At 48.1% G+C, this 142,161-nt stretch overlaps 4 protein-coding genes and 1 non-coding gene across 7 annotated transcripts; 3 read left to right on the forward strand and 2 right to left on the reverse strand.

Moving 5' to 3' along the window:
* Positions 1 to 5,077: 5,077 nt before the first annotated feature.
* On the forward strand, positions 5,078 to 15,184 carry LOC130040118 (HLA class I histocompatibility antigen, alpha chain E-like). The gene is made up of 6 exons (XM_056132135.1): positions 5,078 to 5,186; positions 5,372 to 5,641; positions 5,814 to 6,086; positions 6,570 to 6,845; positions 13,954 to 14,066; positions 15,176 to 15,184. Exons 1-6 carry the CDS (start codon positions 5,123 to 5,125, stop codon positions 15,182 to 15,184), a joined length of 1,005 nt encoding a protein of 334 aa, XP_055988110.1. The 5' UTR covers positions 5,078 to 5,122.
* A 2,715-nt stretch (positions 15,185 to 17,899) lies between these two features.
* GMNN (geminin DNA replication inhibitor) lies at positions 17,900 to 29,818 on the forward strand. Its single transcript, XM_056132482.1, has 7 exons — positions 17,900 to 18,007; positions 20,663 to 20,717; positions 23,994 to 24,071; positions 25,241 to 25,382; positions 26,492 to 26,574; positions 27,194 to 27,304; positions 29,416 to 29,818. The coding sequence occupies exons 2-7, from the start codon at positions 20,670 to 20,672 to the stop codon at positions 29,572 to 29,574; spliced, it is 621 nt and encodes a 206-aa protein (XP_055988457.1). The 5' UTR covers positions 17,900 to 18,007; positions 20,663 to 20,669; the 3' UTR covers positions 29,575 to 29,818.
* A 4,183-nt stretch (positions 29,819 to 34,001) lies between these two features.
* On the reverse strand, positions 34,002 to 37,868 carry ARMH2 (armadillo like helical domain containing 2). The gene is made up of 2 exons (XM_056132136.1): positions 37,664 to 37,868; positions 34,002 to 34,429 (listed from the first exon to the last, which is right to left on the reverse strand). Exons 1-2 carry the CDS (start codon positions 37,866 to 37,868, stop codon positions 34,002 to 34,004), a joined length of 633 nt encoding a protein of 210 aa, XP_055988111.1.
* A 4,337-nt stretch (positions 37,869 to 42,205) lies between these two features.
* RIPOR2 (RHO family interacting cell polarization regulator 2) lies at positions 42,206 to 104,547 on the reverse strand. 3 transcript variants are annotated; one of them, XM_056132281.1, is made up of 22 exons: positions 104,432 to 104,547; positions 103,172 to 103,327; positions 101,032 to 101,110; positions 98,217 to 98,240; positions 96,866 to 96,919; positions 94,056 to 94,205; positions 89,855 to 89,918; positions 81,828 to 81,871; positions 79,921 to 80,046; positions 77,945 to 78,093; positions 76,320 to 76,449; positions 75,200 to 75,349; positions 70,508 to 71,143; positions 65,709 to 65,893; positions 59,730 to 59,898; positions 58,071 to 58,206; positions 56,508 to 56,669; positions 55,444 to 55,602; positions 51,179 to 51,381; positions 46,636 to 46,719; positions 45,109 to 45,199; positions 42,206 to 42,346 (listed from the first exon to the last, which is right to left on the reverse strand). In XM_056132281.1, the coding sequence occupies exons 1-22, from the start codon at positions 104,533 to 104,535 to the stop codon at positions 42,246 to 42,248; spliced, it is 3,156 nt and encodes a 1,051-aa protein (XP_055988256.1). In that variant the 5' UTR covers positions 104,536 to 104,547; the 3' UTR covers positions 42,206 to 42,245. The 3 variants fall into 3 exon arrangements, with proteins under 3 accessions (XP_055988256.1, XP_055988257.1, XP_055988258.1); XM_056132282.1 differs by lacking the exon at positions 75,200 to 75,349; XM_056132283.1 differs by lacking the exons at positions 42,206 to 42,346; positions 45,109 to 45,199; positions 46,636 to 46,719; ... (5 more) ...; positions 65,709 to 65,893; positions 75,200 to 75,349 and adding an exon at positions 67,379 to 67,529.
* A 28,765-nt stretch (positions 104,548 to 133,312) lies between these two features.
* Positions 133,313 to 133,385, forward strand: TRNAK-UUU (transfer RNA lysine (anticodon UUU)). The gene has a single exon. It is a non-coding gene; the product is annotated as a tRNA-Lys (tRNA).
* The last annotated feature ends 8,776 nt before the right edge of the window (positions 133,386 to 142,161 follow it).

The following is a 142,161-nucleotide window of genomic DNA, read 5'->3' on the forward strand; positions in this document are numbered from 1 at the left end:
GGTGCTGTTTGTTTCTTTACTGACGAAATGGCGTGTCGGATTTCGGAAGGGAGAACGTTGGGAACGACATACCCATCCTGTGGAATTTGGTATGTCGGCAAGTGGACATGGCTATCGAAGAGATTTGAGTAGAAGTCATGGATAATCTTCTCCATTGCCGTTCTGGAGGATGTGATGGATCCATCAGGACGTCGGAGGGCAGTCATCTTGGTCTTATAGTTGGCGAAGGACAGGCGGGCGTTACGAATACTTTTCCCGGCTTCTGCCGCATCTACCAGTACTTCTGCTCTTCTCTCTTTGAGGTCTTCCTTGATCGCATCTCTGCACTGCTTTGCAAGCTCGGACGTTAGCTTCCGGTTGCCTGAGGCATGCGCCAAACCTCGCTGGCGAATTAGCTCAAGAGTTTTCGAAGATAGGCGACTTTTTGTGGCTATCTCTCTCTTGGCGTTCCTCGCACATTCATGGAGGTGCTGAACCAGTCGATCGTATTCCTCGTCAATGTTGTCAACAATGGCATCTTCCCATGTTGCCGCAATAGTACCAAAGAGTTCCCAGTTGGTGGTCGTTCTGGGAGTTCTCTTTTTGAACTTTGCAGCCCTTTCTCCCCGCTCTGTGAAGTAGAATTTTGCACGAAGGAGACGGTGGTCCGATCCCGTTCGAAATTTTGGGACAACAGCGACATCAGTCAGGCAAAACCGTCGATTGAATATGATGTGGTCTATTTCGTTGTGGAATCGTCCACCGGGAGACTCCCATGTCCATCGTTTAGATTCTGCCTTCTGGAACTGTGAGTTACCATGAATGGTCTTGGTCGACATGATGAACTCAGATAGTCTCTCACCCTGTTCGTTCCATTCTAGGCCATGGGTTCCGATGTGAAGTTCTTCAGCTGATCTTCTCGGTCCTATCTTGGCATTAAAATCACCCACAATGATCTTGTAGAAGGTGTGGTCTTCTTTATAGAACTTCTCTAGCTCCATGTAGAACTTCTCGATTTCTCTTTCATCATAATGAGATGTTGGTGCGTAGACAACGAAGATAGAAACTGCAGGCAGTGAGCCACATCTATTCAAATGTAAACGTCCGATTCGGGTTGTTAGGCATTCGAATGAATCAATGCTCTTGGCCAAGTTTGTGTTGATAAGGACACCGACGCCTCCAACACCTCTTTTATCGCATGTTCCGAGGAACAATTCTTCTCCAGTGTCGAAAACGGCATGGTGAGATTCGTGTCTTCTTGTCTCGGTCAGACCAATGATGTCGTACTTGATCATTCGCGCTTGTACCATCAGGTCCTCGATGGATGCATCTGATGCTAGCGTACGTGCATTGAAAGTACAGACGATCATTTTTGTCTTCCTTCGTTGTGGCAGCCTAGGTCGGCCTTGAGATTTTGTCGGCCTCTCCTTTCTCATCCTTCTCAGTGCTGCCATGTCGGTGAAGCCTTCAGGGTCAGGTGAATGAGACCAGTTGTAGTTACTGGTTTTGGCATATCGAATACACAGCGGATAGCTTGCCAGGCTCTTCCGTGCGGGCGGAATACTCTCGGTAGCTTGCCAGTCTTTCCGAGAGGTATAGAGACTTTTGGGGTGACCTCTAATCACCCTTGTAGGTGTTACCATATTTGAACCTTATCAAATATGGTACGACAATTCCAGAGGACGGGTATTTAGTGTTTCATGATGTGTCGCGCGGCCGCTTGCGGCCGCGCGGGTCCGGAAAGCGTCCTGGAGTGTGGCGACGGCTGGGTAGTGGAAGTAGTGTGGAGAGTGGAAGTCTGCCAGTGGGGTATTTATCTGGGTAGGGTGGGTCTCCTGTGCACAATTCGATCCCTGGGTGGTTGATGAAAGCAGACAGGGCAGGGTAGGGTGGGGCTCCTGATTAGAATCCCTTTGTCACCTGTGGTGGTGGGAGCAAGCAGAGAAGCTCTGTCCCTGGGTCTGCTGAGCCTGGAGTCCAAGGTCTCAGAGAGTTCCGCTTACCTTGTTCTGTGGGTCTTCAGTTGTGCGTGGGTCTCAGCCGGAGCTGCCGCGCGGGTCCGGAAAGCGTCCTGGAGTGTGGCGACGGCTGGGTAGTGGAAGTAGTGTGGAGAGTGGAAGTCTGCCAGTGGGGTATTTATCTGGGTAGGGTGGGTCTCCTGTGCACAATTCGATCCCTGGGTGGTTGATGAAAGCAGACAGGGCAGGGTAGGGTGGGGCTCCTGATTAGAATCCCTTTGTCACCTGTGGTGGTGGGAGCAAGCAGAGAAGCTCTGTCCCTGGGTCTGCTGAGCCTGGAGTCCAAGGTCTCAGAGAGTTCCGCTTACCTTGTTCTGTGGGTCTTCAGTTGTGCGTGGGTCTCAGCCGGAGCTGCCGCGCGGGTCCGGAAAGCGTCCTGGAGTGTGGCGACGGCTGGGTAGTGGAAGTAGTGTGGAGAGTGGAAGTCTGCCAGTGGGGTATTTATCTGGGTAGGGTGGGTCTCCTGTGCACAATTCGATCCCTGGGTGGTTGATGAAAGCAGACAGGGCAGGGTAGGGTGGGGCTCCTGATTAGAATCCCTTTGTCACCTGTGGTGGTGGGAGCAAGCAGAGAAGCTCTGTCCCTGGGTCCGCTGAGCCTGGAGTCCAAGGTCTCAGAGAGTTCCGCTTACCTTGTTCTGTGGGTCTTCAGTTGTGCGTGGGTCTCAGCCGGAGCTGCCGCGCGGGTCCGGAAAGCGTCCTGGAGTGTGGCGACGGCTGGGTAGTGGAAGTAGTGTGCCAAGGAACTTAAAATTCTATAACATAGCTTAGCACAAAGAATACTTTATTTTAAAATTATGGCTATGGTTGATGGTATTAAAAACCATGATATTTCATTTTTAACTTTAACATTCTCATTTCTTGGTCAATTGCTTCCTTCATATGAGTTCTGTAATAATTCTAGAGAGTCAGATGTGCATTATTGTGAACATCTTAAAATCAGATAACCACTTATTTTTGGTTCAACAGTACAAAGAAGTCAATTGATAATCTGCAAAATGAAAATACTTTCTATCCATTTTTTTAAATTTATTTATTTATTGAATCACTGTGGGAAAGGTTACAAAGCTTTCAGGTTTAGGTCTCAGTCATGCAAATATCAAACACATTTCCCTTTACCAATACTTATTTTTTACCATGAAGAACCCCAATAAGACCCCACCCCCCACCCCTCCCAGTCCCTGTGAGGCAGATGAATTCTAGTTAACACTCTATCTGCTTTGATTAGATTCATTGTTTCAATAAAAGATTCACCACTATTATTTAGAGTTTACCCCCCCCCCCAAATCAGACATGTTGAAAAAGCATTGTGAAGTGATTTGCTTTCTACAGCTGTGTTCAAGAATTAAATGTTGGTTTTGGATTTCTGCTATTTTACTTATTGACCCTGGAAGTATTTCTACTGAAAGTCAGATAGTTAAGAAATTGGTTTCTGTGCTCTGGAGTCGTGGCTGTGCTGGAGAGCCGCTTGCGGGGGGCAACTGGTGACCTCCATAGGGCGTGAAGGACGGACTGGAACGCCCCCCTTCCCATGAGGTTTTAGTCGCCCCCACACCCCTGGCTCATACCTGCTGTCCACAAGGCTCCCATGCGGCTGCCATCCTTCTTTCCAGAGAAGAGAGCGCGAATGGGGCAACACCCTTTCCCCTCTGGCAGACTTGATGACCTGGATTAACGCATAGTCCTTTCACTTTTCTGCTCCAAGCTGCTGGGTTCTGCATTAAGTCCTTGTGCTTCTGGGGCTGTGGCCGTGCTGGAGAGCCGCTTGTGGGGGGCAACTGGTGACCTCGGTAGGGCGCTTTCTATCCATTTTAAAAAAATTTTATTAGTGAATCATCGTGAGGTATTGTTACAGATTTACAAACTTTCGTGTTTGCATTTCAGTCATACATGATCGAGTACCCATCCCTCCACCAGTACCCATTTTCCACCACCAATGGTCCCAGCATCCCTCCCAACACCCCCACCAGTCCCCTCCACCCTACCCCGCCTCTGTGGCAGGGCATACCCTTTTGCTCTTTTTCTCCTCTTGGGTGTTGTGGTTTGCAATGAGGTATTAAGTGGCCATCATGTTCGATCTATAGTCTACTTTCAGCCCACATCTCCCATCCCGGAAGGGCCCTCCTAGCACCCTTTACTTGGTGTTCCCTTCTCTATCTGAGCTGCTTTTCCCCCAGCATGTGAGGCTGGCTTCTAAGCTGTGGAGTAATCCTCCTAGTACTTATCTCTACTCTCTACTATTCTTGAATGTTAGTCTCCCACTGTTACTTTATATTCCACAAATGACTGCAATCTTTCTATGTCTGTCCCTCTCTTTCTGACTCATTTCACTTAACATGATACTTTCCATCTTTAAAAAGCTGTCAAAAACAGAGTTCGGAGAAACACTTTCCTGGAACCACTACCCAAGTCCTTTCATCCACTGAGCATCAGGGTTCAGACCCAGGCGTTGCAGTGGATGGAACCTGGGCACGTGTGCCTAGTCCTGCCACTGAAGCCTCATGTCTCTTAACGAACACTGAAGTCGCAGGTCTCTTAGGGAACACAGTGCTAGAGTGCGGCGTGACGGCTATTCCTCTCCTGAGCTCATTTCGGGGGTCTGATTGCTCTTGCCTGCGTGATGACTCCCCAAATGATGACTCCTGTACAGGAGGAGCTCTGTGTTCCTCCCTGACCGTGGGCCTCCGGAGAGTCGGTGGCTTCCTCCCTGCACAGAGCTCGGTAGGCGGTGTGACACGGAGCGGGTGCCGAGCAGAAAGGCCGCGCCGGGTTGGGGGTCCCAGTGTGGCTGCAGACCCTGAATCATGCGGAGGCTTGCAGAGCGGTGCTCGCGACGCGACTCCTTCGGGAACGGCGCATTGCCCACTCGCTTCCTGCTCCTCGCCCTCCTGGATACTGGTGACGCTGCCCCAAGTCTCAGTTCCATTGGCTGTCGGGTGTCCAGGGTAGCCAATCACCCGCCGTTCCGTCGGTACAAGTCTCCGCCCCCTTGCTTGGAGACGGTTGACGCGGTCCAGGTCTGTTTCATTGGCTGGCCAGTGTCTAGAGCAGCCAATCACCCGTCGTTCCGTCGGCACACGTCTCCGCCCACCTGGCTGGACTTGGGACGCTTCCTAGGGGCGCGACATGGAGCTGTGGTCGCTCCTGTTGCTGCTCTCGGGGCCCTGGGCCCTGGCCGAGGCCTGGGCAGGTGAGTACCGGGAGGGGAGGGGCCCGGCAGGAGCATCTCCGAGACTGTCAACCCAGACGCGCCCCTGATGGTCTCGGTCCCTCCTGGCCTCCACCCCGCCCACCCTCTGAGTCCTTTAGTGCCCACCCTCGCCCTCCCTCCGGGTCCCCTGCCCAGGGCCGGGGCTCAGGCGTCCACCCCCGCAGGCGCGCACTCCCTGCGCTACGTCTACACCGCGGTGTCCCGGCCGGGCGGCGGGCAGGCGCGGTACTTCCTCACGGGCTACGTGGACGGCGAAGAGTTCGTGCGCTTTGACAGCGAGCGGGCGGGCGCGCGGATGGAGCCGCGGGCGGCGTGGATGCAGCGGGAGGGGCCCGAGTACTGGGAGTCGCAGACAGGAATCGCCAGGAGCAACGCTCAGATCTACACGGAGCGCCTGGACATCCTGCGGGGCTACTACAACCAGAGCGCGGCCGGTGAGCGCGGTCCCCACCTCCACCCCCCGCCCCGAGTGTTCAGTGCCAGTGTCCAGAGGGCGTGTGGGACGCGCCCTCGGCGTCCAGGGCGGGAGCAGCCGACGCCGGGACTTTGACCGGGTTTCTGCACCCGTGCGGGATTCTGATGCGGCGGGTCTTGGGGCGGGGTCAGGGTCTCACACCCTCCAGAGCATGTTTGGCTGCGAGGTGGACGCTGACGGGCGCTTCCTGCGGGGGTATCGGAGCTACGGCTATGATGGCAACGACTACCTGACCCTGAACGAGGACCTGCGCTCCTGGACCGCGAAGGACACCCCGGCTCAGATCTCCAAGCAAAAAAGGGAGGAGTACCGTGAGGCAGAGATCTACAGGACCTACCTGCAGGTGGAATGCGTGGAGTGGCTTCAACAGTACCTGAACAAAAGGAATGAGATCCCGCAAACAGGTACCCTGGTCACCTGCAAATAGGCCTTCAGGTGTGCCCTTTGCCCAGGTGCAGAAGACCCCTCTTCCGGTCCCCCAGGGAGGCTGTACCGGCTAGAAACAGACTCTTTCCCCCATGCCCTCCTGGGTCCCGGGCAGGGAAGGACCCTAAGCCCCAGCTCTGCAGTGACTTGCAGTGACCCCATGAGTGTGACTGCCTAAGAACACCTTGGGAAACCTCTGTCAGACTTTTCTGTCCTTCACCCTTCATCTAGGTGAGGACCAGGTTAGTGTTTGCCTCCTTAGAGACCAGGAGCCTCCTGCCCAAGCCTCATTCTAGAACTTTCCAAGGGCTAGGATTTTTATCCACGTCCCAGCCATCTGGTGTCTGAGTTTGGTGCGTCCTTCCCCTCAAGCAACTGTCCCGTCCCTTCTTAGGATGTCACATGCATGCTGCTTCAGCGATGTAGGGGGAAACAGTGGGGGTTTCTCATTTCCTCCTCAGAACCTCCCAAATCACACATAACCTACCACCCCTTCTCGGATCGTGAGGTCACCCTGAAGTGCTGGGCTCTGGGCTTCTACCCTGAGGAGATCACCCTGACCTGGCAGCTTGATGGGAAGGAACTGATCCAGGACACAGAGCTGGTGGAGACCAGGCCTTCCGGGGACGGAACCTTCCAGAAGTGGGCGGCTGTGGTGGTGCCTTATGAAGAGGAACAGAGATACGCTTGCTATGTGCAGCACCCGGGGCTGCCGGAGCCTGTCACCATGAGATGGGGTGAGGGGGGATGGGCACGGAGCCTGTCACCCTGAGAAGGGGTGAGGGGGGATGGGCATGAAGCCTGTCACCATGAGAAGGGGTGAGGGGGGATGGGCATGGAGCCTGTCACCATGAAAAGGGGTAAGGGGGGATGAGCATGGAGCCTGTCACCCTGAGAAGGGGTGAAGGGGGATGGGCACCCTGAGTTGGCATTAGGGGGGATGCGCACAGAGACTCTTCTCAGGGGGCTGAGACATCCCCGTCAGAACTTCAGAGGGTGGCCTAAGGCCTGGGCGTCAGCCCTTCTCCTGCCTTCCCTTCCCAGAGACCCCTCCTCTGCTTGCTTTCCCCACCGTGGGAATCGTGGGAATCGTGGGAATCGTCCTGGTTCTTCTTGGACTCATGGTAGCTAGTGCAGTACTGGCCAGAGCAGCAATCATCAGGAAGAGGAGCCAAGGTAGGAACAGCTGGGTGGGGGGTCTGAGGTTTGGGTCCACTAGAAGGGGCCTCGGCCCCACAGAGGAGGTTGACTTGAGTGAGTGGGCTGCACCATCCACGCGTGTGCCTGCAGTCTGGCGGAGCACACGACGCACTGACTCGTCGCACTGACACCATGACACTCTCAGGCTCTTGAAAATGAAAGACTTCTTTGCTCCTGGATACGCTGGTGACAGGGACCCGATCCCAGCAGCAAAGGCCATGGGGAGTTTTCTCCTGACGCAGACCTCCGCTGGGTGTGGGTTCAGCCCAGGGACACCCCCTTTCTGCATCCCTCCTAATCCTTTTCTGGGTCAGTCCGGAGTTCCGTACTTTTCCTGGGCTCCAGACCAGTCTGTCTACAAATTCATGACCCAGTGTCCCCCCGACAGGTGAGAAAGAAGGCCATGGTCCAGCTGCAGGTCAGTGCTGAGACTCGGTGACCTTGTGAGCCCTAGGATGGAGTGTGGGGGGACATTTTGGGGGGGTTGTGGAATTGTGGGGGAGCTCGGCCCATGCTTTCTGTTGAGTTTCATCTGCTGTGGCCTCTGACCCTGTCCTTATTTGCTGTACTCCAGACAGGAACAGCGAAGGGGACTCTGACGTGTCTCTCATGGACCCTGAAGGTAACACTCTAGATGGCCCAAGTGGGAGATATTGGGCAAAGGCATTGGGCAAATGCACACCTGTATTTGGGGTTGTTTCGTTTTGATCTTGTGTTCTGGGAACCACACTTGGCAGTGCTCAGGGGCACTTCCAAGGTAATCAGAGGACCATGCAGTGCCAGGGTCAAAGCCAGACCCCACATATATGCACATGCTGCATCCTTCTGGGATGGGCCCTGGGGGACTTGTTGGGCATCTTCAGGGTGTCCCCGTTCTGTGACTTAGCTCAGTATGTTCATTATTCTTTTCTTCACAGTGTGAGACAGCTACCCTGCCTGAGGCCCAGGGCTGCAGGATTTCCTCCCATCTTCCGTCTGTGACTTCTGCTGAATATTAACCAATAAGTGTTTTAGGCTTCATCAGTGAATTTCCTCTTTTCCTCCTCCTCCTCTCCTCCCAGAGAAGCTGACAGTGTTTAGTTAAAGTTTATCTTCAGAGAGAGAGAGAGAGAGAGAGAGAGAAAGAGAGAGAGAGAGAGGAAAAGCACCTGCCATAGAGGCAGGCAGGGGGTGGGGGTGGGGGATGATGGGAGAGAAACTGGGGGATACTGGTGCTGGGAAATATACACTGGGGGAGGGATGGTTGTTGGAATACTGTATGGCTGAAATCCAATCATGAACAGCTTTGTAAGGATCTCACAGTGATTCAATAAATATTTTTTTTAAAAAAAGACTATAGTAAAATCACTACCAGAGAGGGAAAAAAAGAGTTTATCTTTAACCTTTCCTTTATGTTTTACCTCTCACTGTGACCATTCCCCAAGTCAGTCTTGGTTACTTACAAGCCAAGACTTTCTGGTAATTCTGGATTTTGTATATAAATGGAATTACTTGCTTTTCTATTTCCCCTATAGCCTTTTCATATTTTACTATAGAGCAATGTTCTTTGCTTAAACACAGAAAGACCTTAATGCTATGCTCCTAATATTTGGAAGTTGATTGACTCTGAAATATGTCTCCTCCTGGGCATCCGTCATAATTACTTGACTCAGACTTCAGCTGCTGTAGTTCCTCACAGCCCAAAAGGGACGTCCCGCCGTGGGTCTCAGATGGACCCGGAGCCAGTGGCAAAGCTACCCCGGCATCAAAATGGGACAGTCTAGAAAGCATGAATGCCTGGTCTTGATGCAAGCTGTTATGACATAAGAGACAGGACCCCCATGGAGAAGGACAAGCTGAACTGCCCTGAGGGCTTAGTCTGGGATTTACAGTAAAAGCCTTGCCTTGCCCTCAGTCCAGAGAATTAAGTTTTGGGATCTTTGTCTCTTGTGTGTTTATCCAATTAAGTAAACTTAATTGTTTGAATGTATACAATTAGAGGGAAAGACAAAAGCAATGTAGATGTCCCTGGGAAACACAGTGTCTCCTTGCTTTAATCTCTCCAAGAGAATTGCAATCTGCCAAATGTTTTCTCTGTAAATGATCAACCACACCTAGGTCCTATATACCTCAACCTCCCTCAGATGCGCTGTAAGTATGCTAGCAGCTCTGCATTAAACGGGTCATTTTCACCATCAGACTGTGATCCCCCATCTCTCTGTTGGGGAGGTCTAGGGAGGACAGGAAGTGGTCTCGGTCATCACACATGTATCACCCACACACTTTGTGAACTCGCACATCTTCTGCCAAGAGATCTGAGGATGTCTGCTATCCTGTAGATCATGTGAGGAGGTGGGGGGTCAGGCCCACTGGCCCACAGGGCCCTCCGGACACTGACCTGCTGTCTCTTCCCTGACCCACACCCCAACCCTAACCCTAACTGGAAGAAACTAAGTTTCCATTTGCTTAGTACTGAGCATTTCTGTGGGTTGCTGATTTGTGCCCCTGTGTGCCCTCATTAATTGTGTCTGGAAGTTGCCTGTGTGACCATTGTACACCAGGGGTGGGGTGGAAGTGACCTGTCTTCATATCTCAGCCCCTGGTCAGCCGCACTGCAGACAGCTGGACAGCACTCACAGTGCACTCAGTGATGTAAGCAGTCGGACAGACAAGGATAGGGAAGAAAGCCACCAGAATTGACAATGAAATTCCTGGGAAGGGCCTGGAGTGATAGCACAATGGGTAGGGCATTTGCCTTGATGTGGCCAACCCGTGTTCGATTCCCAGCATCCCATGTAGTCAGTCCCCTGAGCACTTCCTGGAGTGATTCCTGAGTACAGAGCCAGGAGTAACTCCTGAGCATCGCCGGGTGTGACCCAAAAAGAAAAAAAAAATTCTGGGAAGTAAAAGTCCTAAGGTTGACAAGACCTGAGATAAGACCTTCAGTAGTGGATCCTGAGGAGATTCGACCCCTCCCCATAAAGGAAATTCCTCAAACACCCTCAGAACAACCCCCCCACCCTTAATCCAATTAACCTTAGCAATTCAGCCCAGAGAAAACTTCAAAACATTCCAGACCAAGACACCCTAAGAAGATACCTTACAAAAGCCACCTTGAGCCAAGGAAGAGTGCTGCATGTGCCCACGTAGCCGAGCACTTGTGGTACCCAAGCACATGGGTCACCCTCATCTCCCCTCTTGAGATGTGGACTTTCATGTTTTCCTGTCTAATCTTGGAATGTGTGTAGGGGCTCTATCCGCGCTTGGAGAAGCATGTTACTCTCCACTCTCCCCCACTTTTTCTCTCTCCTTCCCTTCAAAACCTTCCAAATAAAATCTGTTTTACTTCACTGCTTGTCCATTCCTGAAATCCATTTCTTTGAGGCGAGACAAGAATCCACTAACCCTGGGTCCAGGGTGGTAGAGGCGAATCGGGAGGAAGTGACTGTCTTTCTCCTCCCGGCTTCACATAACCCCCCTGTGGGGCCCACCAACATCAAAATCCTTGTTGACTGCACAGAAGGCAAGTACCTTCCCCACTTACCTCTCCATCCCTTAAATCTTTAACATTGCCATGAGGTGGGCGATTGTGCTGCAAAGAGCGGTGCTCAGGACTTATTCCTGGCTCAGTGCTCAGAGATCACTCCTGCCTGTGCTGGGAGCTCATAAGCGGTGCAAGGGGTCAGTCAAAACAGGGTTAACTGGGGCTGGAGAGATAGCACAGCGGGTAGGGCGTTTCCCTTGCACGCGGCCGACCGAGTTCGATTCCTAGCTTCTCAAATGGTCCCCTGAGCACCGCCAGGAGTAACTCCTGAGTGCGGAGCCAGGAGTAAGCCCTGTGCATCACCAGATATGACCCAAAAAGGAAAAAAAAACAGGGTTAACCACATGCAAAGCCATGCCTAAATGTCTATCTCCCTGATACCCACACACAACTCTGTCTGCTCTTGTCAAGTGAAATGGCAATGGCTTCTTGATAAATTATTGATTCCTTCAGACTGTTTGCTCTACTCCTTGTCTTTTACTGTTTAGTCCTTTATTGCTCACCCCCAAGACGCCATATTGGCCAGATTTCCCTTGCTCCATAGATTACCACTTCCCGGTCTCCCCCGCTGAATTTTTTCAGCTGGTTTTTAAATATCAGAGGTTCTGCCCGGGCTTTCTCCTGCTCCACAGTCTCCTTGCAGGTTTTCATTCATCTGCAGAGGAAGGACACTTAGGCTTAAAGAAGTGAGGTCCAGTGATCAGCATCATGAGGGTTCTTGGGTGCTTGGCACTGCATGGGGAGCTGGGGATACAGATACAAATCAAACGCTAGTCTGAACCCCCTCCTGACAATTCCACCAACTACAGCCGCCTCATCCCCATCCCTAATGAAAAGATCCCCGCAGATCTAATTTACTTGTGTTTAGGTTTGAGGTGCACACCCAGCAGTGCTCAGAGCTGACTCACAAACTCTGTGCTCTGGGGTCACTCCCAAGGTTGGCTGTGTGAAAGGCACAGCTGGATGTGCCCCTCCACACACCAAGATAAATGGGGGGAGGGTGGAGCCATAGTACAGTGGGTAGGGCATTTGCCTTGCTCTCGGTTGATGCAGATTAGATCACAGTAACCCATATGGTCCCCAGTCCCCGCTAGGAGTAATTCCTGAGTGCAGAGTCAGGAGCAATCCTTGAGCATTGCCGGGTGTGGCCCCCAAACCAAAAAGTAAAAATAAAATATGCAACTAAGATATCCCCTTGCATTGAGATTGACAAAAGTACCACAGTTGGGTATATGAAAGAGTCTTTCAAATTCCAAGTTTGGGTTTCAGTTTGATTAGATAGCATTGCCACCTAGTGGACAGATCACTGAAAAATTCTTCCTGGAAAAATGTGAATATTGTTTGATGTAAATAAGGTTATTAACACTCTGAAATGGAATTTGACAGATTATGTCAGGAAGAATTCTGTTGGCCTATTATTTACTCAGGAAATATTATCACTTTATTTAGCATGAAGCCCAAGGAAAATTCCAATGGAAAAGTTTGAGCTTTGTTTAAAAATTTTTTTATCCTTTGAATACACAGCACTAACGGTGAAAAGAACAGCTTAGTATGTTAGTTATTTACTCGAATTAATCTTTTTCTTTGTTCGCTTAGTTTGTCTTGGTGTTTGGGTCCAGCCAGCAGTGCTAGGGGCTACTCCTGGCTCTCTTTGGGTGGCTTCTGATGGTGGTGAAGGGAATGCCAAGTGCGAGGGATTGAATCTGGATCTCCAGCATGCAAAGCATGCGCTCAGCTCATTGGATTCTTAATCCGGCAGACCCTTCTATCCATTCTTTTCTCTTTGCATTACAGTATTCATTTCACACACACAGAACTGCTTTAGGGCTTGCTTTTAGTCACCCATTTTTATTGAGATCTGCAACATTTTATTAGAAAATTTTTCAATAAAGTGGAGCTGAAGACATTTTATGGTGAACACCTGTGTATACTCACAATCTAAAAACAAACAAACACTGTCCTCCCGTTGTTCATCGATTTGCTAGAGTGGGCCCAGTAACGTCTCCATTTTTTTTTTTTTTGAGACTTGTTACTGTGTTTGGCATATTGAATATATCACAGGTGAGATACTCTCGGTAGCTTGCCGGGCTTGCCAGGCTCTCGGAGAGGAACAGAGGAATCGAACCTGGCTCGGCCGGGCTGGCTGAGTGCAAGGCAAATGCCCTACCACTGTGCTATCACTCACAATCTAGATTCTATTAGCATTTTACATTTGTTTACATTCATCTAAACTGCCTATATCTTGTCTGTCCATCCTTACATTCATCTTATTCCAAACTGAATTCATACTTAAATTGGGGCAAGAGTACCTCACAGTAGTATATTTATCTTGAAAATGTTTTTTAGGGGTGGTGGGAGGACTGTATAACTAGGTACTTTGGGAAATAAATTCTTTTGTTCGTTTTGGGGCCACACTCAGCAGTACTCAGAGCTTATTCCTGGCTCAATGCTCATGAATCGTACCTGGTGGGACTTGGGGGACCATATGGAGTGCCGGGAATAGAACCGAGTTGATCTTGTGCAAGGTAAGTGCCTTACCGGGGCCCTGGAAAATGAATTCTGAGCTATTGTCAATCTCTTAGTAGAAGATGCAGGTACTGAGAAGCTTAGAGCTTCTCTGAGCACTTTCTTGAGGTGAGGCTTTATTTGGGCCTCCAAGGCACTAACCCACACCTAAAGTCCTGTGTAATTTCCCACGAAACACTCTAGTTTTAAGTGAGATCAACTGGGGCCCGCCAATGACTTGTCATTTCCTCAACAATGTGCACTTCGTGTCTTCAAACAATCAACTCCACCCAAGGGAGACTGAAAGAGTCTGATTTCAAACAAGGTGCTCATTTTTTGTTTATGGTCGGGCCACATCTGGCTGTGCTCAGAGCTTATTCCTGACTCGATGTCGTAGATCACTCCTGGCAGGACTAGAAGGACCCCATATGCCTTGCTGGGGATGGGGAGGAGGGGGTGTTCAAGAGAAAGTGTTTCTGTGTAGACACACAGGTGTGCAGCGAACAACACACACCTGTCCCTGGAGCAGCCACTAGTTAGAACTCTTGGGTGGCAGGTTCATGTGTGCCGGCTTTGTGGAGTCAGCTCCATTGACAGGTTTTCCTGTTAATACCCAGGGTGCCTGAGAGGTACCGTGCAGACCAAGGTCACCAGCACCCCCAGCTTACCGCATCCTCCCCATCCCCCACTCCATGGGTACTACTGTGACCCTGATAAAGACACCTGTCAGGTAAGAGTCCTCTGGAACCTAGAAGGTAGATTACCAGAACACTTCAGATGGAAGATTTCCAGCAGATTCCATGGGTACAGGGCCCTAGGACTTCCCTGCCCGAAAGGCCTGGTTCTTGACTGGGGAAATGGGGTTGGCCCTGGAGGGATTATCTCAGCTGGAGGGAGAATGGTTCGTTGCTCCTTATAGTAAATTCTTTCTCCACACCCCCCTGCCACCCCCACCACTTGCAATGGTGGGGATCAAACCCTGTGCCTCAGGTTTGCAAAGCAAGTAGTCTATCACCAGGCCACATTCCCCCAGCCTACATTGTATTCTTAAAAGCTCTCTTTCTTGGGGCTGGAGAGATAGCACAGCGGGTAGGGCGTTTGCCTTGCACGCGGCCGACCCGGGTTCGATTCCCACCATCCCATATGGTCCCCTGAGCACCGCCAGGAGTAACTCCTGAGTGCAGAGCCAGGAGTAACACCTGTGCATCGCCATGTGTGACCCAAAAAGAAAAAAAAAAAAGCTCTCTTTCTTCAAGGGTCCTACCCATAGGAGAGTAGGTAGGGTGTTTGCCTTCCACACAGTTGATCAAGGTTCAATCATTGGTATCCCATATGGTCCCCGGAGCCCACCAGAGGGACCCAACTCCTCTGGTCCCTAAAAAGTTCTCTTGCTTCCTTGGGAGGTGGGATCAAGGAAGAGCTTCCCCATCTCTGAGATTCAGATCAGGCGGCTAGAGAGTCTGTGTGGGGCCTTGCTGCAGGCACTGAGGGGAAACCTTCTCTCTGGAATCTGCTTGTGGATGGGGACCGTGAGAATGTACATACATCGGTCGGTACCTGGCATCCACCCCAACTGCCCACATGGCTTTGTTTATGGGATATAGAGGTATTAGGAACGTTGCTCACTTGATGTTTGTCCAGATTAAAGTAGAACAGCTTAGGTGAAATGTTTTCGAAAAGATACACATGTTAAGAGAGGATTCAAAATGATTTGGCTTTCAGGATGCCTTTCCTTGCTTTCTGGCTCTCTGATGTTCACTTTGTTGACTTTTCTCAGGCTCCCGGGCTCTTGAAGTTTTCCCTCTGTGCATACGCTGTTTCCGTCTGCCTTGTTCCTAGCTGCTCTGAGCTTCCTCCGGTCAGGGCACTACCTATATTCTGTAGAGTCCAAGCAGCTGGGGGCAACTGCATTACCTCCATCCCTTTATTTTCTAGCTTCATTATGACATCATTCATGTAAAATGAAGTGCACCTATTTGAAGCTGACAAGTTAAATGTGTTTTGTTCATGACACTTTCATCCTTCCCATCATCCAGGAGGCACTGGAGATCCAACTCCCAGGATTATGCTTGAAATGCAGCCAATACTGAAAAGTAATGTGGTAAAAGAAAAAAAGGGGGGGGGCTGGAGCAATAGCACAGCGGGTAGGGTGTTTGCCTTGCACATGGACGAACTGGGTTTGATTTCCAGCATCCATATGGTCCCCCAGGCACCGCCAGGAGTTTTTCTTGAGAGCATGAGCTAGGAGTGACCCCTGTGCACCACCAGGTGTGACCCAAAAAGAAAAAAAAAAGCAATCTGGTTCCTTGCCATGGAGCTAGCCGATGCTCAGAGCTTCCCCAGAAAGCACTTAAAAAAAAATTATAAAGAAATGCACAGTATTTGATTACATTTAATATTCAAACACGAAAATGCCACCATTACACCTTCCCAGCACCGTATTTTGAATGTTTCCATCCTGAACCCCAACCCCACCCCTGCCCCAAAGCAGAACCAAAATAATTTATTTTGTACTGTTTGTTATGAAAAACCACTGAAAATGCTACCAAAAAGTTTCCTTAGAGGAAAGAGCGTGAAGATTGTTGTATTTCACCCAGGGGCCATTAAGCCCTTCTATAAGAGATCACTAACATGTTGGTAAAAGTTGAGCCTTATATGGTGTAGATATATATATATATATATATATATATATATGAAAAAAAATTCCCTCTAAGATTAGTTGCCTCCTGCTTTAAACCATCAAATGTGGTGCAGTTCTCTTGGAGTATGGATGATGTGAGGTATGAGTTGTCCTTTGGCAGCAGTGGTCCCTCAGGGGCACCTGAATTGAACAGTCTGGCATGGGGTCTGGCAGCATGGTTATGGCGTGTCATGTTATGCTCCCTTCCAGGAGAGGAGACAGCACTTCTTTTGTTTTATTTTTGGCACATACCTGGCCAAGCTCAGAGCATACTCATGCTCGGTGCTCAGGGATCACTCCTGGTGATGCTTGGATGACCCACCATGTGTAGTGGCAGGAATGGGGAGGGGGGACGGTCTGCCTTGTGCAAGGCAAGCATACTATCTCTCTGGCCCCCAAAGGGCTTTTTTTTTCTTTGTTGTTTTTTGGTTCACATCTGGCTAGCTCAGGGGTTACTCCTGGCTCTTCGTTCAGGAATTACTCCTGGCAGTGCTCGGGGGACCATATGGGATGTTGGGAATCGAACCCACGCAGGACCTGTGTAAACGCCTTCCCCGCTCCAGCCCCAAAAAGTACTTTTAAAAACATTTCTTAAAACAGTGCTGGCCATGGTCAGTAGACCCTTTCTTCCCTCTGAAAAGGATAATGCCGTGTTAAGTTAGGAAATGGGAAAAAGCACCATCTACGGCAGGGTAAACAAAAGATCTGGTAAGACTCCAGTAAACTCAAATAAATGCATTCTGTCCACAAGAAATTTGAGAATTTTGCAGATCAAAAAGAAGATTAAGGGGGGGAGGAAGCCAGTCCTAGTATTACTAAAGCCTCCCTGCCCTAAGCCTTCCCATCGCTGTGAGTCTCGGCACCTAGAGCAGTAGGTGGTGCATATTAGGTGCCCAGTGAATACTTACAAAGGGGTCCCAAGCTCCCACAGCACTGCAAAGAATCAAATCAGAACGCTCAAAGTTCGTGTACAAAAGATCTCAAGTCAATTTGGGACTGGAGCAATAGCACAGCTGGTAAGGCGTTTGCCTTGCAAGCGGCCAGACCGGGTTCGATTCCCAGGATCCCATATGGTCCCCTGAGCACCGCCAGGAGTGATTCCTGAGTGTAGAGCCAGGAGTAAGCCCTGTGCATCGCCGGGTGTGACCCAAGAAGCAAAAAATAAATAAAGGTAAAGGTAAAGGCCCTCCCGTTGATCGTCGATTTGCTCGAGCGGGCCCAGTAACGTCTCCATTGGAGACTTTGTTGTTACTGTGTTTGGCATATCGAATACTCTCGGTAGCTTGCCGGGCTCTCCGAAAATAAATAAATTAAAAAAAAAATTTGGGACTCTCCCCCACCCCCACCCCAGTGTTCAATTCCTTTTTTCTTTTTTTGGGGGGGTCACACCGGTGATACTCAGGGGTTACTTCTGGTTCATGCACTCAGGAATCACACCTGGCGGTGCTGGGTGGGGGTGGCACCATATGGGATGCTGGGGATCGAACCCAGGTCAGCCTCATGCAAGGCAAACGCCCTCCCGGCTCTACTATCGCTCCGGTCCCCCATTACACTCAATCCTGTTGCGGGCAGGAAGAATCTTTTCCCTGCTCGTACATATTCGACATCGAAAGGAAGATTCGACGAGGCCGGGGCGGGGGATGGGGTGCGGAGCAGAATCCCGGGCTCACAGACCTGTCAGGGCCGAAGGTCCCGGGAGCGGAGACCAGCCGCGCCCGAGTGCGCAGGCGCCGCGAGGGGCGGGGCCTCCCAGGGCCCACCAGAAGACGATTGGGTGGATTCGGGTGGCCCCGCCCTCCGCCTCGCGGCCAAAGGTCACGTGGGCGTCGGAGGCGCGCGAGTCGCTTTCTCAAGACTCTCGGAGGGGCCGCGCGTCGCTCACTCCGGCGGCCGTGGGGAGGGACGCGGCCTGGCCCGAGGGCCTTCTCCGGGGCCCTGGTGTCCCCGCTGCCAGCGTGCGTCCCGAGGACTGCGCATTTCCGTCGTTGAGTGTAAGAGAAGTGGCTCGGGGGTGGGAGGGGAGGGTCGTCGCTCTTCGCTGCCGCCGGCCGGAAGTCGCGTCCCTCCCGAGGCCGCTGCGGGACGCGGCCGGGCTCCGGGCTCCGGCTCCGGGCTAGGCTGAGCGGCGGCTGGTCGGGCGGCGGCGGGGAGCGGAGGCCTCCTCCTCATTGGTCGGGTCGCTTTTGGCGCGCTCCCCCGTCTGTGCTTCCTGTTGGCTGGCGACGCCGTCCCGTGCTTCCTATTGGCTGGCGGGCGAGGGGCGGGCCGCGATTGGACGGCTGGCGCGCGCGCGCCGCCGGACCGCCCGCCCCTTGGCGGCTCGTTGGGGCCTCGGGCTGGTGGGCGACTGGCGGAGCTGCTGCGGGCGAGGGGTAGCGGCGCAGCCTCGGTTTCCCCACCGCTTCCCCTGGTGCCTCCCGTGGGAGAGGCGCGCCCGGTGTGACGTGGGTGTTTCCCTCCGCTTTCCCCGGGGACCCAGACCTGGGCTTGTGCTCGGAGTCCCGTTGTCTCCCAGAAGCGCGGGGGGCTTGGTGCTGCCGTGGGGGAGGGGGCCCCCGCCTCCCGCCGTCGTTGCCTTCAAACTTTTTTTTTTTGGATTATTTATTTATTTTTGCGAGACTCCGGGCGCCGTTTGCAAACGCCGTGCCCGAGGGAGCGGAAATGCACTGGGAAGCCGGGGGGGTCACCCCCGCCTCCCATCCCCCGAGATGGGGGGCACGGGCCGAAGGTGCCTGCCCAGAGCCTTGGCGGTGCTGCTGAGATGCTGGGGGACCACCTCAGGCCCAGGAGAGGAGGGCGGGACAGCCCAGCCCCACCCCCACCCCATCGCTCTTTTCCTGGCCCGTTGGAACCCCCGTTGGAACCGTTGCCACCGTTGCTGACAGATGTCACCGCTGGCTGTTCCGTTATTGCGCACGGAGAGCCCAAGTGGGGTGTAGCTTAACATCTTGGAAAAGCCTTCCCGCCCCCCTCCCCAACCCAAGTTAGGATGCTGTTGGCGTGGCGGTGACGTCGATTGGGGGGGCATTGAGGTGGGGGCTGTTTCCTTGCTGAGCTGGGGGGGGTGCGCTCAGCTTTAACCCTCAGGGCCTTGTCATCAGCTCTAGGTTTTTTTTTTTTTTTTTTAAGCTTCATTGGGTGCGGGAGATGGGTTGTGCACCCTGGGGTCCGCACGGCCTACTCCTGGCTTCTTTGCACAGGGTCACTCCTGGCGGTGCTGGAGGGGTGGGGGCAGATGTGGTGGTGGTAGGGATCCTACTGGGTGGCCTGGGTGCCAGCCAGGCCCCCTAACCTCTGCACTCTCTCCCTGGCCCTCTTGATTTCTCCAAAATAGCCTCCAGCACATGCAAGTGTCTATGAGCATTGTTTTCCTCTTGGCCCTTGTGCAGATTTTTTTTTTGGTTTGGTTTTTTTTTTGGTTGTTTTGTTTTTTTTGGGTCAGGGGTTCCTCCTGGCTGTGCACTCAGGGAATCACTCCTGACGTGCTTGGGGGACCATATAGGATGCTGGGAATCGAACCCTGATCACTGCGTGCAAGGCAAAAACGCCCTGCCCATTGTACTATTGCTCCAGCCCCCATGCGTAGATTTTTGAGAGCACTGTTGAATCCAGGATGGAGGCCTTTCCTTTAACAATTAGTGTTTTGTGTCTGTGTGTGTGATGTAGAGATATCGAGGTATTAGGCAATGAGTGGACTGTTGAGGACAGTGAGAAGAGGTGATTCCTTTGGGGAGGGCACAGCCTGTGGTGCTCCGGACTTTCAGCTCTATACTCAGGTCCACCTCTTGGTGGTATGCGGGATTGAGCCCCAGACAGCTGGGCAAGGGAAGGCTCTTAGCCCCATTACTTTCTCTACTGCCCTGCCCTGCCCTCCCGTTGTTCATCGACTTGCTCGAGTGGGCCCAGTAACGTCTCCATTGTGAGACTTCTTGTTACTGTGTTTGGCATATTGAATACTCTTGGTAGCTTGCCTCTAATTTATTTTTTTTAAACTTGCTTTAAGATCATTTTATTTGTTATTGTGGGCTTGGCCTAGGTGTGCCATGCTCAGGGATCACTCCTGGTTCTGTCGAGGGACCACTCCTTGAGGTGATTGGTCCAGAGGTTGAAGCAAAGCAAGTACCTCAAATCCCTGTCCTATTTCTCTTGGCCCCATGGTTCTACTTTTCGAGATCAATTTTTTTTTTGATTTGGTTTTTGTTTGGGGGCTTTGTACCCGATTTGCTCAAGACTTCTGGCTCTGTATTCTGGGATCAGTCACTAACTGGTGGTGGTGCTTGTGTGCCTTTATGTAGTGCTGGGGATGAACCCAGGTTGGCTGTAGGTAAGCCATATCTCGGGCCTCAAATTTTTTGTTTTTGGGTGCAACCGACAATGCTCAGGGGTTACTCCTGGCTCTGCACTCGGGAGTCCTGCCAGTGCTCAGGGAACCATAGAGTATGCTGGGGGGTCAAACCTAGGTTGGCTACGTGCAAGGCAAATGCCCTACTCCTGCTCAGGCCTCAGATGTTTGAGTTTTGCTTTCATGATTGTAATTGCTTTCAACAACAATAAACTTAGACTCTACCTTCAGTTGCAAATTATTCTGGTTTTGAGTTATTTCATAAAATTTTTCAGTATATTTAACATCTTCTGTGCTTTCTTAGGTTCATAATGAGTTCCAGTATGAAGCAGAAACAAGAAATCAAAGAGAATGTAAAGGTATGTGATGAGATTGGTTTAGTATATCATAAATGTTATGGTTAGAAAATTTTTGGCATAATTTAACTTGAATTTCTGAAAACCTGGATTACCAAATTTTAATTTTGTCAGAGGTTAAGTTAATAGTAAAGAACTATTAATTATTCTGGTTAAATATTAAATTTTTGTCATCCACCAAGATAGGCCAACCTGGGTTTGATTCCTCTGCCCCTCTTGGAGAGCCCAGCAAGCTACCGAGAGTATTTTTCCCGCACGGCAAAGCTTGGCAAGCTACCTGTGATGTATTCGATATCCCCCAACAAATCTCACAATTTGTTGTGAGGCATTACTGGTGCCCGCTCGAGCAAATCGGTGAACAACGGGAGGACAGTGCTACCAAGACAGGATGAATTTTTCCCCTTAGGTTTCACATTCTTTCAATAATGTAGTTTCCCAAGTTTGGTGTGTTGTCCCGTCCCCCCTCCCCCCCCCCACACTTTGTTTCCTTGTTTTGGAATCACCCACCCCCATCTGTGTTCAGACCATGCAGGCGATCTGACCTGGGGGTGCATGCTCTTCGGCTCTTTCCGCCGGCTTCCAGCCTCTACTTAATTTATTTTATTTCACTTTATTTTTTTGGTTTTGGCCCCTCCCCGTGGTGCTCAGGGTTTGCTTCTGTGCTCTGTCCTGGTGGTACTTCGAGGACCATACGGGGTGCCAGGAATTGAATCTGGTTCGGCCGTGTAGAAGGCACATCCCCTATCTCGCTGTACTTTCATTCCGGGCCCCTAACATGATTTTTCTTGAAAAATACTTAATTATAAAACAGTTTTTAGGTCACACCCAGTGGTGCTTGGGAGTTAATCTGGATATGGTTCTTGCTCCATAGAACTTGGGAGACCATGTGATCAAATCTGGGCCTCCCACTTGCAAAGCTTGTATTCTAACCTTTTTTGCTGTCTTCTCTGGGCCCACAAAGTGCTTATTGTTTCTGAATTTGATTTCATCAGCTATTTGTGATGATGACATCTTCCTACTGTGCAGTGCAGAATGTTTAAACATGGAAATTTCAGATATTCAGAAATAGTGTTTAGTTTATTGCTACTTTTTGGGTTTTGTGCCACACCTGGCTATGCTCAGTGGTAACTCATGGCTGTACACTCCTGGTGGTGTGTGTTGGACCATGTGGGTGCTGGGGATTGCACCCAGGTCCACTGGCAAACACCCTGTTTGCTGTACTATTGCTGCAGCCTCACAGCTTTCCCATTTGTACAATGAAAGTACTGGACTAAAACTAGGTTTGTTAGAGTGAATTTTAGAAGCTCATGACTTGCCTGCATGGCATATGCAGAAGTATGTTTGAGTGGGGTTTTTTCTTTTTTTTTATTTTCCTTTTGAGAAAGGGTTCACAAAATTGATTTGTTTTCCAAAATGGATTGAGGCCCATTAAGAACTTTCTGATTATAGAGTTGAATCTTTTTGGTGATGGTGTTTTAACTGGCTTCTTTGGTCACTGTTGGTTGTACGTATTATGTACACTAATACCTTCTGTAAGTAGTTCCGCTGTTACGTTTTTTTCTATTTGTCAGGGAACTCTAAATTATATCTGAAATGCTGGTATAATATTTGTTCTCAAAGTAGCTGGCATTTGTTCTTCAGTTCAATGGTGAGATAATCAACAGCAGAAACCTTACCGTGGGAAATGGAAATTCGTGTCAAGTGAAGTACAGTGTGGACCCAGTAACTTTCTCACGCTGCTTTGGTATCATGTTCTTGCTGGCCTTGTTTGAGTATTCACCATTGTTTGCTATCCCATGGTGGCAGTATAACTAATGATTTTTTTTTTTTTTTTGCAAAAATAGAGGGAGCTTTGGGTTCAGGAAATATACAGGAAGGTATTTACATATTACAAGGAAGGTAATTTTTTTCTCAAAACAATACCTGGGTGTTTTGGAGTATTTAATATGTGTAAGTACACACTGACATTTTAATTGTCTCCTAGTGAATGGACTTGAAATAAATCTGCCTCTGTAATCAGGTAGAGGTAGTGGAGGGTGACATGTTTTTTTTTTTTTTTGTAAAATGTTTTTTGGACACTTTCATGAATGCACATATTATGTAGTATAGGGGATATTCACCACTTAAAGTCATAGAGAAAGCATTTTGATTCAGGAAAGAAGTATTTTGTATTCCAAAAAATTTACCATATAACTGTAGTTTATCTCTTCTGTGGGTTTCTTCCAAAGATGTTGTGATGCTTAGTGATTTTTTTGTTTCTGTGTGGAAGGTCTGGTTTATGGGGGGTGGGGGCTGCAGTGTTAGACCAAACCTGGCTGGTGTGCTCAGGGGCTAATTCTGGTGGGACTTGTGGAACCATATGGGATGCTGGGAATCGAACCTGAATCAGCTGTGTTCAAGGCAAGGACCTTACCTGCTGTACTATTGGTTCGGTCCCTGGAAGCTCTTTTAAAACGGAATGTAAAGACTGAAGAGATAATATTGTAGGTAGAACCTTGCGTGTGGCCAACCTAGGTTTGATCCTTGGCACCACATATGTCCCCTGAACGACTCCAGGAATGATTGCTGAGCGAAGAGCAAGAAGTAAAAGCTGAGAACAACTGCATATGAACCCCCCCCACACACAAAAGGAATATAAATAATTATGCTGCACTAGAATTTCATCAATGATTAGGAGTAGTAAGGCCTAGATGTAGATATCTTGTCACCTTTTATTGACAAAATGATTATAGCAAGATAGTATATTGAGGGGCCAGAGCAAGTAGGGTTCTTCTTGCCTTGCAAGCAGTTGACTGAGGTTCAGCCCACAGCACCCCAGATGTGCCCTGCCAGGAATGATCTCTGAATGTGCCAGGATTAAGTCCTGAGCACAGCCAGGTGTGGCCCCAAAACAGAAAAGTAATGAAATGTGAAGAGAAGAACTGCTTGTGTCTGTCAAGTTTGGGTGATAAAATTCATTCTTAGAACCTAAACTACTTAAATTTTAGAAAAGTTTTTTAATTTTCTTTTCATAGCAGCTGTTTCTCAGGGTTTACTCCTGGCGTTGTGCTTAGGGATCACTCCTGGTGGTGCTCAGGTCAGGGGCCGTGTGGAGTACAGGGGATTGAGCCCTGATTTGCCACATGCAAGGCAGGCACCCTGAACTGTCTCTTCGGTCCAGAGATAGAAGTTTTGTCTATGTATAAAATTATGCAGTATTGCGTAGTTATAGTAGGACTAAGACAGCAACAATCACTATTCAGCTCCGTCCCCAGAAAATGAATTATCTTGACTTTGCAGAATAGTCCTGTCCCAAGAAGAACTCTGAAGATGATTCAGCCTTCGGCAGCTGGATCTCTTGTTGGAAGAGAAAATGAGGTACGTATTACAGTTACTAGAGTGGGGTGAAGATGATACTGTGTTTACATTAAAGTCATTTCCATGGAGCAGGAGAGAAAGCGCCATAGGCTGGAGTGCATGTTTTGCATCAAGCCTGGGTTTGATGCTTTTTTTGGTTTTGTTTTGCTATTTGTTTTGGGCCATACCCTGTGATGCTCAGGGCTCTGCACTCAGAAATTACTCCTGGCAGTGCTCAGGGTAACTTACGGGAGTTCAGGGATTGAACGTGGGTCAGCCTCTTGCAAGAGAAGCACCCTACCTGCTGTACTATCACTCTGGCCCCTGGGCTTGATGCTTGGTACCACTTAGTCCCCTGAGCACTGCCAGGTGTTCAGAAACAAAACAAATTTTTCCCCAAGATTTCCTTGGTCAGAAATACCTTAGTCACTGAAATATTGAAGTGTCTATGAGTGACAATTAGTAGCCCCATGGAAGTGGGTTTTGTTTTATAATTGTTCAGTATAGGAAAGTTGACATGAATACCTGTAGTAGAACTGGGATGGTATAATATGTTACGAAATAAACCAGTTTAAGTAACTGACAGTTTGAGACTAAAATATTAGATTTAATAATTTACCCCTGTATGTCACTGTCACTATTCTCTTGTTGTTCATCGATTTGCTCAAGCGGGCCCAGTAACGTCTCGATCACTTGTGAGACTTGTTACTGTATTTGGTATATCGAATACATCAATGGTAGCTTGCCAGGCTTTGCCGTGAGGGCAAGGTAGTCTTGGTAGCTTGCCAGGCTCTCTGAGAGGGGCAGAGGAATTGAATGTGAACGCCCTATTGCTGTTCTATCACTCCAGCCCCCGTATGTAAATGATAAAAATCATAGCTGAGGCTGCCCGGGGTTTTACAAGTTGAAATTTGAAATTATTCCTTTTCCCTGTTGCTGAATTATAAATAAGAATGGTTTCAGCTAAGCTTTTGAACTTAAGACTAGTTCAAAATAGCTATTGCAAATAAAATTCCTAAAATATAAATTACATATTGGTAGTTTTGAATTGTCTGACTTTTTTTCAAGAGCCAAAAACAGCAAAAAAAATGCAGAGATGAATGTTTAGTTTTTAATATATAAAGGGAAAAAAATCACCTGACTTTCTTGTTCTTTAAAATGAAAGTTTGATGTATGTATTTCCATTATAGCCGATTAAAGGTTTGTCTAAGAAGAAGCATTGGAACGACCAGTTAACATCTAAGCCTTCCAACACTGAAGCTGTCCCAGAAAACAGTGAAAATAAAACTCTTGGAGGAGTCACCCAAGAAGCATATGATCTTATGATTTCAGGTAGGAAAAAAGGGAAATTAAATATATATCATATATATATCAAACTTTTAAGTAGTAAAGAATTGTTACACTGTTAAAATTTTGAGAATACTATTTGATACTTTCAGTTTTGTTTTTGTTTTTGGGCCACACCAGGTGATGATGCTCAGGGGACACTCCTGGCTCTGTATTCAGGAGTTATTCCTGGCAGTGCTTGGGGACTATATGGGATGCCGGGGATGAAACCCTGGTTGATACAAGTGCAAGGCAAACACCGTATCCACTGTACTATCACCCTGGCCCCAATTTTTATGGTTTTGATAATTTAAAACAAATAAATTTGGATGAGTTTTATTGTTTAATGAGACCTGAATATGGATAAATAGTAGGAAAAAGAAGTGATTACTGTGGCAGCTCTGATACTAGGTAGCCTCATGGGTAAACAAAGCTCATGGTCTTTCAGGGGAAAAGTCTAGAGGATGAATTGAAAGAACAGAATTTTAGGGGCAATAGTACAGCAGGTAGGTTATTTGCCTCGCATGAGGCCGACCTGAGTTCAATCCCCAGCAGAACTTATGGGTTCCCTGAGCACCACCAACAAAAAATTCTTTTTGAACATATGTGTGAAGTGTGGAATTAGGGAGCCACTGGTGATGAATGAGAAGCATTGAGCCAGTAACAAACATTGGCTTTCGTTTGTGTGGGGGCCACATCCAGTGGTGTTTGGGGCTACTTGGTTCGAGTGTTGAAAGTCACTCCTTCCTGGCTTGTTTGTGAGACCCAGTGGTGGTGGGAAGCAAATTCAGGGCTCCCAGATATCCAACATGCACTTTAGCTCTTTAAGCCCTCTCTGGATTAAATATTGGCTTTGTTTTCGGGGGTCAGTGGTAGTATAGCAGGTAAGGTGCTTCCCTCTCATGTGGCCGTCCCGGGTTCAATCCCTTGCACCCCAAATGGTCCCCTGAGCCCTATCAGGAGTATTTCCTGAGTGCAGAGCCAGGAGTAAGCCCTGAACACAGCAAGTATGGCCCCAAAACAAAAACAACAGCAACAAAAAAGAAAGTTAATGTTTTTACAGTAGCATATAATAATGACTTCCAGAGTTACATGTAAAAAACAATTTGTTTTAGAAAATCCATCCTCTCAATATTGGAAAGAAGTGGCAGAAAGACGGAGGAAGGCTCTCTATGAAGCACTTAAGGAAAATGAGAAAGTATGTATGAAAAATGAGAAAGTATGGGGTATAATTGTGTGAACTTTTAGTATATTTGTTAGAATAATATAAACTTTTAATGTTAGCTTCAGAGAAATTAGAAAGACAATAAATACAAAAATACAAAAGAAGCCTGTTGGGCCTGAGCGATAGTACAGGGGTAGGGCATTTGCCTTGCAAGCAGCTGACCTGGGTTCTATCCCTGGCATCCCATATGGTCCCCCAAGCAATGCCAGGAGTAATTCCTGAGTGCAGAGCCAGGAGTAGCCCCTGAGCATTGCCAGTGTGACCCAGAAAGCCACATAAAAGAAGCCTATGGGGGAGGACGGCTGGAGAGATAGTCCAGTGAGTAGAGCACTTGCTCTGCATGCAGCCAACCCAGGTTTGATCCCCAGCATCCACCAGGAGTGACTCCTGAGTGCAGAGCCAGAAGTGATCACTGGATGTGGCCCCAACTCCCCCCACCCCCAACCCCCCCAAAAGCCTATTTTGTTAAAAACAAAGATAGCATACCTTTTAGGAACTTTGTATTAAATGTATCAGTTTTATGCTTGGAGTCATATAATTTGGATTATAGCATAGCAAATCTATAGAATACTGAACTTTTTTGGTTTTACAGCTTCATAAAGAAATCGAACAAAAGGACAATGAAATTGCTCGCCTGAAGAAGGAGAACAAGGAATTGGCAGAAGTAGCACAACATGTACAGTATATGGCAGAGGTGATAGAGGTAGGTATTTGAACATTCATCCGATTCAGAATTATCTTTTGGAAAAAATAGAGACACTGAAAAATAAAGGGCTTGGATTGGAATCAGATTACATGGGTTTACTCAAGCACTTCTAAGTTGGTTGGGAAAAGCAGGTTTTGTATCCTATCAGGGCTACCTTTTCCTCATCTAAAATGGGAATAATGGTGCCACATTCTAGGTTAATTAGAATAGTTTTATAATAGATGGAAATTTAAAAATAGTACCTCCACATTGCACATTGGTTGGGAAAAGCAGGTTTTGTATCCTATCAGGGCTACCTTTTCCTCATCTAAAATGGGAATAATGGTGCCACATTCTAGGTTAATTAGAATAGTTTTATAATAGATGGAAATTTAAAAATAGTACCTCCACATTGCACATTGGGCTGGAGCGATAGCACAGCGGTAGGGCGTTCGCCTTACAAGCGGCCAACATGGCCGACCCGAGTTCGATTCCTCCGCCCCTCTCGGAGAGCCCGGCAAGCTACCGAGAGTATTCGATATGCCAGACACAGTAACAACAAAGTCTCCAATGGAGACGTTACTGGGCCCGCTCGAGCAAATCGACGATCAACGGGAGGGCCTTTACCTTTACCTCCACATTGCAAGAGATTTAATAATATGAATCTGTTATGAAGTAAAAGACGTATGGAGGAGCTGGAGCAATAGCACAGTGGGTGGGATACTTGCCTTGCATGCACCTAACCCAGGTTCGATTCCTAGCATCCCATACGGTCCCCCGAGCACCGCTAGGGGTAATTCCTGCATGCAGAGCCACTAGTAACCCCTGTGCATCGCCGGATGTGACCAAAAAAGCAAAAAAAAAAATCCTGAGAAATGTATGGGAAATTGTAAAACTTCACAGTTGTCCTTTGTTTTCTTAGGCTTTTTAACTTTTGTTGTTGTTGTTGTTACTGTTTGTTTTTGGGTCACACCTGGACCTGCTTACCACGGGTAGGACCACAGGTAGGATGGTTTGCATTGTGGCTGACCTGGATTTGATCCCCAGCATCCCATAGGCTCCCTCAAGCCTGCCAGGAATGATCCCTGAGCACAGCCAGAAATAAGCTCTGAGTACTATTGGATGTGGCTGAAAAAACGTTGTGCTAAATTGCTGTCTTAAATTTTAGAGCCATGGCAAAAGTGAGTTTTTATTTGGAAGTTCTATGGCTGTTCTCAACGGCCATCAAAGTATAGGTCCATAGCAGGTGAAAATTAGAAAACTTAGTCCTTCCCCATAGATAATTTGAGAAGTATTGATTTCAGTTCTACTCTGAAAACATGTGCTTTTCTGTTTATTATTTTTGGTTTTGGTTTTTGGGCCACACCCAGCAGTGCTCAGGGATCACTCCTGGCAGTACTCAGAAGCCATACAAAGTGCTAGGGATTGAACCTGGGTCAGCCACATGCAAGGAAAGCACCTTACCTGCTGTACTATCCCTCCCACCCCTGAAATTTGTGCTTTATGAAAATGAGGAAATTAATACTGGCTGCTGAGATATAACCTATCATGTTTAACAGAATGCTCATTGTAAGTAGATTTGATAGACTTGAGGATAACTTTATAATAACTTTGAGGGTTACTTATATCACCATACTGATAACAGACTTGGATTTTCTTTTTTCTTTTTTTTTTTTTTTTTAATATATTGAATCTCTGTGTGAACAGTTACAAAGCTTTTGGGTATAAGTCTCAATCATACAATGATCAAACACCCATCCCCTCACCAGTGCACATTTCCCACCACCAAGAACCTCGATTATAAAGAACATACGATGTCATATGGCTGCAACAGCGGCTGCACAATTTGGAATTCTGATATTTCAGTAATTAAGTCTGGAAGGATTTCTGCCAAAATCCTCTAGGTTCCCAGATTAGTTTGTCTGTCTCTGGGATCAGGGCTGTTAAGGAGCTTGATAAGTATCTGGAGGAGCCATTTGTGGGCGATGACTTGGGGGTCTCGTGGAGGGGAGAGAAGGGCTGGTTCCAGCCCCCATTCTGTGAGGCCCCGCGGGTCTCATCACTGCGCTTGTAGACTTGGATTTTAAAGCTTACACAATAAATGATTTTTAATGTGTTTTATTTTGAAGAGACTGACTGATAAACCGCTGGATACCTTTGAATCAACGGATAGTCAGGAATTTGATTCTGAAGAGGAAACTGTTGATTCTGAAGTGGAAGACTCAGAAATTGGTACATGTGCCGAAGAAAAAGTATCTTCCTCCACGGATGCAAAACCATGTATATGAAAGTCACTTGTATCTCACTTGAGACGTATACTGCCAGGATTGACCTCCACTATAGTTCTTTGTAGTAGAGCTAATAACGATATGATGCAAACTTGGAATCAAACGTTCCTTGTTTGAATCCTGGGATCCTTTGTATTAAAATACAAATACTATGTATTTTTAATCTATGGTATTTTATGTAAATAGCATTTTCTCTGTTGTTAGACTTCTGTGTTTCACAAATAAATTTCAGTTTACTGTTGAACATTGTATGTGTCTTGAAAGAGAATAATGATTTATTTCTATAGGTTAATTTTATTTTATATTTGTGTGCTGTCTCAGAGGGATGAGAAAATTTATTCCTCTTTAGATTATTAAGGCCTTTTTTTTTTGGCTGAGGGTTCCCCTCCTACCCCCCAGCCCCCACCCCCTAAGAAAGGAAAGAAAAGAGACTTAACACACCCAGCAATGCTCAAGGCAGATTCCTGGTTCTGCAATCTAGAATCACTCCTGGCGAGCTTGGGGGGACCATATGGGATATAGGGGGTTGAACTTGGGTTGGTCAGAAACCTACCTAGTGTACTATCTCTTTGGTCCTATCTGCCAGATAATCTCATGAGTTATTTTTATAATTATTTCTTAAAGGTAAAGGTAAAGGCCCTCCCGTTGATCATCGATTTGCTCGAGCGGGCCCAGTAACGTCTCCATTTGGAGACTTTGTTGTTACTGTGTCTGGCATATCGAATACTCTCGGTAGCTTGCCGGGCTCTCCGAGAGGGGCGGAGGAATCGAACTCGGGTCGGCCATGTTGGCCGCTTGTTCGCCTTACAAGTGGCCAACATGGCCGACCCGAGTTCGATTCCTCCGCCCCTCTCGGAGAGCCCGGCAAGCTACCGAGAGTATTCGATATGCCAGACACAGTAACAACAAAGTCTCCAATGGAGACGTTACTGGGCCCGCTCGAGCAAATCGATATAATTATTTCTTATTTTAAAAAATTATTTTAGTTTTTGGCCATGCCCAGTGCTCAAGGCTTACTCTTGACTCTGCTTAGGAGTCACTTCTGGTCGGCTCGGGGGACCATATGGAGTGCCAGGGGATTGAACCCAGGTTGGCCGCATGCAAGGCAAGCTTTGACCTGTTTTTGAAATAGACTATAAAATTCTTGTTTAGGGGGATAAATAGTAATGAGTAGGGCACTTGCCTTGCATGCAGCTCACCTGGGTTTGATGCCCAGCACCCCATGTAGTCTGCTCCCCCAAGGTGACACCCTCCCCCTATTCCCCACTCCTCAATAGTAACCAAAGATTTTCTAATCATTGTCAGAAAAGAGGCCTTTGGGACAGAGTATAGCTGGTAACCTTGCATGTGGCCAACTTGAGTTTGATCCCCGGCACCCCATATGGCCCCCTTGATTCATGATTGCAGAGCCAGAAGTAAGCCCGGAGCACTGCTGGGTGTGGTGGGTACTCCATCCCCCCAAGAGTGGAAAGAAAAGAGACCTTTAAGACTGATTACACATCTTAACAGCGTATATTCCCTTCTCTCCCTAAATCGTACTAAAATCACAGTAAACTACAAAAGGCATAACTTCATACTGATGAAGAAAACTGAAGAGCCAAGAGAAGATAAAGGGAAAAGACAATTGAGGCACTGAAGGAAACTAAATGGCATTATAAGCCATTTTCTTCATATTTAGAGTGCTGGTTTATGGGTGGGTGGGTGTGTGTGTAGGTGGTGCATGTTTGAGGGTTTAGCACAACTTTTGAGCTAGCAAAAGATTGAAAATGTAGAGGTGTGGTTATGTAGATTATAAGTCGTATATAAAATGTTCAATCTATGAGCCAGAGAGATGTTTTGCACGCAGGAGCCCTGGGTTTGATTCCCAGTGCTGATGGTCCTCTATGTACTGTTGGGAGTGACCCTGTGCACAGAGCTGGAAGTATCCCCTCAGCACCACCAGTGTTGGGGGGAAAATGTACAGCACGTGTAAAAAACATCATACTCCAGCAAGTAGGAAAGAGGCCTCTAGGTATAAAACGTAAGCCACAGGGGCCACAGAGATAGTATAGGAGCTCAGGTGCTTTCCTTGCATGCAGCTGACCCTAGTGGAATTGATGTTGAGCACAGAGCTGGGAGTAAGAGTACAGCTGGGTGTGGCTCCAACACCAAAACCTAACATTTGGTGGGAGGGGGACAAATTAGCAATGTTTAGAAATAAACACGAGAAGAGGGGGCTGGAGAGATAGCACAGTGGGTAGGGCATTTGCCTTGCACACAGCCGACCCAGGTTCGATTCCCAGCATCCCATATGGTCCTGAGTGCATGAGCCAAGAGTAATCCTGTGCATCTCCAGGTGTGACCCCTCCCCCCCCACAAAAAAAAACACCAGAAGAAAGCCAAATAAAATGGGGCGACAAGAGCCACAGTAGAGTGGGAAGGGCACTTAATCTTGCACGTGGCTGACCTGGGTTGATCCTGGCATGCCTATGGTCCCCTGAGCCCTGCAAGGAGTGACCCCAGAGTGCAGAGCCGGGAGTAAACCCTGAGAAACTTTGGTGTGACCCCCAAACAACAAAAGGAAATGATTCAAAACACATTCAAATTAATTAGGTATCACCTAATCTATTAAGGGTTTAAGTCTTCTGAGATCCAGCCCCTGTCTATCACTAGAAATCAAACTGACAGCATTAGCGAAATCCACAATTTGAAAGTATATGCTGGCTCTGTGGAACACAGCTTTTCCTAGCTGGTTTTGAGAAAACTTTCCCCAACATCCTCACAAATCCGAGCAGTATGACTTTAATGACATTCCTAAGATAAAATGTGTGTGTGTGTGTGTGTGTGTGTGTGTGTGTGTGTGTGTGTGTGTGTGTGTGTATCAGTATGTGCAAGGCTGCATTGCATGCAGCTGACCTGGGTTTGATCCCTATCACTAGAGTCCCCAAGACCTGCCAGGAATGATCGCTGAGCAAGCACAGAGCCAGGAGTAAGCTCTAAGCACCTATGTATGTGGACCCCCCAAACAAAAACCAAAAAGCAAGCATACACAACAAAAGAGCAAAGACAGGGCCCCATGAAATCACAAATCTGGGGGGAGGGGCACTTGGTAGTGCTTAGGCGCTATTCCTGGCTCTGTGGTCAGGAGTGACCCCTGCTAGTGCTCAGGGGACCATAAGTCATACAGGGATCCATCTAAGTTGCCACCTGCAAACCTTTTTACCTCCTGTAAAAGCCTTTTATCTCCTGCACTATCTCTCCAGCCTGGACACTGGGGTATTTTATTTGTTTGGGGTTTTTTTGGGGGGGCGGGGGGTGTTGTTGGGGAGGGGTACACCTGGTGGTACTCAGGGCTTCCTCTGGCTCTGTACTCAGGGATCACTCCTGGTGGGTTCAGGGGATTATATGGGGTGCTGGGGATTGAACCTGGGTTGGTGGCTGCATATAAGGCAAACGCCCAACACGCTTTTCTATTACCAAACCTGGAGGTGCTCAAGGGTTACTCTTGGCTCTGTGCTCAGGGATGGATCGTGGGATCACTCCACTCCTGGCAGGGCTTGAGGACCAAAGCCCAAACTGCTGTACTATTCTCCCCTACCACTCCTCCTCCGCCCCCCCTACACACACACACACACACACACACACACACACACACACACACTATGTTTTTATAGGCTTCCTGGTGATGGGCTAGCTGGAGAGTCAACCACAGCTCAGGCAAAAACAAGTTATGAAGGCGAAGGACACCAAGTGATGACACCAAATGATGGTAGCTGGAGGGAATGGGGAGCACAGGGAGAAATAAGCGGGTCCATGTATGTCATTGGGTCATTTACTCATTTACTCCCCCCCTCCCCCAATCGGTTTGAATGGCAACACCCTGAACAAACCAGTGCTTATCATTTAAATACTTCCCTCACCTCCTCTAACCACGGTTTGGCCTGGAGCTAGCACTCCTAGCTCCTGCTGAATATCAGTTCCCCCAGGCGGGTCTGATGCAAGACAACACCAGATTTTGAGCTTTTGATGACCGGAAGCAGCCACAAGCCAAAGACAAAGGCAGCTGGAAGTCCAGCAGTGAAATGTTAACAGTGGTGGGACAGGGACAGAGACCCTCTCCAGTTCAGGGATGGCAGTGTTGGGTTTGGCATTTTTTGTTTGTTTGTTTGTTTGTTTTTGGGGTCACACGCGGCAATGCACAGGAGTTACTCCTGGTTCATGCACTCAGGAATCACTCCTGGCCGTGCTCGGGGGACTATATGGGATGCTGGGAATTGAACCCGGGTTGGCCGCGTGCAAGGCAAACGCCCTAACCCGCACAGCAAGAATCTTGACAGAATTTTTTTCCCCAAACTACCTCAAGAAAACACAATCTGTTAATTGTTTATTTTTGTTTTCCAGGCAACCACAGAGGTACCAACAACAGCTGCCTCCTGTAACTATAGAGATTAATTGAGGTGAAAGCCAATGAGGAAATAGAGCACTTCTGCGAAATTCTCAGGCCATCCAGACCAGTCCTCAGAAGCTAACGTTTGCAGACTATATTTCAGATATCGGCAGCTGCTCAGCTTCTTCACCCAAGGTAGATTGTTGCAGGTCAGGATGGAGAGAGCATAGCAAGCCCAAAATTTCACGAGCAGGTCCTTGTTTTTCTCCTGTCTGCTGGTGTACTCGGATTGGTCCTGGAAAATATTTGTGAGGCCTGTGAGAAAGTGCAGACTCAGGGCTTTTCCCTGGCTCGCCGGATTTAAGTAGCACCAGTATGCCACGCTCTGGAGAAGCAGGATTTTGGGTTTGGATGCCATGGGCTCATTTTGCAGTAGGTTTGCTACTTCTCTCATGTGCGGAGTTGCAAATCGGGCGGCAGTTGGGCCTCCTGTAAAACAAGCATTCGCATTTCTAGAACTGTCTGGGATTATGGAGGAAGGAAGGGACAATTGAGTGCTCAGATTCCTGTTTTATACAAGTGACCTTTTGGCTACTTGGGATTGCCCTTTTATTTTCCCCAAACTCATGTGTTGGTGGGATGAAGGTTGCCTTGCATGGGCATTGAGCAAGTTGCATTGATAAGCATGGAATAAAAAATAAATTCAAAAAATGTTATTTATTTATTTGAAAAATAGACTATAAAAAAATAGACTATAAAACCCTGCTCCCGGAAGTGTGCGGCCACTGTTGCGGCCGCACAACATCTTTTTCCTTTGGAGAACCTGGCAGGCTACCAAAAGTATCCTGCCCGCGCGGCAGAGTCTGGCAGACTTCCCGTGTCGTACTCAATATGCGAAATACCAGTAACAATGATGGGTCTCATTCTCCTAATCCTGAAAGAGCATTGAAATGACTCTTTTAAAATCTCAGGGCTAGGAAGAAGGAGAGGTTACTGGTGCCTGCTCGAGGAAATCGATGGACAACAGGATGGACAACAAGATGATTGTGATTTATTTATTTATTTTGCTTTTTGGGTCACACCCAGAAGTGCTCGGGGGTTACTCCTGGCTCATGCACTCAGGAATTACTCCTGGCGGTGCTTGGGGGACCATATGGGATGCCGGGATCGAACCCAGGTCGGCCGCGTGCAAGGCAAACACCCTACCCACTGTACTATCTCTCCGGCCCCCATAAATTCAAATTTTATTTTTCTTTGGAGGCCACCCTGGCTCAGTGCTCCAGGGGTCACTCCTGGCAACACTCAGTGCACCATGAAGGGTGCTGGGAATGGCGTTGGCCACGTGTGAGACCAATGCCTTAACCTCCTTTCCTCACCCTCTGGCCCGGTGCAAAATAATAGAAGCTCTAGGATATTTTTACTTCGAGGTAACTAAAAACCTGGCAGTGTTCACCTAGCATTCACGAGTCCCTCGGAAGCTCATTTCTGGTTCTCTCTCTTCAACACCTGAAAAAGAGACTGTTGCTTCGGAGCAAAAAGAGGAAACCATGGGGCCGGCGCGATAGTACAGCTCTGAGTGCAGAGCAGGAGTGACCCCTGAGCATTGCTGGGTGTGACCCCAAAAGCCAAAAAAAAAGAGAGAGAGAGAGAGAAAACCACAAGGATAATCCATAGAGCCAGGGTCCAAGGCGGAGGAGGGAGTTTGCACCAGTGTTTTCCTGCTCTTCACTCATCCAACTCTTGCAGATCTGAAATCAGCAAGATTGTTGGTGTGTTCTGGGGTTATACTGGTGGTCCTCAGAGAAGTGTGCAATGCTCGGTAGTGTCCAGGGCTCCTGCATACGGCCCCCTATGCATGGCCAGGAGTCACTCTGGAGCATGGACTACTAGGTGTGGTGCCCAGGTCCTCCCCCCTATAAGACAGACAAATCTACAAATCGACACTTAAAACCTATCAGTTATGGGCTGGAGCGATAGCACAGTGGGTAGGGCGTTTGCCTTGCACGTAGCCGACCCGGGTTTGATTCCCAGCATTCCATAGGGTCCCCTGAGCACCGCCAGGGGTAATTCCTGATGAGCACAGAGCCAGGAGTAACCACTGTGCATCGCTGGGTGTGACCCAAAAAACAAATAAAATAAAATAAAATAAAATAAAAAGACCTACTAGTCAAAGCCTTCTAATTAGATGTAATTAGATGTAGTGGCCAGAGAGAGCAGGGCATTTGTCTTGCAGGCGATCAACCCAGGTTCAAACTCTGGCACTCCACGTGGTTCCCCTGAACCCTGTCCCCTGATCAGGAGTGATCCCTGAGCACAGCACCAGGAATAATCCTCAAGTACGGTCTCAACACTAAACTAACAACAACAACCAAAAATACCAACCAACACTAATGATGAAATAACAGTAGATGTATTGTTGAATAACATCTCTAAAGTTTACATATCCTGGTTTATTAGAAAAAAGATGGAGTTAATTTGGACTTGACTCATTCGAGCAGTAAGGTTAGTTTATTTGTTTGGGGGCCACACCCGGTGTTGTTCAGGGCTTACTCCTGACTCTGTGCTCAGGGATACACTGGTGGTGACTGAGGAACCATATGGAGTGCCAGGAATTGCACCTGGGTTGGCTGTGTGCAAGTCCAGCGCCTTGACTGTTGTACTGTTCCTCCAGCCCTTAGGGGTGTGTTTTCATTCTGATTTGTTTTACTCTTGTTTAGTTTTATTATACAGCAGAGTCTGGCAAGCTTCCCGTGGTGTATACAATATGCCAAAAACAGTAACAATAACGGGTCTCATTCCCCTGACCCTGAAAGAGCCTCCAATATGGCAGCGTTAGGAAAGACGAGTAAGAAGAGGCTGCTAAAATCTCAGGGCTGGAGACAAATGGAGACGTAATACTGGCGCTCGCTCGAGTAAATCTATGAACAACTGGATGACAGTGATACAATGATACAGTGATGGGGTGGGAGGAAGGAGATTGTGCCGCAACTCTCAGTGTTTAAGAATGGTTTCTGGCTTTTTGTTCAGAATTGACCCTTTACAGTTATAGTTTTCAGGAACCATATACTCTTCAGGGAAAAAGTGTCTGGTGCTGGGGAAGGAACTAGGGTCAGTCGCATCCAAGGCAAGCTTTGCTTCCTCTACTATGTCTTCAGCCGCTGAACAAAACAAACAAACAAACAAAAAAGAGCTCAAGGGGCTGGAGAGATAGCACAGCAGGTAGGGCATTTGCCTTGCATGCGGCTGACCCAGGTTCGATTCCCAGCATCCCATATGGTCCGCTGAGCACCACCAGGAGTAACTCCTGAGTGCAGAGCCAGGAGTGTTGCCTCCTGTGCTGCCGGGTGTGACCCCACCCCCCAAAAAAGAAAGCAAAAAAAAAAAAAAAGAGCTCAAGAAAAAGTCATATCTTTGGTGCAAAGATGAAAAACTAATAATTGAGGGATAGTAAAGGATACTGGAATTTTAAGACCAGAGCTATGAAAATCACTTAGTGTTGTAACAAACAAAAAGATTCCAGGGTGTGACTTGCCTTCCAAATGGCTGACCCGGGGTTGATCCTTGACACCCCCTGTACTCCTCCGAGCACCACCAGCGACATCCCAAACCCAACCCAACCCAACCCAACCCAACCCAACCCAACCCAACCCAACCCAACAGCAGCAACAACAACAACAAAACATTTAAAAACACCCATCTTAGTTCAGTTGGTGAGAACAGTACCTGTGAAGGCCAAAAGTCCAATCTTATAGGCAGCTTGAGCTCTCTTATAAATGCTCACAGATTCATTTCCCAAAACACAGCCAAGTTCCTCGATTTTGTCTTTGTGAAAAATACACTCAGATGAAGGGAGGGGCTCGTCCTCCTTTTTCTGAAGGCAGATCTTTTTAAAACCGTCACGGCAGAACCTCCAGAAGCTCCGGCACATTTTCACAAGGCGCTGATAAATCCAAGTTCCAGACTCTCTACAGAACCTGTGCACGGTGTCCACTGCATTGGCAGGCCAGAGGGACTCCATGGGCACACCTTGGGCAGTCGCAGAGGTATGAGGAACTTGGGCAAGCATCACTTAGCAACACCGGAGAACGGAATACAGGTCAGGGTCAAAGGGCAGCGATTCTTCCACCTGGTCCCAGAGGCTCTCCCAGATAGGATCTAATCCAGACTGACTTTCACTTCTCTGGTGCGGAAAATCTCAGTTTAAATGACGACAGGGTCTGTTAACACCCCCTGAGCTCCTTCCTATCTTGGGCACCTTTGCCCAGGGTTGGCCAACTAGGAACTGACCTGTTTTACTTGGACTCTTCCATTGGAAACTGAACTTCCTTCCTTTGATTCCTTCTACCTATCTATGTTGTGGGACCACGTCTAGCAGTGCTAGGGCTAACTCCTAGCCCTGTGCTCGGGGACCACTCCGAGGGGGAGTTGGGGGACTAACTGTAGGGAGTGTGAAGGATTGAACCTAGGTTGACCCGCGGTACTACCCTGTGGACTCGAACACTTTCTTTTTTCATAGGCCAGGGGAACACCCAGCTGTGCTCAGGGCTTACTCCTGGCTCTGTGCTCAGGAGTCGTTCCTGGTGGTACTCAGGGGGCTATATGGGATGCTGGGATTGAATGAGGGTTGGCCATGTTCTAGCAAGTTCCTTACCTGCTGTGTTATTTCTCTGGCCCATCAATCTTTCAATTTATTTTCTCACTTAATCTATCTCTTTTGGGGGAAGGGGTTATAGGTGTTGGGCCACACCTGGTGGTGCTCAGGGAACAATCCTGGTTCTATGCACAGGAGTGCCCCCTGGCAGTGCTCAGGGACCATATGTGTTGCTTGAGATTGAAGCCAGGTTGGCTGCATGCAAGGCAAGCACCTTACCCCTTTGTACTGTAGCTCTGACCCCAATTATATATTTTACACTGAATTTCTTATTTGAATCCTGTACACATTCAATCCCAACTTAGTATCTTCACCTGAATGTCAAGGTTTCTTAGACTTAACTTTTCCTAAATAGAATTCCTGGTCTTCCCTTGAAGCTATTGCTTCTGTTTCCTATCTTGAAATGGGCTATTCCATTTTTCCAGTTATTCAAGTCAAAACTTTTAGATTTATGCTTGCCTATGATCTGTTTCACATCTCACTTCTAATACATCAAGAGATTCTGTTGACTATCTATTCCAGGTAGAAATTTGGACTCCCTATCCAAATGTAGAAGTGTCTACAAAATATATTTGTCTGTATTCTCCAAACATTTATGAATCTTTTAAAGAGGAAAGCCTACTGTCTTTGATGAAGAGATATAAGATAAAGATAATCAAGACTAAAAGATATACTGATGTAGTGACTAAGTACATATAATTAGTCATATGTTATTATAGTGACTACATAAATTTATTAAGGTGTATGCAAGGTGAACTTTATGCTATCTCTGGCCCCAGAAATTATTTTTCATTGCTAAATCAAGTTGGCTGCGTGCAAGGCAAACGCCCTACCACTGTGCTATCGCTCCACAGCGGTAGGGCGTTTGCCTTGCATGCAGCCAACATGGCCGACCCGAGTTCGATTCCTCCGCCCCTCTCGGAGAGCCGGCAAGCTACCAAGAGTATCTCGCCCGCAGGGAAGAGCCTGGCAAGCTCCCTGTGACGTATTCGATATGCCAAACACAGTAACCACAAAGTCTCCAATGGAGACGTTACTGGGCCTGCTTGAGCAAATCGATGAACAATGGGAGGGCCTTTACCTTTACCTTTGCTAAATCAAGCAAAAGCAATTATTAATATTACGTGAGTCATCTGGTAAAGATTTACTTCCGAGTAGGATGTTAGCAGCTCCTCTGATGTAGCTGATGAATAAATTTTATTTATTTTTACTCTTTTGGGGTCATACCCAGTGATTCTCAGGGGTTACTCCTGACTCTACACTTAGAAATAACTCCTGGCGGTGCTCAGGGGACCACGTGGGATGCCGGGGATCAAACCCAGATCGACTGTGTGCGAGGCAAACTCCCTACCCATTGTGTTCTCATTCCGGCCCCCACTGGTGAATATTTTACGGGGGGATCAAACACAAGGAACTCACAGTCTCTGCTCCTAGACATCATAAATATAAAACACAGCTTTCCAATTAGCTTTACAATAAGCTCTCTGAGCAAACAGTATTCTCACGTAGGGAAAAAGGAAATTCAAGAGAATGAATTCAAGTTGACGGTGTAGCATACTGGATCATGTAAACAGCAACTCCAGAGGGGTGATGAAAAAAAAATACAGCAGATTCTGTGTAGGAGACTAGTAATTCAAAAATAATTTTTATTATAACTTACATGATTGAAGGTGATGAATACAAACAAATACCACAGAACTAGAAGTACCCTCACTGTCAACGAAAAAAATGTAATGCAGACGTGAATACAAAAGATATGGAATGACTTCCTCATGCAATATTCAAAAAATAAAAAATACACAAACCAGACCGAACGCTCTGTACCGTCATCTGTGATTTGACTATCTATAAAAAGAATCATTTCATCGCGGTGTCTTAATAAAAGTTAAAAGGAAAAGAATAATCTTGACCATTGAACATAGATTGTGGACTATACATACTAACTCTAGACTGTACACTGTACCTGAAAATGGAGGATATATGTATATATATAATATTTATAAATATACAAACATATATACACATTGTAACTTCACAGTTGAAAGAACTCCTTGCCAGGCTTCCTGACAAACTTCTTTTACTACAAAATGAAATGGGTTCTTTTTAAACGTCCTGCTAAATGGCGAATATTTCAAATGACATCTAAATAATATTTCATACAAACACGTCCAGAGTACAATTGATATTCCACAATTTAAGTTACAGTCACACATATTATTAGGATATCTTGGCATGTCTCACCTCGCATACTCTAAAGAGGAAGAAGAATTATTTGAGAAGAGTTACTGAACAGTCTTGCATTTTGTATTATCCACGTGCATTTCAAAGACAGACATAGTAACTGTTGAACTAACTGTTGATTTAGTTATTTGGCCAAGGATCCACCATCCTAGTGATGAATAATTTTTCTGGGCAGTCACCCTCTCTTGGGGCATTCTTTTTTACCACCTCACTGCAATTTTGACCGAGGCAAGGTCCATTTAGTTTAAATTTGGGGGTTTTTTTGGGGGGGGCATGGTGGGCATACTTGATGGTGCTCTGGGATTACTCCTGACAGTACTCAAGGACCATATGTGGTGTTGGGGATCAAACTTGGGTTGGATACGTGCAAGCCTTGCCCTGGGTCTCCTCCAGCTCATATGGTCCACTTTAATGTCCTTCCCATTTCCCTCCATCAGCATTGTCGCTTCCCTTTTCTTCTACCTCAATGAATATCTTCACAACTTTCAAATTCTACCTCTTTTGGTGTTGATTTGTCAGAGCAGCAAAATGCCTTTATTGTAAAAGTATTATTTAAAAAGGCTCTTGCTTTTGAATGAAAGCAAACAAACAAACTGAAAACTTCGAGTGTCTCTTAAAAAATGAGTAGAACTGTAGCACTGGCCTCCTGTTCATCGATTTGCTCGAGCGGGCACCAGTGACGTCTCTATTGTGAGACTTAAAAAATGAATATGGGGGAAAATCAGTATAGGAATAAGGTAGTTCTTTGTCATGAACCTAGCTTTCCTTTCCTTTCTCTCTCCTTTTTCTCTTTCACCATAACGAACACAAATGATTGGAGAAAATAAAACCAGTGACAAAAGGCTAAAAAAAAATGAAATGAAGAAAATGCCAAGTCCTCCTAAGTGTCATTTCCCCAAGTTCTGCAGGCAAACTTTTACTTGAAGATAATCTTTTTCTTGTGCTTCACATTGAAGGTTAAAATTAGGTAGCTGAAGAGGGTGGGGCGGGGGGGGGGGGGGAGCATTCGACCCTGAGAAACACGACAGAGAAAAACTGCAAGGCATTTGATAGTTATCAAAGTATCACATGATTATTTCAAGCTCATAGAGGAACGTCCAAAAAAGTACAAAGATGGCTACTTTGAAAATCCCATATATACTAGGTGAATTTTTTTTTTCTTTCCACTAAGTATTGTCGAACGCAACCAATGAAGTAATCTACAGAATTCTACCTAGCCCTAGTCTGTTGGCCAAAGGGGCACGGAGATGGGTACTGTCACCTGGACTTTGACTTCTGTCCTCAGCAGGTTCAATTTCCAGATGACCTCAAGAGAACTCTTCAAGTGTTCAACACATTCCAAGGAAACCACAGAACCGGCTTGATTTCAGGGCCGCAGACAGAGGCAGCTGTCGGGCCGCGCCAGCTTGTTCCTCAGAAGGCTGTGGCCACTTCCGTTCCTGGCCGACCTCCGGCTGTAGCACAGTCTCGAGGAAATTTGTCCAGCTGTTCGTAGGCCAGCCGCCCATCTTCTCCTGGACACAGGACATTGACCATGAACACCGAGCCGAACTTGTCATTTGTCACTCAGAATAACAAATAGCACCGTGGGCTGCTGTATTTTGCCCATATTGGACTTAGTAAAGGACAGATCATTCTCGGGGCTGGAGCAATAGCACAGCGGGTAGGGCGTTTGCCTTGCATGCGACTGACCCGGGTTCGAGTCTCAGCATCCCATAGGGTCCCCCGAGCACCACCAGGAGTAATTCCTGAGTGCAGAGCCAGGGGTAACTCCTGAGCATCGCGGGGTGAGACCCAAAAACCAAAAAAAAAAAAAAAAAAAAAAGAAAAATTATTCTCTTAAAAAAATGTAAATGATGGCGAATGGGCACTGGTGGAGGGATGGGTACTGGATCATTGTATCACTGAAACCCAAGCACAAAAATTTGTAAGTCTACAACTGTACCTCATGTTGTTTCACTAATAAAAATTTAAAAAAAAATTATTCTCTGGAAAACAATAGCAACACCACCCCTCTCCCCCCACCAAAAAAAACCCCAAAAAACAAAAAAAACAATGACTGAATACAAGAGAGGCTGGTGAGTCCCGGAAGCTGCTAACCCGGTGACCCGTGGACATTGGCGAGAGGGCAGTGGACTGGGGGAGTCGTCCAGGCAGCATCCCAGGTCAAACAGGCAAGATGACTGGTCCTGCCTGCTACCGCAGGGGCCGCACGGGGGATTTGGTGAAAACTCAAAGCGTTCGCACGCTGACGCTGGTGCATGCCCCCTGCCAGCTCCCACTCAACGCGCACCAGACACAGCCAGGTTGTGTTCCCGTGGGTCAGCTGCTCTGGGGACAGGAGCCCTGGGGCCTTACTAGGCCAGCGCCTTTGTCTGCCTTCAGTGCTCTGCTGGATGTGTAAGGGGGGAAAGAAGCTCAAATAAATAACACCCTGGCAGAGTTTTAAGTAATTAAATCATTGCTGGGCCTGAGATGGGATGTCAGGCATTTGCTTTGTAGGCAGCCGATGCTGGGTTGCTCCCTGGCACTGCATGCGGTCCCCTCAGCACCGCCAGGGATGACTCCTAAGCATGGAGCTGCCTCCTGGCTCTGTGCTCACTCCTGGTGGGCTTGGGGGACCACATGGGATGCTGAGGACTGAACTCTGCTTGGCCACTGCAAGGAAAATGCCCTACCTGCTGTACTATCGCTCCAGCCCCAATAAATGATTTTTTTTGAGGGGGGGGGGTCACACCCAGTGATGCTCAGGGGTTATTCCTGGCTCATGCACTCAGGAATTATTCCTGGCGGTGCTCGGGGGACCATATGGGATGCTGGCAATTGAACTCAGGTTGGCCTCGTGCAAGGCAAATGCCCTACCCGCTGTGCTATCGTGTCAGCCCCAGTAAATGGGATTTTTACGGTGATTATAAGTATCATGAGATCCTCTCTGACCTGATTAAGTAAGCCGCCAGAGTCAAACTAGGATGGCTTTTTTCCAACCAGTATCACTGTCTGGATTATACTTAAGAACTTCTATAGCGCCAGAGGGATGAGGCCCAGGCCCTGCATGTGGCTGAACCAGATGAGATCCCCAGCACGGCATGGGGTTCCCTGAGCACTGCCAGGGATCACCCAAGACCCCAAATCACCACCAGAAAAACCTTTCATGAGTCTACTAGGGTTTTCATACTTTGAGAACATAACAGAAAATAAAAAAGGAAAAACAAACAAGAACGTGATGGAGTGTTACGAGAGTAAAATTAAGACAACTAAATATGTATATATAAAATATGGATTATATATAACACATGTATAACATATTATATAATATCTAAAATAGATCGTATAATATATAAAAATATATAAATACATATAAAATCTATAGTCACTGTCACTGTCCTCCTGTTGTTTATCGATTTGCTCGAGCAGGCCCAGTAATGTCTGCATTGTGAGACTTGTTGATACTGTGTTTGGCATATCAAATATGTCACGGGTAGCTTGCCAGACTTTGCTGTGCGGGTGCGATACTTGTAAAAAAAATCTAATATATATATATATTTATTCAGAGTTAAAAAGCTTCACTCCACCCACCCACTTTCTCTCCAAATTAAATCTGCTAGATATGAACCTTTTGAAAGTAAAGTGAAGATGAAAAGTTCTGAATATTCCAGAATGAAATAAACACTATAGTGTTGGTGCTCAAGCGGGGCTGGGCAGAGAAGTGATGAGCTTTGGGCATCCTTGTGAGCTGGGCCATCACTTTCTCAGTGCCACCCCCGTGGGCAGCTCTGCCTGGCTCCAGACCTCTTGCCTCTGCTTCGGGCTTTCACTTTCACATTCTTGATTCCAAGGAGTATAGAGATTGACGGGCTGGAGCAATAGCACAGCAGATGAGATATTTGCCTTGCATGCGGTCGACCCAGGTTTGATTCCCCGGCCCCTCTCGGAGAGCCCGGCAAGCTACCTGACGTATTCAATATGCCAAAAACAGTAACAAGTCTCACAATGGAGACATTACTGGTGCCCGCTCCAGCAAATCGATGAGCAACGGGAGGACAGTGCTACAGAGACTGATGAAGCCATCTAAAGTCCTGACACCCAGTTGCTCCGACTGTGCATATGTGATTGTGTGTGATTGTGTGACTGTGTGTGTGTGTGTGTGTATGTGTGTGACCAGAGAGCCTATAAGGGGAATGACCCCCAAATTTTTTCCTTCCCATTCCTTTCCAGAGTGCCAGATGTCAGCAAGCCCGTAACCATCAACCCAAACCGCGGAAACAACCCAACTCACCAAGAGACAACAGAGTTTCCGAGGCCACGTTTCGGATCTCTTCAGTATCGGACTGACACAAAGTCACCAGCATTTTAATGCTTTCGGTAGCCTATGGGGAGGAAACAGAGAAAACAGTTTTTTGACATTTTCTGACATTTCTGTCCTGGTCCCATGAGACAACTGACTGGAGCTTTGGTCTTTTGATTTGTTTTGTTTTGGTTTTGGAAGCGGGGTACACCTGGCCGTGCTCAGGGCTTACTCCTGGCTCTGCGCTCAGTGATCACCCCAGGTGGGCTTGGAGGACCACATGCAGGCCGGGGATCAAACCTGGGTCGGCTGCATGCAAGGCAAGTGCTCTATCCACTCTACTATCACTCACCCCCCCCCCCCCCCACGGAATCTTGGCTGCTGAACCCCCCGGGCTTTCATATCTTTCTTTTTCTCTCTAAGACCACCTCTGACAGCCAGAGAGGATGGTGCTCTTCTGACTGAAATAGCCCTTAGGGAGGGAGTGGAGGATTTGTGACCAGGGTTAATTTCTATTTTTTTTTTTTTTTTTTTGCTTTTCGGGTCACACCTGGTGATGCACAGGGGTTACCCTGGCTCTGCACTCAGAAGTTACTCCTGGCGGTGCTCAGGGGATCATATGGGATGCTGGGAATTGAACCCGGGTCGGCCGTGTGCAAGGCAAATGCCCTACCCGCTGTGCTATCTCTCCAGCCCACTCAGGGCTAATTTCAAATGAAAAAATTACTTCATTTGGGCTGGAACGATAGCATAGTGGGGAGGGCATTTGCCTTGCACGCAGCCAACCCAGATTTGATTCCCTGCATCCTGTATGGTCCCTGGAGCGCTGCCAGAAGTAATTCTTGAGTGCAGAGCCAGGAGTAAACCCTGTGCATCACCAATGTGATGCAAAAAAAAAAAAAAAAAAAGAAAAAAAATTACTTCATTTTCCCCGCTATTTCCTGTCTATAAAACAAAACAAAATTACTTCATTTTCCCCTGCTATTTCCTGTCTATAAAATAAAACAAAATCGGGCTAGAGCGATAGCACTGCGGGTAGGGTGTTTGCCTTGATGCAGCCAATCGGGGTTTGATGCCCAGCATTCCATATAGGTCCCCTGAGCACCGCTAGGGGTAATTCCTGAGTGCAGAGCTTGGAGTAACCCCTGTGCATCATCAGGTGTGATCCAAAAAGAAAAAAAAAAAAATCAGTGGAATCATCCTATCATCTCTTTGGGGATAAGACATACTTCTCTAATATGGATCCTTAGGCAAACTTATTATTATTATCATTATTATTATTATTATTATTATTATGTGTGTGCTACAGGAAAAAAACTTTTCTGAAATTTATTGACAGGGACAGAAGAGACACTGAGTTATTCTTCAGAGATTCCAAAGCCACTCCCGCCCCCCCAACCAATACGCATTGCTAAGGAGAGGGGAAACGGCCAGACAGGAGTTGGGGATTCTGCCTGGGTTTCTCCGAGCTGAGGGGCAGGGCGGGGTGCAGGGGGCCCGAAGCGGGGCTTTATTTACCTCCAGACTCTTCAAGGCCAGGCACGCTGCCTTTTGGAGCTGCAGGTTTGTCTTTGTTAGTGCTTCACAGTAGTAGAGCAAGGCCTGGAAGAGGGGGGTGGACACCGGAAACATCAGGATTTGTCTGTGAGTGGGGTGTGCGTATATCTCTTAAAATATACATTTTTATACAATATACTGTAGATATCACATGTAACATGTAAATACTATATGCCATATTTTTATTTCCTGAGACAAATGACAGCATAAAACCAGAACATCGGGGGCTGGAGCGATAGCACAGTGGGTAGGGAGTTTGCCTTGAGCACAGCCGACCCGGGTTCGATCCCCAGCATCCCATCTGGTCTCCCAATCATTGCCAGGAGTAACTTCTGAGTGCAGAGTCAGGTGTGACCCAGAAAGCAAAAAACAAACAAACAAACAAACAACCCCTCCAAAAAAAAAACCAATCCAAAACATTGGGCATAATCTTTTTTGAAAAATATCCATTAAAAATCATGTTTTAGGCTGGAGAGATGGAACAGCAGGTAAGGTGCTTGCCTTGCACATGTCCTACCCAGGTTCAATCCCTGGAGTCCCATAATGTCACCCCAAATCCTCCAGGAGTGATCTCTGAGCATAAAGCCAGGAGTAACCCTGAGCACTACCAGGTGTGAGCCCCACCCTCCAAAAAAAAATTGGAAAAAACAAAAAAAAAAAACCACCACGTTTTTGTTGTTATTGTTGCTTTTTTTTTCTTTTCGGGTCATTGGGTCATTGGGTAACCCCGGCAATGCACAGGGGTTACTCCTGGCTCTGCACACAGCAGTTACTCCTGGTGGTGCTCAGGGGACCATATGGAATGTTGGGAGTCGAACCTGGGTCAGCCGCGTGCAAGGCAAACATCCTACCTGCTGTGCTATCACTCCAGCCCCAGTTGCTTTGGATTTTTGGCCACATCCAATGATGCTCAGGGCTTACTCCTGGCTCTGTGCTCATGGATCACTCCTGGCAGTGTTCGGGGGACAGTATGGGGGGCCAGGGACTGAACCTGAGTCTGCTGTGTCCAAGGCAAGCACCCCACCCACTGTATTATCTCTCTAGCCCCCCCAAACCTACGTTTCTTATGCGAGTCAATTCTCTCTCCAGCACCTGGGCGCTGTGTACCTTCTCCACCCCAATGTGTACCAGCATGGCTGAGGGCATCACTGATACCGATGAAAGAGCTGAGCGTGGGGTCAGCCACTGAAGGACAGGCTGGTCAGGAGATGCCATAAGAGCCCTCCAAGGGGCAGCTCCAGCTACGGTTCAACATGCCCAGTTCTCCCAGTTTTCCAGAAGATCTCCATCGTTTCTACCAGTGGAGGTGAACTTCACATGCCATGACGTTCACACATGCATCACCCAAGTACCAAGGCGGCATGTTTAAAACCCCGGTTTCCATCTATCCCTAAGAAATAAAATAAAGGGTATCGACTCCTGGTGTTTCAGTTTTGGGGGAGAAGGACTTCCCGGAAAGTGCTCAGGGAGCCCAGAGATCACTCTAGTTGGCTTGAGGTTTGGTCCCAGCAAAGCCAGGGCCACCAGGACCCTAGGAGGGGATTTGTGGTGGTGGCGGTGTGTGTATGTGTGTGTGTGTGGGGGGGGGGGGGGGGCTTGCAATGCCAGGGATGGACACAGGGCCTAGAGCATGCAAGGCATGTGCCCCCCACTGCCGAGCTGTTTCCCGGGGGCACTCAAATAGTTTGTAGGAGAATTAGAAACTATAGCCATTCCCTTATAATTTCGGAATATTCTTATCACCCCTGAAAGAAATCCTGTCCTCTTGGCAGGCATTGCCTTTGTCTCTGCTCGTCAGTCCCCGGGAACCAATCATCTACTCTCTGTTCTCTCCGTCTCTGGATTTAGGGAGTCAGGACACATGAGAGAGGCAGAACAATATAATATGTAGGATGTTGCTTCTCTTTCTTTCACTGAGCGTAACATTTCCGAGTTTCATGCATCCAGCATGTGCCACTATGCCATTCCTAGTTATCTTGAAAACACTTTCTCCTTCTTTCCTTCCTTCCTTCCTTCCTTCCTTCCTTCCTTCCTTCCTTCCTTCCTTCCTTCCTCTCTCTCTCTCTTTCTTTCTTTCTTTCTTTCTTTCTTTCCATCTTTATTTCTTTCCATCTTTCTTTCCATCTTTCATTTCTCTCTCCTTTTCTTCCTTTTTTCTTTCTTTGATCCTTTCTCTTCTTTCTCTCCTTTCTTTCTCTTTCTTTAATTTCTCTCCTTTCTTTCTCTCCCTCCCTCCCTCCCTTCCTTCCTTCCTTCCTTCCTTCCTTCCTATCTTTCTTTCATTTCTCTCTCCTTCTCTTTCTTTTTTTTCATTTTTTATAATTTTATTTATTGAATCACCGTAAGAGCAGTTACAAAACTTTCGGGTTTAAGTCTCGGTCATACAATGAAACACCCAACCCTTCACCAGTGCCTATTCTCCATTCTTTCCTTTTTCTTTCTTTGATCTGTTCTCTTCTTTCTCTTTCTCTCCTTTCTCTCTTTCTCTTTCCTTTTTCTTTCTTTCTCTCCCTTTCTTTCTTTCTTTCTTTCTTTCTTTCTTTCTTTCTTTCTTTCTTTCTTTCTTTCCTCTTTCTCTCTTGTGCTGGTGGTGGCAGCTGTGGACCACACAATGGTGTCAGGGGAGCATATGTGGCGCCTCAGATTAAACAGGGCCGTTGGTGTGCCAGGCAGCACCCTACCCCCGTACTATCTCTCCGGTCCAAAGTTGAAAATATTTCACTGCAGGGCTTCGACACCGCATTTCATTTATGCATCTCTGATGGACATTTGGATGGTTTCCACTGTCTGGCTATTCTAAGTAACAGCACTAATAAAAACCCCATTTTACTTAACCTTCCACAGAGCCAAGTGGCATCTGACCCTCAGGGTTGGTCCTTGTTTAAACTATAAAGTGGATGAGCTTTATTTAGCATACAACTTCTCTATTTTCTTCTCTGCTTCCCACACTTTTTCTTTATTTACCCTTCCTAAGAGCCTTCAAAGTTGAAAGATTAGCCTCTCTAAAAACATACTTCCCAAAACTTAAAAATAATTGATAATACTTTAAATTAAACCCCTCTTGAGCATGTCTGGAGCACAACAGTGATTCACCAGGAATGAGGTGCTGAGTGTATTCAGCTATAATGAATGAAGTGTTGAGTGTATTCAGTTATGATGAATGAATGAAGTGCTGAGTGTATTCAGCTATAATGAATGAATGAATGAAGTGCTGAGTGTATTCAGCTATAATGAATGAATGAATGAAGTGCTAAGTGTATTCAGCTATAATGAGTGAATGAGGAGCTAAGTATATTGTCCTCTAACGAATGAAGTGTTGTTTATTCCGCTGCGATAAGATAACAGTTTGACATCTGTAACAAAAAGGAATTTGAAGGGATTGTGCAAAATGGAAAGAAGTCAGAAGGAGAAGGACAAATAATGGGTGTTTTCAGCTGTGTGTGCAATGTTAGGAAACAAAGTGTATGAACAGACAAAACAAAATGGTAACACATTTGTGGACATTGGCAACCAACCAAAGGGAAAAGGGGTAGAGGTGGGGGTGAAGGGTTAATGGGTGGTGGAGGAATTACTTCAAAAATAAAAACAAGGGGCCAGCCATAGTAGAGTGGGTAGGGCATTTGCCTTGGAGGCAGCTGACCCAGGTTTGATCCTGGCATCAACAAATCAGGGCTGGAGCAATAGAACAGTGGGTAAGTCGTTTGCCTTGCATGTGGCCAACCTGGAATCCCATATGGTCCTCTGAGCACCACCAGGAGTAATTCTTGAGTGCAGAGCCAGGAGTAACCCCTGTGCATCACCGGGTGTGACCCAACAATCAAACAAACAAACAAACAAACCCAAACAAAACAAAATCACCCCCAAAATCAAAATCAAAACCAAAATCTTGCTCCAGAGATAGTATTTGGTTAAATCTCTTGCCTTGCATACAACTGAGGCCTGTTTAATTCCCCACACTGCATATGATCCCCTTGGTCACCTGAGAAGTGACCCCCAAGGCAGTGGCAGGAATAAGCCCTGAGCACTGCTGGGTGTGGCCCCCAAATTAAAGAAAAAAAAAAAACAAAATAGAACAGCATGTTCTGTTTAAGAGAGAAACAATACATGTATGCTAATTAGACAGAGGAAGAACCAGAATATTTACTAAATTTTTCTGAGCTTATTGGCATCTGTTTAGAGCATATCTCTATAGTTTTCATTGGAAGAAATGCATGGATATTAAGGAGGAAAAAAAGGGGTCTAGAGTGATAGCACAGCGGGTAGGGCATTTGCCTTGCATGCGGCCGACCTAGGTTCGATTCCCAGCATCCCATATGGTCCCCTGAGCACCGCCAGTGGTAATTCCTGAGTGCAGAGCCAGGAGTAACTCCTGAGCATTGCCAGGTGTGACCCAAAAAGGGAAAAAAAAAGGAGAAAAAAAAAAACCAGAAGTTGGCAAAAAATGATCAGTAAACGGCAGAGGTTAAACAAGTTCTGGCTTGGTGTCTGGGATCCCGGGCCTCACCTTTTCCCTGAAATGCTTGTTTCTGGAAGCCGCTGCCAAGTGGAGCATCACAGCTTCACACACTTCACTGTTGTCCCCGGTCAACAGCAGGGCCAGAGTCCTGAGCACTTCCTGAGGGGCCGGGAGACTGCTGGGGGCCAGGTCACTCATGGCCTGCAGAAGTTTCTCATCTCGTAGCGATTGCAGGGTTTGCACCATGGAGACTAGAGGGAAAAACAACAACAGCAAAAAGTCACCTTCTAGCAGTAAAGTCACATGCACATTGAACATATAAATGAGGGCCAGAGAGATAGTGCAATGGGTAGGGCTCTTGTGACCCCTAATAGTCGACATGGTGCTGAGCCCTGGTCAGGAGTGATCCTTGAGCACAGAGTCAAGAGTAGTCCTTGAGCACTGCTGTGTGTGGCCCCAAAGTCAAGCCAAACCAATATTAAACCAAAATCTGAGACCCAATTGAGACTCAACTCTCTGTGAATAAAGCTAATAATCATTGCAAAGAATTAATACACGAGCTCTGATGTCCAGTTAAAAACAGGGTATAAGGAGAGGCTGTACAGCAGGTAAGGCACTTGAAAGCTTAAGACCCAGGTTCAATCCCTGGTTTCCACATATGATCCTTGTTTTTCTTTCTTTCTTTCTTTCTTTCTTTCTTTCTTTCTTTCTTTCTTTCTTTCTTTTTTGCTTTTTGGGTCACGCCCCGTGATGCTCAGAGGTTATTCCTGGCTCCGCACTCAGCAATTACTCCTGGTGGTATTCAGGGGATCGTATGGGATGCCGGGGACTGAATCAGGGTCAGCCACATCAAGACAAATGCCCTCCCCACTGTACTATCACTCTGGCCCCATCACATATAGTCCCTTAAACTCCTCAGGACCCCTGAGCACAGAGCCAGGAGTAAGCCTTGGGTATAGCCAGGTGTGGCCCTCCTCTACTGCCCTCCCCCCAAACAAACAGTAAATTGAGATATAAGATTTTATAAATGGTAATTGCACTGTCTTCCCATTGTTCATCAATTTGCTCGAGCGGGCACCAGTAACGTCTCCATTGTGAGACTTGTTACTGTTTTTGGCATATTGAATACCCCACGGGGAGCTTGCCAGGTTCTGCCGTGCGGGCAGGATACTCTCGGTAGATTGTCGGGCTCTCTGAGAGGGACAGAGGAATCAAACCCGGGTTAGCCGCATGCAAGGCAAACGCCCTACCTGCTGTGCTATCAAAAATTTATTTTATCTTTATTTATATGAATTACTATTATTATTGTGATGGGATCAAACCCAGAGCTTCCCATATATAAGGCATGAAGTTCTATCACTGAAATACACTTCTGTCTCGAAAATTCCTTTCTCAGGGCTGGAGCCACAGAACAGTGGGTAGGGCACTTGCCTTGCACAGGGCTGACCTGGGTTTGACTCCCTGGGATCCCCGAGCTCCTGAGCACTGCTAGGAATAATTTCTGAGTGCAAGGTCAGGAGTAAGCCTTGAGCATCGCCAGGTGCTTCTCTTCCCCTTCCTGCCCCTCGGTGCTAACCCTGGTTCCCAGGACGAAGATGCGCCCCAGTCTCTTAGACTGGGGTGGTGCTGGGGTAGATTTTCTTCCTCCCACAGTCTTGCTAACTACCAGCAGACATGCCGGGGCAAGGATTTTCGTTCTGGGAAGAGAAGTGCTAAGCCTGGGTTAGGTCAGACAAATTGTGGCTGCCCGGGCTGTGCCAAGCTGTTTGTCTGCCCCTAGAGCACACGCCTTCCTCCTGCCCTTCCTGCAGGCGGGCTCGGGCGTGGGTGGATTTGCAGTAAGGATTTATTCCACCCGCACACAGGTTTCCACTTATTGCTGATTCTCTTTATTCATTTAATAACTAATTTTGACTTATTTATTTATTTTTTGTTTTTGGGGTCACACCCAGTGATGCTCAGGGGTTACTCCTGGCTTTGCACTCAGGAATCACTCCTGGTGGTGCTCAGGGGACCATATGGAATGCTGGGAATCGAATCCGGATTGGCTGCGTGCAAGGCAAACACCCTACCTATTGTGCTATTGCTCCAGCCCCTTGACTTATTTTTTTTAAATTTTTTAATTTGTTTACTTATTGCCTTTTTGGGTCACTCCCAGCAATGCACAGGGGTTACTCCTGGCTTTGCACCCAGGAATTACCCCTGGCGGTGCTCGGGGGACCATATGGGAGGCTGGGAATCGAACCTGGGTCAGCCACATGCAAGGCAAATGCTCTACCAGCTGTGCTATCGCTCCAGCCCCTAATCACTAATTTTGGAGGAGTCATTTCCACTATGCTCAGGGCTCATTCTTGGGGGTGGGACTCCAGGGGCCAAATGTTGCACCAGGAATAAAATCCAGATTGAGTGTGTGCAAGATTAGTGCATTGTGGGCTGTACAATCTCTCCCAGTCTTGGGTGTTTGTTTATTGGGACACACCTGGCAATGCTTGGATCTACTCCCAGGTTCATTGCTGGGTTTTTCTTTGGGTGTGGGGGTGGGGGAGGCATCCAGTAGTGGTCAGGACTTGTTTCTGGCTCTGAGGTCAGGGGTCAGTCCTGGAGGTGCTTAGAAATTGAACCAGGAATTGGCTCATTGCAAAGCTTAACCCCTGGATTGTCTCTGGGTGAAGTAATGTTAAATAAGTCATTGAAGAGATGAAGTCTGGGGGTACGGTGGCACCCGATAGGTCAACCTGAACCTGCGGGGGTGAGTGCATCAGCAGCCTGATGGTGCCTCCAGGCTTCCTGATACCCCCAAATTGCCACTGTGCCTCTGGCCGGACCCCAACAACTTGGGACCAAGTTTCCCAAGAAATTAAATGGCCAAAAGTTAGGTATGTGGGAGTTACACCCACAAACCACCTCTGGCTCATCTATACAAGCTCATTTATCGGCCCTGCTTAAGAGATCCATAAATAAATCTCGAAAGAGATTGAAAGCAGGCCATTTAAGTTCATTAATGAACATGATTTAGACACTCACAAATGAATCTCGGAGAAGAGCAGCACACTGCAGAGATGTCTCCCCACCCTGTGCCAGGCTTATTTCAACAGGGCACCTTGGAGGGGGGCAGGTGTGTCCCTCCACCTGCCCCATATGAACCCCGGCAGCTGCAAACCTCCAGAACCCAATTGATGCCACACTGACAGCCAACCTTCACAGGTTTGCCTCAAGCCCTCCATGCATGAGAATAAATCTGCTAAAAACCTCAATATGCAGGGGCTGGAGTGATAGCACTGCAGGGAGGGCGTTTGCCCTGTACAGGGCCGACCCAGGTTTGATCCCTGGCATCCCATATGGTCCCCCAAGCACTGCCAGTAGTTATTCCTGAGTGAAGAGCCAGGAGTAACCCCTGAGCATCGCTGGGTGTGACCCAAAAAGCAGAAAAAAGAAAACAGTATGTGGGACCGGTGACTGGAAACTCCAGGTTTCACGGAGTCTGGGATGGGCAACCTCCCCCATCTCCCCACCCTTTGGCTTCCTGGCGGTCACACCCAAGCACTGCCTCTGGGCACACTTTAAGTGCATTAATGGCCTTGATGTAGAGACTCACAAATAATCAGAGACTCACAAATCTTGCAAGACATGCTACAGAGATGCCTCCGGAACCCAAATATTTAAAAGTTCTCGAATTCCAGGAGTATATGGCCACTTTTGTGGAGCGTGACACCTCATACTATTCATGGCAAGCAATACAAAATAAATTATTTAGCATCTGCCTAAGGGGTAGTCTGGGATAGTGGTGGGAAGAGTCAAAATAATGGTGGTGGGAAGGTACAATGGGGATAGGATTGATGTTGAAATATTGATTGTAAACAATTATTTTGAACAACTATATGAAAAAATTAAAAATTAATGAGGAGTTCATGCCTGCTTCAATCAGCTTAATCAGTGGCTAAATAAATTAGAGGGCTCCTACATTAAAATAAAAAGGTGAAGTCTCTATCTGCCTTGCTCTTGACTTTGGGGTGGGGCAGGGAGGAGATGGTCTCCATCAAACAACTGATTCAAAAGAGAGACAGTAGGGGCTGGAGTGATAATACAGTGGGTAGGGCGTTTGCCTTGCATGCGGCTGACCCAGGTTCGATCCCCAGCATCCCACATGGTCCCCCAAGCACCGCCAGAAGTAATTCCTGAGTGCAGAGCCAGGAGAGACCCCTGAGCATCACAGGGTGTGACCCAGAAAGCAAAAAAAAAAGGGGGGGGGGAAGAAAAGAGAGACAGTGGATAGTTCTGAGTGGTGCCCCTGTGGAGGGGAGGGCACAGCCCACCTTGCTTGGCCAGCTGGTTCAGGTGACTCTCCAGGTCGCTCACCCCGTGGCTGGTGAAGTAGCCGTAATACTGGAACACAGTGATGACCTCCGAGCACAGGCTGGAGGAGAGAAGAGGCTCTGCCCGGTCCAGGATTTGGGCCACCAGGGTTCGAAACACTGTTTGGTAGAGGGAGAGAGAAAAAGCTCTGAAGAAATGACCATTCGTATATCCATTCATTCATTATTAATTCATTCATCTTTTAATTGTGATATATAATAGAATGAAGGTGATTATTTTTTGTGTACAGCCCGTGGTTCTGCTATGTCCATACACCCGCCATTTGGGTCAAGATACAGAGCCTCCCAAAGTTTTCTTTTGGGGGGAGGAGGTTTGGAGCACCACGCTCTGTGGTGCTCAGGGGCTACTTCTGGCTCTGTGCTTAGGAGTGACCCTTGGTGGTGCTCAGGGGACCCTCTCTGGTATGGAGGATTGAACCAGGGCCAACTGGGTGCCAGGCAAATGCCTTCTGTCCTGTGTTAGCTCTCCAGTTCTGAGGTACCGTGAACACATTTCACTGGATAGATTTGGAACTGGAGTCACAGAGGCATATTTAGCTTCTGGAGGAAGTGTCAGACGTGGTTCAAGAACACTTCCATGTGGGTGACATCTAAATAAACAACTGAAGAGCAACACAGGGGTGCATGCATTTAACCAACGATGCTACTCCTCTCAATTAAGACGTGCTAACGTCTAGGGTTGGAGTGATAGCACAGTGGGTAGGGCATTTGCCTTACATGTGGCCGACCCGGGTTCAATCTCCGGCATCCCATCTGGTTCCTCGAGCACCACCAGGAGTGATTCCCGAGTACAGAGCCAGGAGTGACCCCTGAGCATCGCTGGGTATGACCCAAAATGCCCAAAAATAAAAAAAGACAGGCTGATGCCTTTCTTAGAATAACGCTGTCCTACTTAGAATAACGCTGTCCTCCAGAGAGTAGCCTCTGTCCTGTAGCCGAGCTCCTGAGCATGAGGCACCCCCAACCCCTACGGAAGGGGTTTCCCGCCTTGTGGCACCTGGTACCTGGTTCTGCGAGTCCTGGGTACTCCCTGTTGACAGTCCGGGCGAAGCTGGCTTCCAGCTGCCTGATCACGCGATCTGCCGAACTGTGGTACACCCCCACCGGGCTACAGCACTTGGTCCAGAAGGCCAGCAAGGACAGTTTTTTGTGAAATTCTGGGATGGCTAGGAAAACAGACGACGAGCTGTAAGCTGTGGTATGAACAGAGCCAATGGAGAGAGGGGCCTGGGTGGGGAGGCTTCAGTGGGGGTCTTTAAAGAGTCCAGCTAACTGCTCATCTGTCTCTATTCAGCTATCCAGATATCCATTCTCTCCTTCCTTCCTTCCTTCCTTCCTTCCTTCCTTCCTTCCTTCCTTCCTTCTTCTTTCTTCCTTTCTCTCTTCGTTCCTTTCTTTCTCTTTTCCTTCCTCCTCTTCTTTCTTTCTTTCTTTCTTTCTTTCTTTCTTTCTTTCTTTCTCTCTCTTTCCTTCTCTCTCTCTTTCCTTCTCTCTCTTTCCTTCTCTCTCTCTCTCTCTCTCTCTCTCTCTCTCTCTCCTCCTCCTCCCTCCTTCCCTCTCTTTCTTCCTTCCTCCCTCCCTCCTGGTTTGACAGGGTTCACGACTACTCAAGCTCAGTATTTACAGGGGGTCGCTCCTGGCAGTGCTCAGGGGTCTCTGTGGTGAAGCATGATGAATCGAGTCTCCTGCATGCAAAGCTCAAGCCTGCATGCAAAGCTCAACCATTCTCCCTAGCAGCAAACACCATATTTGGAATCAGCACTGGGTTCCCTGCGTGGCTCACAGATGGTCTAATGGGCAAAGAAGTTCTGATGAGAAACTCCTGTGGTCTGGGAGTGAAAACAGCATCTCATAAGCCCAACCGATGGCTTTGGATGACAGAAAACACAGCAGAGAAAACATCTCTTGGGCAGGCATCCAACCGCCTCATCTCCGCCAGCTTTATGGCAAACAGAAGCCACAGGAACTTTTAGTTTGAGAAGTCAAACCTAGGAGATTTTTCTGAAGGATGAATAATGGAATCTGACAGCCACAGTTGCAGGAGAATGTGTGTGTGTGCGTGCGCGCGCGTGTGTATGTGTGCGTGTGTGTGTATGTACGTGGATGTGTGTGCGTGCGTGCATGTGTGTGTGCATGCATGCGTGTGTGCGTGTTTGTGAGTGCATGTCTGTGCGTGTGTGTGTGCATATGTATGCATATGTGTGTGCATGCATGCGTGTACGTGCGTGCGTGCATGTGTGTGATCCCTACCCAAAACACTGAGGCTGACGTGACTGAAGGAACTGTCCCAGGGAGTGTGAGGTCCACTATGCATAGAGAGGAGCGGTGTTCAGGGGTAGGGCCTGTTGCGGAGCATGGAGCCCACGTGCATGCAGAGGAACTTAGTCCCTGACTGAGTAGCAAGAGGCTGTCTGAATCCCAGCGCCTGACTGCCTGGAAGAAAAACTGTATCTGGTTAGATGGTGCCACAGGCTGGAGTCTGGCGTGAGCGGGATGGACGGGCAGCGCAGACAGAGGCAGGCTGAGGGGCACTGAGGGGGGACACTGGGGCCCGGGGAGGGGCGCACCTTCGATGACCGAGCTGATGTTCCCGATGTGCTCATCGCTGATGGCTGCGAGTTTCTCCATCACTTGGATCTCCCGTGAAAGCTTCTCTAGGAGATTCCTCGCCACAAAGGGGGTTTTGCTCGAGAAAACAATTTGCTGAAAAGACAAACCAAAAAACACTGTCTTAGTTTTGTTGGGATCAGCAGAACTCCCCACCTCCCGACCCCCACCCCATCCAGGGTCTCTTCCCCCTAAAGTGCAGTCGTGGTTTTTATCCCATTTCATGAAAGGTCTTCACCCGCTGTGGGCAAGGCGGGAAGCCCCCAACCAGCTGCAGTTGGGGGCTCCAGCTGCAGTTGGGGGCTCTAGCCTCGTTACAAATGTTTTAGTTTTGTTTTCAGCCACACCTGGCAGTGCTCAGGGCTTCCTCCTGGCTCTGCACTCAGGACTCACTCTTGGAGGGGCTCGGGGGACCATATGGGATGCTGGGCATGGAGCCTAGGTTGGTGGAGTGCCAGGCAAGTGCCCTCCCCGCTGTACTGTCGCTCCAGCCTCATTTTTTTTTTTTTACTGCTTTTTGGGTCACACCCGGCAATGCACAGGGGTTACTCCTGGCTCTGCACTCAGCAATTAGCCCTGGCGGTACTTGGGGGACCATATGGGATGCTGGGAATCGAACCCAGGTTAGCCGCGTGCAAGGCAAACGCCCTACCCACTGTGCTATCGTTCTAGCCCCACTCCTGCCTCATTTTAAATTTATTTTTTATTTCACTTTTTTTGTAGGGGGTGGTCTATGGAAATAGAACCCGGGTACTCACTTGCAAGGCAAGCACCCTACCTGCTGTACTACCTTTCTGGACTGTTCTTAAATAAACACTTTATTTCCCCAGCTAGGTGTAACCTTCTTTCCCTCAGCCACCCCCACCTTAAAACTAAATGCTGGTGTTACTTCTTTTTAAAAAATTTTTATTTTATTTTATTTATTTTTTTGCTTTTTGGGTCACACCCGGCGATGCTCAGGGGTTTACTCCTGGCTCATGCACTCAGGAATTACTCCTGGCGGTGCTCGGGGGACCATATGAGATGCTGGGAACCGAACCCCGGTCAGCCATGTTGGCTGCGTGCAAGGCAAACGCCCTACCCGCTGTGCTATCGTTCCAGCCCCAAATGCTGGTGTTACTTCTCTCATGCTTTCCTTCAAAAGATTTTTTGCAGAGACCCAAGAATCAGGGAGCAGGGGGGCTGTGCGTGATCTGGTGCCCTCACGCTTTACATAAAATCTCCTTGGGCACTCCCGTCTGGGGTCTGAGAGAATAAGATCCTGGAATCGGATCCCCCTCTGTCCTCCTATCCCGGGCCAGGAGGACAGAGGACAGGTTTGGTCCACAGAGAATGCCCGAGAGAGAGTGTGTTGGTTCAGACACAACCAACACTCACTCTTTTCTTTTCTTTTTCCTTTTTTGCTTTTTTGGGTTGCATCTGGCGATGCTCAGGGCTCACTCCTGGCTCTGCACTCAGGAATCACGCGGCACCCTCTGGGATGCCGGGGATCGAACCCAGGTCGGCTGCGTGCAAGGCCAACTCCCTCCCTGCTGTGCTATTGCTCTGGCCCCATCGCTGTTTCCCCGTCCTGGCAGAGTAGCCAGAAGGCAGCGTGACGCTCCCGGTGCCTGGCCCACCTGAACGAGCTGGGTGCAGGCCTGCAGGTGTCTGACGATGGTGAGGTCGAGGCTCTCATTGCCCGAGGTCAGAGGGAGGGGGCTTCCGGCCACGCTCGTGCCCACACCTGTGTCCTCAGTCAGCGCTTCGCTGAGGTGGCCGCGGGCTTCTGGGTGCACTGACCGGTAGCTGTGGGAGCAGGGGAAGAGCCACATGTGAGCTGTTTCTGCCTGCGTGGAAAGCTGAGCCATGGCCCTCCGACCCGCGAGGGTCCCCGCTGCACCCAGTGAGCACCGGCCTCTGAGTGCCTGAGCTCGTAACCATCGACATCCGGGGCCCAAGACAGGACTCGGCAGCCCGCTCAGCCATGGCTCGGGCCCAAACCGACTATTTTAATTTATCTATCACTGTCACTGTCACTGTCCTCCCATTATTCATCGATTTGCTGGGGCGGGCACCAGTAACATCTTCATTGTGAGACTTGTTGTTACTGCGTTCGGCATATCGAATACATCATGGGTAGCTTGCCAGGCTCTGCCATGCAGGCGAGATATTCTTGGTAGCCTGCCAGGCTCTCCGAGAGGGGCGGAGGAATCCAACCCGGGTCAGCCCAGTCGGCTGTGTGCAAGGCAAACACTCTACCCGCTGTGCTAAAAGAAAAATTTTGGCATTAATCGATCCCCTGTACTTGTGGTTTCCTAAGAGCAATAGACACTAAGAAATCATCCACTGAGGCTTTTCCTGGCCTCAGATCAATCGCTCCTTGATAAAGAAAAGGAAAGCCCAAAGCTGCCAGTTGGAAACACAATGTTTCCCCCAGGACAAAAGTTAAACGGGGTATTTAATTTGGGTTTTTTTGTTTGTTTGTTTGTTTGTTTGAGCGACACAACTAGCTGTGCTCAGGGCTTACTAGGGCTTACTCCTGGCTCTGTACTCAGGGATCACTCCTGGCAGTGCTGGGGGAACCAGATGGGACGCCAGGGATCGAACTCTGAACTCTGGCCAGCCGCGGGCAAGGCCTGCGTCCTCTCCACTGTCCTATTGCTCTGGGTCCTACACAGTGTGTTTGAATCTTTTGAGGCAGAGCATAGAGCTCTCTCTCTCTCTCTCTCTCTCTCTCTCTCTCTCTTTCTCTCGCTATTGCGCTAACATGGTAATGACAGGAGCATTTTCCTTGCAACATAAACTGGCATCCATAATCAAATCGTATTCTTTAAAAGAATGTGGGTGCTGAGTCAGAGCACGAGTACAGCAGGTAGGGCTTCAAAACCTTAAAAATCTTATTTCCACCTTGCATGAGGCTGACCTGGGTTCGATCCCCGGCATCCCGTATGGCCCCCGGAGCAATACCAGGAGTAAGCCCTGAGCACAGAGCCAGGAGTAAACCCTGTACATCATGAGTTGTGGCCCCAAAACAGAAACAAAGAATTGAATGGCACAGAGAGAAGGAATGATGGCATCAAGACTGGCAGAGACGTGGGTCCAGCTGCGTGGCACAGAGTAGCATTAGGGTCTAGTTTTAAGCCAGCCCCTCCCCCCAACTTTCCATCACCCCAGTCTCTAAACTTAGAAAGGATGAGAGTCCAGAGAGATCACAAAGGAGGTGAGGTACTTGCACTGCACATGGCTGGCCGTGGTCTCACCCCTGGCACTGCATATGGGATCCCAAGTACTGCCAGGGGTCACTCCTGAGCAAAGAGCAGGGAAGAGCCTCATGAGCACTGCCAAGGGTGATTCCAAAACCAAAATAAAAATTAAAAGGTGAGGTATCCAAGTTTAGAGACTTTGATTTTTTTTGATGGTGGTGGTGGGGGCATTTTGGGTCAGACCCGGCAATGCTCAGGGGTTACTCCTGACTTCGCACTCAGGAATTACTCCTGGCAGTGCTGGGGGAACATATGACATGCAGGTTGGCTGCGTGCAAGGCAAATGCCCTCCCTGCTGTAGTATCGCTCCAGCCCCAGAGCTTAGAGACTTGAATACTCCGCTGTGATTCCCATGGATCTCCAAGGAAAAACACTAGCTTATATCTGGGCAATACCCCCCCCTATCTATGTAGCGTATACAGATAATTTTACCCTGATTCTTTTGATGACATAAAGTCTGATTATTTTAGATATAATTAACATCAGGGTTTCATAAAAGGCACATCAAATGCAATGGCTGTGGGATTACGGGCTTTGACAGGTGGAAGAAAACAGTTTATACTGATGCCTGATCATATCGTGCAGTTGCCTAAGTTCACAGGTGTGCAGAAAGACTTTTGAGTAAGAAGCATTTCACAAATTGTTAGGACAGAAAAATCTCTGAGTAGGAAAGAAAAGTAGAACCTTAACATGAACTCCATTAATGCATTTCCTTTCTAGGCTCCTTGTTGGCTCAAGGGGTACATTCTAGGGGCTGGAGCAATAGCACAGTGGGTAAGGCATTTCCCTTGCAAGTCGTCAACACGGGTTCGATTCCTAGCATCCTATATGGTCCCCTGAGCACCGCCAGGAGTAATTCCTGAGTGCAGAGCCAGGACAAATCCCTAAGCATCGCAAAAAAAGGGGGGGTACATTCTATTTATTTTTCCTTTTTCTGGTTGTGTTTTTAAAAATTATTTTTTTTTTTAACTTTTTGAACACATCGGGCAGTACTCAGGGTTACTCCAGGTGGGCTAAGGAGATCGTATTGTGCTGAGGACAGAACCCAGGTCAGCTGTGTGCAAGGGAACCGCCCTACAAGCTGTACTAACACTCTGGGACCCCGGTTTTATTTCAGAAGGAAAAACCCTCCAGGGATAATATAACCCCTCATACAACCATCAATGACAGAAATACGTGAAGGTGGATTGCACGGCTCATTATGAATTGAGATCCTATTTTTATAACATGTCACAAGGTAAAAGTAGTGGAAAACTTACCTCATCTTATAGAAAAGACTATTTTTGGAAGTAGGTTTCACTGTGATTATTATTATTATTATTATTATTATTATTATTATTATTATTATCTTGGTTCTGGACCACACCCAGTGATGTTCAGGGTTTACTCCTAACTCTGAGCTCAGGGACACTCCTGGTGGAGCTTCGGGGACCACTAGGTGTCGAGGATCAAACCCAGGTCAGTTGTGTGCAAAGGAAGCACTATGCCAGCGGAAGTAGTCTGATTCTTTTTTTGTGTGTGTTTTGTGTATGTGTGTGTGTGGGGGGATGGGGATGGGGGTGTGTAGGCCACATAGGAAGTACTAAGACTATCCCTGGCTCTGTGCTCGTAAGTGACCCAAGGGTCATGCTCGGGGAACCCAGTGTGTTACCAGGGATTGAATCAGGGTCAGTTGCATGGACGGCAAACTAGTGTCTCATCTCCTCCACTATTTCTCTGGTACACATCGTGTGTAGGGTTTCACCTAAGGTTACCAAAAGGACCTTACTTCCTGGTTCTAAAAACATGCAGTAGGGCCAGAGAGATAATACAGCAAATCTGCCTATGGTCTACTCAAGTTCAATCCCTGGCACCGTGTCTGGTTCCCCGAGCACCTCTAGGTGTGATCCCTGAGCACAGAACCAGGAGCAAGCCCGGAGCACCGCTGGCGGTGGCCCCCAAACCAAGCCAAACCACAGAAGCAAATAAAAGCCACACTGAGGGAACAAGATGGAAAAAGTACAATATTTTTCCCACCCTTACTCCACTCTCCAAGGTCACAACCCCCACCCCCAGAAGCTCAGACAAGGGCCAGTTACCAGTTACTAGTTACGAGTCATCCTTTCTTACATTCCATGGGGAAAAAACATGCCCTGGGGGCTGAAACCTAGTTTTGCTTCATTTCATAGTTGCAAAACCTCTCTAGGCTGAAGGGAACAGAGTTAACAAGGTGGAGAAAGCAAAACTCTACAAAAGGAACTGGTCAGAAAGAAGAGGCCAGGGGAGAGAGAGCACAGTGGGAAGGCTGTTTGCCTGGCATGAGGAGATTTGATAGCTGGCCGGCCTCCCACATGGTCCCCTGAGTCTGCCAGGAGTAATTCCTGAGTGTAGAGCCACCTGGCTGTCCTCATCGGGGCCCCTTGGAGGAGGGTGTGGGTTGAGACTCCCTCCCCACCTCGAGCAGAGCCCCGGCAGCTGAAGACCTCTGGTTCCAGCCACAGTCATGCTTAAGACCACTCTCCACACGTTCGGACGAACCTCACGCATGAAGGAACCGGCAGAAGAACCCAGGTGTGCTGGACTTGGGGCGTAGATCTCCAGGCCTGCTCGGATTGGGACTGGACCTCCTCCACCCAGATCCCCCATCTTCCAGTATGTAGATGTTACACCCACCAACTGCCCCTGACCCGTGTAATCCCATCAACGGCCAATACCCAGAAACTATAAAACCCAGCTCCTGGAAGTGCTTGGCCGCATTCGTGGTCACGTGATATCTTATTATCTAGTTCTTACTCTGGAGATCCTGGCAGGCTACCAAAAGTATCCTGCCCACACGGCAGAGTCTGGCAAACTCCCTGTGGCGTATTCAATATGCCAAGAACCAATAACAATGATGGGTCTCACTCTCCTGACCCTGAAAAAGCCTCGAATGTGGCACTTTCAAAAATCTCAGGGATAGGAAGAAGGAGACATTACTGGTGCCTGCTCGAGGAAATCGATGAATAACAGGATGACAGTGATACAGTGAGAGGCAGTAATAAGCCCTGAGCACCACCGGGTGTGACCCCAAATGAAAACACAAACAACCCCCCCACAAACAAACAAAAGCTTACAAAAACAAACAAACAAACAAAAAAATAAGAAGGGGCGATACTATGGAAAATCAGGTGTTTGATCATCCAGAGACACTTCTCCAGAAGCAGCCTAAGGAGTTCATTAAGAATGAACTAGGAATGGCAGACGCCGAACCCCTACAAGGTTCTGCATGCACATGCCAATGTTTACACACATTCATGCCGAGATCTGCCCTTCAGGGCTGGAGAGACAGTACAGGAGTTAAGGCTCCTGCCCATCGTGGTTCGAGCCCAAAGCTACATGCGGGCCCCCAAGCACCACCAGGAGTAATCCCTGGGCACAGCCTGGTGTGGACTGAACTCCCTGCCCCAAAACAGCAGCTCATTTTCCCCTTAAATAACGCAAAAGAGGTAGACCCTATTTAGAAGCTGTCACCGGGGGGGCTGGAGCCATAGTCCAGCAGGGAGGGCATTGGCCTTGCACACACAGTGTGTCATCTCCAGCATCCCATTTGGTCCCTGGAGCACCCCAGGAATGATCCCTGAGCACAAAGCCAGGAGTAACCCCTGAGCATCATCAGGTGTGAACCCAGAAGCAAACAAAGAAGCTGCCACCAACATTAATAAGGAACAGCGAGCCAGCTGACAGCTCAAACCCAGAGTTCCATCTGGCTGGGGTGGGCACCAGGGCCATCTGAGAGTAAAAACAGAGAAAGGCCCCCTAGTACTCCGCCTACACTGGGAGAAACAGTGTGAGGGACAGGCCCAAAATGGACCACCACTAGAATTAATTTGGCTTAGCTTAACAGGAACCCGCATTGCAGAAAAACTGGTTTTTCTGCCCCTGAGCAAGGAATTCAGATACAGGTACTCTAGGGTGGGGGTGAGACCAGATAACTGGATGTCTCTCACAAGACCCATGTTGCAAGACCCAGGACTGCCCTAAAAACCAGGACATTCCTAAGCACTGACGCAAATGCTGATCTTTAAACTATAGGCTAAGAAGTGATGTACCCTTAATTGGATTGGTTAGGAAAGTGTCTGTTATTACAAATCTACTGGCTATGAAATGCGCAGGCTCTACTGTAATGGTCGGTGAGGACCTATATAAGATCTCCTTTGGAGAAGCTCGGGGTCTTTACTCAACCTGCCGGACCTGCGTGTCTGTGTAGGCGGTTGGACCCTGGCTAGCCAGTCTTACAATAAACCCTGCATGCTGTTTGCAGTCTTTGGAGTCTCTTTGTCATTAGAGGGAGATTTCGATCCATGCCCTAACAACAGAAGCAGACACAGATCTCACCTGCTTTTCTCCGGCTCCGTGTCGGAGAACACGGAGTCTGCACCGACGCCCACGGGACCGACTTCCTCGCCATCCTCTTCCTCCTCATCAAAATCCGAGGTGTTCAGGAAGTCAAAGCTTTCTAAAGCACTTTCCACCGTGAGGCTCAGGCTGGAGGACCGGCTGGGGCTTCCTGCCGGCTTGCACTGCAAAGGAGAGCAGGACATATTCGGAAAGGGACGCGGCACGCATAGCACCGGGCTTCTGCTTCAACAAGCGACACTGGAGCTTATTTTTATTTATTTTTTCCTCTCAAGCTTTTATTTTGCGTTGGCTTCAAAAAAATAACAGTATAAAACAAAACAAAACAAAACAAAACAACAACATTCATGTTAAAAAAAATATATATATATACAACCGTGGATGTATATATGTAACAACACAATAGCTAAGGTTTGTTGCAAAATGATCCAGAGGGAAGTAAGCAGGGAGCAACTGGACAAAGCAAGATCTGGCCCTGAGCCGGGGAGGCTGGAAAATGGCTGGAGTCTAATGCGAGAAACTCTATGCTTCTGTTAGAAAAAATACTTTTTTGGGGAGTGAGGGCATACCTGAGGGCGCTCAGAGGACCAGGTGTTCCCAGCCCCACTGAGTTTTCTCTCTGGGCAGTTTGAAATCGTCCATTTTTGATTTGTTTTGGAGTTTTATTTTGGCCATGCCCAAGAGAGTTCAAGACACCATAAGCAGTACCAGGGAACTAACTGGGGTTGGACACATGTAAGGCAAAAGGGCCATACACCCTGGACTATCCTCTCCAGCCTTAACATTTTATTTTTTGTTGTTTGGGTCACACCCGGCAATGCTCAGGAGTTATTTCTGCCTCTAGCACTCAGAAATTACTCCTGGTGGTGTTCCGGGGACCATGTGGGATGCTGAGGATCAAACCCAGGTTGGCTGCTTGCAAGGCAAATGCCCTACCAGTGTACTGTCACTCAGGCCCCTGAAATTCTTTACAAGCATAAAAAAATACAACCAGAGTGTTGGGAAACCCCGTGGCTCCATCCCAGGGTTTCTTTCCAAACACAGTATCACAAGCAGTGAAATTCAGAGCCACTGAGTCATATCCCCTTGCTAGTGGGGGCATCTTCAATGTCCTGAGACGGGAGGGAGCATCTTGAAGACAAGTGTTGCAAACTGTCAACAAATCCCAGAAAGAGAGAAGGGTGTTGCCTTCACACTTGCTCGCTAAGGGGCCTTCAGCCTGAAGTTCACATTCACAGTGTCTAATTCTGCTTGGAGCAAGGCAACGGGGTTAGGTGAGGGAACATAACCGTCATGGCAGGACAAGAAGCAGTTCTGATTCCTCTCAAGCCCGGCTGCGAAGCAGAATATTCTCACATCGGCCCTGGCAATGGTGCAAACCAACCAATCTCGGGCCCAGAGAGTTCTGGGTGGCCGAAAACGGAAATGGAAACGTTGCAAAGAGAGAAACGCCAGTTGCTACCAGCAGGGGGAGGAAGGGAAGGACTGGGAAATATTCACAAGGCTGCTGGGTGGGGGGTGGGGTGGGGGGTGGGGGACAAGTTCCCCAAAGAAAAAAACTAAAAGTCCTCCTCTTGGGGAACACGCCCTTCTTGCTGACTTCTGAACTCAAGGCAGAGGCAGGAAGGGCCTTGCTGGATCTGTCTTGGACCCTCAAGATGGCACAACCGCACACGGGAAACCGTCTTTTTCGGGCTTTTAAGTCAGAGCTGTTTTTCGTCTCCGTCTTAAATCAGCTGTTTCATTTGATCACCAGTCAGCAGCATCTTTGAGTTGCTGATCCTCAAGACGGTTAGCTTCCTAGGTACGTGAAGGGAGGGGGAGGGGGAAGAGAGAGAGAGCTTGGTCCAGCGGATGCTTAAAATCCAGCTGGATCCAAAGGCCCTGACCCCAGGCAACTCCAAAGGCACTGTCCATTTCGGGGGGCGGGCAGAGAAGCCAGGCCAGGCTCAGCCCTGAGATCCTCTTGCAAAGTGCGGCTGGATGTGTTTTAAACCATGATCTGGGCAATACAAAGAGATGCGAGGCAGTGAAAGATTTTTCAGTAGCTGAATGGTTTTGGAACCCCGGCAGGTCGATCTAATAACTGCAGAGCAGTCTACGACCACCTGACTATGCTAAGTTAAGGCTAGGAGGTGAGGGGCTGGAGCGATAGTACCGTGGGGAGGGTGTTTGCCTTGCATGCGGCTGACCTGGGTTTGATCCCCAGCTTCCCGTATGGTCCCCCAAGCATTGCCAGGAGTAATTCATAAGTGTAGAGCCAGGAAGAACTCCTGAGCATTGCCTGGAAGTGGGGGGGGGGACCCAAAAAAGCCAAAATATAAAGAAAAAAGACTCTGAGGTTTGGGGCACTGAACTACACCCCCTTTGAGTAACTTCAAAGGCTGGACACAGAAGCCACTCTCTGCAGTGACTTTAATTAAGTGGGGGCCCAGGAGGGGGGTGGTGTCCCTATGTCTTAGCGCTTTAAACCTGGTACCTTCCGCCCACGAAGCAAAGCTGATGAAGACAGACAAGAACCTGTTGAAGGAAGAAGTTCTGGAAGAACCATCTGAGTGCTGAGTGGGGCTGAACCCAGGGTCTCCTACCAGGAGTCATATGCTTGGTCGCAGAGTTACCCGCCCTGGGAAGGCCATGTGTTAAGATAGTCATGCCCAGGAAGACTTCCTGGGGGCTCATCTCTCGGCCGGCCCCGGCACCTGGGTTTCAAGCCCATTTTCTATGACAGGTCTCTGAAGAAATTTTCTTTCAAGGAAAGGGATCTCAGTGCATTTCCACATGGCCACGTAAATCAGAATGACAAAGCAAAGAGGACAAGAGCGGCAGTAAGGCCAGGGCGAGTGGCTCACTGGGCTGGAGCATGTGTCTGGCCTGAGGGAGCCCTGGGTTTGACGCCCAGCACCCCAGCAAAGAGCCTCAGAGCACTGAGGATGGCTGCTTGTGCAGTGCTTCTGAAAACACCCCATCTGTAATCCCGAGGCTGGCAGACATTCTGGGGCAGTCAATCAATGATCTCCCTGGGAGGGCTTCCGGCCCGAGGAAATCAGCCCCTCACTGGCCCCTCTCACCCCCACCTGGAATTGCCAAGCAGGATCAGGGCCGGGGAGATCTGGAGTGGGGGATTCCCTGGGACCAGGAAAGTTCCCTGGAGTGGGCCTCCCAGGATCCGTGAGCACTTGTGGGTACATGTGTATGTGTATATGTATGTGCATGTGTATGTGTATATGTGTGTATATGTATATGTATGTGCAAGTGTATGTGTATATGTACATGTATGTGTATATGTATGGGTATGCACATATGTATGCGCATGTGTATGTGCATATATATGTGCATGTGCATGTGTATGTGCATGTGTATATGTATGTGCATGTGTATGTATATGTATGTGCACGTATATGTGCATATGCGTATATGTATGTGCATGTATATGTGTATATGTGTATATGTGTGTACATGTGTGTACATGTATGTATATGAGCATGTGTGCATGTGTATGTGTGTATGTGTATGTGCATGTATATGAGCATGTGTATATGTATGTGCGTGTGTGTATGTATATGTATATGCATGTGTATGTGTATATGTACATGCATGTGTATATGTATGCATATGTGCATATATGTGCACGTGTATGTGTATATGTATGTGTATATGTACGTGTATATGCATGTGTCTGTGTATGTACTTGTGTATATGTATGTGTATTTGTAATATATAGTGTCATGAATGGGCTGGAGTGATAGCACAGCGGGTAGGGTGTTTGCATTGCATGCGGCCAACCTGGGTTCAATTCCTCCATCCCTGTCGGAGAGCCCAGAAGCTACTGAGAGTATCCCGCCTGCATAGCAGAGCCTGGCAAGCTCCCCGTGGCATATTCAATGTGCCGAAAACAGTAACAACAAATCTCACAATGGAATTGTTACTGGTGCCCGCTCGAATAAATCGATAAACAACAGGAGGACAGTGCTACAGTGCACCAGTGCTACAGTGTCATGAATCCTGTTGTCAACTACACTTACTGTTACCATCATTTCTTAATATGCACAAATGTCTAATCACTAAGATGTATATATTAAACTAATAACTTATGTCAATTGTGCCGAAAAAAAATAATAAGTCAGATATAGCATAATTTTAAAAAATGCTCCCATTTCACCATTTGAATTTGAATGACCAACTCTGAGCCTGGGGTATTCCCGACCTTAGGGCTGTTTCACTGCTCTCACACGGGAATGAAGCTGATGAGTAACCAGGAACATCAAGACTCACACGCACTACTGAGATGAAGAGGAAAAATCAGGGGCGGGAGTGATAGTACAGAAGAGAGGGTGTTTGCCTTGTATGTGGCTGACTCGGGTTCGATTCCTGGCGTCCCATAGGATCCCCTGAGTACCACTAGGAGTAACTCCTGAGTGCAGAGCCAGGAGTAAACCCCCGAACATTGCCGAGTGTCACCCAAAAAGCCCCCCCCCCAAAAAAATGTCATTTCAATGACCTTGGGATGGGGTAGAATTAAAAACAGATTAAGGGCCGGAGGCATAGTACAGCGGGGAGGGTGTTTGCCTTGCGCGGTGCCAAACCAGGTTCGATTCTTTGCATCATTTATGTTCCCTTCAAGCACCGCCAGGGTGATTCCTGAGTGTAGAGTCAGGAAGTAACCCCTGTGACCCAAAACCAGAAAAGAAACAAGAAAACGCCAAGAGACGAAGGCCTTCTTGGGCAGAACACCGACCCTTTTCTCCAGACGAACCCCGTGTCCCCGAGAGGGTACTTACTTTGAGGATATCGTCCAGATGCATGACTTCTTGGTTCAGCTCCTGAAACTCCTTATACTGCTCCTTGTGAGGCTCCAAGGCGAGGAAGAGGCCGTTGAAGGCATCTTCCAGACTTCCATCCAGAAAGGACCGGCAGCCCTCCGACTCTCCGCTGACCGAGCCGTCGAAGAACAGCTTCTCGGTGACGGCTGGTGCCTCTGCGGATGTGAGTCGCTTCACCAGCTGCTTGGTGATGTTGCCCTCCAGAGTGTCCAGCTCCACTGGCTTCAGCTCCGAGGCCTCATCGGACTCATGCAGAAGGGCCTCGGTGACCTCCTTCTCGAGAAACAGGGCCTCCGTGGGGGCGCGGGGGGCCTCCGGGTCTCCCTGCAGCGGGGGTCTGAGCACGGGGCCTTCTCCCGAGGAGCTGCTGGAAGCCGCGGAGCTGGTATCGTCCCTCTGGGAGGCCTGGCGCGAGAGGGGCAGCTCGGCGGGGGTGATGGTGATTTCTGGGTTGGTTGAGCATGTGCTGGACGGGGAGTCGGCCGAGGGGCAGGGGGTGCAGGTCCCGTTGGGGAGGTCCCTGAAGCTGAGGGAGAGGGGCACCGTCTCCTCGGGCACCTTCCCATTCTCAAAGATGTCATCAGGCAGATTTGACTGTTGGACAGAAAGCCCCCCCACCAAATTATTTTATGGTCATTAGAGATTTAACTCTGAGTCCGTGTGGTCTCTGCACCACTGTTCAGGTAGGGCTCCATGCACACACAGTTCCAGCCCCACCTTCTCCCTCCGCCATTCAGGGTCCCCCTGGAGCCCCTTCCCCCCACTCCCCACCTCTCCACCTCCCTGCCCCAGTAAAGTCGGTTCTACAGATCTGTTCTCAGGTTCGGTTGCCTTTGCCCATTTGTTACCTCTAGTTTGGGGCGTTATTTTGTTTTGGAGCCATGCAAGGCAGTACTCAGGGCTACTCCTGGCTCTGTATCCAAGGTTCACTTCCGGTTTGTGTGTGTGTGTATATGTGGGGGGGAGGACCTCTGGAACCAGAGGGGTGCTGGGTCAACCTGTAAGCCATGAGCAAATGAGCAAGGACCCTACCCTCTGTACTATTGCGCCAGCCCTTGTAAAAACAAAACAAACACTGTCCTCCCATTGTTCATCGATTTGCTCGAGCAGGCCCAGTAACGTCTCCACAGTTGTTACTGTGTTTGGCATATCGAATACGTCATGAGTACCTTGCCAGGCTTTGCCGTGCAGGTGCGATACTCTGGGTAGCTAGCCGGGCTCTCCAAGAGGGGTGGAGGAATCGAACCCGGCTTGGCCGGACTGGCTGCATGCAAGGCAAACGCCCTACCACTGTGCTATCGCTCCAGCCCCAGCCCTTGTAATTTTTATTTATTTATTTATTTATTTATTATTTTTATTTTATAAAATAGTTCACAGTATTTGATTACACTTGATATTCAAACACCAATCCCACCAACATTACACCTTACTACCACCATATTTCAGGCGTTTCCATCCCGAACCCCAATCCGTGCCCAAAGCAGAACCGCCCTTGTGATTATTTTAAGTACAAATGATCCCCCAACAAAATGCAAGGCAAGGAATAAATTGTTTTCTGAAACTCAGAACTTCCTTAATTGCAGCACTTTCTTTCGTTCTGGTTTATGGTTTGCTTTTTTTGTGTGGGTTTCCCATGTTCTGTTAAAATACAAGCCCTTTTAAAATACTTTCTCAGAGCACAAACACTGGATGTTCTCTCACTTATCTGTCGTACAGAGTGACAGGCAAGGGACTGGAAGATATGATGGGGGCAAGCCCTGGGCCCTGGGTTGCGGAAATGAGAGAGCAAAGAAAGGAGAGGGGAAGAGGCAGACCGGAAGTAACATAAAAGTCAGAGGTCAACGGATTTGAAAATTTTGGTGGGAACCATGAAAGTCATTGTAAACATGGGACCATTGTGAACATGTGACCCAAACTATAATAAATAAATTTTTTAAAAGTTTGCTAAGGGGGTGCTGGAGAGATAGCACAGCGGGTAGGGCATTTGCCTTATACGCGGCTGACCCAGGTTTGATTCCCAGCATCCCATATGGTCCCCTGAGCACCTCCAGAAGTACTCCTGAGTGCAGAGCCAGGAGTAACTCCTGTGCATTGCCGGGTGTGACCCAAAAAGCAAAAAAAAAAAAAAGTTGGCTAAGGAAGCAGGGTACAGAGAGGAAGGGAGCCTTGGGTTATTGGGAGCTTTATAGATCATGGTGCCTAAATAAAATAGAAAACAATGAACAAACAAACAATAAACAACCCCCAAGCTCAGCCGTACTTCTAATGTTGGATCTGGGTGAAAGTCCGTGATGCTATTTTGGGAGCTAACATTTTCCAAAACAAAAGACTGGGACAGGGGAAAAAATAACTTGTTCGCTAAATCCCAGAACCTCACAATCTTGGGCCACCACAGTTATAAATAGCCCTACCAAGTTTTTGTGTTTTAAAGTTTTTGGCCTTTATCTGGGAAGACTTATGAACATTTGCAGTTTCACTCAAAGAATGAATACTTTGTTCTGCTTCAGTTCTTGTAAATTATTTTTTAAAATTGTCTACCCACAAATCCCAAGCCTCTGAACATGTTGGATTTATTAACTCAACCACAAGTAAGCCAAGGCCAAAAATACACAGAAAGGCATACTTTCTAAGAAAAAATAGGGAGGAAAGATTAATAACTGTGAGTGCCAGCAGGTGACCCTTGAGTTTTCAAGGTGTTTAGAAAACTGGCGTTTTCACTCCAGTGACCTCAGGGGGTCAGGTATCCTCTGGGATTTAGAAAGCAGAACTCAGAAGAGAGAGGTCAGATATAGCCAGGTAACTAAGATCATTCCTTCAGGTAGGCATCATAACACTATCTAAGTCAACATTTTTTGGGGTGGGGTGTTCTGGTGGTTTTCAGGGTTTATGCTCTATGCTCCAGAGTAACTCCTGGCATTGCCAGGATTTCAAACCAGCACCAACCACTTGCAAGGCACTTGCCTTAATCTTTGTACTATGTCTGGCCCTAAGCAATTCGGTGCTGATGATGGGGGTATAGGCAGATATGAGTCACTGCTGGCCAAGCACAGGGCTTACTTCTGGCTCTGCACTCAGGGAACACTCTTGGTGGGGTTCAGGTAACCATGTGGGGCCCTGGGAATGGAACCCAGGTCTTCAGCGTGCAAGGCAAGCGCCTTCCTCACTGTGCTATTGCTTCAGCCCCCTAAGTCATCTAATTATATTGTGGTCAGTATAGAGTGTTGACATGTCAAAGGTGGTAGAAAAAGTTTTCTAGCTATTTGTGATGATCTTCTTCAAAACAAATGCTCTCTTGTAGATTCCACATGTTTCAGGAAATGAGAGGTACTAATCTACTACCTGTTTTCAGATCTAAAAACGATGCTTTTTCATCAAAGAATGACTTTGCGCCACTCTCTTCAGCACTGCCCCTTCTAGATCTGAGGCCGCCACACCCCAAAGCATTCAGAATCCAACCCACACCCCCAGTTGGCACAGTGGGAGCAAAAGGCACCCAGATCATTTCTGCATGATGATGGCTTCCAGCTCTGTTTGCCTTTAGGGACCCCGAATGGACCACCCGGTGACAGTCAGGCCAGAAGGGACTTTAGCAATAGCGTCTGGGCCAGGCTCCTGCCCATCCTCTGCCTCCAGCTGGAATTCCCCTTCCCACATATTTCATGCCTCCAGAGAAAGTAGGCAGAATGAGACCCGCAGTGCCACTCCGGGGGCTCCTCTGGCATCTTTCAGAATCCCACGTTCTCTCAGGAGGGCCCTGAAGGGTCTTAGCCTCACAGCACATGTCCAATGGAGGCACTTCTGTGGTGGTGAGAGGCGTTTGTTTGCCTTCAGAGTCCTCCCCCAGGCTCACAGCCCCAAGCCCTGTGGGCAACCACGTCATGTGGCAAAACTATGCATTGAGAGGCTCGAACCAAGAGGGAGAAGCCAGTACAGGTTCCATCAGTCTGAGGGATTGTGCGTCATATTAACTGAAGCTGGTCCAGGCGGGGAGGAAAGAGAAAGGCCTAGAACTTGGCCCTGAAGGATGGGGAGGCCTCAGAGAGGAGGAGGTGGAGGAGCAGACGCTGGAAGGGTGCTGTATGCAGCAGCGGGGAGGGCTGGAACAGGGAGCACAGTTAAGAGAGAAGAGGTAGTTTGGGGGATCAGCAGAGGATGGAGGTAGGGGGGTGTGTGCTGGGGAAAATGGGCTGTAGCCCGCCGGGAACCACTGCTCTGAGCATCTCTGTGTTTCTCCAACTGTCCCTGGAATGATGCTTTTAGACCCCTGCCAAGTCCTGCCCCGAACAGCCCCTGACTGACCCGGGGCTCTGAGAGGGTGCAGGCCAATGTGACACACCAAGCCCCGTCTCATTCTCCCAAAGGTTTGAAACACTTGGAAATCTCTCTCCGTGGATATCTCTGGCACCCTGGGGAAGGAGCACCGCACACGGAGCGAGGGGATGTGGAGAGAAAGAAGAAGCAAAGGATGGGCCCTCAGAGCAAGCTGCATGCCCCCCCCCACACCCCAAGAGTCCTGCACTCATGGTCATGCAAGCAAGACAGAGAGAAGACCCCTGCAGGAGGATATGCCCGAGTCTCCATGATGGCCCCAGTCCCACTCCCCTCCCCAAGGCAAGCACTCGGCACGCAGGCAGCCCCCCGCAGACTCACATAAAGCTCGAGCACTGCCGCGGGTCTCAGGCTGAGGGAGGGCAGGTCGCTGAAAGAACGGCTGCGGCGCAGCTTGGCAAGCAAAGTGTCGTGCAAGGCACTCAGGAGAGACAGCCGCCTCGGCTTGTCCGGGGCCGGGTGCAACCATCTCTTCCGGCGTCAAAGCAAGACGGGTGGGTTAGTGCATGGCACGGGGAAACTGGGTGTGGTGAGTTTCTGGCTATTGGGGGTTTGCTCAGCAACACAGGACAGTTTTCAGGGGGTGACTCCTGGCTCTGAGCTCAGGAGTGACCTCCCCGGATAGTGCCTGGGGGGAGGAGGGGTGGGAACCACAGCTCGTGCGAGGGGAAGAGACAGGGGTTGTCAGCGTGCAAGGCAGGGTGCCCGGACCCTCCGTCGGATGTCTCTGCAGAGCCCCATGTCCTTGTGAGTTTCTAGCCAGCATTTCCAATTTGAACAGGATTCTGCAATCCAGTTCTTTAAAATCCCTGAACATTCTCTGGGATGAGCCTTTGCATTTTTGGTCACACCCAGCAATGCACAGGGGTTACTCCTGGCTTTACACTCAGGAATTACTCCTGGCGGGGCTCGGGGGACTATATGGGATGCTGAGAATCGAACCTGGGTTGGTCGTGTGTAAGACAAATGCCCTACCTGCTGTGCTATCGCTCCAGCCCTAAAACTAAAGATTTTGATCCAAGCAGGGGCTGGAGAGAAGAAAGAGGGGAGCAACTGGGACCATCAGGATTGTATTTTCCTGCGCTGTTCCTTATCTGGGTGAGTGTCAAGAATAACGTGGTTTTTTTGTTGTTGTTGTTTTTGGGTTTTTTTTTGAAGCAGGGAAGGGTTCACACCGGATGTTGCTCAGGGCTTCCTCCTGGCTCTGAGCTCAGAAATCATTCCTGGTAGAGCTCGGGGGACCACATTGGGTGCCAGAGGTCGGCTGTGTGCCAGGCAAGCATCTTACCCATTGCACTATCATTCTGGCTCCTATGTGGAAATTTCCGCGACTCTCAAATGCTGTCTGGTCAGCATGGCACAAAGCAGGAATTCCCCTTGCGTTTCCCACCCCCTCAAGCCCCCCAAACTGTCACCATTGCTGAAACCACGCTGAACTTACAAAGAAAGAGTGATCCTTGAAGGTGGGTGTTTCTGGGGTACCCTGGCTGTACATGGACATTCTCCTCTGCAGGGCAGCCGCCTTGCTCCCAGCCCCCGAGGTAGGCGTCACGTCCTCCACATCGAATGGGCTGCAAGGTAACAGGGCCCATGAATGCACAGGTCAGGTCACCCCCTCCCCACCAAGCCCCAGCCCCCAAGCCCAGGAAGCACCTAACTGAGCTCATGGGAACCTGGGGAGTTTGGGCCAAGAGGGGAAACAAGCTACTATAGAATAAAGACGAGCTGGAGCCAGAGTGATGGCACAGTGGGAAGGACATTTGCCTTGTATGCGGTCAACCTGGGTTCGATTCCCAGCATCCCTTATGGTTCCCTGAGCACTGCCTGGAGTAATTCCTGAGTGCAGAGCCAGGAGTAACCCCTGAGCATTGCTAGGTGAAGCCAAAACACCAAAAAAAAAAAAAAAGGAAGCTGAGCAGCATCCTCAGCTGAGATTCACCAAGGAGCTGAGAGAGAGAGAGTGAGAGAGAGAGAGAGAGAGAGAGAGAGAGAGAGAGAGAGAGAGAGAGAGAATGGAAGTCAGATGCACAGTGGATGGAATCACAGAGGGCCTAGATGGCTGTGCTTTCTCTTTGCAGTCAGAACGTTCAATAGACAGACGCAGGCTAGCACCACAGGTGGAGTCTGTAAAAGATTCCCTGGGCTCTGCGGGACAGATGCTTTCATGAGCAGGTTGTTTGCGCCAGCACTGACGCAAACGTTCCAAACTAGAAGCCTGCTCATCTCAGTCACCAGTAGCTTCTCTCCAGGCTGCGCCAGTAACAGTCTGTTGTTGGCCAGGATGCTGCTTTATTTATTTATCTATCTATCTATTTATTTATTCATTCATTCTTTTTTGGCTTTTTGAGTCACATCCGGTGATGCACAGGGCTTACTCCTGGCTCTGCACTCCCGGCAGTGCTCGGAGGACCATATGGAATGCTGGGACTCAAACCTGGGTCGGCCACGTGCAGGGTAAACGCTCTACCCGCTGTGCTAACTCTCCAGCCCCAGGATGCCACTTTACCGTGATGCTTTCTGGCGCACTGGTCATAGGCGGGGAAGGATCATGTCAGGACAACAACTTTGGGGTGATTGATTACAAACCGAGCTGAGGCAGGAGGGGGTCTTTCCTGCGCCCAGGGCTCAGCCTCTTGATTGGAAAGGGGACCCTGGACACAACACACATCATATCATATTTACTTGGTCATATGCCACGGGTATTCTAGGCCAGGTTACGGGCAATTGGGGTTGGAAAATTCATTCACCCGAGCAAACTGGGCTATGGAGGACAAGTGTCTGGGGAAAGGGACAGAGCTAGACTAAGCAGGGAGAATGGCCTACAGAGCTGAGCTTGGGAACAGTGACCCCTGGAAACTTATTTAACGTGGACACATGAGGATTCTTCAGTAAAACAAAAACAACATCATAAGCTTTCTTGGGTGTGAGCAAGGCCACGCTGACGTTTGCTGCTTTGAGGAAAGGTCTTTGTTGGAGCTGAGTCGGATGGTCCTGCGTCCTGCACCCCCCTGGCATGCGACCTACCGTTGGCACTCCCCTGGGCAGAGATCAGAAAGGGTCACTTACTACCAGGCGATCTCCAGGTTCAGTTTGACAGTGCCGAGGTCGTTGATGTCCACTGCCACCACCTGGGGTCTGGCTGCAAACAGTTCTTTGGTCTCACAGGTCACACTGCCCACCAGGAGGTGAGAGGCCAGCCCCTTGAGCTCGGTGACCTAGGGAGAGCAGAGGGGTCTTTCAGGAGAACAGTGGAAGGAGCCTGGCCTCTCCACGTGGGCTTTCCGTGATCAGCTGACCACTGCCAGGGACAAAAGGGCAACAGGCAGGGAGAGATTTGGGATATGGCTCTAAAGAAAGGGAACCAGAAGGAGAGGGACAGAGGTAGAATGACTGCACTCATTTGGGGGATATTTAAAAAAAAAAGTATGAGACCAATATCCAAGGCCAGGGAAAACAGGAGCCAGGAGGCCTGGTCAATGGTTGGAAGTTTGCCAGAAGTGTGCACGGGGGGCATAGGGCAGTTAGGATAGAGAAGGGACCAGTGTGACAATAATAGTTGGAAATCATTCTGGGCAGGAACTGAGTGTTGAGAGTGATAAAGAAATGTACCTGATGATGTTTCAGTATCTGTATTGCAAAGCATCATGCCCAAGAGTAGGGAGAGAAAGGGAGGGGGAGAGGGAGAGGCAGAAAGAGAGAGAGACAGAGAGATAGAGGTGAGAAAGAGAGAAGAAAGAGAGAGAGGAGAGAGAGTGGGTACTGCAGGAGGGAAACTGAGGCCACTGGCGGTAGGAAATGGACCCTTGGTGGAGGGGTGGGTGCTGGAACACTGTATGACTGAAACCCCATCATGAACAACTTTGTAACTGTGTATCTCACGGCAGAGCCTGGCAAGCTACTGTGACTTGACAGTCCTATTCGATATGCCAAAAACAGTAACAATAGCGGGTCTCATTCCCCTGACCCTGAAAGAGCCCCCAATATGCCACTGGGCTACGCTAGCATGCGACAGGAACAAATGGAGATGTTACTGCCACCTTCTCGAGCAAATCGATGAACAACGGGACAGCAAGTGATACAAGTGATCTCACTGTGATTCAATTAAAAGATAATTTGTTTTTTCAAAAAGGAAGGAAATGGCTCTGTAAGGAACAGCATGAGGGTGACCTGGGTGGTGCCTGAGAACCTGGATAGCCAAGGTCTGCTGGACCTGGATCCCGGAAGACAGTCGGCTCAGCATCCTCTCCCATTTTAAGGGCTCACATTCTCGGGATATAATAAAGAAATGTGGAACCGGAGCAATAGTACAGCAGGGAGGGCTTTTGCCTTGCATGCAGCTCACCCAGGTTCGATTCCCGGCATCCCATATGGTCCCCTGAGCACCGCCAGGACTAATTCCTGAGCACAGAGCCAGGAGAAACCCCTGAGCATCGCCAGGTGTGACCACCCCCCCCCAAAAAAAGAAAACAACAACAAAAAGAAATGCTCACCCACCCACCGCCTACCCTGGAGCTCCTCTGCCTTCTTTCCCTTTCTTCTTTCTTCCCCTGAAAAAGTGTCTTTTCGGGGCTGGAGCAACAGTACAGCGAGTAGGGCATTTGCCTTGCATGCGGCCGACCCGAGTTCGATTCCCAGCAACCCATATGATCCCGCCAGGAGTAATTCCTGAGTGCAAAGCCAGGAGTAACCCCTGAGCATTGCTGGGTGTGACCCCCCCCCCAAAAATAAATAAATAAATAAATAAAATTGACTTCCAAAAAAAAGAAAAAGTGTCTTTTCTGAATTCGGTCAGTCCATCACGGGTCCCGACTCTTGGGGATAGGAACCTGAGTGCCCGCAACCCGGGGAGCAGAAGGAACAGCAGAGCCTGGTGTCCAGAGGAGAAGGGCACAGTGGTGTGTGTGTGTGTGTGTGTGTGTGTGTGTGTGCGTGTGCTGAGGAGGGGAGCGGACTCAAGGTCAGGACCCCCACTTCGGGCCCACCTGCCCCCCTCACCTCCCCCCCACCCAGGGCACCAGGGGCGATGCAGGGAGGAACTGCACCTTGATGGAGATGAATCCGGCGATGAGGGGCAGGAAGACCATCTCCTCTCCGTCCCAGCTCTGCTTGCCATTCACCTCCATCTTCCCCTTGAGCTTCCACCTCTGCCGGCCGTACTTCATGAAGATCTGGAGCGGAGACACCGACAGTCCTTCTGCTGGGCAGCACCCAGCCCGCCCCCCTCCCCCATCATCCCTCCTTCCCGGGTCCTGGCTCAGCCCAGGGAGCACAGGCGCGGGGAGGGGGCTGGCAGAGAGTGGGGCAAGTTCTGTTTTTCCACCGTGGAAGGCGGGGAAGGGCTTTCTTTACCCTTTTTTTTTTTTTGGTGTATTGAGTTTGGGGTCACACCCAGTGATGCTCGGGGCTTATTCTTGGCAGGACTTGGGGGACCCTAAGCGGTGCCGGGGATTGAACTCAGGTCGGCCACATGCAAGGCAAGCACCTTACTGGCTGTACTATTTTCTGGCCCAGGCCTTCTTTTATTTATTTGTTTGTTTGTTTGTTTGAGTCACACCCAACAGTGCTCAGGGCTTACTCCTGGCTCTGCACTTAAGGATCACTGACCAGGTTGTGGGGGTTTGTGGGGGGGGGTGTCGTATATGGTGCCAGGGATTGACCCTAAGTTGGCGGCAGGCAAGGTAAGTGCCCGACCTGCTGTCCTATCTCTCTGACCCTCTTGATCGACAGGTCCTTGTCAATGTGCCCTTCTGCTCATGGTGGCACCGTGCTTTCCTCTTAACTCTCCTCGCCCTAGGAATCATTCTCTATCTTTTCTTTCTTTTTTTTTTTTTTCTTGCTTTTTGGGTCACACCCAGCAGTCCACAGGGATTCCTCCTGGCTCATGCACTCAGGAATTACTCCTGGCGGTGCTTGGGGGACCATATGGGATGCTGGGAATCGAACCAGGTTGGCCGTGTGCAAAGCAAATGACCTACCCACTGTGCTATCGCTCCAGTCTGGAAAATAGATTTTCATATATTTATATTAAAAGCATATTTGGGGGACTGGAGAGATAGTACAGGGCTTAGGGTGCTGGCCTTGCCAGCTTGCATGCAGCCGTCCCCCAGAGTTCCAAGCAATGCCAGAGCTCTTAGCACTGAGCACTGAGCCGGGAATAATACTGAGCACTGGGCATGAGTCCAACCCTCACATATGTTTTGCAGATTTGTAAAAATCTATAATTAAAATGTTTTTTCTTTTCAAAGAAAAAAAATAGTATCTAGATACTATTATTCCTCAATCATGAGATCTCAGAGGAGGGAAAAGCAATAGAAGGTGTAATACTGGGGCACTTGGCACAATCTGGATTTAGGTCATCTGTCAGCTGACCGGCGCTGAAGGGCCAGTGTTAGATTCGCTGCTGCTGAGAGCTGCGCTAGTCCTGGCGCGAAGGGTCACGGCGTCTCCTCATTCATGGAAAATGGTTCAGTGAAATAATGAGAACAAGAGTCATGATAAAGCATTTGTGGGATAAGAGGAAAAATTAGTGCATTGAGGTAAAAAAATAGATGATAGGTCTTTGAGGAGTCGCTAAACTTCTTGGTTTAAATTTCTTTTTTGAAAAATAAAGATAGGGGACTGGAGTGATAGTACAGTGGGTAGGGCATTTGCCTTGTAAGCGGCCGACCTGGGTTCGATTCCTGGAATCCCATTTGGTTCCTGGAGCACCGCCAGGTGTGATTCCTGAGTGCAGAGTCAAGAGTAAGCCCAGAGCATCTCTGGGTGTGATCCAAAAAGTGAGAAAAGAAAAACACCCCCAAACAAAACAATGACGTAAATATAATTCATTAAAATAAATAAATGAAAATAAAGATATGTACGAAAGGGTGAATTTAAGAAGCAAACTATGACTGCTACATCCTGGCCTTCAAGCTGTTGGCTCCAAGCCCCCATGCTCTGTGATACTTACCTCATACTGATCCCCCGGGCAGAGGCGGGCAAAACCAGCCAGACCTGCAGGGAGCAAACAGGGCATGATGAGGGCCGGGATGGACTCCCCCCTCCTTACCAGTGCATCGTGGCACGTTTGCAAAACCCAAAGCATCCAATTTTGGTGGAAACTCCTATGACCTTTTTTTTTTGGTGTGTATATGTGTGTGTGTGTGTGTGTGTGTGTGTGTGTGTGTGTGTGTGTGATCCGAGTTAACAGCAAACTTTAGGGATTCCAGCCAGAGCAGTTGGGAATGGACATGGCTTGTGGGTTTGTGGGCTTGGGGGCTGAAAGTTTCATTTAGGATCAGATCAGGGCTAAAAAAATAGATTCATTTTCTGTTGTTGTTGTTTTCGGGGCACATCTGGTGATGCTCAGGGATCACTCCTGGCGGTGCTCAGGAGGATGCCAGGAACCAGACTCAAGTCAACTGTGGGCAAGGCAAGTGCCCCACCCACTGTACTATCTCTCTGGCTCCGAGATTAATTTTTTCTTTTTTATAACACAACACAATTCCACACACGTAAACTAACTGCTGTCTTGGTTTCCCATCCCAAGATTTCTGACGCCCCATGAGAGTCTCCCCAAGGGGGCTGGGATTCCATGTGCTTCCCTCCTTCATATTTTCCTGCTTTCCTTACTCTCACTGGACTTCAAGGTATCTCTAAAAAGGGGATAGATTTTCCTCTATGTAGAAGAAGCCAGAAAGAAAACAAAATCAAGCGAAATGACAGCCCAGCCCTGTCCCCCCCTGCCCCCAAACAAAGATGGGGCAGTTCCTTGCTCCTTGCTACCTGCATCCGCTGGGTCTGAGATGGGGAGTATCTGTGGTGAAATTGCAAGAACCAATGTCATCATCCGTTCAAGGGGCTGTCATCAGGGGGCACCTCAGGGACCCTGATCGGACCAGCCCTTTGTTCTCTTCCTGTGGCTGATTCTTGGTTTTTCCCTTTTCCTTTTCATTTTTTTTTTGTTTGCTTTTTTGTGCCACACCCAGCGATGCTCAGGGCTTACTCCTGGTTCTGCACTCGGGAATTACTCTTGACAGTGCTTGGGGGACCCTATGGGATGGCGGGGATCGAACCTGGCTGGGCAGTGTGCAAGGCAAACACCTTATCCGCGACACTCTCTCCGACCCCTGTTTCTTGGCTTTTTTCTTTCTAAAGAATTATCTTTTGGGCCACATCTGGCGGTGTTCAGGGGACCAGGTGGGGGGCTGGGGCGGGTGTGTGTGTGTGTGTGTGTGTGTGTGTGTGTGTGTGTGTGGGTCGAGCCTTATGCAAATGCCCTACCCACCCTGCTGTACGCTGTACTATCTCTCTAGTCCCTGTCACTGTTTCTTGAGAGCTCACTGTATGAGCGTCTCTGGTCTGTGCTGGGGCAACAACCTGGGAAACTCTGGAAGACTTTCTAGACCCACAACCCAGGATGAAATATGCACAAGAATTCATCCATTGCCTTGGGCCCCCTTTGGCATAGGAGCCAATGGTTTGGGGGCCATTTAGGACCTCAAATTTCCTAATGTGTCCATAAGTCTGAATCTTACCCATATAAAGATGATGGGACTGAGATCTCACAGTCCGTTTCACTTGCTCAATAAGCTGAAGGGCTGGGGAATGGGTAAGTCTGTGACTCTAAATGATGGACATTGCCAGGCTTAGGCTAGAGAAGTACCTGATAGTTCCAGTATCTACCAGTAGGTGGCAGCAACTCTCCAGCTCCAAGACCCGCATCCCACTCCTTCCCTTCTCCACCTTCCCTTCCACACGGGCTCCCCTCCGTCCCAGCTGCTAAGGACCCATTTCTTATTCCAATTAGAATAAGACATTTTTTTTAAAGTCTTGACATAAGACAACATTAAAGAAGTCATTTTTCACTCGTAATTTTCAGGATTTAACCTTCTTCAAAATACTTCAGAAAAAAAAGCACAATTGGCTGCTTTGGGGGAAAAAAAAATCAGGTTCAGCCTGACATGTCAACTGGAATGAAAATCCAAAATGCTGCTTCAAAATCTCTTGCCAATTAGCTCCGGAGTCTCCCAAGGCCTGTTTGGACGCCTGGGTCAAACCACCACTGGCAACTTAAAAAAACACCCACCCTGGTTGATCAGTGCCGAGAAAGGTGAGGCAAAGAGAAAACAAAATCCTTTGAAGGTTGTTTTTGTCCCTCACAATTATCAGAAATTTTCTATTTGAAGAATTTAGCCAAAGGGGGAAGGGACTATTGAGTTTCTGGGTAAAGGTATCACACAGATATCCTAATTATCATGATAATGGAACAGATGACAATAGTCAGGCCAAACCAGGTCAGGGCTCTGGGGCAAGCCTGTCAAGTACTGGCATAAGAACCTGAGCTGGCAGTGGGGTCGTCCAACTTGGGGCCTGCAGCCTTCAGACCCCCCTTCCCCTCGATGTTTCTCTCAGACGCCCACCCTGGGAGCTGCCGGGGGCTTCCCACTGGAGAGAGGATTGTTTCCTCAGCAAATCTGTGATTTCCATGACAGGTTCTAGAAAACAGACCATCAGGATGACCCCGGGATGGGCCCAGGGGAAGGAGGGGGGGACTTTCTTTTCTGGGTTCACCTTCCTGGATATTTTACTGTCAATTATTACTGTGTCAGGAAAGCCACCATCCCAGGCCTAGGTGTCCTTTTCTTCCGGTCTCAGGGACCGTCCTGTCAGACCACTCCCTCATCTTCCTAGTCCTGTGACGACCCCGTTCCAGGAGTCACACTTTCTCCTCAGGAAACCCACCCAGCCAGAAGCACAGGTCTGGGACTTCCAACTCACTCGTTAGGCACCAATACAACAGAATCACCAGCTCCCTGCGAGTGCTCTCCTCAAGGTGCTCCCTGCCCCGAGACCCTTAGCTGCTCTGCCAGGAACACTGTCAGGAACTGAATGATAACGGGAGACGATCAACTTTCCTCACCACAGCATTTCTTGACCTTTTCCCAGCCGTGACCCACTTCTGACCTTGTTTCTCTGCTCTGACCACCCCCTGTCCTGCTGGCTGGCCTCCCAGTCTTTGTGTGGGCCTTTCACAGCCAGGACTTTCACCTTTGGCTCCTCCCTGGAATATCCCAGGTAGGCAGGTGGCTGCCAGCTGACAGACACTGTCCTCAGAGACCACCATCTTGGTTGCTCCATCAAGCGCTTCCTCTTCCATCAGACACCCGAGGGTTTTCAAACTCTGCCAGATGCTCTGCATTCCTTCTGGCCATTATGAGCACGGAGCCTGCTCTCTGGGGATTATTCTAGTGCTGCCCGACTGACTGTCTTAGTCTGAGGGCCAGTCTTTTGCCCTCCAGACAGGGATGTTGCAACCTGTTCTCATGAGCTCACCAGGCCTGCAGCCCTTGAGATCAGAGTCCCCCAAGTTAGAAGTACTGGCTGCAAAGGATCACACAAACCATTAGAACATGGACCTGCACCTTGGCTGTGATGCTGTGTGTGGCTCTGCACCCCCTTCTTCAGTGGACTGTGTGGGACTCACACCGAGGAGTCTTCAGGACGCAGAGCAGCCCTGGGCTGTCCACAAGAGCTCTGTAAAAGGCTCTCTCAACTGTCAGGATCATCCTCCCGCACTCAAACAGTTTGTTGTCATGTTGGGGCAAAAAGGGAAGTGGGGGGCTGGAGCGACAGCATAGCGGGTAGGGTGTTTACCTTGCACGCGGCTGACCTGGGTTTGAATCCCAGCATCCCATATGGTTCCCTGAGCACAGCCAGGGAGGGGTAATTTCTGAGTGCAGAGCCAGGAGTGACCCCTGAGCATCGCCGGGCATGACTCAAAAAGCAAAAACAAACAAAAAAACCCCCCCAAAACAAAAAGCAAACAAACAAAAAAACCAAAAAGGGAAGTGGAGGGAAGGGTGTGGCTTGACAGGAAGTTGGGTTGCTGGGTTAGAGAATATGATGAAATAGTCTCTGTTTATGTCAATATTTATGCTGGGGTGGTTATTTTTACCAGGATGAACAAGAGACTTAAGAAAAACAAAAACAAAGGAGAGGGACAGATATAGAATGAATACACTCACTTGTGGGATATAAAAAAATAGTATGAGACTAATACCCAAGGCCAGGGAAAAAACGGACCAGGAGGCCTGTCAATGGTTGGAAGTTTCCCATAAGTGTGTGGAGGGCCAAGAGCACTTAGGCTAGAGAAGAGACCCGTGTGACAATAATAGGATGATAGTTAGAAATGATCATTCTGGACAAGAACTGAGTGTGGAAGGAACAGACTTGATAACCTTTCAGTATCTGTATTGCAAACCATAATGCCCCAAAGGAGAGAGAAAGAGTGAGAGTGAGAGAGAGAGAGAGAGAGAGAGAGAGACAGACAGACAGACAGACAGACAGACAGAGACAAACAGACAGAGACAGAGACAGAGAAAATAAAAATGTCTGCCACAGGGGCAGATGAGGTGTGGTGGTGGGAAATGTACGCTGGTGAAGAGACAGGGGTTAGGACATTATATAACTGAAACCCAATCATGAACAATCTTGTAATTGTGTATCTCCCTGTGATTCAATAAAAAAAATTTTTTTAAAAAAACAGAAAAGGAAGCTACAATCTGCAAAGGCGTTAGACGTCTGGGCCTGAGAGGGGACTTCCATTTCTTAAGAAAGAGGGAGAATTCCCAGGGACAGTGCCACCCTGGATGCTCTGTCTGCCTAGGTAACCATAGTAACCCAGGGCGGCTACTTAGCCTTGAGGCTGGGTCCTCGATGAATGATGGCATGATTCCCGGAGAACCACCATCTGATTGCCGGGTATGAAGCATCAGGCTGGCGGGGAATGTGTGTGTGGGGTCCCTCTGCCCCATCTTATCCCCGGTACCTGCCTGTGGGGAGGGATAAGTCCCTCCCCAGAAGGGAACTGGCTCTGCTGGCACAGAGATGTCTTCCCTGGCTCTGCTCCAACCTCCCCGTTAATAGGGGCCAAAGGAACCCAGCACACTACGAACCAGGAGCTCTGGGTTCAAGTCCAACTCCCAAACTTTGGGGAGTCATCATCGCACCCCCATTTCCCATCTGTCTCTTGAGAATGGTCACCCCACCACAAATATTTGCTTTTAATAGCGAGCATCAGAAATGGGGGGGAAGAAGTACTGCATTTCCTCGGTGGGTCCCAGTGAGAGGTTGGCTCTCTGAGGTTCACCATGATCCTGATAATCTCGCCTGGAGAGTGTTGGGGGAAAGGAGGAGAGTGTGTGCTGCTAACCGCACTCCCAGAAAACTATAGAAGAGGGTGATAAATGCCCATTAGTGGAGAGCGATAGTACAGTGGGTAGCGCACTTGCCTTGCACGCGGCTGACCCGGGTTCAATCCCCGGCATCGCATATGGTTCTCCGAGTAGCACCAGGAGTAATTCCTGAGTGCACAGCCAGGAGGAATTCCTGAACATCGCCAAGTGTGACCCATAAAGACACACACACACACACACACACACACACACACACACGTGACCAGGGGCACAGGCTGCCTAAGAAATCTCAAGAAAACAAAGAAAGAAAAAGCAGAAACACGTGGGCACTGACTCTCTTTGTTGCTGGTCAGAGGGAGCCCTCAATTGGGAGAAAAACAGGCTTTCTGTGTTGGCTGCTGAGCGAACAGGCCTGGGTGACACTCCCGTGGCAAAAGGCTGACTTCCTGTGCCATAGGTGCCGTCCGAGGACTCTAGATTACAGCTCTGTGGTGCCGACCCCAGAAAGAAGAGGGATGTGGGGACCAGGAGAGTGGGTAGAAACACACCGTCCTTGGGCCTTGGAAAACCAAAAGCCCTAGACATGGGAAGCAGAGGAAGTGTGGAGGGTACAATTCAGAGGACGGCAGGAGGAAGACGCCCACACACAGGTCTGACCGGCGGAGGTTCAGCCCAATAGTGACAACAGTCACGTGGGGGTGGGGAGGAGAGCTGGCCCAGATGAAAAGAATTGAAGGAGTTACCGAGGGCCAAGGGCAAGGACAGGGACTGCCAAAATGTTGGTCCCGGCTCCATCTCTGCCAACATAGGACCCCCGAGCATCACCAGGTGTGACCCCCTCCTCCATGAGCACAGACACAGGGGTAGCTCCTGAACACCACTGGCAGCTCCCCTGCCTCCTAACCAAAAAAGAAAAAGTCAAACAAAAATAATAAATAGGGGTTGGAGAGAGAGTATCGCAGGTAAAGCGCTTGCTTGCAGGCAGGCGGTCAATCTGGGTTTGATCCCTGGCACCCCGAATAGTGCCCGCCCCCCAGGATCACCAGGATTCACCCCTGAGCACCACTGGGTGTAGCCTCCAAACAAGATAATAATAATCTGATAAATAAATGAGATGTTTCCATTTTAACAAATAAGCCGGGTTTGGCTCTTCATTCGAATAAACTCTGCAAAGCATTCTTGTGAGAATGGGGTAATGTGAGAATGGAATGGATTAAAAATAAAGGCACTCACCCTGGAGGGGGGTGGGTGAGCCCAGCACCCACCCAAACAGAGCCCCGGCAGCCAAAAATCTCCACACTCCACAATCACCACCAGGCTCCAGGCCAGACTCCACTGCTTGGGATGAACCTCATCCAGAAATTAATCTGTTATAAATCTCAGGCATGCGGGGTTTGTGACTGAAATCTCCAGGCTTTCATGGAGTCAGGGATAGGCTACTTCCTCCCATCTTCCTGTGCTTCTGAAAGCCTTGGCAGTCACACCCCAGAACCGCCTCTGGCACCAAGGAAGCTCAACAATCAGTCATGATCCACAGATTCACAAACAAATCTTGGAAGAGATCAGCAAGCTGCAGAAATGCTTCCAGACCACGTACCAGGGAGAGTTTTCTGAGGCACCCAAAGTCACCATCCAGGTGAAAAATTTAACTCCAGCTGTATCATCCCATTTAAAATTTTGGAATTCCTGGAGTATGTGGCTGCATTTGCAGCTGTGCAACAACTCAAACTCTACATCACTGATAAACCAGGAGGGGCATACCACATTGGATGGGATGTAAAAGAAAAGTCAACCGATCTTGATTAATAAAATATAAACACACAAAGCTTAACCTGTGACAACATGTTAGTAAATCTCTTCCACAAAAGCTTAATGGCTCCGTGGTGAGATGCAACAATCTTCACACACTTCCTTTGAAGGAAACATTTTTTGATCAATTTTAACAAATTATTCATAACAAGCAAGATGGAACAAATTATTCAGGGCCTGCTAGAGGGGCAGGCGTGAGGGGCGGTTGGGAAAATTGGAAATAAAAGTGGCAGGAAGGTGAAATGGTGGTGGGACTGGTGTTGGAATATTGAATGGAACATGAACAACTTTATAAAAAAATTAATAAAACCTGAAAATTGAAAAAAAAATGGGGCTGGAGCGATAGCACAGCAGTAGGTCCTTTGTCTTGTGCACAGCCAGCCCAGCCGAGCCGGGTTCAATTCCTCTGCCCCTCTCAGAGAGCCCGGCAGCTACTGAGAGTATCTCGCCCGCGTGGCAAAGCCTGGCAAACTCCCCGTGACATATTCATATGCCAAACACAGTAACAACAAGTCTCACAATGGAGACGTTACTGGGCCTGCTCAAGCAAATTAATGAACAACAGAAGGACAGTGTTTGTTTGACAGTAAAAGAAATAAAGGCATATTCATTCTGTTTTAGATGTGCTGGTACATCGGGAGTAGGCCCTGCTCTGGAAGAGATATGCAGTTACAGGGACCTGCATTCCTTACTGGGGTCGAGTTCACCAAGGCAAAACCCAAACAGATACAGCAACGGCGGCAGCCCACGCTTACTCATTCTGAAACCCAGGTGGGTGGGGTTCACTTGGCGAACAGTGAAGATTCTGCTACCGATAAACCCCTGGGTCTCAGGATGAGATGCTTGGAGGGAACTGGACAGTGAGCTAAGTGGGGAGCACCTCAGGGGCTGGAGCAGCGCCCATGCAAGGCAAATAGACCCCGGCCCTCTCAGACTTCCAGAAGGCCTACAGACCGGAGGCCCTTTTCTCACTCATCAGGGATAGCACTACCTTTCATCTTGATGGAGAATTCCCCCAGCAGACTCTCCAGCTCGGCTTCAATGGTGCACATGTTCTGGAAAGAGCGGAGAGGAAGAAGGCTTTAAGGCTGCTTATTTTATTTATTTATTTATTTATTTATTTATTTATTTATTTATATTAGTGACAGACCAAGAGGTACAGTTGTAGACTTACAAATTGTTGTGCTTGGGTTTCAATTATACAATGATCAAGTACCCATCCCTCCACCAGTGCCCATTTTCCACCACCACGGATCCCAGTATCCCTCCCACTTCCCCATCCCCTCCATTCCACCCCACCGCCATCGCACCCCACCCCTGTGGCAGGGCATTCCCTTTTGTTTTCTCTCTCCTTCTGGGTGCTGTGGTTTGCAAAAGAGGCATTGAGGGGGAATCATGTTCGGTCTAGAGTCTACTTTCAGCATGCTTCTCCCATCCTGGGAGGATCCTCCCAGCACCCTTTATTTGGTGCTCCTTTCTCTATCTAAGCTGCCTTTTCCCGTAGCATGTGTGACTGGCCTCCAAACCATGGAGTGAACCTCCTGGTACTTATCTCGGCTATTCTTGGGTGTTAGTCTCCTATTTTGTTACTTTATGTTCCCCAGATGAATGCAATCTTTCTATATCTATCCCTCTCTTTCTGACTCTTTTCGCTTAGCATGATGCTTTCCATGTAGTACCACTTGTTTGTAAATTTCATGACTTCATCTTTTCTAACAAGGCTGCTTTATTTTGCTTTCACTCTGAACCCAGAGCCAAGAGTAAGCTCTGGGCGCTGCTGGGCAATGCACAACCCCTCTTCCCCCCTCACCCTGGCTTTCCCCGCTAAAAAGAATGATTTAGGATCAGAGTGCTAGATAGCACATGCTTTGCATGTGACCCACCTAGGTCTGATTTCCAGTACTGCATAGGGTTCCCCCAAGATCCATCAGAAGTGATCCCTGAGCACTGAGTCAGGAGTAGCACTAGGGGCTCAACCCTCTGTGCCCTCCACTTCCTCCTGCCAAAGCATCACTTAGCACAGGAGACTTAGACACAAATCGGGTGGGAACTAAAGGTTCAGCGACGGGCATCTAGGAGCGCATCCTGACGAGGTGCCCCAAGGGTGACCGCAGAGCTGGACAGAGGCTCCGCCTTGGGAATTGTGCAATGGACCCCAGCTGGCTGATGACTTCATTCCGGACATTTGATCTATCACCGGAGGCTTGTGGCACGGTGAGCTGTGCTGCTTTAATAATTCAGGCGTTTCATCCAAGGGGCTGGGGTCAGGTGACTCCAGGAGGAGCGAAGACCTCTGCCCGGGTCCCAAAGCCAGGAGCCAGGAAGTAAGCTTTCCCTTGCCTCCTTTGGGACTGAAGGGAAAATTCTTTCCTTCCTTCCTTCCTTCCTTCCTTCCTTCCTTCCTTCCTTCCTTCCTCCCTCCCTCCCTCCCTCCCTCCTTCCGTTTATTATTGTTATCATCTTTTTCTTTTTTTGCTTTTTGGGTCACACCCAGCGATACACAGGGGTTACTCCTGGTTCTGCACTCAGGAAGTACTCCTGGTGGTGCTCAGGGGACCATATGGGATGCTGGGAATTGAACCCGGGTTGGCTTCGTGTAAGGTAAACGCCCTACCCGCTGATCTAATGCACCAGCCCCTCTTCCTTCCTTCCTTTCTTTCTTTCTTTCTTTCTTTCTTTCTTTCTTTCTTTCTTTCTTTCTTTCTTCCTTCCTTCCTTTCTTTCTTTCTTTCTTTATCTTTCTTTCTTTTTCTTTCTTTCATCTTTCTTTCTTTCTTTCTTTCCTTTTCTTTTTCTTTTTCTTCTCTCTCTCTTTATCCCTCCTTCCTTTCTTTCTTTCTCTTTCTTCCTTTCACTTTTTGGGTCACACCTGGTGATGCTCAGGGATTACTCCTGGCTCTGCACTTGGGAATCACTCCTGGCAGTGCTCTAGGGATTATATGGGATGTCGGAAGGAGCCAGAAAGTAAGCTTTCCCTTGCCTCCTTTGGGACTGAAGGGAAAATTCTTTCCTTCCTTCCTTCCTTCCTTCCTTCCTTCCTTCCTTCCTTCCTTCCTTCCTCCCTCCCTCCCTCCCTCCTTCCAAACCCAGGTCTTATGATGAAACTTCTTATGATGAAATAACCACACGCAGAAGGCCTGAGAAACCAGGGTAGGTCCTTTAACCACGAGGCCTGTCCAACTTCCAGTGATAAAGCGAAATGAAATGGCACACCAGAAAACAAAGTACATGCCAGCGGCAAAGGTGGCCTCTGAGAGACCTGGCCGCTGTGGCCATTCATTCCTTCAAAAAATAAAATAAAAATAAAAATCTATCTATGTATCTAATATATCTAACATATAAATATATAGCTTGCCGGGCTCTCCGAGAGGGGCGGAGGAATCGAACTTGGGTCGGCCATGTTGGCTGCGTGCAAGGCAGACGCCCTACCCGCTGTGCTATCGCTCCAGCGAATACTGAGAGTATTCGATATGCCAGACACAGTAACAACAAAGTCTCCAATGGAGACGTTACTGGGCCCGCTCGAGCAAATCGATGATCAACGGGAGGGCCTTTACTTACTTACTTATAAATATATAATATAAATATATATAAGCTTATGTATTATATTTTCCTGTTCTCAGAAACCATATGCGGTCCTGGGATTTGAACCCAGGCCATGGGTTCAAGTGCTTGCTAGGCAAGTGCCTTCACCTTGGTGCTATTTTCCCAGTCCCGCTCTGAAATCTCTGACAATTATGTGTAGTCTGCTTGCACAAAGACTGTGGGAGGTGACACGGAGAATGTAAGGAACAGAAAACTTGCTCCGAGCTGGAAAGATGAAGTGTGACAACTAAAACCCCTGTCCTGAGTTTGATCCCCGACACAGAGTCCCCTGAGCACTGCTGGAAGTGATCCCTGATGGTCCCCTGGGTGTGACCCAACCCTTCACCAGCCGCCCTTCCCAACCTTAAAAAAAAAACCAAGAAAAAAGAAAAGAAAACTTGCTCAGTAAATAACTTCAGAGAATCTAAACTCTTACTGTTTTAGGGACCGGACTTCTACTTTGCATGCATCCCATATAATCCCTAGAGCACTGCCAGGAGTGATTCCCAAGTTCAGAGCCAGGACTAATCCCTGAGCATCACCAGGTATGAACCAAAAAGTGAAAGGAAGAAAGAGAGAGAAAGGAAGGAAGGAAGGAAGGAGGGAGAAAGAAAGAAAGAAAGAAAGAAAGAAAGAAAGAAGGAAGGAAAGAAGGAAGGAAGGAAAGAAAAAAGAAAGACAGTAAGAAAGAAAGAGAAAGAAAGAAAGAAAGAAAGAAAGAAAGAAAGAAAGAAATGCAGGAGGTTGGGGTTTTATACCGAGAGAAAGAAAGAAAGAAAGAAAGAAAGAAAGAAAGAAAGAAAGAAAGAATGCAGGAGGCTGGGGTTTTATACCCAGAACCACATGGTCCCCTGAGCACTGTTAGAAGTGACCCCTTGGCCCTGAACTGGGAATAATCCCTGAGTACTAGAGCTATGGTCCAAAATTTTAAAAAATTAAATAAAAGAATAAAATCTTGTTTTGTAAGTCCAGGAAGAAAACTACCATGAAGCAGAAATCTGCTGGAGTCCATGCTCTGGAGTCTGATAAAGGTTCTCAACAAATTTACTTTTTTGTTTCGTTTTGGGGTCATACCTGGCGACACTAGGGTTTACTCCTGACTCTGCACTCAGGAATTACTCTGGGCATTGCTTGGGGGATCGCATGGGATGTCGGGGATTGAACCTGGCTTGGCCACGTGCAAGGCAAACACTCTCCCCACTGTGCTGTTGCTCCAGCCCTCAACAAATGTTTGACCAACAAACTACCTGGGTCACTTCAAAGGACTTCACTGATAGTCTCCCCCAAATGCAAAAGAGGCGAAAGGTCAGAAAGACAGCTCCATGGGATGGGCTGAGCATCGACTTTGCACAGAGGAGACCCAGGTTTGAATCCCATCACATCACAGTTTCCAGACAACACCAGGACAAGCACAGAGCCTGGAGGAGCCTCAGAGCACTGCCAGTTACAGCCCAAACCTCACCAGAACAGGAGAAAAAAAGAAAATTAACAACCCCCAAAGGAAGCAAGACAGTGGGTAATAAAACATTCTCTCTCCTTGTTCCCGGTGCTCTGGACAACTGTCACCAGGCCAGGAGTCCCTGCGTGTGGGGCAGGCTTGCACATACCTCCGTGTACTCTTTGTAGCTCCGGCTGATCTCCGACAGACTCCCACGGGCAGCCTTGCTGGCGGGCGAGGACGCGAAGGCTTGCTTCATTTTGCTGGCACCGTCTTGGAGGCGCCTTTGGATACAATAAGCTTCGTAGAGTTCATCTACCTGTCGGGACCCAAAGTAAGAAACAGGAGGCATGCAACGAGGGCCGGGAAGGGAACTGCCTCGTTACTGTCAAGAGGCTGAACCCACAGTCTATTTCTGATCTCCACTAGGAGAATCTTGGGGAAGTGTCACCCCCACCCCCACCCCGGACCCGACAGCAGTTATATTTGTTTGAGTCACTGTGATCCCTGTTCTGTTTCAAAAGGCCAGGACTGCTTTTGGAATTGCACCAAAGGAAATGAATTCCACACTGTGTGGATTTGCTGTGTCAGAAAATGGAGAGAAGAGCAAAGATTGGGGAACTGGTACCGTGTTACACCATAGACAAAATCAGAGCCTCAAAGAATGCTGTGTTAAGAGACAGTCACACATAGAACATGATCCAAGACTTTAGAGGGCTGAGGATGTGGCTCATGTCGCATATGCGTGAGGCCCTGGGTTTGATTCCCAGCAAAACACACACACACACACACACACACACACACACACACATACACACACACACACACACACACACACGATGCACATGATTCTTGGAGTTTGGTTGATGATTCTGGTTTAAACTGACTGCCTGCCCACGATGGGAGATGTGCACTGAAAGTAGACCAAGGACCAAATTCGATGACCTCTGAGTATCTGTATTGCAAATCATAATGCCCAAAATTAGAGACAGAGTAAGAAGGATCGTACCTGCAACGCTGTAATTTTCTCGGCGAGGCCTTAACTACTTAGTCTCTTACTTCCATTTGGACACTTGATCTAAGCCCAAAGGCCGAGAAGCGATTACTTTCATTTGGAGACAAGTTATTCTTGGTTTTCAGCCTGACGTCAGCCAATGGAATTAGCTTACAGGACAAAGGTTAATGTGTGTGCTCCCTGGAGAAGAAATCTGCCCATCATTTTTTAAAATTTTTGGCAGGCGGGCATTGTGATGCTCAGAGGCTATTCCTGGCTCTGTGCTCAGGAGTGACCTCTGGCAGTGCTTTGGAGGACCATGTGTGGTACTGGGGATTGAACTGGGGTCATTTGCACTACAAGGCAAGGGCTCTAACCCCTGCACTATCTCTCCAGCTACAGGCCAACAGACAGGCAAGTTGTCCCTAAGTCAGCGGGCTGGAGCAATAGTTCAGCAGTAGGGCGTTTGCCTTGCTCGCAGCCAGCCCGGCCGAACTGGGTTCGATTCCTCCATCCCTCTAGGAGAGCCTGGCAAGTTACCGAGAGTATTCAATATGCCAAACACAGTAACAAGAAGTCTTACAATGGAGATGTTACTGGGCCTGCTCGAGCAAACTGATGAACAACGGGAGGACAGTGACAGTGAAGTCAGCAGAGGCTCCCCTCAAAGGAACAGAACTGACGCATCTGATTACACCTCATTTGTTAGGCATCCTGAGGATGGATGGATAGAGTACCACTGCCCTCAGCTAACCATCATGGTCCCTGAACCTAACAAAGGTGGAGAGGAGAGGGGACCTGTGAGGAAGAGCAGGCGGAAGGAAGAGCATGAGAAAGACTTAGGGAGGCCCATGCTGGTGATCCTGAACTGCTTTGTTGCCCTTCATAAAGGAGTTCAGCAGGTGTCAGGGTGGATGTGGGACTTCTGCAGGGCCGATTTAATTAATTAATTAATTAATTAATTTAGGTTGTTTTTTTCTTAATTGAATCACTGTGAGATTGACCCTTACGAAGCTGTTTATGATTGGATTTCAGTCATACTGTGTTCCAATACCTATCCCTCCACCAGTGTACATTTCCCAGCACCAGTGTCCCCAATCTCCCTCCCATCACTCCCCTGCCCCCACCCCCGCCTGCCTCTATGGCAGGCACGTTCTCTCTCTCTGTCTCTCTGTCTCTGTCTCTGTCTCTCTCTCTCTTCCCCTCTGTCTCTCTCTCCTTTGGGGCATCGTGTTTTGCAATATAGATACTGTATATCTGGTATATCCCTTTACCAACTTTTAACACTCAGTTCTTGTCCGGTGTGATCATTTCCAGCTATTATTGTCATCCTGGGGCTGGAGCGATAGCACAGCAGTAGGGCGTTTGCCTTGCACGCAGCCAACATGGCCGACCGGAGTTGGATTCCTCCGTCCCTCTCGGAGATTCCGGCAAGCTACCAAGAGTACCTCGCCTGCACAGCAGAGCCTGGCAAGCTACCCGTGATGTATTCAATATGCCAAATGCAGTAACAACGAAGTCTCCAATGGAGACGTTACTGGGCTCGCTTGAGCAAATCGATGAACAACGGGAGGACCGTGACCGTGATTGTCATCCTGGTCCCTTCTCTATCTTACCTACCCTTTCTCCCCTCCCCCACCCACCACCACCACACACTCACTCACTTGTGGTTGATTCCAACCCATGACCAATCCTCCTAACCCCTATTTTCCCTGGCCGTAGACTGCAAGGTCTAACCGGATGAGAGGGAGACCGGAGCCACAGCGCCTACTAACATGACAAGAACCTAGTCTGTGTCGGTGTAGTGGAGCAGTAGCTACTCTGATCATTCGACTCACCAGCCTCGCCTTTCCCCCCTCTTTACTGCCTGTTGGAGGACTGAACCGCTAATCTCTTAGGAGCCAATGGGATAGGAAATTCTCCACGGCCTCGGTGCCATGCTCAGGCCAACGTGTATGGACACGAAGATGACAGGAGGCGGTTACCTTACTGATGTGGAACTCCAGGCGCCTCATGTACCTTTCGATGGTTTTGATTTGCTGGAATTAAAAGAAGTTCATTTAAGTATAGCCGTTCAGAGTTGACGTCCTCCACCACCACAACGGTTTCTTTTCTGAGTATCTCATACCCCCAAAAGTAGCATAAAAAGCTAAATATTTTCTCTTCTATCTCTGTTACCAGCTCAGAGTTTCCCTAATATCAGTTTGGAAAGGATTCTTTTAAAAATATTGAATAGATATTCTGTCATGAGCTTCAGTGTTACTGGAATCCTTGTGTATCCAATCAAGGGAGAGCAATAAAATAGAATTTATTGGATTGCTGGGCCAGAGCGATAGTACAGCGGTTAGGGTGTTTGTCTTGCACAGAGATAACCTGGGTTCAATCCCCGGCCTCCCAAATGGTCCCCTGAGTAATTCCTGAGTTCAAAGCCAGGAGTAACCTGTGACCCAAAAAGTCAAAAAACTAAAAAACAAAAACAAAATTAAAAAAAAGAAACTTGTTGGATTGCTAACAAAATAGAACAGAACATTTGGAGTAAACTTATAGCCCAACATCATTTATCTGGCATTTTTCCAGTCTTCAGAGGAACCATTTTTCTCCCCACATCTTAGTGTCTCTGAAATGTAGGTGAGTCTTATAACTGCTACTGCCTGTGCATGCCCCAAGGTAATCCTAGTGGCCCGTGCGTCATCTCTTCATGGAGTTATGGTGCTATTACATGTACCACACTTAATGAGCCCTTGAAATAGCTTCAAGAAAGATGACACTATGACTCAGCACTGATGTGCTCGTACATTTGGAAAGAGAGCAGCAATGTTTATAAAACAAATCCACACTGAAAACAGGGCTATATGCTTTGTCACTAATACAATTTTTTTTTTGTGGGGGAGAATATATGGAAAATTCCATAGAACACAAATTTCAAGGGCGAAAGAAGAGAACTGGTTCAAAGTTTAACTTGAATTTTTTTTCCCTTGGTGGCATGCCAAACAGTGGTATTTTCTAATCACAGGTGTCTTTAATTTTATAAGCTATAGGTTTATTTAGACCGAATACAGGTAAGGACTTGGGAAATCTATTGACTAAGATTTTCCAAGCATTTGGGAAACCAAGAGACTAAGAAATGCTACAACCAGGTAGCATGTCCCTGGAAGTGACCCACAACACACTATTGGAGTGAGGGTCATCTCACTGGGCAATGTATGAATTTCTCTAAGAACAGAAAAAAAACCAGTTCTCTATGATTTGACCATAAGTAAGGGGAAAAAAATCCCTGACCTCTACTGAAAGGTGACTTTATTTTCTGCAATATTCCGACACTGAATGATCACTTACCTTGTCTAGTTCATACAGCACACCCTAGAATGGAAAGAAATATCTGGATTAAAACACAGTCACCTCAGCACTCACTCTGACTCCTAAAGAGGTTCGGGGGAGTGGTGTTTGCATTCCCAGTGGAAAAATGATGGATTCTACAAAGCATTGCTAGAGTTTTTGACATTCACTTCAGAGAAGTAAAAAATTGGGGCAGAGAAATGGTACACAGCAGGTGAGGTGCTTGCCTGGCACATGACCAACCTGGGTTCAATCCCTGGCACCATATCTGGTCCCTTGCCCCAAAACACATTATCAAAGTGTTGTTCATCTAATTAGGCACCATGAATTTTTTGAGTGATCCTGAGCACAGAGTCAGACATAAGGCCTGAGCATCACTGGGTGTGGCCCACAAATAATAAAAAGTAAAAAACTGTGGTTTAATAATAGTACAAATATAAAAATACACATAGTAGAAGAATAATATCCATGACCAGGGAAAACAGGGGTTAGGAGGATTGGTCAGTAGTTGGAAACAACCGTAAGTGTGTGTGTGGCTGAGGGCAGGTAAGATAGAGAAGAGACTGCTATGACAATAATAGCTGGAATGATCAGAAGGGATTGGGGGAGGGGGGGGCGAGGATAGGGGGTTATGGGAGGGAACCTGGGGACACTGGTGCTGGGAAATATACACTGGTGGAGGGATGGATGTTGCCATACTGTATGACTGAAAACCTAATCATTAGCAGCTTTGTAAGGGTCTATCTCGCAGTGATTCAATAAAAAAGTTAAAAAATAAAATAAAACCCCGTGTGTGTGTGTGTATGGGGGGAAATACTAGTACAAATACTTTTAAGAACAGAAACTGCCTATGCTTTGAGTCTCTGGATTCCAGAAGCTTTAAAGTTTCCCTTGCTCTGATATCTTCTCACTAAAATATTGAGAAACTCACATCACTTATTACTTATCTTTTTGACTAAATAAGTACTCCCATGGCCCAGGAGAGCAGGTAAGGCACTTGCCTGGAACACAGCCAACTCCAGTTGGATTTCTGCAAATATGAGCACTGCTGGGGGTTACTCCTGAGCACAGAACCAGGAAGAGTGGCTGAGCATGACAGGGTGTGGCCCAAAAACAAAAATTAAAAAAAAAACCCAAAACACTAGCCACATAAAATGTAGCAACACGCTACCTGAACTCAAAAACACACTTCCTGTTTCAACATGTGAACCTGGGATTTAGGAAGAATCCTTCAGGGCAGGGATATGCTTTTCCACCCCTGTTTTTCATGTGAGTTCCCAGCCTGGGCACGCAGAGGGGCCCAGGAGAACCGGCCCTCCCTCACCCTACCTGCTCCCGTTGAGAGTGTGCTTATGGGACTCAGGAGCTCCTGGCCAGGCCCTCCTTTCCAGTCACCCGTGTTTCAAGGGTGCCACTGAGGATGGTCAAGGGTATTCACAGCTTGGAAGGCCACTCCCCAAGGCCTTCCCCAGGGACCTATTTCTACTCAACCATCATTAACACTTTCTTTTTTCTTTGGTTTTTTTCCTTTTTTGTGAAATGCCTCTTGAAAACCCAGCTATTGTATTTTTATTGATTCATGTACCAATTCAATAAGCAGTTACCAATTTCCCCCAAGAATTTCACAAGTTTCTAAGATATGAAAAGAAAGAAAAAGGGGGGCTGGAGCAATAGCACAGCAGGTAGGGCATTTGCCTTGCACGCGGCCAACCTGAGTTCGATTCCCAGCATCCCATATGGTCCCCCGAGCACCGCCAGGAGTGAATCCTGAGTGTATGAACCAGGAGTAACTCCTGTGCATTGCTGGGTGTGACCCAAAAGGCAAAAAAAAAAAAAAAAAAAAAAAAAAAAAGCAGGCCCCATGGCGCTGAAAACATGGACTTAATTAAGTTAAAAAAGGAAAATACTGGAAATGAAGCAAGAGTTCTGGGTTTCAAATGCTGTCCCGTGAAACTCAGGGAATGTCAGCTTTTCAGTTCCTAGCACAGCGGGTAGGGCGTTCGCCTTACAAGCGGCTAACATGGCCGACCCGAGTTCGATTCCTCCGCCCCTCTCGGAGAGCCCGGCAAGCTACCGAGAGTATTCAATATGCCAGACACAGTAACAACAAAGTCTCCAATGGAGACGTTACTGGGCCCGCTCGAGCAAATCGACGATCAACGGGAGGGCCTTTACCTTTACCTTATATTATTTATGGGAGATGGGGGTGGAAGTATAGGGAGCTTGTTTAGAAAGAATTTTTGAAGGGCTAGAAATGTGGTGAGTGGTACAGCACATGCCTTGAATGTGGGCAGTCCTGGGTATAATCCCAGAATTATCCTCTCCTATGTACAGTTTTCCTGATTATCAAGTTTATCTGCATAAACATGAATGGAAAACATTGGAAAATAGTAAGAACAAAGCATGAATAAGAAATTTAACCTGGGCCGGAGCAACAGCACAGTGAATAGGGCATTTTCCTTGCACGAGGCTGACCCAGGTTCGATCCCCAGCATCCCATATGGTCCCCTGAGCACCTCCAGGACTAATTTCTGAGTGCAGAGTCAGGAGTAACCCCTGAGCATCACTGGTACGACCCACCCCCCACAAAGAAAAAAGCAAAATATTTAACCTTATAAAATACACATCAGGAAGCAGATATTACTTCTACCCTTGGATTTGCTTTTCTTTGAGGTTCTTTGCTGCTACCAACCCCATCCAGTGAAAAAGAGATATTTAGAAAAAAGAAGGGGAGGGGGAGAGAGAGAGAGAGAGAGAGAGAGAGAGAGAGAGAGAGAGAGATCTTGCTAACATGCTAATGACTGGATGCACCTACCAGGCGAGAGTTTCTTTTCATATCTTTTAACTGAGCTGTCAATTTGTCCAACTCTGTCTGGTGAACCTCCAGATACTCACTGTAGAGAGAAGAAACATCGTGAATTCTGGAAGAAACTGTAGAGAGAAGAAAAACATCGTGAACTGTCCAGAGGGGGGCTGGCGCTGGGCTTCTGAGGGTAGATGAGCTGGAGAAAGCTCTCAATGGCTAAGAAGAGAACTTCCTGGAGGAGGCCTAGGATCAGTGTCTGGGACCACAAGTTCCCCTGAGCACTGCCAGGAGCAATTCCCAAGCACTGAGCCAGGAGCACCTTGTCAGCATCAGCTGGGTATGGCCCCAAATCCAAACACACACACACACACACACACACACACACAAAAAAAAAATCTGAGTGTCTACAGATTGTACAGCGGGGAGGGCACTTGCCCTGTTTGAGGGAGAAACTGATGCCATGACAAGCTGCACCTAACACTGTCTCAACTAGGCCTCAGTTTCTATTTCCCTGAAGCAGGACTTGCAGTTTCTGGTAAACTCCCAGTTGAGTAATGTGCCGAGATAAGGAATTGGGCAGTTGGGTCTGGCCGGTTATGAGGGGGTCACTGTACCCTCCATAGAAACTGTTACTTAACCATTGTCTAATGGCCGGCCACTGTTGTAATAGGGCCATGCTAAAAATACACCAGTCTATAAACTGCTCTTAACCTGAACCCTACATAAACCGCTTGTGACTTGGAGTTGGGGTCCTTGTCAAGACTCCACTGCATTGGAATGAGACTTGGACCCTAGCTCAGGCTAGCAATAAAGTTCCTTTGCTTTTGGTCTCTGCAATTGGGGATTGGAAACTTGGGCACAGCATTTGTATATGGTCAACCCTCGTTCAATCCCTGGTACCACATATGGTCTCCTGAGCACTGTCAGGAATGATTCCTGAGTGCAGGGCCAAGAGTGAGCCTTGACTAGGACCAAATCCAAAACAAACCCTTCCCCCCAACAAAAACCCCCAAGCAAATAGGAAAACTGAAACTCGGGAAGTCGGCAGAGCTGGTGAGGAGAGGCTGTATTTTCCCAATCTCTCAAAACTATTTATTTATTTTAATTTTATGGCTTGGCTACTCCTGGCCCTGTGCTCAGGGATCACTCCTGGCAGGGCTCAGAGGACTATATCTGGTGCCGGGGTTGAACTGTGGTCGGCTGCATGCAAGGCAAACCCATGACCCACGACCTATCCCTCCGGCGTCTCTGACATCACAGAAGCTGTAGCTTTGCATCTGGTGCTGTCAAGATGGGCCAATGGGAAGAGCCTGGTGATGCTCAGGGCACAGAGAGGAACAGGTGGGGAAGGACGGAGGAGGGCCCTGTGGGTCAGCCCTGGAGCTGGACTTCTGGGATCTAATGGAGTATGACATGGAGAGTATATGTTTCCACACACCCTGGGCACGTGTTACTCAGGCCAACAATCCCTGTTATCTCCTCCAGGATGACGGCTCCAGAACCCCCGAAAAGTCGAATGCGGGGCTGGAGCAATAGCACAGCGGGTAGGCATTTGCCTTGCACGTGGCTGATCCAGGTTCGATTCCCAGCATCCCATAAGGTCCCCTGAGCACCGCCAGGGGTGATTCCTGAGTGCAGAACCAGGAATGACCCCCGTGCATCGCCGGGTGTGATTCAAAAAGCAAAAAAAAAGTCGAATGCCTGTCTGCTAACTGAAAGTCAGCAGGACTGCGGGATACAGTGACAATGAGTGTGTGTGTGTGTGGGGGGGGGGGTGGAGCATGCGAGGCTAGAGATAAGATAGTTGGTAGGGCGCTTGCCTTGCACATGGATGACCCAGGTTCGATGCTTGGCACCCCATATGGTTCCCTGAGCCCACCTGGAGTGATCCCTGAGGGCAGAGCCAGGAGTCAGCCCTGAGCACTGCCAGGTGTGCACCAAACACAACCCTCCACCCCCTCCATCCCCCCAAAACCATGAACGTACTTTAAACCTTAGGCCTCAGCAACCTGACTCCCTCCTTGATTACGGTGCAAGAATAAGCGATAGAAACTGGACATTAAAAACTGAAACGGTAAGACTCTTCTCCACCCCTCTAGCCCGCCAGCCCCGGAGAAAGCAAAAGGTCTGAGAACGGTGCTGCTCTTACTCCAGTCCGTTTTTCAAGGCCCGGTAGACCTCTTCCAGCCTCTTGGGCTGGGGCTCTTTGGGGGGGTTGCTGTTCTTGTGCCCTAAGTTGTGCATCTTCTTCAGTTTGGCCTGAGGTTTCTTGAGAGCCACGGGATTCTCAATGAACGAGTTACATCTACGAAAGAAAAGAAGAGACGGTGAGCGCGAGGGCATGCGGAGGGACAAGGGCCTGTTCCCTTACAGCGGGGCCCACTGGAGGCCTCCACAAGCAGGTGTGGCCACGGGGTTCCTACAGGTCAAAGGGCAAGGGCCTTCGGAGGGTCAGACTGTCATCACCAGGGCAGCTCGCTCCCTGTCATTCTCCTCCTGGGCTCCCCCAAGTCATGGTTAGATCCGGGCCTTCCCGGGAGCCTGAAGATGGAACTTTCTTCCCTCGGACCGCTAGGCTCCCATCACCGTGCTCAGAGTAGCCCGAGTTATAGGCCTGCTTTCTCCCAATCGGTCTCTGCCGTCCGCGTGAATGGGAATCAGGCTGCACGCCGAGGGGGTGGAGCAGAGCAAGCGCCAAGTCCGAGGGCGTCTTCTTGGCAGGAGAAACAGCCATGGAAGAGGAAGGACATTTCATTCTGGGCTCATGTGTCTTTTCATGTAGGGGATGAAAACAGCATGTGTGTGTGTATGTGCGTGTGTGTGCGTGTGTGTGCATGTGTGCATGTGTATATGCATGTGTGTGCACGCATGTATGTGTGTGCGTGCCTGTTTGTGTGTGATGTGCATGCCTGTGTGTGTGTGTCTGTGTATGTGCACATGTGTGCATCTGTGCATGTGTGTGCATGTGTGTGTATGTGTGTGCATGTGCAAGCTTGTGTGCATGTATGTGTGTGTGCATGTGCGCATGCCTGTGCATGCATGTGTATATGAGTGTGTATGTGCACATGTGTGCATCTGTGCATGTGTGTGCATGTGTGTGTATGAGTGTGTATGTGCAAGCTTGTGTGTATGTATGTGTGTGTGCATGTGCGCATGCCTGTGCATGCATGTGTATATGAGTGTGTATGTGCTCATGTGTGCAAGCTTGTGTGCATGTATGTGCGTGTGCATGTCTGTGCATGCATGTGTGTGCGTGTATGTGCACATGTGTGCATCTGTGTGAGCATGTGTGTGAGCATTGTGTGCATGCATGTGTATGTGTGTGCATGTGTATGTGCGTGTGCGCATGTCTGTGTATACATGTGTGTACGTACAGGGTTGCCTCCCAGGAGCCCCCCAGAGCACTTGCCTGGAGCGCCTCTCCTGCAGGCCGCTGAAGCCTGCGAAGGACTGGCTCCGGATGATCCCATTGGGCCCTCCGGGCGAGAAGGACTGCGACCCCACTGACATCATGTCCGGGAGCGTGGCCGGGAGTCCTGGAAGACAGGGAGCAGATGAATCAACAGGGAGGCGTGGGTGGGGGTGGGGGGCTGGGGGGTGGCAGGAGCTGTGTTAGGGGCGCTCGGCTGGCAGGCTACCCATGGACACAGCGGCTAGGCCCGAGCGGCAGGTCTTGGACAAGACTAAAGGGCCCCGAGATGACACACAAGTCCCAGTCACCTTAGGGTTCCTCCAGGGATTGGTTTTCTTCTTTTTTCCTTTTACACAGTAGAATTCAACCAACACCTCAGAACCGCAGGACATTTGCTGCCGGGCCCCACAAGGCCACAGTAGGACACACATAAACAGGCCAAGGGCAAGTCCCCGCCAGGCCTGTCCCTGCCTCCCTCCAACCCCAGCTGGGGGCCCCGCTGGCTGGACCCTGGAAATCAGGCAGTTTTACTGGAAGCCTGATGTGGCTTAGAGAACTGAGTTAAGCCTATTCTGGTAGGAGGGAGGGGAGGAGGGAGGGAAGGGGGAAGGGAGGGAAGGAGGGTGAGAGAGGGAGAGAGAAGAGAGGAGAGGAAGGAGAGGAGAGGAGGGCAGGGGAGGGGAGGAGAGAGGGAACCAGCATATGAGAGCACCAAGGCAATGAGAGAAGAGGAGCAGGACCCTGAGACCCTCCCAGCCGGCAGGACCGAGGTTAGCCGCCCTGCGCTGCACAGTGGCCCAACCTGGAGTCCCCAAAGGGCTGCCCTGGAACCCAGAGGCTGATCCTGGGGCCTGGGTGCCAGGAGCAGCGCCAGCACCTTCCCTTGTCTTAGCGGTCACCTGAGTCCCGACGGAGCGGGCAGCAGGAGGTGGTGAGTGCCCAGAGCAAACCTGCTGGTTCCCAAAACAGCGTTTGCCCCTGAAGACCCCCAGCAGACACAGGGACAAGCTGCGGGATGCAGTGGGCACCCGACTAACCCTGCAGACTCCTCCCTGCCTGTCCCCTCCAGCTCAGCGCCCCAAGAGAGGACAAACAACCTCCTCCAGGGGTTTTAAGGCCCCTCGGCCGGCCGCCGCCCCCTCACTCCCTCCTCAGGACAAAGCAGCTCTGGCATTTCCCCTAGTTTGGGCCGCTTTTCTCCTGCATTCTTGTGTCCAGGTGCTGACTCACTGGACCATGCAAGGCCCCCCTCTCCGGTCCAAGGGGGCCCCGTGGGAGGGACGCCCACCAGGCCCAGCTGTGAGGCGCGCTGCTCAAATTTGAGACCCTTCCTGGCATTTTGAAAGTAATGAAAGGGAAGGCGGGTGGCTGGGGCCTTCCATTGGTGCGCGGGAGTGGACGGGAGGACAAGCGGGTGCAAACAAGACTTTCTCTCTAGCTTCACCTCTCTCCGCCCCCTGGGCTCCAAAATGAGCATGATTCACCAAGGGTAGGACGGAGGTGCCTCTGAGCACGCTTGGCTGCTGACTCAGTGGGCCGGAGCCGGCTGTCTGTCTCACTAAGTTAGGGACCTTCCTTCGGTTTGTTTGTTCTGTTGGTTTTTGGGCCACACCTGGCGGCACTCAGGGATCAGTCCTGGAGGTGCCCCGGGGAGAATGTGTGGTGCCAGGCATCAAATCGCTGCGTGCCAGGCAAGCACTTTCTCACTGGAGCATCTCAGCAACCAGGTTGGATACCTGCAAGGCAGGTACCTTTCCGTTGGGTTATCTCTCCGACCCTCGGTTAAAGGTGGGACTCCGGGCCAGAGCGATAGTATAGTGGGTAGGGCGTTTGCCTCACATGCGGCTGACCTGGGTTCGATTCCCAGCATCCCATATGGTCCCCCAGCATTGCCAGGAGTGATTCCTGAGTGCAGAGCCAAGAGTAACCCTTGAGCATTGCTGGGTGTGATGCAAGAAGCGGGAAAAAAAAAATAAAAGGTGGAACTCCACAGGCAGAGTGCATATTTCACACGCAGGGGGCCTGGGTTCGATCCCTGGCACTGCGGCATCCTCCAACCATAGCCGGATTCAACATCCAGGCAAGCACCGAGCCAGGAGTAGCCCCTGAGCACTTTCAGGTGGGCTTTTCCCCAACCAAAAATAAATAAATAAGCAACAAATGTAGCAAAACCCCCTTTCTCGACTGTCTGAGCATGTCTGTTATCTCTGTGTGACACCAAACTAGAGTCAGTAGCAAGAAATCATGGCGGTGTCTGAGTTCTTTCTCAACTCGGTGATTTTGTCATCAACAAGTCACCCTAACGTCTCGCGTCGTAACCCTGCTTGGCTTCCAAGACTAAGCGGGTTGGGCACCTCCTGTGACAAATGACCTTAGGTGTGGTTCAGTGGAAAGGCCTTGCAGATGTGGCTCTGGGCGTGATTCCTCCACCACAACAAAATAATCTCAGCTTGGCAAAGGTTACCACACATGGTAAAGTAGAACACGCAGCTGCCAGTAATGCGGGGCTTCCAGGTGGGGAATTTCTCTTAGCTCTCTCCATCTCTGAGTGAAAAGCTAAGTGGGATGGCTCCAGCGTGTGACACTACAGAACCGAGAGAGAGGACACGTTCTGAGGGGTGAATCGGGTATGTGCTTGTTGCTTCCTCCAAACCACAGTCTTGAGAAGCTCAGGACATGCAAAGCTCACAACTTCTGCCCCGAGTTGCTGGTTGGGTTGAGTTTGTCTCATCCAATGCATAGATGGTGTCCATTTCCGCAGCAAGATTCTCATGCCAGTGGAACTGCCCTTTGCTATGACGATAAATGCATATTTTATTACATATTCTTGGCTGGAGCGGGTAGGGCGTTTGCCTTGCATGCAGCCGACCCAGGTTTGATCCCTCCGTCCCTCTCAGAGAGCCCAGCAAGGTACCGGGAGTATCCCACCCACACGGCAGAGCCTGGCAAGCTCCCCGTGATGTATTTGATATGCCAAACACAGTAACAACAAGTCTCACAATGGAGACGTTACTGGTGCTCGCTCAAGCAAATCGATGAACAATGAGATGACAGTGTTACAGTGCTACAGTGGCAAACGTTATTAGTACTGTTTGGCCTTTTGTACATCATCATCGTTCAGTAGGTCTACTGCACCTGGGAACTCTTTGACCATAGGAAAAGACAAAAGAATTTGAAATATTTTTTGACTCCATGAATGTCTTGTCATAGAAGAAAAAAAAAAGAGACCTTTTATTCCTTTTTTTTTTGTATAATGTAGGAGTACTGCTATTTATTCAGCCATTGATTAAGCTGATTGAATTGGGCATGAACTCCACTATCTTTTATTCTTATTGGGAGGATCAGCCTTTCAATGACTGATCCCTCCAACATCTATCTTTCTTTCTTCCTTCCTTTCTTTCTTTCTTTCTTTCCTTTTTTGAAAATGGAACTGTGATTTACAATGATGTCGAGAGTTGAGTTTTAGGCATATAATATTTCAACACCAATCCCTCCATCAGTGTCAACTGCCCTCCAGCAGTGTTCCCATGTTCTCTCCCCACCCCCACCTGTCAACTTGATGGCACATTACAAAGTTTCCATGGTTGCAGCTTAGCTCTCATGGTTGCGCTGTTGTTGAGTCAGTGTTTGGCTATATGGCCATACCACTCACCCATGTCACCAGTATAACTGAAGCCCTAATGCCCGCTCACCCATTACTTCAGGTTCTTTTCTTCCCCCTTGATTTTTTTCCCTTCTCTGTCCTCCTCCTCTCTAAACACTGGGGTCAAGGGTGATCTAGATGATGTCTCCAACATTCTGATGTGATTAATATAGACTATGGCTTGGGTTCTAGAACTTTGCAAAAGTCTCCAAGAAATTCTTAGGGCTGGCAAAATGGGGTTGGAGGGGCAGTGGAGGTATTTAGTTTTGGTAAATAATCTGCTAGCAGTTTTCAAATCCAACTTTTCCAAAAAAACTTTCAGTGTCACATGAAATGAATTAAACACTACCAATAAAATAAAAACTACACAGTGAATCATTTTCTTTCCTCCTCTTTTTCTTAAATAGGTAAGGTGGGGAGTGGGTGTGTTCTTAAGAATAAAACCCAAGTTTTTCTTGGATTCAAAGACAGTGAAAAAAAAAATGGTTTGTATCAGGTAAAATCCTCAAGAACTTTTATTACAATTTGCATGTGACCACAGGTCATTTGAATTCTCTCTCTCTCTCTCTCTCTCTCTCTCTCTCTCTCTCTCTCTCATGTTTTTTGGCCACACCTGACTCTGCACCCAGGGATCACTCCGGTGGTGCTCAGAGGAGCATATGGGATGCTGGGGGGTTGAACCCAGGTTGGTTGCATGCGTTCAAGGCAAAGGCAAATGCCTTTTCTACAGTCTTATCTCTTCTATCTCCTCTGCCATTGAAGTTCTCTTAATATTTGCTTTGGCCTTTCTGGTATTAGAAATGATCATTATCACCCTGGAAAGAATTATGCTGAAACCTTTATCCTCCCCTGGCCCCTCTATGCCCTGGGAGAGGCAGAGAGCTAAGTGTGGGTCCATCAGAGTCCAGGAGAAAGAAAACGGAAGAGTTGGGTCAGTGAATTTAAAGGAATTGGGGACACAGTGCAGGAAAGCGGCCACGGTTCTTTGCTAAGAACTGTGTGTCTTCTGGCTTCGCTGCCTTTCTCCCAGAGCCAGTTATCTTCCACTCCTCTGCTTTGACTTCACACCAACCCTAGTCTCTTAATGCTGCCCCAGGGATTCCTGGAAGTCCCACTGACTCTTTCTTCAAGACTATTCCTAAAGCGACTTACTTAAAAACTCATCTGATTAAGTTATTTGTATTGAGGGTGGGGGGTGTGGTGGGGCCACACGCAGGAAAGCTCAGGGGACCTATATGGGATTCCGGGGATCAAACCCAGGTCAGCCTCTTGCATGGCAAATGCCCAACCCACTATACTATCACTCCTGCCCCAGATTTGTACCTTACAGAGAAGGATTTCTACGGTCAATACAAGTAATGTACTAAGTTCCACAGATTCTGATTACACCAGAATGGTTCAGATTCTGCAGGGAGGTTCTCCACATGAACTCTAACCTGTGGACCTTCTTCTTTATTTTCATCAGCACTTCCAGCCTTTTAAGGGCTGGAGCCTTAATACAAGGATTAAGGCATGTATCTTACATACAGTCAACTCGGGTTCAATCCATGGCACCACTAGGAGCAACTCCTAAGCCTACAGCCACGAGTAAGCCCTGAGTACCACCAGGGGTGGTTAAAAAAAATCTCTTTTCTACTCCCCAACTTTTAAAGTATGGGACTGAATTCTTGGCACTATATACTATGCCCAATGCAAACTGCAAAGGTTACCAAGTACCATATCTAATAAGCAGAAAATTCCAATGAAACAGCAAAGTCTGGATGCTCACTGCTTGGAACGGTGGAATTCTGAAACATGTTTCTAATCCCTGAGTCAGTGGCCTCACCTCGTCTTTCTGGTAATACCAGCACCACTAACTCTCGCTTTTCACACTAAATCCCAGCGAGATTTCTAATCTTGGCCAACGGTGAAGGAGCTGCAATTTGTTCCTTACTTAGTTTTGCTGCAGGCAGACCCATCCTCCCCACCCTGCCATTTCCCCAAGCCAGGGGGCAAACTTAATCTTTGGGAAGACCCCCCCAGCACCCTAAAACAGGGAACAAAATTACTTACTCTTCAGAATTGAGCCTCCTGGCATCAGAGCCAGGAAGTCACCGCAGGTTCCCTTGGCCCCTCTGCAGACAAGGAGAACCGTCTCCCTCCTCCCCTGCCAGGCACTGCCAAGATCTAATTAAACACAGGCCGGGGATCTTTGGGAATGAGAACAGGAATAGGGTCGGACGTGTGCTGTTCATATACAGATACTCTGGTCGTGGGGAGATGCTATGAGTCACCATTTGACCTGCAGATATTGAGTCTGGTTCAATTAGAAGGCTGTGGGCTGGAGAGATAGCACGGTGGGAAGGAGAGCATTTGCCTTGCATGCAGCCCACCTGGGATCGATCCTCGACATTCCATATGGTGTCCTGAGCACCACTAGGAGTGATTGCTGACTGCAGAGCCAGGAGTAACCCCTGAGTATCGCCGGATGTGACCCAAAATGCAAAATGCAAATAAAAAAAAACCACCCAAAAGTAAAAAAACCCCAAAAATGAAAAACAAAATCAATTAGAAGGCAGTTCCTCAAATCAGCAGGCGCCCTTTGGACAAGGATGCAGAGCCTGGAGGCAGCAACTAATAGAAGGGAGTCAAACCGAGCTCCCTTTCTCCTCTACCAGGTCTCATATCTTATTTGGAACCAGAAATGAAACGAGGAGTGTGAGTGCAGTTCCGAGAGAGAAAGCACCAGCTGTGCAGAGAAGCTGGCGATTAGATGATTCATAAGAATAAATGAATGAGTAATAGCAACCATCCCAGGAGGGCTGCTTGGAGGAGGGGCGCTACCACACACTCAGGCCTGTGCAGCGGCCATTCTTCTGCAGCTCCTGACAGTGATAAAATGGAAAAGTGACGTTCAGAAAGGCCAGTCTGAGTGATGGTTCTGTGGTGGGTTGTGTTTGTATTAACATGATATAGGTTCTTGTGAGTGTGAGGAGCACGAATTGCTGAGTTTTCTCTCCTGAAATTGGATCGATTCCTCCGGAACAGCATTTCCCAGGAGCGCCCCCCTGTCCCCCTGCCCCCGTGGGTCTGCAGGATATTCTAAGGCACCTGCTAGTAAAAACTGAGTGAATGAGGGGTTTGGCCATGAGAGCTGGGGGCCACAGGAAGGAAACAAGGCTAGAGGGAACTGTGGTGGGAGAGAGGTCGAGAAAAGATGCCCACTCTGGCCTGTTTAATTAGATCTTGGCACTGCATGGCAGGGGAGAAGGGAGAAGGCTTTCATCTCTGCCGGGGAGCCACACAGTGAGATGAGGTAACAAAAGGATCCCCAGAAGGTCCTAACAGCCCAGTGACAAGCTGACCTTTCATTCCACCCCAGCCAGGCACCAGCCTCCTGGGGCTGAGAGACAATTGTGCTCGGGCTAAAGCACTGGCCTTGCACATGGCCGACCCTGGTGTGATCACCTCTGATCTCCTGAGCACTGTCAGGAGTCACCCTCGAGCACAGAGCCGGGAGTAACCCCCCCCCCAAACAAACACACCAACAAAACATGAACCTCTAAACTGAAGGTTGACAGTGGAAGCGTTAGGACAAACCTAGGAAATAATGAGACCAACCAACCAGCCAGTCAGAAAAAATGTTCATATTTGAGAGAGTCGAGTGTGCTGAGACTCTCGAAAGGTACTGGGAAATTGTTGGATTATTTTTAGTTTCTCCAAGCAAAAAAGCACCTGACTGTGTTAGGAAAATGCACAAAAGCAGGAAGGAGGCAGGTGGGGAGGGCGAAAGACGGATACTGCCCGCACCCACCACCCCTACCCCCCAAAGACAACCAGCAGTAGAATCTTGGCATATTTAATTTTCAAAAAATCTCCTTTCTCCACAAGAAACATAATACTTTTCCGTTAACAACGTATATTCAACTTGGCATCTTGCTTAAAAAATTAAAAAAAAAAATCAAATTCTCCTGTTTAGAGTTAAATGGAGAGGCTTACAGTTCGCTTTTTTTTTTTTTTTCTGAAGCCAGTGTTTACAAGGGTGCTTAGAGGTAGCCTGGATTCACAGGTGTCTTGGGATAACAAAAGGCATCCCACCCAGTCTGTACCACAAAGGCTTGTGTTTCCCATCTGAAGATCAAACCAAAGGCGAAGTGAACCCGGGAGGAAAACCCGATAACCTTTCTCTGGGCGAGGAGGGGGCAATTTGCATTGATTTGCACCTGCTTGAGTTGCAAGCCCTCAGGCTTGATCTTGAATTTAAAAAACAATAACACAACAGCACAACATCCTGGCCTACCCCTTAGAGTGACATTCTTATGGCTTGTTCTCTGTGAAAATTTAACCTTCTTCTGGCATTTTCCACCTCCTGTGGTGGTTCTCAATGGTCCAAAGGCTTTTTCTCTGGGGCTGGAAGGAAACCAGCTTAGAATCCCACGGTTGGCCAGGTAAGGGGGTGGGGGAGGTGGGGGGGGGCTTTCCAGGAGATCCTGGAGGGCAGCAGTCCTCTTCAGAGTGAGGTCTGAGTGTGCACCGTTGCAACAGTGCAAATCCAACCACCAATCCAAGTGTTTGGAGAATCCCGGAAAAGAGATTGGCAAAGGAGTAGGACAAGACGTTCTGGGAGTGGTTACCGGTGCCCTACAACGGTGCCGAGAACGTCTCTCGGACTGTCTTCAGTGACTGAAACTCAAGCTGGAAGTTTATGATAAGGCTGTTTTATAGGGTGTGAATGGCAGGAACACTGATGACAAATTCCTATGGACTTGGGAGTAGTAAAAGCAAAAGTATCATTCCATCGGCACGAGGTGAAGTCAGGAAAGGGGCACTGAAGAGGAAAAGCAGGACCCTAAGTGGGTGCTGCTGGCTGGCTCTCCCATTGAGGCCACAGGATATGGGGGGTGCCCAGGCCCCCGTCCAAGCCGTCCTTCATGCCCCACTTGTGTCCCTTCACTGTCCTTCCCCCCCCCCACCCCCGCCCCCCTCCGCCTGCCTGCCTGCTCCCCCTCACTTGGTCAAAAGCAGAAGTATAATTCAGTTGTCTGAAAGAGGCCAGAATAAAATAGTCTGCCCTGCTAAGTGATTCTTTAAGATGAACCCTAAAAATAGGTGTCTGCTTATTATCTGGCTGCAAGCTACCTATTACACAACAGTTGACTAATCTTAAAAAAAAAAACCAATGTGGATGTATTTAAATCACTGGCTCTTTTTTTCAATTACATCTTGAAAAGAAGGCAAGGCAAGGTGAACGTGTGTTTCCCGGCTGTCGGTGGTATTTGCTAATCCAGTGATAAAACTAGGCTGGGCTCATTCCACGGAGACGGAGACAAGGGGCAGAGAAAGTCCCAGAAAGACCCCACACAGCGTCACTGTTCTGCCAGGAGAAGCAGGCACCAGGCTTGGCCGCTGGGCCAAAGCTGAACTTGCTGGACCTCAAATCCCTATAGCATGAGCCTCGTATGCCATTTTTGCTGTATTTTATTTCATTTTATTATTGCTGTGGGTGCCCCAGGCCCAAGAGAGCTGGTGAGCGATGAAGGCCATTCAGAGATGCTTACGGGGGCACACGGTATCAGGGATCAAATCCAGGGCCTTGGGTATCAAGGCGCACGCGCGCGCGCGCACACACACACACACACACACACACACACACATACTGGTAGGGATGGAGTGCAAGGCATAGCACTCTCACTGGACCTCATTTTGCATGATCTAAGTGTCATTCACTCTCAACCATCACAGGGCCACATATGCCCTTTCAGCCTTGCGGATAGCAGGACTTCTACAAACCACACAGTGGGCCAGACAGACAGGACAACGGGTAAGACCTTTGCCTCGCAGGCGGCCAACCCGGGTTCAACTCCCAGCACTCTTAACCCCCAGGAGTGATTCCTGAGTGTAGAAGCAGGAGAAAGCTCTCAGTACAATAGGATGTGGCCCCCAAACAAACAAAAAAAAAAATTAAAAAGATAAACCTCACAAAGGAAGACTGAAAAAGTAATACAAGGCTTAAGATATTCTCCTTACATTCTCCCTGGCCTGAGTTCAAATCCCCGGCACTGCACAAGGTCCTCTGAGCATCGCCAGGGGGAAATCCTGAGCACAGAGCCAGGAATAGCCCCTGGACCCTGCCAGATGTGGGGCAAAAATAATACACCCAGGAGAGGAGTTGACCCTGAAGGGCAATGAGCTGGACACACACAGAAGGTGACAGTGGCCCAGCAGGTGTGGCTCCCGTGAAGTAACGACACTCATTCCGACTCTGGAAAGTACCTTTCTGGCCTTCTTCTCCTAGGACCGAGACTCGCTCAGCGCCATTTCCAAGTTGGTGGGAGGCACGGGGTCTCTGAGGTGCAAAAAAACCCCACTTTAAACAGTTCTGTTTTTCGGACTACCATACCTGGAGGTTTTCAGGGCCGACTCCTGGCCCTGAACTCAGGACCTGTCCTGCAGACCATCTGGGGTCTGGGGTACAGGGGGTTGAACCCAGGGTCGGCTGCATGAAAGGCACGCTGTGGGGTCCCTGGCTTTGAACCGCTTTAGTAATGTCATGGAAGGGGAAACTATGACTGAACTTAGGCAGATGAGAAAGAAATAACAACGTGATATTTGTGTGTGTGTGTGTGTGTGTGTGTGTGTGTGTGTGTGTGTTTGAAGTCCCAAGCAGTTCCCTGGGGACCCAGGGGCCACTCCTGATGATACTGGGTCCTGCTGGGCTGGGCTGATGGTTCACTGCTGGGGGGGAGGGGTACACAGGGGACCTCCAGGGCTACACCCATTGGTGCTCAGGGTCACAGGGTGCTAGGGAGTGAGCCAGGCTCCATCCCTGGCTCACAGTGACTTTTTTTTTTTCAAATTGAATCACTGTGAGATACAGTTACAAAGTTGTTCCTGATTGGGTTTCAGTCATACAATGTTCCAGCATCTGTCCTGTCACCAGTGTACATTTCCCACCACCAATGCCCCAGTTTCCTTCCCCTACCCTCCACCCCCACCTCCCAGCCTGACTCTGTGGCAGACACTTTTCTTCTCTGTCTCTCTCTCTGTTTCTCTGTGTGTGTCTCTCTCTGTCTCTGTCTCTGTCTCTCTCTGTCTCTCTGGGGGCATGATGGTTTGCAATACAGGTGCTGAAAGGTTATCATGCTTATCCTTTTACCTCCTTTCAGCACTCAGTTCTTGTCCAGAGTGATCATTTCCAGCTGTCATTGTCATCGTGGTTCCTTCTCTGCCTTCCAACTATGGGCCATTCATTGCTCCTGGCCCTGGTTTCTACTGTCGTTGGGCATCAGTCTCATAGCACAACACGGTTTTCTGAATGACACTGATCTCCCAGAGCATCAGAGTGAGCCGAGGGGGAGGGATGACAAGAATGGGAACGGATCAGGGCTGGGCTGGGGTCAGAGTTTAGAGTTGCTCAAGCTGACACAGTTACTTAGTATCTCAGCATCACAGTTTCCCATTTGCAAACAAGGACCAAAGAGGCCCTGCAGGGCTCTGCCATGACCAAGCATGTGTGCAATCTCCCATCATCAAAACAGCCGCAAAAAAGAAAGGAGAAAGGAAGAAAAGTAAATAAAAAGAAGAACTCATTGCACAGAGAGGACTTTTGTGAACTGCAAATAAGATAATATGCTCCGGCATTTTCGCAGACGAGGTCCATATGTGCTCTGAGGGCTGCCCAGGATATTTCAAAGGGGCCGCCGGTGAAGATGGCATACATGGGGGGCAGGGCACAAGACAGAGAGGCCAGCGAGTGGGCCAGGGGAACTGCCGTTGGAAAAGGTGGAGGGACACTGTGATACACCCTGAGTGCAAGGCAGAATGCTTGGTGAGAACACTCGGAAATGATTACTTAAAATAGATGCATTCTCCCCAGAGGACAGGAATGAAACAATTAGAGCCGCACAGTCTAGCAAAGAGGAAATCCTTCAGCTACACCGGAGGAATAATGTTTTTTTGGAAAGGAAAAGTGGAAACTGGCTTTGTTTCTTTCTTTTGCGTGGTCAGGAACTACTCTGGGCACTGCTCAGGGGACCATATGTGGTGCTGGAGATCTAACCAGGCTGGGCTGTGTGCAAGTCAAGCCTCCCTACCCACTGTACTACCCCCCTCCCCGCCCACTAGCACCATTTTACCCGAAATACAGAAATGTAGAGGTACATTAATTTTACTTTATTGGGTGAGGGGTGGGGGGGCCACACCTGGCTGGCAGGCTCATGGGCTATTCCTGGTTCTGTGCTCACAAGTGATGCTCAAATGGGACCACCTGTGATGCTGGATGCTGGGGACTGAACCAGGTCCACTGCATGCAAGGCTGATGCCGACCCTGGTACTCTCTCACTGATGATTCTTATTATTTTTTCTGTTTGGGTCACACCCGGCAGTGCTCAGGGGTTACTTCTCACTCTGCACATAGGAATTACTTCTGGTGGTACTCAGGGGACCATATAAGACGCCAGGGACCAAACCCGGGTTAGCCGCATGCAAGGCAAACATCCTACTTGCTGTACTACTGCTCTGGCCTCACACTGAAGATCCCTTTCTTTTGTAAATTAAAAAAATATATTTCTATACTTTTGAATTGAACCACAGTGATACACACATTCGCAAAGTTGTTCATGATTGAATTTCAGTCATATTAGGCTCAAATATCCATCCCTTCACCAGTGAATTTTTCCCACCACCAGTTTCCTCCCACCCCCCGCCCACAAAGAGGATTCTTGATTTCATGGGTTATTATTATAATCATGGCAACATGGTATTCCTTGAATTTGATCATTTTTTCTACTGTAAGCAAAAGCTTTTCTTGAATTTTGCACTTATTTATTGGTAGGAGGGACTCGTGGATTCTTTATTCAATGGGCTTACTCTATGGCCATCATTTAATGCAAAAGCCAGTTGGACCATACCCCAAGATGCTCAAGGGCTACTCCTGGCTCGGATTTTGTGGTTTAGACCTTGAGGTAGCATTTAGTGCTGGGGATTGAACCTTGGTCTCCCACATGCGAAGTATATGCTCAAATCCTTTGAGCCTGGCCCTTATAAATTGACTTTTATCAATCAAATGAATTGCAGTAATGCTAAAGTCATAGTTTGCAGGTGAAGATACACACATACACAAATATATTCAAATAAAATTATTTCTGGCTGGACCAAGAGCACAGTGGGTAGGGTGTTTGCCTTGCATGCAACTGACCGGGGTTCAATTTCTCTGTCCCTTTCGGAGAGCCCGGCAAGCTACCAAAAGTATCCTGCCGGCACGGAAGAGCCTGGCAAGCTCCCTGTGGTGTATTTGATATGCCAAACACAGCAAAAACAAGTCTCACAATGGAGACGTTACTGGTGCCCACTTGAGCAAATCGATGAACAACTAGAGGACAGTGCTACAGTGCTATAGTGTCTATATATCAGATACATATTAGAAATAATTTGACAATCTGCTCCCCTCTTCTCTTTCATTCTCTTTCAAAGCAATGGCAGCAGAGTGAGTGTGGTGAAGCAATTTTCAGGGACTGGCTGAACCATTTGAAAAGAAAAGATGAAATGTTACTCGCATGCCTATTCACAGGAATGGGCAGTTGTAGGGATTTCTAGGTAATTGACACTGTTTCAGCCTGGGGAAAATGAAACTTGTTTTTTCTTCATTCTGGTGAATTAAATAAATGGCAGGGAGTAGCAGCTGGCCTCATGATAATTAGAAGAGAAATGAATCAGGACATAAAACTCGCTTTAATCTCATGAGGGTTGAATGGATTTTGACTAATGTTGTCACGACGCCTCTTAAAATGCCAAGTCTAGCACACTCACAGATCTTGGTGCAGAGGTGGGACAAGTGATACATCCCAGTAGGCCCAACTACTCCTTATTTGGAAGGAAAAGGCATTTTGCACTTAAAATTAAAGTTTTTGGCAATAATCAGCAAATTTACTCCCCCCCCCCCCCCAAAAAAAAATAACAGCAGGGACTGGAGCAATGGTACAGCTGGTAAGGCACTTGCCTTGCGTACAGCCGACCCAGGTTCAATCCCTGGCACCACCTCTGGTTCCCCAAGCCCTACTAGGACTGACCCTTGAGCACAATGAACCCTGAGCACAGCCGGTGGAGCTCCCAAACTAAAACAAAAATGAAACAACAACAAAGAACAAAGTATAGAAGGTAAGGTCTTGCAAGTGACCAACCAACCCCAGGTTTTGTTGTTGTGGTTGTTGATGCTCATTTTTGTTGCTTCGATTTGGGGGCGCAACCAGAGGTGCTTAGGGCTACTCCTGGCTCTGCACTCAGAGATCACTTTTGACAGGGCTTGGGGTCCATGTGGGGTGCTGGGGATTGCATTAGGGTCAGCTGTGTTCAAGGCAAGCGCCCTGCCTACTGGACTATTTCTCCAGCCCTCTAACCCCAGTTTGATCCCCAGCACCTGCTACCGTCCCCTGAGCACCATCAGGAGTGAGCCCTAAGCACAGAGCCTGGAGTAAGTCCTGAGTATGTCTGAATGTGATCCAAAGACCAAACAACAACAACAACAACAACAAAAGCCAGTAAAGCCCTTGTACAGCCAAAGGGAAGCAACTCTTGGAAACATGTCCTCTTAGACAGCTGGGCTGATCCTACTGGGAGAAAAAATACACCCACCACAAACCCTCTCTTTTTTGAGGACTAGATTCAAAAAACAACAACGCTCTGATGGAGGAGGAATAATCTCAGACCCAGCATCATTGTTCCATGCAGTGTTCTTGCACACAGCCTGTTTACCCTGAACTCGGCAACTGATTTCTAGCTCTTGGTGATGGTGGTTTCTGCCTTCAAAACAGGATTGAAACGAGATTGACATTTACAGTATCCATGGCTAGATAGACCTTACAGAAACTGCCATTTTCATCAGCTCGTGTTCTTTAAAATTGTTTTTTCATCTAAACAGAAAAAAAAAATCACTAGGTTCTAGGGGAAGTCACCCCAAAGTCTGCTGAGAAGTACAATTATTTCCATGAGCTGGTTCTCTTGCCCAGTGGGTGGGATGAACCCCTAGCATTCATTAATGGGCAGGAGAGTCCAATTTCCAGAAATTCCAGAAAATGGAATTGGGTCTTTCTTGGGGTTTGTTTTTGTTTTGGGCCACACCGAGCAGTATTCAGGGCTTTCTCCTGGCTCTGTGCTCAGGGGTCACTACTGGCAGGGCTTGAGGCACCATAGGGGGGTGCTGTGGCTGGAACCCCCAGGATGACTGCGTGCAAGGTAAGTGGCCCTATCTGCTGCCCTATTGTTCGGGCCCTGGAATGGGTCTTCTAAATAAAGCGTCATGGGATGGTCCATCTTAGAGAAAGGGAAATAATGACTTTCAAGGGTCTGAGAGATAGTTTAGGAGATAGGTAAGGCATTTGCCCTGGATGTGGTTGCAGTGGGCACAATCCTGGCTAAATTTCCAGGACCACAGATGGTCCCGTGAGCATTGCCAGGAGTTACTCCTGAACATAGAACCAGGAATATTCCTTCCCATAAATAAATAGGCACAATGAAAGAAATGAAACATTTTCAAGCATTTCAGATACAATCTAATAATCAACTAAATTGATTTTTCTGTGTGTGTGTGTGTGTGTGTTTTCTTTTTGGGTCACACCCGGTGATGCACAGAGGTTACTCCTGGCTTATGCACTCAGGAATTACTCCTGGTGGTGCTCGGGGGACCATATGGGATGCTGGGAATTGAACCCGGCTCGGCCGTGTGCAAGACAAACACCCTACCCACTATGCTATCACTCCAGCCCCGAAATTGATTTTTCTGACTTGTGTATTTTGAAAGAAGAAAACACAAAAGATGGTAGATTGGTGACCAATAGAGCTTAAAACCACCAGCTCATTTATGATTAAGAGCCTTGATTTGAGCAGGGTGATTTCCACCGGGCCCTTACCAGGCGAAGGTGAAGAAAAGGACTTAAAGCAGAGGCAGCACTGTCGAACTCAGTCACATGCGTCATTTTATTCCTGTTGTTATGACAACACTTTTAAAAGCAGCACTTCTAGTTTAGCATTCAGGCGTCTGATTATTAGCACTGTAGTACTGTCCTTCTGTTGTTCATCGATTTGCTCGAGCGGGCCCAGTAATGTCTCCATCATGAAACTTGTTGTTACTGTATTTGGCATATCGAATACCTCACGGGTAGCTTGCCAGGCTTTGCCGTGCGGGCTCTCAGTAACTTGCTGGGCTCTCCGAGAAGGGCAGAGGAATCAAACTAGGGTTGGCCACGTGGGTCAAGTGCAAGGCAAACGCCCTACCTGCTGTGCTATCGCTCCACCCTGATTATAGTCTTGAAAATAATCCATGAGGGTATGGAGTGCGGTTCAAAAAGGACCATGAAGACAGGCAACTCTTACCCCAGGACTCCTTCTGGCTCCTTCACCTGGTTTTGTTCTGTGGGGAACAGGCTCAGACGGGGAGGGAAACTTAAAGCAAGGACGTGGGAAGATGCACATTGTGATCTCCTGTAGTTGCCTTTGGGAACGACACTTCCTTTCATAATCTTTGAGTTTCTATTCTCTTGACTGCCACCGACACTTCTGGTTTCCGGGGCGCCACAACCAGCAATGCTCAGGACCGCGGCAGGGTGGGCGGAATGTGAGCGCTTAATCCTCCTTTCCAGCCACATCAGTCAGTTTGTGCGAATCTGGAGATGATGGCATGCATATTCTGATTTGCTGATAGAACTATATAAAATATTTCTTAGGACATAGATGGATTATGATAGAATAATTGATCAACACACAAAAGAATCTCGGAACTGAGCAGCTCACTGCAGAGATGGCCTCTGGACTTTAATCCAGGCCAATTTCATGGGGATACCTCTGACAGGAGCAGGCGTCGTCCCTCCACCTGTCCCCTAAGAATCCTGGAAGCCACCAACTTCCAGAACCCAACGAGAAACCCAGGTACATGGGTTCAGTGATGGCAAACTCCAGGCCTCAAGGGATAGGGCATGGGCTCATCCTTCGTATCCCTGTGCCCTCATGGGACCCAAGCTGACAAATTGCCTTGGCCTGCTATTTAAGCTCCTTAATGGCCATGAACCAGAGACACACAAAAGAATCTCAGAACTGAGCAGCTTGCTGCAGAGATTTCTGCAGACCCTAATTACCTAAAATTTTAGAATTCTAGGGCTGGAGTGATAGCACAGCAGGTAGGGTGTTTGCCTTGCACGTGGCTGACCCGGGTTCGATTCCCAGCATCGCATATGGTCCCCCGAGCACCGCCAGGAGTAATTCCTGAGTGCAGAGCCAGTAGTCACCCCTGTGCATGGCTGGGTGTGACCCAAAAAAGCAAAATAAATAAATAAGTAAACAAATAAATAAATACATTTTAGAATTCCAGGACCGTGTGGTTGAGAGAGTGACCATGCAACATCTCATGCTATTCATAACAAGCAATACGGAAGAGAGAAAGGGAAGATTGTCTGCCAAAGAGGTAGGGGGAGGGGTGGGATGGCGGGAGGACACTGGGGACATTGGTGGTGGAAGATGTGCACTGGTGGAGGGATGGGTGTTCGATCATTGTATGACTGAAAAGCTTTGTAACTGTATGTCATGGTGATTCAATAAAAAAATTTTAAAAAATAACTGATAAAGGGAGATTGATGTTGGAATGGGCCTATTACATGAATCAATGACCTGTTGTATTTACATGACAGTTTCATAAAAGCATGGAAATATCTGTTCAACTTTATGTTACATTTTCTTTGGGGGCTACTCCCAAGCAGTGCTCAGGGGTCTGGGCACCATTCCCACACTACTTAGCTAGTGGGATCAATGGTTGAATGCCAGGGTCAGTGCTGGGAGGGACCTGCAGTGCCAGGGATTGAACCTAGGATCTTTCCTCAATGCTGAGTCATCTCCCTAGCTCCTCCATTATGTATTCTAAAAAGAAATCTTTTTAGGTAATATACAAAGAAGATTTATTTTTTAATTTTTTCTTTTTGGGTCACACCCATCGATGCACAGGGGTTACTCCTGGCTCTGCGCTCAGGAATTACCCCTGGCGGTGCTCAGGGGACCATATGGGATGCTGGGAATCGAACTCGGGTTGGCCGCGTGCAAGGCAAACGCCCTACCCGCTGTGCTATTGCTCCAGACCAAAAGTCGGCACTTTTGTTCATTATGTGTTTACTAGGGAAAATTGAGTGCATACTGAATCCTCTCTGCCTTGAAGTGAATTTTTCTGGTCATCTGAGCTTGGTCATGACAAGTCTGACAGTTTGTAAAGAAGTCACCTGACACTAACAGCACAGCTGATAAACCCAAGGGGAGGGAGAAAACAAAAACACAGAGGTTTGATTCAGAAGAACTTGGGGTGAAAAAGGCCAGGCGGACATTGTGCCAGAGAAAGGCTGTGTATAAAAGAGCTAGGAGTTTGGAGCCCCAGAGGTTTGGTCTCTGCATGGTCATTTTTGCAGATTAAACTGCTCTACAGAGAGAATGGCTTCATTATTGGTTCTTGCTCCTGATAGCAAGAAGGCAGCCAGATCAACCACAGCTGTTGAGTGATTTCTGGGTTACCCAGATGATTTCAAAATGCAAAATAGTGAAGGAGAGCTACATACCAACACCCAGATCATCAATGAGGCAGAATGATGCGCCTTTCTATGGGACGCTAAGAGGGTAAATGACTTTCTCACTAACGCTTGCTTCGTCAAAGATCTGAAGTGGTCAACGGGAAGCAAAGGCCCACATAATCCTCAGCATAAAGTGTCATTTAGCTCGAGGAAAGAACAAACGTTTATGGAAGCAAAACTGGATTCACCAGCAGATGGCAAATTCCCAACAAAGACAAAAGACCAGCTTCCATGGAAAAACGCTATGAAATGCTGGATTCCTGGGACTCGGAGTCCAAAAGTCCTCTCTGTTGGATGCTGGTGCTCACATAACTCCTACGATCACGTAAGACTCCGGCTGCCAGCTGGCTCCCACTTGCTGCTGTCTGCCACGCTCTTGCCTGTTCCTTGCCAATTCACCTACTAGGGAATCATTCATTTCCCCCCCTTTTTAATTATGGAATTCCAGGGTTTGAGTTAACCTCTCTGTTTGGAACATCCCCACCACCAAAGTTCCATCCCACCACCAAAGAGACTCCTTGGCTTATTCCTCCTCCACCTCCCCCACCCCTGATCCTACCCCTTTCCCTTTGGTAATGCTGATGACTTGAGGGATTAGAACTCAAAGAGTTAGTTCTGTGGTTTCTGGCAAGTTCATTTGCTTCATATTCCATATAGGAGGATGCCTTAAAAGCTGAAAACGAAAAACCCAGGGATATAGTTCATGGTAGAGTAAAAAAAAAATTTTTTTTTGCATGTGTGAAGCCCTGGTTTGAATCCCAGAACCGCAAAATAAAAAAGATTTTTTTTATACGATCCAGCAATTACCATTTTTAGGCATTTATTCAGTGTATATGAAAACTGTATTTTGGAAAGATGTTTGTACCCCTATGCTCACAGAAGCAGTAGATACAATAGCTCCACCGTGAATCAGCTTAAATGCCCATGGAGGCATGATAGAATAATGAACCTCTGCTCTATATGCTCAGACCCAGTTTTAGCTTTAATTTAAATTTCAATTTTTTTGGTTTGGGGTTTTAATTTTTAATTTTTTGGCTACACTTAGTGGTACTCGGGTCTTACTCCTGGGAGTGCTCAGGGGCCTATATGCAGTGCCAGAAATCCCACTGTGATGAGGCACAAGCAAAGCAAGTATCTTAACCCCTGTGCTATTTCTCTGGCCTTCAGATCTACTTGGATGAGCAGAAAAATGAAGTCTGAGAAGAAGGCTCTCTTTAACCACCCCACAACCACCTTCCTGTCACTGGCTTTTTTTAAAAATTAATTTTTGAACCTTTGTCTTTTTATTTATTTTTTTTTGCTTTTTTGGGTCACACTCAGCGATGCTCATGGTTTACTCCTGACTCTGCACTCAGGAATTAGAACTGGCGTTACTCAGGGGACCATCTGGGATGCAGGGGATCAAACCCAGTTTGGCCATATACAAAGCAAACACCGTCCCCACTGTACTATCGCTCCTGCCCCTACTCCCACCAGCTTTGAACCTTGTCCTCTCCCACAATCATTCCTTCTCTCCTCTCATCAAAATCAGGTAAGGGACTTCTAGTTTATCTCTGAGTCTCAAATCTCACTCTGCAGTGGGTGGCCTTCTTTTGGCCCTAGTGCCTTTCTTTTTTTTTCCCTTTTGGCTCAGTGGTGACCACAGTATGGTTTCCACTCATTTCCTTGGGTCCTTACCCCGCCGCCTCCCACCATCCCAAACACACACACCCCTCCCCCATCTTTATGGAACTATCCATCAGCCCGGTCAAAGTTATCAACGAGAGTGTGAGAGTTGGCAATTCTCCGGCCCAACACTTTCTCTGCAGATCTTTCCAGGTACTCTGACTCTGATCCAAAAATTCAGTCCTGGGGCAAGAAGGAGGAAGAAGAACAAGAAACTCAAGAGACATACCAATGAGAAAAAAAAAATGCATGAATCCAGTCTGATCATGATGACAATGGCAAAAGTCATCCTTCCTCCCACTGCCAGGCAGTCAGTGCTCACTGCCCTCTCTTCCGCTCCGAATAGTCACTGTTATTTTCGAGATACTTGAACATTTTAATATGTAGTAGATGACACACATACAAATCACTGGTTTTGTTAGAGAAAAAAAAAACTGGAATTATGATGATGCAAGAAAATAGCCAATCTGTTGAAAAGTGCACTGAAGCATACAAAAGTGAATTAAGGTCTAGATGTACCACTGTGTGCCTCAACAACAATAACAGGACGCATAGATGAAGTGAGGGTGAAAAATAGATATAGTTGTTGTCCTGAGGACCACCCTGCAGGGCTTGGGGGCCAGGAGTGCTGCGATTGAGTGCAGAGCCTCATCTATGCAAGTCATGCACCTTATTACTTGAGTCACATCCCCAGCCCAAAGGGCGGAAAATTCTTGCTTAGAGCTGTAATTGAGGGTATTCGGAAGTTTATGATCCCATGCTCTCCTCATCCTTTTAATTGTTAAATAATTAATTGGGTGTCCACCAACTTGATGCTGATAGAGAGTACTTCAAAATAGCATGCGGGTGTCAGGGCACTTGCCTAGCAGAAAGTTGGAGAGCAAAGCATCCAAGACAGTAACTCTCTTTTGTTATGTTTGGAGCCCCTAGGCAGTGCTCAGGGGCAATTTTAGTTGAGCACTTAGGGGAGGTGTTGACCTGTTGACATTGCCGTGTTGGGGTGGTCTACTGTGCCTGGTATGGATCCTCATGCAAAGCCTGGGCTCCAGCACACCGCACCATCTTCCTGAACCTGCACCTGAGCCCTACTGTGGAGCATGTGAGGACCCGTGAGACTCAGAAGGGGCACAGCAGGAGGAAGACAATCAAAGACAATCACTGCCGATCTTAGCGTACGCACAGCCCTGGTCCAGAGGCACAGCAGCGAGTCCTGGAAGACACCCTTATGATATTCGAAATAAGCAATGGAAATTAAATTACCTTGTATCTGACCCTGGCAGGTAGGCTTGAATGGTGGTGGGAAAATTTGAGCAAAACATAATGCCCCGAAGTAGAGAAAGAGTATGGGGGAAATTGTTTGCCACAGAAGTAGAGTGAAGACTGGGATGGGGAGGGGAGGTGGATACTGGGGACATTGGTGGTAGAAAGTGTGCACTGGTAGAGGGATGGGTGTTCGATCATTATATGGCTGAATCTCAAACATGAAAGCTTTGTAATTGTATCTCACAGTGATTCTATATATATGTATATATACACATACATACATACATACATACATACATACATACATACATACACACACACACACTCAAAAGGCAATCACTGCAGAGAAAGAGGAGGTCGCGGGGGAGGCACTGGTTGATTTTCTTTCGAGGGAGAAGAGATTGGGTTTGGCCTTTCACTTTGGTGGGGCTGACGATCCCACTTCAAAGCAAGCAAGAAGCCACATTTGACCACAATGGTGCGCAAATCAACCCGCTTTAATACATTCCAGATCCACCTCATTTTCCACTGCACTCGGGCCCACATCTGTGTAAACACAGAAACCCCACGCTGCGACCATCCCTCTGGAACGGTGGAGAGGCCAAGGGGGAAGGCAGCAGTGAGGTCAGCCTGGGCCTTGGCTCCTGGGGAGGCTGCTGGGCCTATTCCGAGCCTCACCACAGGCCTGGGAGAGGACGGTGGAAGGCTCAGGTCTTGGAGGAGCACGGACAGACTCGCAGCAAACGAAGAGTGCCTGGCTGGGTAGCGGGGGCCACATGAAAATGAAAAGTTTAGGCAGTGAAGGCCAAGGGACCTCATTACAAGGCACTTCCTGAGAATTTAAATACCAGGTGCTAAAAGTAGGAGAATTTAGACTCTTTAAAAAGCCAAATAAGTGGAATGGCTCTTCAGCTCGGCTAGCTACGTAGACACTGCTCTCTTCCACTACTTTTTTTTTTAAATTGAGTCACTATGAGATACACAGTTACAAAGCTGCTTATGACCAGCTTGAGTCATGCAATGACCCAACACCCATCCTTCCATCAGTGTCCATTTTCCACCCCCAATGATCACAGTTTCTCTCCTGCCACCCCCACCACCCCCCAGCCTGCCTCTATGGCTCTATGGCAGACACTTTCTCTCTCTCTCTCTGTCTCTCTCTCTCTCTCTCCCTCCCTCCCTCTCTTCTTTTGGGAAGTGTGGTTTGCAGTACAGATACTAGAGGTTATCACATGTGTTCCTTTACTTACTTTCAGCATGCAGTTCCTATCCAGAGTGATCATTTCCAACTATCTCATCATAATGGTCCCTTCACTATCCCAGTTGCCTTCTCCTCCAGCCCTTCAGGCAGGCTTCCAACCTTGGACTAATCCTCCTTGTCTCTACTCTCCTTGGGTATTAGTCCCATATTATGTTTTTTCATAGTCCACGAATGAGTCCCATTGACTTCTTGCAGTTTACTCCTTGCTAATGTGCTGACATTCTCTCTACCCTGGGAACAACGCTGCAGGGAAACTTGGATGGTTATGGAGGTTCTGGGAGCTCAGATAAGGAAGTGGGCCTGGGAGCAACGGTTCCGACCAGTGGAGGACACAGATGAAAGGGCACCTCTGTGGTCTCCATTCTCCTCAGGCTGAGAAGACAGAATTTGTCCCCTAAATGAGTCTGCTTCTTCTTCTTCTTCTTCTTTTTTTTTTACTTTTTGGGTCACACCCAGCATTGCACAAGGGTTACCCCTGGCTCATGCACTCAGAAATTATTTCTGGTAGTGCTCGGGGGACCATATGGGATGCTGGGAATCGAACCCGGGTCAGCCATGTGCAACGCAAACTCCCTACCTTCTGTGCTATCACTCCAGCCCCATGCTTCTGCTTCTTTTCTCAACTTCAGACAAGAAAATAACCAAACCTTTGAGTTTCTAAATGAACACTGTTGAATTATCATCAACATTCTCAACAGTTGAGAAGAAGTGTTGGGAAAGAAAGGATTTACCTGCTGTTCCGAATATAGAAAGAGCCTAACTGAGAGGAGAGAAAAAGTCTAGAATCATGGCTAGGCAAATAGTACAAAACTTTGCTAGAGCATAGACACATTTGTGGCCATGCGGCATCTCATACTCTACACCACTGATGGACCAAGAGTAGCACACCACATTTCACGGGGTGTAAAGTAGAAGACAACCAATCTTGGAAAATAAAATATATATATAAGCACACAAGGCTCAACCTTTAATGACATGTTAGTAATCTGCTATACAAGGGCTTAATGGCTCCAGGATGAGATACAACAATCTTCACACACTTTCCTCTAAGGGAACATTTTTGGATCATTTTTAGCGGATTATTCATAAAATAGGCAATACAAAATAAATTATTTAGGTCCTGCTTTGGGGGCAGGCTTTGGGGGTCAGGGTGGAAACATTTGAACTATGGTGGTGGGAAGGTATAATGGTGGTGGGATTGGTGTTGGAATATTAAATGTAATAAATTATTGTGAACTACTTTATAAAAAACTTTAAAAAGTTTGTCAGGAGGTAAAAGTTCACTTTGCATGCTGTAGACCGAGCACCACACCCAGCACTGCATGATCCCCTGAACACCACTTGGAGTACTCAGGAATTAACCCCTGAGCACCACCAGGTGTGGCCTCCCAAACAAAAACCAACCAACCTAAAATAAAAGAAGTGGGGGTAAGGTGTTGGACAAAGCAGTGTTTACCAACTAAAGGGACCTTGGCAGATGTCATCTCCTAAAATCCAGTGGAATCAATACCAATTATAATCAGCACACATCTCCAAAAAGAATGAATTTGTTGGAGAAACAGGATTATGGCCTTGATAGATGACATGAGATTTAGGGATGGAAAAACCTCTCCACGATGGCATATTGCAAAGCCTTTGAGCCACCTGGGGATTATAAAGAACCGGGTTGCCTTTGCCTGCATGCCTTTGCTTCCAGGACATTTTGCCTGCTTCTATTTCATTTTCTATTACCATTTATTATTATTTTTTAATTGAATAACAATGACTTACACGAGCATCAATCTTTGCATTATATAATTTAAACACATCACACTATGCAAGGCTGGAGCGATAGCACAGCGGTAAGGCATTTGCCTTGCACGCAGCCAGCCCGGCCGAGCCGGGTTCGATTCCTCCGCCCCTCTTGGAGAGCCCGGCAAGCTACCCATGACGCATTCAATATGCCAAACACAGTAACAACAAGTCTCAAAATGGAGATGTTACTGGGCCCGCTCAAGCAAATCGATGAACAACGGGAGGACAGTGTTTAGTGTTTTAATTTAAACACATCACACTACGCAAGTGTCACTATCCTTCCACCATTGTAGCATCCTTTCCCATCTCCCCACAACTTCCTTCTTAGGTACCCCCAAATCTCCCATCACAGTCCAAGTGTTTTGTGTTACAGGACAGTTGCTTGCTTTATCGACCATCGTGAGTGAGTGAGACATACTGTCCCTGTTCTTCTGACTTATTTCACTTAACAGGCCACTCTATGTTTCCATCCATGGTGGAGCAAAATGCATGACTTCATCTTGCATTCAAGCTGAGTAGCATTCAGTATATTTATCCGCATCTGTCTTGTTGACACTTCCTAATGTGAAAAGTCATCAACCAGAAGGGGAGGGTCACTGGTTCTCAGAACACCCTTGGCCCCAGAAACATCATTAATCAGGACTAATCAGGTGCCCAGATGGATTGAGAGGAAGAACTGATGCCTGTTCCCGCTCTCCTTGCTTTGTCTTTTCTTCCCCATAACCACGCCCTGCAGTGAGGGACTTGTTATGGGCTAACAACAACAATTGAACAGTAATAACAGTATTTTTGACTCAACAAGAGCAAATGGGTAATTTTGGTTAATGGAGGCAAAGCCCTCTAACACTCTGGTACTTAAATCCAGAAAGTGATTCTGTTAGGAACTGAGCAACGGGGTTTATTTGAAGATGACACTAAACAAAAGATTCCATCTGTATCTCCCTGCTGCCACATTTGTTGAACAATTTAACTACCAATAACTTCTAAACGGACCCTAACAAACACTCTCCAGTTGGGAGGTTCTCAAACCTGAAGGCATATTAGAATTATAGCACAGCGGGTAGGGCGTTCGCCTTACAAGCGGCCAACATGGCCGACCCGAGTTCGATTCCTCCACCCCTCTTGGAGAGCCCGGCAAGCTACCGAGAGTATTCAATATGCCAAACACAGTAACAACAAAGTCTCCAATGGAGACGTTACTGGGCCCCGCTCGAGCAAATTCATCGTTTGAGTTTTATCCCCAGAGATGTTATATAGTTGATCTGAAGGGGATGAGACTAGGCATAAGTTCTTTAAAATATCTGGACCAGAGAGATTGTACAGAGGTTAAGGTAACAGCCTGGCATGCAGTCTACCTGGGTTTATCCCCAGAACATAGATGGTCTCGTGAGCCCTAAAAGAAGTGATCCCTGAGCACAGAATCAGGATTAATCCCTGGGCACCATCAGGTGTGTTCCCCCCCCCCCCAAAAAAAAGAAAAAGAAAAAGGTAAAAAAGGTAACTAAAATAATAAAAAAAATGAAAAATTGCAATTAATAGTCAATATGACAAGATCTAAGACATTTTACCTAAGTGGGCCTTTTGAAGAGCTAATTTTCTCATGATAGAATTTCTTAGCTTTCTTTTTTGTTTTTGTTTTGCTTTTTGGGTCAGAACCGGCAATGCTCAGGGGTTACTCCTGGCTCTTCACTCAGGAATTAGTCCTGCCAGTGCTCAGAGGACCATAGGGGATGCTGGGAATTGAATCTGGATCGGCTACATGCAAGGCAAACGCCCTACCCACTGTGCTATCACTCCAGCCCTAGATTTCTTAGGTTTCAAGTGAGCTCCCTCCAGACAGTTCTCTCTCTCTCTCTCTCTCTCTCTCTCTCTCTCTCTCTCTCTCTCTCCTCTCTCTCTCTCTCTCTCTCTTTTAATTTTCTTTTAAGGGATGTCATTCACATGGGAAGTTTCTCGGAGCTCATCGCAAGACTTTGGAATTGAAAAGTAGAAAAGAAAACTGAACGTAGATGCTGAGAACAATCCAAGAGGAAGAGCAGACGCCGAGTGTGACGTGAGCAAGGTCTTTCCAAAGTGACAAGCAATCACTCCAGAACGTATTTAGACCTCGAGGAGGGATGGCATCATTTTCTACACCAAAAACACACCATTTGGCAAGAGGGGGCTATTGTTTTCCCGGCAGCAGCGCGGGTGTTCTGGCCGAGAGCAGGTGCTCTCCGACGACTGTTCAGCCTGGGGTATTTCGGGGAAAGAGAAAAGGGAGCAGCAGCAGTGTGGAGAGGTGACTGAACACAGCCTGTCCTGCACCCCGACCCTTCTGCCGCCTTTGGATTGGATTCCACTGACACCATGTGCCACAATTAATATTCTCTGCAGGAAAAGGTCGGTCACACTTGTCAGTCATGTTTCTGTTGTTTGTACCGCCAAGAAATAATGCTTTGAGTTGGAACATTTGTCTCAGTAATGGAAAGAGTGGATTTTTACACAGGTGCATGTTATTTCTATCCTTCGAGCTAACTCGGAGGCAATCTCAGGTCATTGAGCTCCAATTAATAGAGGGTCTTGTGTTAAGCAGCATCTTGGAGACTGTCATAGCTAGTGTCTTTGTGAGAGAGAAGCAGCAAGACCAGGAGGGAGCAGGCTCCAGAAGCTTCCACACGCATGTGCACATACAGACACAGCAAGTCGTGTGGCATGTGGTTGGAGAATCAGTCATACATGTGGCATGCATCTCCTCTTTGGAGCATTGACCTCTGTTCGATTTTCTCTTCTGTAAAGAGGGGCTCCTGATAGTTACACTATCAAGGTGTGGTGAGGATGAAGGGATTGAGGAGTGTAGAACACAATGCCAGAAACAAAGTGTGCACTTGGCAAAATTGAGGTCTATCAGATCATCTCCATCACCAAGATCACGACTCTCATCATCCCCATCACCATCAGCATCCCCATCGTCATCACCAGTATCATCATCACCATCATCATCATCATCCCCAAGAATAAAGATAAATCAGAGCAGGCGATTGGCAGGGATGACGCAGTGGCTAAAGCATCTGCTCTGAACAATTTAACTACCAATAGCTTCTAAACGGACCCTAACAAACACTCTCCAGTTGGGAGGATCTCAAACCTGAAGGCATATTAGAATTACCTTGGGGTGGGGTACCAATTACCGTGGGGTAACAAGCTCGACCCTCAGTGCCATCCGCATCCATCAAATGTGGTCCTTGCAACTCAGGGACCTTGAAAGGTCCTTGCAAGACAGCCAGATATGTGAGAGCACCACGAGAGGGCATGTGTATGAACCCCAAGGATCAAAATAAACAAGTCACATGGTCTGACCTAAATACAATGTCTGCATTTCCCTGTTCAGTTCTCCTTTGCTTATTAAGTTGTACCTGCAAGAGCCCAAAGCTTCATGTGATAAATTCTGGCCTAGTAAATTGATTGTCATAAAGTTGAAAATAATTTGTCTTTTCTTTTATTCTTTTTTTTTGGCCACATGCAGCAGTGCTCAAGGGCTCCTTATTTTTTTTGGAGAGGTCATACCCAGCAATGCTCAGGGGTTTACTCCTGACTCTGCAATCAGGAATTACTTGGGGGTGGTGCTTGGGGGACCATATGGGATGCCAGAGATCAAACCCAGGTCAACCATGTGAAGTACTATTGCTCCGGCCCCATCAAGGGTTACTTTGAATCTCTGACTGGGGTTCACTCCTGGCAGTGCTTGGGTGCTGAAAAACTGAACCTCAGGCTTCCTGAAAGTCCAGCATATAGATCAGCCTGGTAGCTTTCTGGTCTGCAAGTCATTTATTTATCTTAGCTGTGTTCCTCTGTGAGGGTATTTGGGACAAGGTATAAGTCATTCTCAACTCCCTGCAAACGTCAGGTGGTAGCATGAAACTGCCTCAGAGAAGCTGCATCAGAGCTAATAATGTCAAGATTAGGCACTTGCTATGCTGCAGACCCGGGTTCTATCCCTGACACCCCATATGGTTCTCTGAGCACTCCCAGGAGTGATGCCTGAATACAGAGAAAGGAGGAAGCCCCGAGCACTCCTGGGTGTGGACCATCCAAAAATGGGGAGAAAAGAAAGGAAAAAAAAGAAAAAAGTTCTATAACTATTTTCTCATTAAGTGCACTTGGGGGCCAAACACTTGCTTATTTGGGTGGGGCGGGGGCACACCTGGCTCTGTGTAGGGCTGACTCCTGCTCCTGCACTCAGGTATCACTTCCGGTGGGCTCAGGGGGTCACATGGGGTGCCAGGGATTCAACTTGTGTTGGCCATGTGGAAGGCAAGTGCCCTACCCCCTGTAGTATCTCTCTGGTCCCAACATAGGTTTAGTTTTTTCATTGAATTTTTCTCTGGAATTTTTAGGAAAATGTGACGGAAGAATTTGGAGAGAAAAAAAAAAGGGTGAAGCTCGACACATTAGGTCAGGTCTTTTAACTTGCTCTGCAATGCTTTGGTTCAATTAAGGCCCTCCCGTTGATCGTCGATTTGCTCGAGCGGGCCCAGTAACGTCTCCATTGGAGACTTTGTTGTTACTGTGTCTGGCATATCGAATACTCTCGGTAGCTTGCCGGGCTCTCCGAGAGGGGCGGAGGAATCGAACTCGGGTCGGCCATGTTGACTGCGTGTAAGGCGAACACCCTACCCGCTGTGCTATCACTCCAGCGGGCCTGGATAGCTCAGTCGGTAGAGCATCAGACTTTTAATCTGAGGGTCCAGGGTTCAAGTCCCTGTTCAGGCGCTTACCTTTGGTTCAATTAATTGAAATTAACACACTCGATACAAATCCCACCTGAGGCCTTTCTGTTGCAGTTCATTGGTAGATGAGTGTTCTCTGAAAAACTGCTGGATTTTGTATGTTCATCTTTCTTATAGTGACCATTTAGTGATAACTATTTTCTCTCTTTTTTCTGTCTACCAAGAAACTCAGAGAAAAATGTGTAGCTCAATTATAACAGGAATGGTGATTTTGTTTTTTTGGGGGGTGTTGGGGTGGGGTAGGAGGATTGGTGACTGAACATACCCTGTGGTGCTCAGCTACTCCTGGCTCTGTGCTCAGGGGGTGCTTGGGGAACCATGCAGGGTTGGGGCTCAAACTAAAGTCAGTCACATGCAAGGCAAATACCTTGAATCCCTGTAGTAGCTCCCTGGCCCCAAACAGTGATTCTTTAGATTTATTCACACCTCCTTGCTACTTATTCCGAGTTCAATCCCCAGCATCCCATATGGTCCCCCAAGCACCGCCAGGAGTAATTCCTGAGTACAGACCCAGGAGTAACCCCTGAGCATTGCTGGGTGTGACCGCAAAAGAAATAAAAATAAAAATACAATGATCTTATAAAATGATCATGACCACTCTCAGATTTCTGAAATACCATAAAGGATAATTCATTTTTCCCTTTGGATGTTTGGGCCGAACCTGCCAGTGCTCAAAGGCTGCTCCCAGCTTGGTGCTCAGAGACCAGGCAGAGCCACAGCACCTGAGGGTGAAGTGTGTACCCCAACCTGCTGAACTCTCTCTATGACCCTGGAGTCTAATTTTCCCCCTAGTACAATTTAATCAGCTTTAAAGCAAAATTTATCTCTCGGTTCCCTTGTGGGACTTCAAGGAGACTTCAGCAACGATTCTCTGAGCTTGACAAGTCGCAGGACATTGCCGTGAGGTTCCCTTCAGTGGTTTGTTTTCATTTTTGGAAGCCACTGCAAGAGGGACAGAGATACTGTGGAAACTATTGATCATTCCTACAAATCCCCCATAAATCGTGATGAAGGAACTAATCATCATTCCCATTAAATTATTCCCATCAAAGAAATTACACTTAAGCTAACTCAGGACCCCAGAAGGTAATTTCTCCTGCGCCGATTTGAAAAATGGCCACTTTGGAAAAGATCAAATAGGAGTTAAGTCAGTGAATCAATGCTATTGTCCCAGAAATTATATTCAAATCTAGTGAGTCCAAATCTGAGAACTCTATTTGTGATGCAAATCAAAGGGGAAAAATACTTTTGTAGAACAAACCCGTGCACTTTTGCATATCACATTGCTTCCCACTTTAAATCTCTCTTGATGGAGAGCTTGCGGGTAAACTGTGCATGCATGGATCAACCAGCTCTGACACAATTCATTTTTCTTCAACCACAGGCACTTAGCCTGTATAATTCTTCCATGCATAAATTAAAACGGCATGAATTCACAATGATCTTGTTTACCTATATGTAGTAATTAAGACGAAATTGATTAAGGGACATTTTTCACCTTCTCGTAGGATTTAGATAACAGTCCCTATAGAAGGGAAGGCATACATATATTTCTCTCTATGATTTGTAATATATATTTAATCTATGATATATATATATATATATATATATATATATCTCGGAGAGCCCGGTAAGCTACCGAGAGTATCCCGCCCGCACAGCAGAGCCTGGCAAGCTACCCGTGGTGTATTCGATATGCCAAAAACAGAACAATAATGGGTCTCATTCCTCTGACCCTGAAAGAGCCTCTAATACAGCAGCGTTGGGAAAGACGAGTAAGGGGAGGCTGCTAAAATCTCAGGGCTGGGACCAATGGAGATGTTACCGGTTTCTGCCTGAGTAAATCGATGAACAATGGGATGACTGATACAGTGATAGAAGGGAAAGAAGGATTTCTTGCTTCTCTCCATGGCTTTCCCCCCATTTCCCTCCCTCTTTGCAGAGCCATGGGGACCTCAAAGACATCGTTGCAATAAGGACGGAGGGAGAGCCCTACCTTATTTTCTGCCTTCTATTATCCTGCTTCCCGTACTCAGAGGACAAGTGCCTGTTTCATTTCCTCATGATGAGCACCTTTGCAGATGCACTGCTTACTTAGCCAGAATAATGAACTGTTCAGCTGGATAATATGAAAAAGCTCCTCGGTGACTGTCACAGAGTCCAAGGAGTCTCATTAAGGCTCTGCCATCAGTGAAGAACCTCAGCTGGCAAAGTGCATGGATAGTCTGAGTCTTGAATTGCTAAACCACGTGCCCTGGTGGCTGGGACCCAGCTCAACCACTTGGGGGAAATAGGGACTGGCTAGGCATGCAGCTGAGAGGCTGTTGCTACAGAAACGCTGCATTGGGGGGTGGGGGATGGGAGAGGGGATGTCTTTTTGTAATTACATTCACAGCCACATCCCAGACTCTGGTTTAAAGCTCTGCCCTGCACTTACTAAGTTTGCTGTGCTAAGTAAACTTTTTCCCTTATAAACTGGAAATGGTCATAGAAATTAGCCCCTGTTACTGAAAGGACTCGGTGAATCAATACACAGGCTAGCACCTGGGCAAGGTAATTTACAAGAGCTCTTATTATTATTTACATTATTGCTCTAAGCAACAGAAAAGAAATTATTATTGGGGACACTGGTGGTAGGAAATGTACACTGGTGAAGGGATGGGTGTTGGAATATTGTATGAGTGAAACACAGTCATGGACAACTTTGTAACTGTTTACCTTACAGAGATTTAAGAAAAAAGAACTTTAAAAATGAATTATTTTGTGCCTGCTACGTGGATAGGCTGGGAGGGGGGAAATGGTTGGGGAAAATGGGGACAACAGTTGGCGGGAAGGTCACACTGGTGGTAGGATTGGTGTTGGAATACTGAATGTATCATGAACAACTCTGTAAAACGCAGCGTTTAAATCAAAGGGGGAAAATTTTAAAACCTGAAAAAATTTATTGTTCTGTGAGAAGCTTTTATTTAGAGTTGGGTGTTTTACTACTTCCAAGGGGCTTGATGACAGAAGGCAATATGAAATACGTGTACACACCCGTAACTCAGAAGCTGCACTAATTTCCCAAATCTGCTACGATTTTACACTTCCTGGCATTCAGCAATGCCTGGTCCCTGGACACACATTCAGGACCAGGTGATTTACTTAAAGGGAATCACTCCAGGGAAGGTCCTTTGAGCTGTACATCAACTCTATAGGTAAGATGACTGAGTTCTACTGCCACCGGATGAGATGCTGAAGGCTGAAGGCTGAAGGATGTGATCAGCACCTTAAACAAAACGGTCCATTCCCTCGACATGCCTTTTTTCTTTTTTTCAGCGTCTCTAATTCACTGACAAGGCGGCCACCACGTGAAAACATCTGAGTTAACAGAGCCTCTTCGCTGCTTCTAACTTCGACTATTTTCTTCCATCAGCGGGGGAAAAAGTCATTTTGCAACAGAGAGCCAACAGGGGGGAAAAAATACATCTGGAAAATATCTTAATGCTCCTCACACACACAATGAGGATCTAAAAAAGAAAAGGAGAAAAATACCCAACCCAAACCTTGAAAAAGAAACCACGTGTCTCTCTCTCCTATTTTAGGCTAAGGACCATTCTGCCAAAATCTAAAGGGCCTATTTTGGAGGGGCGGCTGCTGTGGGAGCCCGACTAGGACCAGCTATGAACCTTCCTCGTTGACATGGACGTCATGACGTCATCAGACATGGACACGCATCAGCCAGGTAGAAAGAGGGAAAAACCAACCGACTGCAGCTTCCCCGTGGGTTTGGCTTCTGAGGGTCCTAATTTGGAGCCCATGGGGCAGGAGGCAAGCAGACAAAAAGAAATAACCATTTCTCCTCTCCAGCTTAAGCTCTTTTGGCTGTCTGTTCAGGAAATTGGGGTCCTGGTGGGGAGACGCGCCTCCCCTCCCCCCCAAGTGAGGTGCAGGAACACTTCTGGACTCATCTCCTCCACATACTTATCCCCTGGGCAAGGTCAACCGAGGAAAACCCTCAAAATTCCACACATTTCTGAATTTGAGAAGTCTGGGACATGAACACCAATGACCCCTAGGAGTATATTGCTCTGACTGAGGCTAATATGACTGGGTATTATTACCAAGGCCAACTTAATCTTGACAATAAACTTCAGTAACAGGAAAACTGAGGTCGCAGGAGATGATGTCAGTGCAGCCTCCTGGCTCCTGGCAGACAAGACCCCTCTCGGTGCATTATTAGGTTCTTCCCTTTTCTTCTAGCTCTTACGTGGGGCACAAGTTTGAAGATGCTCTCCAAAGTCAAGGTCTACACCCAACACTTCTATCTGACCTATGGAGGTAGTTGTTTTCTTTCACTTAAAACAAGTGTGTGTGTGTGGAGGGGGGGGTGCCTGGGATGGAACACAGGGTCTCAGACATGCAAAGATGGGGGTATGGTGCCGCCAGCAGGTCAATCTGTACCTGTGAGGTGAGTGCATCAGCAGCCTGATGCTCTTTTCGTCAGACTTTCAGATACCCCAAAATTGCTGCTGTGCCTATGGGCAGACCCAAAAACCTTGGGGCAAAGTTTACCAAGAAAGTACAGGGCCAAAAGTTAGGTATGTGGGAGACACACCCACAAACCACCTCCGGCTCAGCTATATAATTGGAGGCATGGCCTCTCTGGTTCCTGATCGAACTGCTTAACGGCCATGATCCCAGAGTCTCAGAAACGAATCTCGGAACCCAAAGGCTTTTGGCAGAAATGCGTCCTGTTCCTGCAGACATGCAAAGAAAGTGCTCCATCACTGAGCCACAACCCCTTGCAAGCAAGATCTACTTTGAAAAGAAGTTATTTGAGGGCCAGGGCAAGTGGCTCAGGGGTAGATCTCATGTCTTGCAGGCATGAAGCCCGGGACTGGATCTCCAGGACACCCCTCTCCCTCACATACACATGCACACTGTCACTGTCACTGTCCTCCCATTGTTCATTGATTTTCTCGAGCGGGTCCAGTAATGTCTCCATCATGAGACTTGTTGTTACTGTGTTTGGCACATTGAATACATCACGGGTAGCTTGCCAGACTTTGCTGTGCGGGCGAGATATTCTCAGTATAAGCCAATTTGTGGCAATGTGACACATCATCTTCAAGCGTAGTGACTAAACCAATAGCATGAGTCAGGAACTGGGAAGGGCTCTGCTCACCAAGGCTGGCCTCACCTCTCCTGCGGCCAGAGTGGGTGGAAGAAGGACAAAGGGGCTGGGGACTGGCCAGGAATCTCTCTTCTTGCGGTCTTGGGTGTCACCATATGGCCACTAGTTTGGGTTCCCTCACACATGGCAGCCTCAGTGTGGTCTGTTACCTCATACGGCCAGGGGCAGCTTTAAGAGCTGGTATTCCAGTGAATAAGGGAGAAGCTGAGATATCTTTTAGGATCTAGTTGGGAGGGTCCAGAATCACAATTTTGAAGGTTGAGAACACAGATCTCATCCCTCCAAGGAAAAGCTTTATCAGAGTGATTCTGTAAGAGGACTGTGTTGAGGTCATCTTCAGAAACCATCATCTTCCAAATGGCTGACTGTACCTAGCTCAGAGTTAAGCCGGAGAAGGCTGGTACCTCTTCCTGCTGCTGCTACTATGTGTAGTCTCTCCTGAGCACCACTTGAGAGGGACAGATAGGCCAGAGAGAAGCTTCTAGAATGGTGAAGTGAGCAAACTATTCCATGCCATCCTCTCCCTTTTCCTTTTGTGTCTTAGTGATACAGTAATAACTTGGTCAACTTCCGAAAAGTCTCAGGCCTTTCCAATTCTACCCTGCCTACCGGAACAGTCCCCAAGGGGTGCTAAGTGCAGAGCTCAGTCTCTGTGCTCCCAAGCTTCCCATGTCTTCCCGTGGACACTGCACTGGTTTCATCCTCATTCCACCCCTTTGTAGGGAGGTTTCTGGTCCCGATGTCAGGAAGCTGGAAGCAATATTCCCCAACATCCTCTGTCATGGGGATTCCAATGTGATCAGGGACAGCTGAGGAGGAGAGACCCCAGGTCATGAGGAACAAGATGTGAGGTGAAGGTAAGGCTGTGTGTGTGTTAAAGTGCTCCAACACACCCCTACCCGTGGAGTGGCTGAAGTTGACACCACTTGGGAGACAAGAAGTCCAAAATGATCTCCTTGAACTAAAATCAAGATGGTGGGATGGAGGGACAGGAGGACATGCACTTATCTTGTATGTGACTGTGGTGACTGTGACCCTAATTTGAATCCCTGGCACCCAAGGGTCACTCCTGAGTGTGGACTCAAGACAGTTCCTGAGCTGACCAGCTGGTATGCTCCCCAATTTCCCTTCCTGCCCCCACGGAAAAATACAGAATAAAGGTGGTTACACTCCTTTTAGCAACTCTAACTGGGGAAATCTATTTCCTTGTTTATTTCTAATTTTTTATTTTTTTGCTTTTTGGGTCACACCCGGAGATGCACGGGGTTACTCCTGGCTCTGCACTCAGGAGTTACTCCTGGCGGTGCTCAGGGGACCATATGGGATGCTGGGAATCGAACCTGGGTTGGCCACGTGCAAGGCAAATGCTCTATCCGCTGTGTTATCTCTCCAGCCCTATTTCTAATTTCTTAAATTTTTTTTTGTTTGTTTCTGGATCATACCCATTGATGCTCAGGGGTTACTCCTGGTCTGCACTCAGGAACTATTCCTGGCACTGCTCAGGGGACCATATGGGATGCCAGGGATTGAACTCAATTTAGCCATATGCAAGGCAGGTGCCTTAACCGCTGTTAAGGTACTATTTCTCCAGCCCCTGTTTCTAACTATCTTTCCAGTCCCATTTCTAATTTCTATAGCAGCAATTTCCAACCTTTTTATACCCATTAGCTGGCAAAAATAGGACACATCTGGTGGACTGTGATGGCAGAAATTGAAAAAACAAATGTGTCATAAGAATGCTTAACTCTTGATAGTTTGTATTAATTAAATCAGTCTGGCAAACCAATGCATCAAATATTTTTTCTTAATTAATATTTAATTAGTTGAATAGACAATAAAGTGAATATTGTAATTCATAATACTGCCGCTACATAATCCAGTCATATCCCAAGTGCTAAATATACAGCAGTAACTTATTGCTCCTTGCCGCAATAACACAACTCATCCTGCCAGTTTTGCAGATTGGCAGGAAATTTCTGGGAACCGCCACTAGTGTGCGGATGGATGGTTGGAGGCTGTACTCTCGTGGCCACCCACATCCTTTCTTTTGGGTCCCCTGACTTTGTATTAAAGGCAGGAGCACTGTATGGGGTCCCTCTACCAGAGACACGTGAACACAGGGCAAGGCTCTGACTTGAAGACCCTCTGTAATTCCCCAAGCCCGCATGGAGAACCCAGGACCCTCTCAGGGTGCTGCACTTAACGCCATCTGCAAAGTCCCTTTGCTAGGCAAGGTGACACTCTCATAGTCTGGGGATTAGGACAGGGATATTTTTGTCGGTGTGCATGTGGGCCATACCGCCGGCCAGCCTTGCTATATTTACTTCTGCTTTTTCTATTATCACCACAGGCAACCTTCTTCGCGAACTGTTGGGTCTTCCTGTGCTGACTTCCTGGCTGTATGGTGGCTGTGGCACTGTGGAGGCCGCCATCTGATTATAAGGCGGAGCGTTGGTCAGTCAATGGCTCCTGGAGGGACCCAGTTTTACCATGTGACCTTCAGAATCATTCTAGAAAGCATGTTCCTGGCCTTCCCAACTTGATCATTCTTTTTGTTTGTTTCTGGGTCATGCCTGGCGGTGCTCAGGGCTTCCTCCTGACGTTGTGCTCACTCAGGGATCATTCCTGGTGGAGCGGGGCAGGGGGGGAGGGAATTATGTGTTAGGGGCAGAACCCAGGCCAGTCATGTGCAAGGCCAGCATGATACCTGCTGTGCTATCTCTCTGCCCCGCTGACTAGATCATTCTGGGAGCTCTTTGATTTGCTTCCGTTTTGGCTAGGTAGATTCCGCTGTCTGAACTCGAATTCTGACACTGATTCTCAGCACTGCACCCTCATGGGACGTGTCCATTTCTCTTCACTAATCTCCCCTTACTTGGGAGGCAGACACCTCAATAAGACCACACAGAGTTTGACGAGGGCTCAGCAAAATAAGGGCTCATATTAAAGAGGTAGAAAGACAGCTGTGAACCTTAAAACTGACATATGTGCTATTGCTGGCCAGCTGCTGGCCGCCCTGGAATCTACTTGGTAGGGGGTTAACCTCGAGCCTCCTTGCCTTGTGAACAAACCAGCCAGGTACTTTGCGCGTCATTAACTAGAAGATAGGTACACACAAAGTGTGTTGCTAGTTAAGGCCGGGTCACTCGAGGCCTTTGTCTATGTCAAAAAGTCATCATCATCATCATCATCACTGTCATCCCGTTGATGGTTGAATTACTCGAGCGGGAGCCAGTAACGTCTCTATTCCTCCCAGCCCTGAGATTTTAGCAGCCTCTTCTTATTCGTCTTTTCCCAACGATTGGAGGCTCTTTCAGGGTCGGGGAATAAGACCTATTGTTACTGTATTAGGCATATTGAACACGCCACGGGGAGCTTGCCAGACTCTGCCCGCGCAGGCGGGATACTCTCGGCAGCTTGCTGGACTCTCCGAGAGGCATATATTTATATATTTTTCTCAATGATTTGTTGCCTATTGTCTGAACCCCATCAGATATGGTGTAGTAGTTGTGGAAAATGGGTAGGAAGTGTCTTATAGGAAGTGGCCTGGAGCATGGCAGTGATGGGCAGTGGAGGTCGGCTG

The sequence above is a fragment of the Sorex fumeus genome, unplaced genomic scaffold (genome assembly GCF_029834395.1).
Source record: "Sorex fumeus unplaced genomic scaffold, SorFum_2.1 ptg000094l, whole genome shotgun sequence".
Classification (NCBI taxonomy): domain Eukaryota; kingdom Metazoa; phylum Chordata; class Mammalia; order Eulipotyphla; family Soricidae; genus Sorex; species Sorex fumeus.

Coding starts and splice junctions, on each gene's coding strand:
- LOC130040118 (XM_056132135.1), top strand. CDS start 5,123: ATGGAGCTGTGGTCGCTCCTGTTGCTGCTCTCGGGGCCCTGGGCCCTG. Junction 5,187..5,371: donor CCTGGCCGAGGCCTGGGCAG/GTGAGTACCGGG, acceptor CCACCCCCGCAG/GCGCGCACTCCCTGCGCTAC. Junction 5,642..5,813: donor CTACAACCAGAGCGCGGCCG/GTGAGCGCGGTC, acceptor GGGCGGGGTCAG/GGTCTCACACCCTCCAGAGC.
- GMNN (XM_056132482.1), top strand. CDS start 20,670: ATGAGTTCCAGTATGAAGCAGAAACAAGAAATCAAAGAGAATGTAAAG. Junction 26,575..27,193: donor CACTTAAGGAAAATGAGAAA/GTATGTATGAAA, acceptor TTGGTTTTACAG/CTTCATAAAGAAATCGAACA. Junction 27,305..29,415: donor ATATGGCAGAGGTGATAGAG/GTAGGTATTTGA, acceptor TTTATTTTGAAG/AGACTGACTGATAAACCGCT.
- ARMH2 (XM_056132136.1), bottom strand. CDS start 37,868: ATGTGCCGGAGCTTCTGGAGGTTCTGCCGTGACGGTTTTAAAAAGATC. Junction 34,430..37,663: donor TGGACTTTTGGCCTTCACAG/GTACTGTTCTCA, acceptor CTTGTTTTACAG/GAGGCCCAACTGCCGCCCGA.
- RIPOR2 (XM_056132281.1), bottom strand. CDS start 104,535: ATGATGTCAGTGGGGTCGCAGTCCTTCTCGCCCGGAGGGCCCAATGGG. Junction 101,111..103,171: donor GCCTTGAAAAACGGACTGGA/GTAAGAGCAGCA, acceptor TTCTCTCTACAG/TGAGTATCTGGAGGTTCACC. Junction 98,241..101,031: donor TGAAAAGAAACTCTCGCCTG/GTAGGTGCATCC, acceptor TTTCCATTCTAG/GGTGTGCTGTATGAACTAGA.